Source organism: Desmodus rotundus, chromosome 3, assembly GCF_022682495.2.
Source record: "Desmodus rotundus isolate HL8 chromosome 3, HLdesRot8A.1, whole genome shotgun sequence".
In the NCBI taxonomy this organism is placed as follows: domain Eukaryota; kingdom Metazoa; phylum Chordata; class Mammalia; order Chiroptera; family Phyllostomidae; genus Desmodus; species Desmodus rotundus.
This window is the reverse complement of record NC_071389.1, coordinates 98,934,210-99,037,215: the sequence shown is the minus strand read 5'-3', so window position 1 is coordinate 99,037,215 and position 103,006 is coordinate 98,934,210. Positions and strand designations below refer to the sequence as shown.

The following is a 103,006-nucleotide window of genomic DNA, read 5'->3' as shown; positions in this document are numbered from 1 at the left end:
GACAAATTAGTTTCCAATGTCTGAAAATGTGTTGATAACCCCTTAATTATTGAAGTATAGGAAATTTACATTTGGGTTTTTTTCCTTATACACTTACAAAACATTGTGTAACTTGTTTCTAGCCTCTAATGGACAGGTAGCATCTACACATGGATATTCTGCGTAAAGGGATGATTCACATACTGGGAAGGACAGAAGGGGAACGACTAAAGATTTCATTATCCTAATCAGAATGGTTTGCAATTTGAAACATAATTTTTGTTTTTTAAAAATAATTTTTAGTTTTCAATTACAGTAGACATAGTGAAAATATATTACTTTCAAGTGTACAACACAGTGATTAGACTTGTATTTAACTTATGAGGTGAATACCTGGAAGTCTAGCACCAACCTGGCACCATAGATAGTTATTACAATATTACTGACTCTATTTCCTATGCTATACTCTATCTTTTTATATTCAAACTTATTTTAATATATTTTATTGATTATGCTATTACAGTTGTCCCATTTCCTCCCCTTTACTCCACTCCAACCTGCACACCCCCTCCCTCCCACATTTCCCCCCTATAGTTCATGTCCATTCGTCATACATATAAATTCTTTGGCTTCTACATTTCCTATACTATTTTTATCTTCCCCCTGTCAAAACTCTACCTACCATTTATGCTACTTATTCTCTGTACCTGTCCCTCCTCTCTCCCCCGTTGATAACCCTCCATGTGATCTCCATTTCTGTGGTTCCGTTTCTGTTCTAGTTGTTTGCTTAGTTTGCTTTTGTTTTGGTTTTAGGTGTGGTTGTTAATAACTGTGAGTTTGCTGTCATTTTTACTGTTCCTATTTTTTATCTTCTTTTTCTTAGATAAGTCCCTTTAACATTTCCTATAAAAAGGGCTTAGTGGTGATGAACTCCTGAACTTGACCTTATCTGGGAAGCACTTTATCTGCCCTTCATTCTAAATGATAGCTTTGCTGGATAGAGTAATCTTGGATGTAGGTCCTTGCCTTTCATGACTTCGAATACTTCTTTCCAGCCCCTTCTTGCCTGAAAGGTCTCTTTGGAGAAATCAGCTGGCAGTCTTATGGGAACTCCTTTGTAGGTAACTGTGTCCTTTTCTCTTGCTGCTTCTAAGGTTCTCTCTGTCAATTTAATCTTGGGTAATGCAATTATGATGTGCCTTGGTGTGTTCCTCCTTGGGTCCAGCTTCTTTGGGACTCTGAGTTTCCTGGACTTCCTGAAAGTCTAGTTCTTTTGCTGGATTAGGGAAGTTCTCCTTCATTATTTGTTCAAATAAGTTTTCAATTTTTTGTTCTTCCTCCTCTCCTTCTGGTACCCCTATAATTCGGATGTTGGAACGTTTAAAGATGTCCTGGAAGGTCCTAAGCCTCTCCTCATTCTTTTGCGTTCTTGTTTCTTCATTCTTTTCTGGCTGGATGTTTCTTTTTTCCTTCCGGTCCACACCGTTGATTTGAGTTCCAGTTTCCTTCCCATCACTATTGGTTCTCTGTATGTTTTCCTTTGTTTCTCTTAGCATAGCCTTCATTTTTTCATCTAATTTGAGACCAAATTTAACCAATTCTGTGAGCTTTCCTATTACCAGTGTTTTGAACTGCGCATCTGATAGGTTGGCTATCTCTTCATTGCTTAGTTGTATTTTTTCTGGAGCTTTGTTTTGTTCTTTCATTTGGGCCATTTTTTTTTTGTCTTGGTGTGCCTGTTATGTAAAGGGGCGGAGCCTTAGGTGTCTACCAGGGTGAGGTAACGCTGGTTGCTGCACTGTGACAAATGTGGGGGAGGGGGGTCTGAGTGGGAACAATGGCGCTTGCTCAGCTCTCTGCTGGTTTTCAGTCACTCCCTCCGCTACCCACAATCAAATTGGGCCCCTCTCGTGCTGATTCCTGAGTGGGTGGGATAGTGCACACTCTAGGTCCCTGTGGGTCTCTCTAACGCTCTCTCCTGTGAGGCTGGGAGTTTCTCCTGCTGCCACGTTAACCTCCACAGGTGCTTTCACTCAGTGGTTTGAGGCTTTATTTCCCCATGCTGGAACTCTGGGTTGTGTGGTCTGTCACCGGGTGCACCAGCTGCAGCTCTGCCCACCCCGCTTCACAATCCACCACCTTGTTTGGTCCTCTCTGCCCAGCTGCCTGCCTCCGCCCCTCCTACTGGTCTGGATGCATGTTTCTTCTTTATCTCCTTGCTTGTCTGACTTCCATACAGTTGATCTTTTGTGAGTTCTGGTTGTTTTTTGTTTTTTAAATTGTTGTTGTCCTACTTTTGGTTGTGCGAGGAGGCACAGTGTGTCTACCTAGGCCTCCATCTTGGCCGAGAGTCTCTATTTCCTATGCTATACTTTAAATCCCCGTGAGTATTCTGTAACTACCAATTTGTACGTCTTAATTCCTTCTTCTTTTTGCCCTTTCCTCCAACCCCCCTCCAAATGTCCTCTGTATCTGAGTCTTTCTGTTTTATTTTTTCAGATTCCATATACACTGTACTTTGCAGTGTATATGTGCACTCATGTTTTGGGCCCAAACTTTTTAGGAAAGAAAATCTTGTTTTATTTTGATTCATTCATTCATTCATTTGTTATTAGAAATGAAACAGATCATTGCATTCCAGGGTAGTATTTTGCATACAGATATTGTCATTACTTTCTAGAGTTATACTTTTAACACATAAGCATAAATAAAAGAATTAAAAACATTTATATAGATGTGGAATTAGCACTACCATGTATAATGCACGTCCTTATTTGTCCCTCAAAAATCTGAGCAAAAAGTGCACATTATACATGGCAAAATAGGGTAAATAAAATCATAAGGCATTTGTCTTTCAGTGTCTATCTTATTTAACTTAGCACAATATCCTCTAGGTCCATCCATGGTATTGCAGATGGCAAGATTTCATGAAAGCTTATGAATTGTTTATTTCTAAAATTTTCCAATTAATACTTTCAAACTGTGCTAACCATTTTCACTGTATAAATGGAGACCATAAAAAAGCAAAACTGCAGGTTATGAATATGCATGGAGAACAATATGATATTTTGGATTTTAGTCCAATTACTAAGTTTTTGCTGTTGCTTTTCAAATTTTTCTATTTCAAGTTGGCTTTTGTTCCTTTGACAAAAAAAAAAAAAGAAGTAAAAATTGTGCTAGAAATTACATAAAGATAACAACCATTTTTAAGCATAAAGTTTAGTAGTGTTAACTATATTTATCTTTTGTCTAAATGACTTCTAGAACTTCCTCCTCCTACAAAATAACTATTCCATTTTAACACTCCCCCACCATTTCTGTCTACCTGCAGCTCCTTGCAACACCATTGTATTGTTTCAACAAGTTTGACTACTATTGGTACTTCATACAGCATTCATCCTTTTTGTGATTTCAACAAACAACTGATACTATTCAATTTATATATATTCCACATTTGCTCCACGTCTTCATTGTTATGAATGATACTGTAATGAATCTGGGTTTCAATTCTTTGGAAAATATGCCCAAGTGGGATTGCTGGAACATATGACACTTCCATTTTTAATTTTTTGAGGAATCTCCATACTATTTCCCATGGTGAATGCAACATTTTACATTCCCACCGCCACCATTTTATATTTCCACCAACAGTGCATAAAGGTACAATTTCTTTGCATCCTTGCCAACACTTACTTTCTGTTTTGTTTCTTCCACATTTGTGCATTTGAATAGTTATTGTAGCAGCCAGAGTCACAGAATTCAGATCTCCCTTCAGGAAAATGTGATGTAAGGAGCACAGCTGGTCGATAGCTTCTAGTTACTACATTTTCAGATCCACTAAGAGATCTATGCTGAAGGTATGCCCATGGTCCAAGCCACGAAATAAATAATGCAGGGATACAAAGACAAGTTATTTCTACCAAACTCTAAACTCTTTATTTTATTTTTGGATCCTTGCCTGGGGACTTTGTTTGGCCTGATCAAGATATTTTGAGAGTTGCACAGCAGTCTTGGCTTTTTGTAATCAATTTTCCTTTTTCCCTCTTAACTTTTCACAGGTGCAGACCTAAATTGTAGTCTGAAGGTTCCCTCTACCTATGCTTGCTCCCCTTCCCCTTTATTTTTCATGTATGTTTCCCCCAATAAATCTTGCCGATCTAATTTTGTCTTGGTTGATACTTCTGTCACACACAGGATTTTGGGCAGAAGTAAAATTAAATGTTAAGTCCACTGTGTTAATATCAAGTCACTATTAAGTTTTTGTGTTCTTTGAAGACAATAAGTTTCAATTTTCATTAAACTATGGAAGAATAAATTACTTTTAACCCATTTATCATCTGAGAGAAAGCTTATTTTTTTATGCTTTAGTGGAACAAAATATTCCATGAAATTCTCCAGGAAAGTGAAGATAGTTATTCATTCTTTCAATAAGCTTTAAAAGACCACATAAAAGAATGACATATATTATGCCATTTTCATCACTTCTACCTTCTATAATTAAGAATTCAAGAATAGAAATAAACTACAGTGCTGAGGTAACTTTGTAACCTTCTCCCAACACGACTGTATAGGTCTCAAGCTACCTGATGAATCAATCCCACTTCTAACTTATGCCAAAAGCAGCATATTATACCCATGTACCTGAAAGAAGTATCTTCTATATATGTCTATTTACATGTATATATGTGTTTGTATATATGTAGGGACAGATACATGCCAGGGAAAGGGTAACTGAACCTCATTGATAACAAAATGTTAGAAGTCAGATGATGTGGGAAATGTAGAAATATACACAGTCTTCGTGTTCAAAGTCTTCATGGGGATTTTTTCTGTAATTTCTAGAATGAAAAGAAGAAAAAGAAATAAATTTTCTACCTATTCTGCATATTTTTAAAATGTTAACTGCCCAAGTAGCTATATGAGTTTGGCCTGAACCCAAACAGAGGTCTGATGTTTGTCCCAGCTCCTAGAGAACTTCTAAATCCATAGAACTTTCTCAGTGATAGTCATGTGTGTTGTTATTCATGGTGGGTTCTTGATCACACCTGCTGGGATTATGCTAAACAGATGACTTAGGGTGGAAGTGACTATACCAGAGAGACCAACCATATGATCCAGGGCAAGAGTAAACTCAGCATGTGGGCAACAAATCAAGCGTGCCTATGTAATAAAGCCTCCAGACCAGTCCTGTACACCAAGGCTCAGGTGAGCTTCTCTGGGTGGTAAATAACTGTACATACCAACATGCATTGGTGCCAGGAGGAGGTAACAACTGTCCATGACTCCTTGGGGAGAGGACAGCTGAAACTCTGTTTGGACCCCTCCCATACTTGGCCCTGCACATCTATTTCTTGGCCTGGTTCATGGTTTTATCTTTGTCCTATAATAAATGTACTTCTATGAAACCTGCTAGTAAATTATTAAACCTGAGAGTGGTTTGGGGAAACCCTCGGAACTTGCAGTTGGTGCCAGAAGTGACAGTGGTCTTGTGTGAACCCCTCTCTCTGAGTTTGTAGTTGAACCCTAATTTCTTACAGCTGGGGTTCAAGTCTTGGTTTAAAGTTATGGAGGACTGTGGCCTCAACTTACTAACTCTGGGTATTGCTCAAAATATCCCCATACCCCCTCCTTCCATACCACTCCACAGATATTTCCTCCATCTACAGAAAAGGCCGAGGAGCAAAACTAAGCCAGTATCCCAGATTTGTGGCTTCTAAATATTAACTTCCTGTAACACAATGAAGAACAGCTATTTCCAAATCTGGGGAAGAGCGCATGGTAAGCCTAGGACACACCTTACAATGTCAGAAAATAATTTTTTAAAAACAATGAAGGGCTCATGTCAAAGAATATATGAGCCAATACGGCCAAAGATAAAAAATTTGAATATACAAAGCATAACACAAACACTATTGATTAACAATGAATATATAAAAACACAAAAAGAGAGAGAGTAAAAAAACATTTAAAAAGTTTTCTTTGCCTAGTTTAGGGCACTTTGCAGTTAGATCTGAATTCAAAGGGAAGGATCAACTTTCTCTAAAAATAGCTCTTGTCCTAGCAAAAATTCTCAGTGCAAAAATACTCTGAAGCTGCTTCCTTAATAGATAACTCCAGGATCTAAAGATGATGTTTAGAATCGAGTGGAAGAATCAAAAAGGCATCAGTGAGTTTTTCAAACTGTAAGCATTATATCATCCTTCTAATTTACCCAAATATTAATATTTTATGAAAGACAAATTTCAGAGGAAAAATACAGTGAAAATGCATGAGAAACAAGCATGTGTGTCAAGTTCCCTCTTAGCTTGGCAGTGGGCTTGAAGACAGCAGCCTGTGTTCCCAGTGTGAGACCCTGGCACCTATTTCTAGAAGGAACAGAGATAAAAATATTGTGTCTGTTCTAACCTGTCTGGGGGCTATCTGAAGAACTTACAAAGGTTTCTCTTTGTTTTGCCTAACTTGGAAGTAACTCAGGGCAGAAAGTTGTAGGTATTGCTTTAAAACCTTGAAAGGCAAACAAAAAAAGCCCACAGCTATGTGTAAGAAAAAATTATGATTGAAACATACACAGACTGCTTAGGACTGGGAGGAAAAGTACGAGACAGTTTCTCTGGATAACTGGGGTGTTAAATATTGCCCATGTATCTTGGGTAATTTTAGAAAGTCACATGTATGCCTTAGCCAGGATATGTACAGAGAAGAGACCTGAGAAGAGCCAAAGCTTTCAATTCTGAAAAAGGTAAAAGGCTTTTCTGGACAAATCTGGCTGTTCTTCAGGCTCAGTGAAAACATAAATTGAAGGCTGAGGCAGGGTTGTAAACGGCCTGGCAGTGATGAATGAGTGCCCCAGCACAAGCCGATTCCCCAAAACTGGGAGAGGTGGGTATTTTGTTTTTAAGCTTTTAGCTCCTGGAAGTCAAGAAAATTTCTGTCAAATAGTAGTTGAATACAAGCTACAGGAACAGACATCAGTGACTATACATAATAAGGAATATAGTCTTGGTGTATATATGTGTATATATACACACAAATATATATATGTAAAAGTTTGGCAAAGTCATAAAACAGATTAACAATTACAGCTTTCAAAAATCAGAAACAGCAAACCCTGGTGATGAGGAGAACCTGATTTCCAGAGTACCACAATACAGTATTCAAATGTCTAGTTTTCAACAACAAAAATATCCCAAGGCATACAAAGAAACAGGAAACATTATAGTTCATTCAGAGAAAAAAATAATTGACAATAGCTGTCCTTTAAAGCACAAATATTTGAACACACAAACACTCCAGAGCAACGCTCTTAAGTGGAAAACCATGAACCAATGAAAAGGACAATAGAAACTACAAAGAATTAATGAAATCCAAGAAAGCAATGCATCAATAATTCAAAAACATCAATAGAGAAATTATAGAAAAAACTAAGTAAATATTCTGGAGTGAGAAGTACAACTGAAATAAATTCACTAGAGGGTCTAAACATAATTGAGCAGGCAGAAGAATCAGTGATCTTGAACACAGGACATTTGAAATCACCCAGTCAAGTGGACTAACATACACATTATGGGAGTTTCAGAAGGAGAAAAAAAAAAAGATTTAATGTTTGAAGAAATAATGACCAAATACTGAAAACAATAAAAGAGAAGCAACATAACAGGAATATTCAATAAAATTAACAGCCAATTGCTAATCAGAAACCATGGAAGCCAGGAAGCAGTGGGATAACATATTTAAAGTGCTGAAAAACTATCAACACAGAAATCTGTATCTGGCAAACACTGTTCTTCAAAATTAAAGACTAATTAAAACATTCCCATATAAAGAAAAGCTGAGGGAGTTCATTACTACTAAATGTGCCCCCCAAAATGATAAAGGAAGTTCTTCAAGTTGAAATGCAAGGATGCTACTCATTGACTCACAGTTGTATGGTTATTGCATTGTTGGTTTGCAACTCTGCTTTGTTTTCTTTTTAAAAAATACTTATTCATTTTAGAGAGGGGAAAGGAGGGGGAGAGAGAGGGAGAGAAACATTGGTGTGTGAGAGATACATTGATAGGTCGGTTGCCTCTCACATGCCCCAAATGGGGACCTGGCCTGCAACCCAGGCATGTGCTCTGACTGGAAATCGAACTGGTGACCTTTGGATTTGCAGGCTGGTGCTCAATCCACTGAGCCACACCAGCCGGAGTAGCTTTCTGTTTTCTACATGATTTAAAAGATAAATACATAAAACAGTATTATATTTATATTTATATTTATGTGTAGTGTATTTTCTGACAAGAATATAAGTGGGGGCAGAGCTGAATAGGAGCAAAACTTTTGTAAGCTATTAAAAGTAAAATTGGTATCAATTGAAACTAGGTTATAAATTAGAATGTTAGTTGTAACCCCCATGGTTAACACTACAAAAATACTTAAAAAAAACACACAAAAGGAAGTCAGAGGAAAATCAGAAAAGTATACTAAAAGAATCAACTAAACACAAAAGATGTCACTGAATGAAGAAAATGAGGGGAAAAAAGGTATAAGACTTTCAGAAAAGAATCCTGGCAAAATAGCTGAAGACCTTCCTAGGCAGTAATCATTTTTTAAATTTTACTCCTTTAAACAGAGTCTAATATACTCAGAGGAAGGAAAATACCCAACCCTCGCCCCTTATAGCTGTCCTTTCTCACTTTAAGAAAAAAAGAAAATTAAAAAGCAGAGAAACATCTGTGAAGGTCACAGCCCCGGGTCACATACCCACCAAAGACTGAGACATAATGATAAAATTCTAGAAGACCTTCCACTCGCCCTCCTTCCGTATCTTACCAAGACATTATGTGATCTCTTATATGATCAACTGGATTAACACTGAAAGAACAGTAAAGGTCCTATTTAACCCAATTCTGTTTTCCTAGTATATCATGTTGAACGATCAACAAAAACACCCAAGGCATTCTAAAAGATAACCCCCCCCCCCAAACAACAAAACCCCAAACTAAAAAAAACCACCCCACAAAATAAACTCACTGCCACCACTACCAACAGAAAAGCAGTAGGAAGAGACAAAGCAAGCATCATTTTGCCATCAGTAGAGTGCGAATTTAAAATAAATAGAATTAACATGCTAGGACTTCTAATAAAAAGAATGTACAACATGCAAGATCAGATGGGCAATGTAAGCAAATAGAGACTAAGAAAGAATTAAAAGGAAATTTTAGAAATCAAAACAATGCAACAGAAATGAAGAATACCTTATACCAAAAATTTCTAAACCTAGGCATATCATATTCAATCTGCAGAAAAATCAAAGATAAGAGGGAAAGATAATGTCTGGCAGTTTTCCACCAGTGCTAGAAGACACAACATAAATCCTGATTCAGAAAGTCTAATAAATCTCAGGCTATAAGGCTATATAAATTAAAGGATGGAATGGTGAAGTTTTGAGTTGGGATGACAAGGATAGTTATTAAGCAAACAAAAAACAAAACAAAACCAGATCCCACTGTAAACTTTCAGGGAATGATGTCCAATGTGTAAGGGGTTACAGACCAGAACTTAGGGGGAAGGAATAAGATGTCAACAGAGAAGTTGTCAGCACAGACAGAGCAGCAGTATTGCAGAAGGGAATGATGTAAAGGGAAGTGTGAGATATAGCAAAAACATGCCCTTGAAGACACTAGCCTGTGTGTTGTGCAAGCCATCATCCTGAGTCTGTTTTCTGAATTACTGGGTGGCAAATATGTTGACTGATGACCTAGCTAATTCATTCTGATGCACCTCATTGAGAAAATGCATGTAAGCCTGCTTTATAAGCTGTAAAGGAGGAGGGATAAAGTCAGTTATAGGATTCCCTCACTCTGTTATGTTATTTTACAATAATGTGATCATTTTGACTCTAGGGAAAGAGAACAATTTAGAATCAGCAAATATGCTAATTTTCCTAGAAGCATGCACAGGGCAAAGTAGGTTTACACTTGTTCGTATGGAAAATAATACCATAAGTAATAAATAAGAAAAAAACCTGTTTTGTGTACTCACAACTGTAGGCCTACTTTTGCCCCAACCTGTATTTTTAATAACATACCAATATAATTTTTAGATTATCTCAAAAGCAAAAGGCAATCACCCTCTTAAATATTATTTTTTAAAATATTGTATTATGGCAAATTTCTGGAGAAAGAGGAAAAGAAGAGGTAATAGTACTCTCTCTCACATTTAATCCATAATTGGTTATTGGTATCAAATCTACTTTTAGCAAAAGAAAAAATAAAACAAAAATGCAGTATGTTCTATAATCTCCTCACCATTCATTTGAGTCTCATCCTGAAACAGCTTTAACTTCTTGTTACGAAGGCCAAACACCTTGGCTGCTTCATGCAGAAGACCTTCATAGGTGAGTCCATTCTGTCCAAATGGGTTTTCAAGTAGGAGAGTACCCACTGTTCCCATTAAACATTCTGCAGAAGAAAAAACAAATTGGATTAAATCTCAAGAATTCACACCATCTAACTACTGGATTCCTAATGGAGGCAATGACTGATGCTGGCTTGCAGAATCAGCAGTAAGTACAAGAGCTCGAGCAGGACAGCTGTACAGTTTGCAGAAAGAGTCTTAAACATTTCACAAAGGAAAAGGGAAAGGAGAAAAATAAAAATCAGCCAGTAGAAAACACGCACAGCTTGGGAAAGAGATAATCAGTAAACACTCCAACCAAGAGCCTGAAGGCTCCACTAACAAATTTGCATAATGAGATCACCAAAATAACAGGAAAAAACCCAAATGTTCCCAGTTTCGGAAACATTTTTCAGGAGCCCTGGCCAGGAGGCTCAGTTGATTAGTGTTGTCCCTATACATCACAGCTGTGGGATAGATCCCTTGTCAGCACACATACAAGAGGCAACCAACAATTGCAAAAAAGTCAAACAACAGGATCTAACATGGGTGTGGAGTAGCTGGAAGCTCCATCCTCTTGCTCCCAGACCCAGACCTGTCTTACAGCTAAATTGCAGAGCGATCCCCTCAAAAATCCAGCTGAGAGTGACTGAGAGCGTGGGTGAGTGTGTACTCCAATGAGTGTGTGAGTGGGCAAGAGCCTGCCTGTCTGCAGGGCACACAGGAGCAGGCAGCCTGGGCTCTCCTGGCAGAGCAGCTGCCAGAGCTGTTGCCCAGTCTGGTACTTCCAGCTGTAGAGATTTGGGGTGGGAGACATTTTGAGGAATGTAAAATAGCCTCCTTGGGAAGAAGCTTCCAGAATGCCCACACCTCGGCCAGGATCTACAGACTGCGATACTTACTGGGGAGGGGGCTGTTGCCTCCCTGGCCCCAGCCGCCATGGGAAATGTTCGACTAGAATCTGACTCAGGAGCCTTGAACTCCAGGGGCTGAGAGAGCCAGCCAGGGTGGGCTGGCTCCAGATGCATCACGTGGAAGCAGGCCTGCCTGAGGTTGAGATGCACTAGAGGAAGCAGTGAGAGCACCCTGCCATCGCCATCCAGAAGAGATCCAGAGAGAAATGTTAAAACTGTCAAGGCAGTGGCAGAGCTGTGGTTATCCCTGACTGAGAGAGACTTGGTGCTTTTTGGGGAGGGGGAGCGTGAGGAAAACAAGCCTCCCAGGACTCAGTGCTGCTGTGTGGAGATCACACAGAAACTCTTTGAAAAGAGGAGCTGAGGCGGGACCTTGTGTTTGCGGGTGTGCACAGCATCTCTGCGAACAAGGAAATCAGAGTGATACTGTCACACTGAAATGACTGTGGAACCCAACCAAAAACAGCTGGTGAGTAGGGAGCTGTGCAAAATAGTGAGTATGGCATACGTCTGCTGCAAGAGAGGCAGGCTGGGGACAAGATGGCCAAGAGCCGAGCACCTGAGATTTGCTGCAGCCAAGCAGGTCCACCCAAACCCCACCTGCGGGATTACAGGCTCTGCAGATCAGTTAAGGCCAGGCTCAGGAGCCCCTCGTGGGGTGCATATCCACAGAGGAAAAAAAGGAATAGATCTGAAAGAGCCCTTTCTACCAGACTCTACAAGCTACACTGTTCCTCAGGCCCTGATCAACTGAAACCAGCACAGCAGAGAGATTAGAGATAGGTACAACAAGAGGTGTTCAGGACCCCACTCAGCCTCAGCTCTTAGAGCTGCTGTCTGCACCAAGCAGGAAAGAGTTGCCTCCTTTACACATATTGGCCCCTTACAAGAAATGGACAGCTAACTTACCAGAAACCATACATTATTGGAAAGAATACGGGACAGACCAAGACATGTGGTGAAGGGGCGGAGAAACACTCCCGCCATCTTCCCTGAAGAATGAACAGCACACCCTGGGGGTGACCCGGGGTTCCTGACCTGCCAATAACACCAGAAGTCCCCTCTGGAACCAGATGGAGGAGGTACTGGCAGTCCTCTCAGCTCATTAAATGAACCACTCCTGGGCTCTGTGCTGATGGGAAGCTTGTAGGGTAGGACACTGGTGCCACCCAACCCTGAAGGAGAGAGACACAGACTGTGGATTGCTTATAGTGGTGGACAGGTTGCCTAGGGTCAGACTAGGACACCATCAGACATTACTAGGAGCAGATCCAGAAAGAGAAGACAGTGGCAAACACTGGGCTCTGCTGAGATGAATTGCACTGCAGTCTTATTCATTATTGGCAGTATTCTCTCTCCTGCACAGCTTTTTAATATTCATTATTGGTCCTTCAAGTTTGTTCCTATTATTTCACTATTTGAAAAAAATTTTAGTTATTTCAAATCTGGTAATTTGCACCTCCCTTCTCTTATTCCACTGTCTTCTTCCTTCCACTTCTCAGTTTTGTTTTAAATTTTATTTTCTCTTGCTACAACTTGTTTCGAGTCTGCACTTTTATTATGTCTCCTACCTCCAGCCTCTGAAAACTATTTTCATGTCATTAGGCATCTCACATTCCTTTTCCTGTCCTTAAAATACCCTATTCTCTCTCCGTCATTACTAATCTTTGCTCATTGGATTTTGACATAGTGGTTGTTGCATTTCTTCAATTTTATTCCTAGATCTTAACTACTTTTATATTTCAAATTTTGCCATTCCCTTCACCTATTACATTTTACCTTCTTCCTGCTCTTACCTTTTTTTGTTTGAAATTTTACTTTTTCCCTCTCAGCCTGGTGTTCATTCCTCACTCGTATTTCTTCGCCCTTTAAGCTGTCAAAATCACTTTTTTTTCCTTTAGATATCTCATAAGCTTTTTTTCCTTTCCTTCTTTCCCATCTTCTTCCCATTCCACCTGTATTAATCTTTCCTCATTTGTGGTGAATATTGTTGTGGTGGACCTTTTCTTCCAAAGAAAGGAATCATTTCATTCCTAGTCAGTATTAAACAATTTTTTGTAGAAACCTCATACTATACTCCTCTTTTCTTAATCCATTTTGCCTTCTTTACCCCCTTTTTAATTTACATTAAATTTTATTAATTTTACTTTCTTGCTTTCTTCACCCTGTTTCTATTCCATAGTCATATTATTTCCCTTCCTTCTACTCTTTCAAAATCATTTTTCTTTCAGCTAGTCATCTTGTATTTTTTAAAATAGTTTTAATCTCCTTATACCTTTATTAATATTTGCTCACATGCTGATGATAGTGTGGTTGTGGGTGAGGTTATTTTTGCAGGTGTGGGTTTTGTATCCTAGGTTGTTTTGTTTTGTTCTGGCAGCACCTGTATAATAGCATACAAGACATGGTGGGCAGTGTGCCTCTCAGCCAGCTAGCCAGCCAGAGGGAAAGACCCACTAAAGAAAGACACCACAACAACCGAAACCCGGTTACAATAAGGGAGTGCAAATAAATGGCATAAAGGACATCCAAAGAATTTCCAGCTCAGGAGGTTAAGGAGACTGACTGCACCATTGAGTCCCAAAGTCTCCTACCATAGAACAATACCGAATGAAGACAAGGAGTCAAAGCGGATCAATCTAATGTGCAGAAACAAACAAGAAGAGTCACCTAAAATGGGGAGAAAAAGAAACACCCCAATTGAAAGGAAATGAGGAATCCCCAAAAGGACTGCTATATGAAATTGAAGCAAGTGATCTAACAGACATACAGTTCAAAATAATGGTTATAACGATGCTAAAGTAGTTCAGTGAGAACTATAAGGAACCCTATGGAAGCTACAAGGAACTTAACTGGGAACAATATCAACATAAAAAAGGGCAAAGAAACTATCAATAAGAGCCAGGAGAAAAAGAACACAATATCTGAAATGAAGAATACTAGAAAGAATTAAAAGCAGGCTAGATGAAGCAGAGGACTGAATCAGAGTTGGAGGACAAGGTAGAAAAAAAAAAAAACATTAAGAGCAACAAAACGAAGAAAGACACAAAAAGAACGAAGGTAGCATAAGGGAACTTCAGGGCAACATGAAACATAATATATCATAGGGACACCAGAAGGAAAAGAAAAGGAGCAAGGAATAGAAAACTTGTTTGAAAAAGTAGTGACAGAAAACTTCCTTAACTTGGAGAAGAAAATTATCCACAGACATATGAAAAAATGCTCATCACTAGCCATCAGAGAGATGCAAATTAAAACCACAACGAGATACCACCTCACACCTGTCAGAATGGCCTTCATTAATAAATCAACAAGTAAGTGCTCGCCAGAATGTGGAGAAAAGGAAACCCTACTGCATTGTTGGTGGGAATGCAGACTGGTGCAACCACTGTAGAAAACAGTATGGAATTTCCTCAAAAAAACTAAAAATGGAACTGCCTTTTGACCCAGCAATACCACTGCTAGGAATATATCCTAAAAATCCTTAAACACTAATTTAAAAGAACTTATAAATAGCACCCTATGTTCACAGAGGCCCTATTTATAAAAGCCAAGTGCTAGAAACAGCCTAAGTGCCCGTCAGTAAATGAGTGGATCAAAAAACTGTGATACATTTACAAAATGAAATACTACACAGCAGAGAATAAAGGAGCTCCTACCCTTTCCTGACAGAGTGGATAGAACTGGAGAATATTACGATAAGCAAAATAAGCTATTCGGTAAAAGACAAATACCATATGATGTCACTTATAAGAGGAAGCTAATGAACAAAATGAAGTAATGCACAAAATAGAACCAGAGGCATGGAAACATGGAACACTGACAGCGACCAAGGAAGAGGGAGAAGGACAATTGGATTGGAAAGAAGGGGAAGGGACTAGTCAAGGACCGTGTATGAATGACCTGTGGGTATGATCAACAAGGTAGGAAATGACTCTGGGAGCAGAGAGTGGGCTGGGCAAAGGCAGACTAAAGGGGAAAACTGGTATAACTGGAACAGAATAACAATAAAATATTTAAAATTCAAATAAATAAAAGTGAAACAACAAACTGATGTCTCTCCTCCCCCACCTTCTAAGAAATCAATAAAAAGTTTTCCAAAACAGGCTAAATTAAAATGTTTTGGCATTTAAACAATTTAGCTTCATTTAGCTCTAACTTTTACCTAACTTTTAACATGTCAGATGGATGAAGTTGTTTCTCCATAAATGTACCAAAAGAAATAAACCCGTGGGTGCACCCTAAAGCAGGGTGGGAATCTACACTTGAATATTACTGCATTGAAGCCAAACTGAAAAATCCACATAAGTCAGAGAGGTTGAACATGAAAGTAAATGTTACTGCCAAAACCCCCACAATTCACCTGAGGAGGGTGTACATAGCTGGGGGAGGCACGTACCTTGTGGGTTTGCATTCATGAGCTGTAGGTTGACATACTGACAGGGAAGAGTACCAGGACTGTCAATCAGAGAGGAAGCTGATCCTGCAGTCACACACAGTGTTTTCCCACTAAGATTCAGTAAGTTGGTTTCATTTTGTATTTCTAAAAATAACAAAAGGGTAACAAGGTATCATTCTTTCAGAGCTGAAGTCATTCACTTTTTCTTTTTTAATTCTTAAACTACCACATGTACATATTTTCAGTGATATTTTCTATATGTTTATCAAAGGACACTGCCTTTACTACAAAATCAGGTTGTAATGACATACAATTAATAGAAAATGCTATTGATACGAAATGGCATATTTACAATCTAAAATACAGACCAACTCTTCTGTCCCTCTTTTGTTCTTTCCCTGTATAGCTGACTCATGAACAACATGGGCTGGAACTAGGTCAACTTCCATCAAAATTTTTTTCAATTAATAGTCAGCCTTTTGTGTTTGCAGGTTTTGCATCTGGGGATTGAAAACATTATTTTTGCATTCCCAATTGGATAGAAAATAGTGTTTTCCATTCATGGTTGGTTGAGTCAGTGAAGGTGAAGGGTTGACCGCACAAATTATATCCAGATTTTTGACCATAATGGTGGGATGGGGTGGGGGGGATCACTATCCATAAAACCCATATTTTTCAAGGGTCAACTGTATATTATATTGTAGCTTTCTTAAAATTTCCTCCTGAGAACCCCAGGCTTCACCATGAAAAGACCCATGTGTCTAAGAGTAATAATCATAGTAAGAAAACTAGTTTTCGGACTCATGAATATATGTGGAAAATAGCAAGACACACAAAATATGTGCAATATAATTTTATTTATAGAAAGTTAAATACTGCTAAGTAATGTAAACATAGGTGAGTGACGGGTAATGGCTGTGACTGAGGATGGGGAGTGGAACTGGTGGGTATGAAACCAGACTGGGTAAGACCCTCAAGGACCTGTTCCACCTAGCGGTTGGATGCCCATGACCAGCCTGGAGCCACAAGGGCTCCTCTCTTGACCCACACCTATGGCTTCCTGAGGATTCACCAGTTGACAAGAGAAAGAAAGTGTATCAGGTGTGCTGTGTGGATGGTTCTGCATAATGTGCCCCACTATCGCAAAGAGGTAACTGCAGTCCTGCATACCCACTGACTCTGGGTGGCCCTGAAGAACAATGTTGACAGGAATCTAATTAGTGGGCACAAGTTCATTCAGGGCAGTGGACTGTTGATTTTACTGGGATGGCCAGAGGAATGGATCTATACTCATCCATGGGCAGGGGCTAATGGTTTGACTGACTGGGAATGACCAGGGACTTGGAAAGAACAGAACTTGAAACTGGTGATAAAGAAGTAAGGGCAAAGGTATATAGAAAGATTGCTGCAAATGAGCAGACCGTGAATGAGGATCCTAAAAATCAGGTGAACAGTGTCACCTGTTTTGTGTAAGTCAGTCTGCCTTAACCCAACCACTCCTGTCCTTCCTCAATGGAATGATGAATAAAGGCACCATTTTGGCTAGGTAGATTTCACATGGTCTCAGCAACATGGATTTCACTCTAAATGATGGTTTTGCTAGTTGGAACAGTGTATCCCATCTACCAACAGCAGGACCATTACTAAGCTCCCAATATCACATTATTGCCAGTTGATGAGTAGAGAACCTGATAGCAGATTGGTTACTGGGCCACTTCCATCACGGAAAACGTAGTGCTTTACTGTTACTGGAATAGACATTTGTTTGGGGTATGGGTTAGTCTTAATTGCCTGCAATGCTTCTGTCAGAGTCATCATCCATGGACTTTGGGAACGTCATACTTACTACTATAACACCTAACTCAGTATTGCTTCTGACTAAAGAACTTGAGATATGGCAAGGTATGTGTATTCAGGGAATTCCCTGGCTGTACTATGTTCCCCATCACCAAGAAGCAGCTTGTCTAGAAAAATGGTGGAGTGGCCTTTTTCTTAAAAAATTATTTTATTGTTGTTCAATTACAGTTGTCTGCATTCCCCGCCCCCCACTACCCCTCCACCACCACAGCCAAACCCACCTCCCTCCCTTGCTTCCACCCCCCAAACTTGATTTTGTCCATGTGTCCTTTATAGTTGATGCTGAAAACCCTTTCCCCCATCCACCTCCCCTCTGGTTACTGTCAGATTGTTTTTAATTTCAATGTCTCTGATTATATTTTGCTTGTTTTTTTCTTTTGTTGATTATGTTCCAGTTAAAGGTGAGATCATATGGTATTTGTCCCTCACCGCCTGGCTTATTTCACTTAGCATAATGCTCTCCAGTTTCATCCATGCTGTTGCAAAGGGTATAAGCTCCTTCTTTCTCTCTGCTGTGTAAAATTCCATTGTGTAAATATACCATAGTTTTTGGATCCACTCGTTTGCTGATGGGCACTTAGGTTGCTTCCAGTACTTGGCTATTGTAAATTGTGCTGCTATGAACATTAGGGTGCACAGGCTCTTTTGGATTGGTGTTTTAGGGTTCTTAGGGTATAATCCCAGCAGCGGAATTGCTGGGTCAAAGGGCAGTTCCATTTTTAGTTTTCCGAGGAAATTCCATACTGTTTTCCACAGTGGCTGCACCTGTCTGCATTCCCTCCAACAGTGCACTAGGGTTCCCTTTCACCGCATCCTCTCCAACACTTGTTGATTTGTTTATGATGGCCATTCTGACCCGTGGGAAGTGGTATCTCATTGTGGTTTTAATTTGCATCTCTGTGATGGCTAGTGATGCTGAGCATCTTTTCATATATCTCTGGGCCCTCTGTATGTCTTCCTTGGAGAAGTGTCTGTCCAAGTCCTTTGCCCATTTTTTAATTGGGTTGTTTGTCTTCCTGGAGTGGAGTCATGTGAGTTCTTTATGTATTTTGGAGATCAAACCCTTGTCCGAGGTATCATAGGCAAATGTTTTCCCATATAGTTGGTTCTCTTTTCATTTTAATGCTGTTTTCTTTAGCCCTGCAGAAACTTTTTAATTTGATGAGGTCTCATTGCAGTAGCCTTCTAAAGTCTCAGTTTCAGTACCACATGGGTGCCAACAGATGGCAGGGCTAGGATACTGTCTTCCACGATACCATTCATGTTTTAAACTAGGATATGGAGACTATGGGTCCTGGCTGGTTTCCTGTTTATGTAAATAAAGTTTTAATAAAACACAGCCTTACTCAGCCAGGGTGGATGCCTGAATCACAACGGGTGGACTGTGGAGATTTAACTCTGCTAACTTAGCTAAGCTAAAAGTTTCCCAAAGGTGCACAGGATTTGAAAGACAGTTTAGTTACCGGCACTATGTTTGAAAAGTCAATGTGGGCCCAGGCACCACCCAGCTTTCACAGGCTTCTGTTCTTCCAACTTCTGGGCTGGGCACATGAGCAACTCTCTTGCAAAGCTTCTTCTGCAGGTCCAAACTGTCATTGTTAGAAGTGGCTAGACAGATGAGTTCCAGTCTGTCCCTGACTATGCCTACTTCTCATGCTACGGTGACTTCAGGTAGAAACCCAATCCTTCCACTGACTTACTTATCAGTCCTCCCTGGTGGATCCTGGTCAGAGATTTTTCTCAAATGCTCCAACTAACTTCACTCATCCACACCTTTAACATACGAGGTTTCTCTCATATTAGTTTTGCTTCCTTTCTTTAGCCCCTAACAGATAGGTTGGCATGATTTTTTATGGTGGTTCTATCCATTTACAATCCAGCAGTGAATGTGAGTTCCTATTACACAATACCCTTGACAACATTTATTGCTGAGAAATTTTTCTAGTTTTTGCCAATGTGATGGCAAGTAATAATACCTCACTGTGGTGTTCACTGTTGAGGTTCAGCAGGTATCCCTTTAGTTATTGACCATTTAAATGTTCTCTTTTAGGCTATTTAAAAGTTTCTGAAAATAAGCTTTCAGATCATAAAATGAGTGTATTAGTTTCTTTATAGCTGCTGCAAGAGCCATAAACTAAAGGGCTTAGAAAACCAAATTGTTCTGGAGGGAAGATGTCTACAACCCAGCTATCAGTAGGACCTTGCTTCCTCTGACACCTGTGGGGGAATCCTTTCCTTTCTCTTCCTAGCTTGGGGAGGCCCCTACCAATCTTTTGTGTTTCTTGGCTTGAAGCTGCATAATTCCAATCTATGCCTGTCATCACATGATGCCTCTGTCTCTTCACCATCTTCTTATAAAGACATCAGTCATATTCTAGTAGGACCCACCTTACTTTACCTTAATTACCTCTTCAACGACCTTATTTAGAAAGAAGGTCAGTGGTACTGTGGGTAAAGACTTCAAAATATATTTTGGGGGGAGGGAGTGGGCAGGTTGTGCCTCACATTTTAACCCGTGACAGTGGGAGAGAATGTACTTAGAATTAAAAAATATATATTTAGGCTTATCTTATTGAGAATATAGGTTTAGCAAGACACAGGTACTATGCTTAAGAAAGTTAAAACTCTCCAGGGAAGTCCCTGAAGCCCAGAATCCATGACATGGATAACAGGTGAGAGGGTAAGATGGGAGCTTTCATCTCCTAGTAAGTATGGTGTTTGTTCCACCATATTGCACAGAACAGAGACATAGGCACACTTTAGGCAGGCACTGCTGACAGTCCAGCCTGACTCATATCTTTAACAATCCACCTCATGTGAAAGGTCAAGGATAACTTTCAAATTTGCACATACCTGTTTCACCATGGAAGACAGCCAGCTCCATATTTTTCACACCAAAAATGCTATTAACAATGCTCTTCAGCTTTAAAAGGTCTAACCTATTGTCGCCTTTTGGATTTTCCAGAAGCAATACTCCACCTAAAAAGCCACAAATATAAGTAAAAATGAAGAAAAAGGTAAATTAGAATGAAAGGTAAAGGAAAACATGGTGTTTGAAATTTTTCCTTGTTTCTGGAGATAGGCCTATAATGATATAAAATTCCTCATTGTTGCTTTTCCTGTATCACAAAAGTATTATGTTGTATTGTCATTCTCATTTGTTTATGAATATCTTTTGATCTTACCTTTTATTTCTTTGACCCAGTCTATTGATTTAGTAGCATATTGTTTAGCTTCCACGTATTTGTGGGACTTCTTGCTTTCTTTTTGCAATTGATTTCTAATTTCAAATAATTATAGTTTGACATTATCCTTGGTATAATTTCAATCTTAAATTTGTTGAGACTTCTCTTGCGTCCCAATATATGGTCTGAGAATATTCCATGTACAATGGAGAAAAATGTATAATCTGGTGTTCTGGGATGAAAGGCTTTGTAAATGTCATGTCCCTTTGATCTAATGTGTCATTTGAAGCCTATATTTCTTTATTGATTTTATGATTGTATGATCTACTTCTAGGTGTCAATAAGGTTTGTAGGTCCCCTATTATGGTTGTATTTTAGTCAGTTTCTGTTAGTTTATATATTTTAGTGCTGATTGGGTGTGCATATAATGAGATGTGTATGTCTTCTTGATATAATGTATCCTTTATCATTATACAATGTCCATGTTTGTCTTGTTACCTTTGTTATCTTGAAACATATTTGGTCAGATATAAGTATGGCTACACCCACTTTTCTCTGGATGCCATTTGCTTGAAGAGTCATTTGACATTCCTTCCTTTGGGTCTGTATTTGACTTCACAGCTAAGATGTGTCTCTTGATGGCAGCACATGGTTGGGTTTTGTTTTTGGATCAATTTATTTCTCTGTATACTTTTATTAGTGATTTCTGTCCTTTTACATATAGGATGATTATTTTAGTATCAGGGTTTCCATTAGCCATTTTATCTTTGGTTTTCTGGTACCTCTATGCTGCCACTGTTTCTTATCCCTTGCATTTGATATTTTTAGTTTGATGGTATTCTATAATTTTTTATTTTGTTTCCTTCCTTTTTAAGTTATGGGTCTCAGTTCTGGATGTTTGTGTGTGTGTGGTTACAAACAGGTTTATGCAAAAGATTTATTTGTACAGTAGTCCTTTTTGTTTTGAATGAATCTAATTTCCATCTCCCTTTGCAGATTCAGAACTTTACCATCTCCCTTTTCATGTTTCTGTTGTCACTAATTTACCCTACTTATGCTGTGAGTTCAAGTAGCTATTGCCTGCTTCCTCTATGTTAATGTTTCCTTCCTTTCCTTACTTGTTTTTTTTTTTGAACTCCTTTAATTGTTAAGTGATATTTAAGTGTATAGTATCCTATTCTGGAAAAGGGTTCTAATATTCTGCTTCTGCCTGACTATTGGTGATCTTACTCATAGTTCTATATCCTCTTATTCGTTGTAGGAGGTAGAATAATGCCCTTAAATAAGGTCTTCCAGTGATAAATTCCTGAACTCTGGAACAGTTTTTATCTTTTCTTCATATATAAAGAATACCTTGGCTGAATACATTTTTCTTGGCTGATAATTTCTCTATTTTATTAGTTTGAATATTTGATTCTACTGTCTCCTGGCCTGTAGGGTTTCTACTGAGAAATTTGATGAAAACTAAAGGGACTCCATTCATAAGTTACCACACCTCCTTTTCCTTGGCTGCCTTGCAAATTCTTTTTGCCATTAATTTCTGAGTTTTAATACAATGTGCCTTGGACTGAGATAATTAGGTGTCTTGTTTATTTTGGATTTGAAGACCTAAGTCTTTCCATACATTTTGGAAGTTCTCATCAACTATTTATCAGAATAAGCTGTTACCTTCTCCCTCTCTTCTTCATCTAGTATGCCTATTATTCTTATATTATACTTTCTGGTGGAGTCAGTATTTATATAATGGTACGACAGATGTCACAATACAATCTAACAAAATTGTTCTGAATGAATTTGAAGACAATTATGTGCTATTAGAGCCAGTATGGAGAAGACGAATGAACTTCCTGGCCAACCCAATACAATACACAGATGGCTTACTGACAACTAGCAATACTTCTGAGAATTTTTTGCTCACCACTACCAGTGAATCATTTGGCAAAAGAAGATATAAAGTATCACCTCACAAGGACGAAATTTGCAATTAGAAGGTGGCATACCTGGGATTCCAACTGAAAACAGGGCACCAGTAAAACAAGCCATTGTTATAAAAGGCCCAGAGAACTGGCAGCAGCTTTATGGTTTCTTAAGGATTGCAGGGTTCTGTGGAATTTGGATTCCAAACTTTGGATTTACAGCAAAACCATTGCATAATTCTTTGAAAGAGATGATCCAAATGTTACCTAACAGACTACCACTACCTTAAACTTGGTCTCCCTACTCCCAGACTCACAGAGAGGCTCAAACCTCCAGCATGATTGCTTGGAAATAATAGACAAAGTTCATTGCAGCAGACCGGATCTATTGGACCAGCCACTGACAGAACGTAACTAGCAATTATATACAGATAGGAACAACTTCATAGAGAATGGTCAACAAGCCAGGTGTAAGTAAGTCACCGTACATAAGGTAATGAAGCACAAATCTTTGCTGTATGAACCTCAGCACAAAAAGCTGAACTGACAGCCCTTATCAGAGTCTTAGAATTGTCCCAGGGAAAGAATGTTAACATCTATACTGACTCTAAATATGCCTTCATGGCAGTCCATGCCCATGAGGCAAGATGGAAAGAAATACAGTTCTTAACCTCGGGGAATAAGGACATCAAACATACAAAAGAAATTTTACAATTGCTAGAGGCAGCGAATCTACCAAACCAGATAGCCTTAATACACAGCCCAGGACACCAGAAGAATGGTTCCCAAACAAGCCAAAGAAACGAAACTGCCGATAAGGCAGCAAGACAAGGCACACGAGGGATGCCACTTCTGGGGGCTGGGATTCCCCACCTGGACTTGTCAGAATTTAAACGCCATCACACAGAACAAGATGATGAATGGGCTGTGAATGGACGTTTTCTAATAATGACCCTAATTCAATATGGAAGATGAGCACTCATGGTATGATCTTACTCCCTGAAGCTCTAGTGTATCCCATCCTCAAACGCTTACACGAAGGGTCCCATTATGAAAGAGATGCTTTAATGGACCTCAACAGAGTACGCTTGAAGAGCCCTCATTTGCAAAGGACCATCCAGAGAATTATCCAAGCCTGCCAGATATGCACCAAAAGCAGCCCTAAGACAGAACTTACCCCAATGAAAAAGTACAATATAGAGGGATTTGCCCATTGAAACACTGGCAAATTGACTTTACACAGATGCCAAAAACCAGAGACAACTTTAAATTCTTATTAGTTTTTGTGGACACTTTTTTTGGACGGGTGGAGGCATACCCAAATAGAACCAAAAAGGCAACTGAGGTAGCAAAGCTTCTACATAAAGAAATAATCCCTAGTTTGGACTTCCTCATAGCATTAATAGCGACAACAGACCATCGTTCACTTCAGAAATCTCCCAGAAGACAGGATAGGCACTACAGATGCAATGGAGGCTATGTGCATCTGGGAGACCTCGATCTACAGAAAAGACTAAGAAAATAAAACATAATAAAGAAGACCCAGGCAAATACATGCTGGGCAACACATTTGAAACGGAACCCGGCATTCCTTACTGCCTTGCTCTGAATTAGGGTTGCACCCTGAAGTAGGCTTAAATTAAGCCTTTTTGAAATAGTTTATGGGAGACCCAAGTTTCAGTTTTAGGAATACCCCCTTTAGATTTAGAGTGTGAATTAAAAATTAAACAATATGTACAACATGTAGGGCAAACACTAACAATTTTGCACAAGTTTGCTCATTACAGGTCCATCTACCCATCTGACCATCCCTTACACCCATTACAGCTGGGAAACTGAGTCTTACTAAAGACCAGGAAGACAAGGCCCTGAAGAGCAGTTAGCTGAGCAATGGACTGGTGCCTATGATGTCCTACTCTTCCCTAAACCTTAAGGGAATCAAGCCTTGGATCCACCATACACAAATAAAGTGGGCCCTGCCTGAGGAAAACAGCAGCTGCTGTTGATATGCAGGGGAAAGATGGACCTACACTCATGAAGGAAGTTTAAAATTCTCTTTCAGAGGGAAAGTGGCTCCCAACGTTAAGTGACAATGTTACTTTTTATTTCTTTTCCTTCTTATTTTCCTGCATTTCCCAGTAGTGGTTTCCTCAGCAAATGTATTCAGCTGTGGGAGGTTTCCACCCAAAGCCCTGTTCAGGGTTAGATCATGGGGATTCTTCAGTCTCTCTAGATTCCGACCCTTCACTTGATTGTTTGTAGAACAGGTCTCTTTTTGGAAGCCCATCTGCAAAAACTATCTCTTGAAACATGAAGCACTGCCATCCTCCAAGACACTGCATATGCTGCCTTCCAAAAACAACAATTCTTCTCCCTCACATAAAGGATTCCCTCCATTCCTGACTCCCCCACTTCTTTGTTAGACAGTTAGAATCTCTGGAAGTGGAGATTAGTAATATCATGTCCTCTGCCAGGAAGGAGTAACCACAGAAGAATAAGATCTTTGACAATTTACACTTGTAAAGGGGGGAGAGGGGCATTGAAGGGGGAAATAGTTATCATAAAATAGTCAGTGGGAGCACCAGGGGAGTCCCTGCCCATTGGCCAAGACAGGAGCAAAGGGAGGTTTTTACACTAAGCATGTCAAATGCTACAGATATAAATGGATAGGGCCTAAGCATACATGGAAAGCTAAAAAGATAAATGGATAGGGCCTGAGCATACTGAAAGCTGGAAGATGAACATGGATAGTGCCCAAGGAAGTCAAAACCTAGAAAGATTATTGAATTAGGAACATAGTCCTCCCCTCTCTATCCATATAAAAACTGTAGGCTAAGTAGGAGGATTGAATTGGTCTTTGAGACAGGAGTCCACCATTATTTCAGGTTGTGTGGCACCTGCATAAACCTCTTTCCTTTTTGCACATCACCTGCCTCACCATTTGGCAAAAAATGTGTATTTATATATTTTTATACGCTTTTTATATAGCATATAGCTGGTAATGTGTTTGCATTACTCTGCCAATTTAAAGCATCCACATTTAGTGTTAATTATTGATGTTAACTTTAAGTCTTACAATTTATTTTCTGCTTTCTATTTGTTCTGTTTTCTTTCCCTAAGCTTCCTGTGGGTTATCTGAACATATCATTCCATTTTTGTCTAGTGTTTCTGTATGTATCTTTTGGTATAGGCTTTTTTTCCTTTAGTGGTTGCAGTAGGTGGAACATAATACATATATAACTAGTAAAAATTCTTTTACTTTTCCTTTGTTAGAGAATGCCTTGATTTTCTATTCATCCTGAAAGACATTTTTGCTTGGTATCATTCTGGGTAGATATTACACATATTTTATCATTTCAGAAATGTTATCCTTTATTACCTTCTGGCCTTTATGGTTTCTGAGGAGAAATCCAGATTATTCAGGTTTTCCCCCCGTACAAAAGATGTGTAGGTGTCACACATCTCTGCTTTCAAGATGTTTTAAGTTCTGATAAGTTTGACTGTGTTGTCGTTACGTAGATTCTTTTGGGGTTTTCCTGTATGTGTATCCCTCAGCTTCTTAAATCTGAAGATTTATGTCTTTGGCCAAATTTCAGAAGTTTTTGGTCATGTTTCTTTGAATACTTTTTAAAGTCCAGTCCTGTCTTTCTCCCAGAATTAAGAGACAAGAATATACAACTTCTGTTATTACCCTACAGATCCTTGAGGCTCAGTTCCTTTTTTTCCCACTTATTTTCCCCACTTGGGAGCATTAAATAATTAAACCACATTAAAAATACTTTCATTTTGGTGTTTATAATTTACTCCCCTACCAAAGTCCATGGTGTGATGTGGTGGGTTTACCGTAACTGGGATGAACTAGAGGAAATACAGTGGCATTCTCTTAGATGCCATGTTGGGGAAAAGAGAAGAGCAAGAATGCACACACACCTGTAGACAGTATCTTTCAGTGTCTTTTTTTGGAAAAAAAATAATCAAGTATTTTTAACTCTCTGTCTTTCAGAATGGGTAATTTCTACTGTATCATCCAGTCCACAGAGTCTTTCTCATCTCTTTTATTCTATTATTGAGCCATCTACTGAGAGTTTTGTATTTCAGTTATTGTATTTTTCATTTCTAAAATTCTGTGATTTTTTACATCTTCCATTTCTTTGCTGAGACTTTCTACTTTTAATTTGTTTCTGTTGTGTTCGTAATTATTCTCTGAAGCATTTGTATTATGGCCACTTTATATTCTGTCAAGTAATTTCAAAATTTCTGTTATCTAGATGTTTTTATGTATTGATTGCCCTATTTCATTTTAGTTTAAGAACTTCCTGTTTCTTGGAAAGATGAGTATTTTTCAATTAGGTTTCCTGAGACCCTAGTTCTTAATTTAACCCTCCACTGTAGCGGACTTTGACATCCCATTGATGAGGAAAGGTGGTATTGCTTCATTATGTCCAGTTTCCCTATCACTGACATTCCTTGTCATTTCTGGAGAATGGGGGTGTGATGGATTGAGGGAGTTCCCACTTTTCCTTAGGACTGGAAGAGGTGAATTGCCTGCCTATTGCTCCCCACATGGCCTTTAATGATACCTCTCTAGGGTGATGGGTGTTGTGTGACCTGATTACCACAGGGAAAGGTGAGGGGAAGAGATGCCTTATGACTGACTGGTGGGGAAGAAGTCCAGGCCCTCCATGTGATCTACACTGCCACTACTGGGAAGAGGGTCCAGCTACCAACTAGGTAAAATAAAAATCCCAGCTTACTACTTGGTCTTCTCTGACAACCACCATGGCAGTGGGGGCTTGAAGTTTTTTAGCCTGGGAAAGGCAGACGTCTAGGCTCCCCACTTGGTCTTTGTGTCAGTGGTAGTGAGGTAATAATATTTTTTCTGTTGTGGTTGGCTGGAAAACAGTTATTATCTAAAAGTTTTCTGACTTGGTCAAGGTTGTACTCTACTGATCCTTCATCTACAGAGAGCAGGATTTCGTTGGGGTATTTTTGTTCATGCTCACTGGCATTTCCAGATTGCTGGCTTCTTTAACTCCGAGTCTGGGATATATGATGCAATAAGAAATCCCAGGGAACACAGTTCTGTTTTGCTGCTTGGTTCCAAGGTCCCTAGCTAGCCTGTCTTCTTCCATCCACCTTAAAGAGTACTGGAAATATAAGCCCTGATTTTTTGCATTTCCCCCCACTATTTTTAATAAAAGTGATTGATTTAAGCTTTGTTTGCCTAGGCATGTGCTTTAAACACAGCTACCTCCAATAAACACATTGCCAGCCACTTGACTAGACAACAAGCCAGGAGGAGCTCTTCATACCAAGGCTCCTCTGTTTTAGAGTTCTTGGTTGACTGCAGTATCTAAAATTTGGCTACTTCTTGTTTTTTCTTTGCATGCTTTGAAATCCTGCTCTTAGGTTTTAAGTTCACTAATAATCCAGGTCTGTGCATGTACATGCCTGTAACCAACCCTGACCTGGCTGGGTGCCCCCCCCCGTGTGTTGCGTAATTAATTTCCAGGTTTTGTAAGTAAGAAACCTGTATCTTTTCAGTTCCCTGCTGGTAACTGTTGAAGGGTGTCTTAATCGTAAGAACCAAATGTGCTCGTCTAACACCATTTGTTATTGACAAACTGAGACAAGTACAAAATAATCTTCTCATGTTGCTTTTTATATATAATGTACAGGGCGTTTGGCTGTACTTTGTGGGAGAAACAGGGAAAAGCATGTCTACTCCATCTTCCTAGTAGAGCAAGTCTAATAATTTACTTTTGTGGGTTCATATTGATAACAATGAAAAGGAAAAAGTTATCAGATTTCACCAATTCTGTTATAATAGCTTCAAAGATATTCATAGGTTTAAGTAAAAAAAACCAAAACCAAAACCAAAAAACAAAAAAGAAACCATGGAATTCATTTACTCTTACCTTGCTCACTGCCATTTCCACAAATGTAAAGATTGACATATGCACAAGCAGGGCTAGGCTCCGATGATCCTCTGGTGAGTGTAATTTCCAGGTCAGACCCCTTTAACTAAGCACACAAGAATATGTGATTGAGTAACTGTAGCAATTAACCACAGTGTCAGAAACAACAGGGCAACTGTTTCTTCCAAGATAAAGAACTTTCTACAATTCTGAGATCATATTCAATCCTGTCACTAAAATAGTCAAGGGCTTCAATCTTCCCCCTAATTTTTTTAATCCCTTTTTTTGGTTTTAATTTATCATTGTTCAGTTATACTTGTACTGCCCTTTTCCCCATTGCTCACCCCTACCCCATCTCCCCCGACTCCCACAGTCAATCCCCCACATTGTCCATGCCCATGAGTCCTCTATTTGTGTTCCTCTGCTTGACCCTTCTCTTTCTTTCCCCTGCCCCTCTGGGCATTGTCAGTTTTTATTTTTTTCCAAGCCTCAGGTTCAATTGTGCTCATTTGTTTGTTGATTAGATTCCACCTATAGGTAAAAAACATACAAACTAGAAAATAAAACTATCTTGTAAATTGTCCTCACTAAAAAGACAGTCACTTCCACCCCTTGCTTGTCCGCCTTATTTGTCCCATTCAAAATAGGAACAGATAAGGAGTAAATGATTGAATAAATGAGTGGCTGAAATAGATCTTCTTCCCCTGTTATACATGTCCAACTTCTGGCCAAATCTTAGTATCAGATTTCCAAAGTTACATGTAAAATGTACTAACAGGAAATAAAACTATTTTTAAAGTTAACTGTTTTCAAGTCAATTGTAGTTAACTTGAACAATAATTCCTAGAATTCACATTATGGACTTTCCTAGTTTTAGATATAACTACCCCATACAGCCATGTGATACTAGCAATTTGTACATACTTCCTGGCTACCTTCCCCAAAAGAAATGCTAGAACAGATCTCCCTTCCTTCCTTCTCTCCTATCCTGAACATCATTTCTCTGACCCTACAGACCACTGTCCAAAGCAGTAATTCAGAACTAAATATTAAGCAAATTGCCACTGAGGGAACAGAATATCAGGAGGTTGGTACATAGCCCTGACTGGTGTGGCTCAGTTGGTTGGGCATAGTCCCCCAAACCAAAAGGTTGCTGGTTCAATTCCTGGTCAAGGCACATGAGTGGGTTGCAGGTTCAGCCCCTGGTCGGGGTGTGTATGAGAGGAAACCGATTGATGTTTCTCATTCACATCAATGTTTCTCTCCCTCTTTTTCTCCCTCCCTTTCTCTCTCTCTAAAAAAATAAATAAAATCTTAAAAAAGAATTCCTTAGATTTAAAAAAGAGAGGTTAGTACATAAACGTAATGTAAAATCTAATACTAAATCTCTTAATAGTTCAACAGAACTCAGGACTCACCTGAATTTTTTCTTGAATAAGAATTTGATCTGATGTAGGCACTGGATATGGTTTCAAGGGAGCCTTTATGGTGGCAAATATGAACTCCATATGGCTTTCAATAATGGTACTCAGATACTTTCCTTCAGACTGTGCTGTGTAATAGACTTTTATTTCATCAGTTGTAACCAGATTGCACTAAAAGGACATATAGAAAAATTTAAAAGGCAAGTACTTTGTTAATCAAAATGTAAGGCACTGTTGAACAAGGGCTGACAATCCCATGCTGAAATCATTATGGGAGGGTACAGTCTCCTGCCCAATCCTCCACTGAAACAAAGGAGTGAAATAGTGAGAACCCACTCACAATGCTCAGTATGAGACAAGAGCTTACAAGCAGTCTGTTTACATGCAGGAAGTGACCTCCTGAGACCGTGAACTACAAATTTCAAACACCTGGCCTAAGGATGAGGGCTGGTGGGAGCCCTCCTAGGGGTAGGAGCTCCGTAGCTCTTACCTGGTGGGAGAAGGCAATGGTCTCTGTCCACCCGCCCTGGTTCCCAGCTTCCAAACAAGAAATACCTCTTCTCTCCAGATCAAAACAATCTCTCCCCTGAGCTAGAAGCCCTTCCACGCTTACTGGACCAAACCTCAACTCTTCTTCAGAGATACTCACTGTCATCAGAGCACCAGTCATAAGATGATTTTGTCGAAGTCCCAGGAAAGTGGAAAAAGGAGGACAAGGGGCACAGACTGGCAGAAAGCTCCCAGTCAGAGAAACAAAGTACCCACCATCCAGCTTGGGAGTGAATAAGTAGAGAGGGAAAGTGGCTGAACCTTCTTGTAGAGTACAATCTGAATGGATTATACATTAGCAACTAATTTTCACTAATTGGTTACCATGGTTTATATTGCCTACCTCTCCCACCCTCCCCAACAACCAAAACTTAAGCAAAATTCCAAAACAGCCGCTTGTTCTTAATCTGACAAACCTTTTTGCGAAGTTTCTGGATGCGATTGATGACTTCCCGAGCCACTCCTTCATCCATCAATGACTGGTCAGGGGTGATGTCTAAGAGAACCAAAGCCTATAGGAATAAATAGAGCACACTATGTCCATCATTTAAGGACAAATGGTTCTTCCAAACTCAGCAAAATGCTTTTTAAACTAAATTCTGAGAAGTCTAATACACAGCAGTATTTATTCACAAAACTGAGCCAAGGACATATGTAATCTAGTTTCTTCATAGTTTGGGTTCTTGTTTGTAATCAGTGATTGCTTCATCCTTTTTTGCTTTCCATTTTTCTTCTGTAGGGTGCTGCTCACAGAGGATCCTGAGACCAGCTTTTGTTAAGTCTTTCAACTCTGCTTTTTGTCAATGGACATGAAGTCCTTAGAGCAGCTTTTCACAATGGATCCATAACAAACAAGTGGATTAAAGGCAGCCATCTGTTATTTTCTTAAAACATGACCCCTTTTTATCATTTGGTTTACTAGTGTGATTAAAAAAATAATTTCTAAAATGGACCACAGTGTTTTTTTGAGTTAGTTTAAATTACCATCTTCTTGTCAACTTTGTCTACTTTTTAATCTCATATGTTCTGAAGGTTGTTGATGATGTACTAGTAGTATGTTTCACTTCTATTAGAGGGGAATAAACAAGTATATTAGGTAACATCACCATTTACCTCAGAGAGAACTCAATCAGAGGAGTTAAGCTTCATGAAAGTACAGAAAGCAGAATGGGAAATGGATGATGAGTCAGGGCAGTGCCACCACAGCCCACAATGACTTTTCCTCAAGTGCAGAACACTTCTTCAAGCTCTCCCTTACATTGGCTGGAGCTGGGAAGAACTGCACCATCTCAGTGTTTACCATCCTCCCTTTGTAGCTTCCTCACCTTTGGCTCCTTACAGCAGCCTGCCCACATCACATAGAGACTACATCTAATGTAAGTCCCGAGGATGTTGGCCACTTCACATAAGGTACTCCCACCTCCCACTGAATCTGACATGTTAGGCACAGAGGGACTCCAACAAGCCCACTACTCCCACACTGGAGATCTTAGAACTTACCTGCCCAGAAAAGTCTCATCAGGAGTCAAAAGAGATGCTATGCTCCATCACAATAAAAAATGTTGGCCCCAGAATACAAAACTGCCTGTACACACTCTTCAAAGAGCACTCCTTGAACATCCCCACCTCTACCCCACACTTTGATTTTATTTAATTACTTAATTTTTAGAGCGGGGAAGCGAGGGAGAGAAACATTGATGTGAGAGAGAAACATCAATTGCTTCTTGCCTCTTGCATGCCTCCAAACAGGGACCTGGGCTGCAACCCATGCATATGCCCTGACTGGGAATTGAAACGGCGACTCTTTGCTTTGAGGGACAATACTCAACCAATACACTGAGCCATACCAGTCAGGGCTCTACCCCACACTTTAGAAAGGAATTATTCTCAGTACTTACTTCTACCAGATAATTTATCAGGCAAACAATTAGCTTACTTTCTGGTCTCCATAATGGACTTTTCACTCAAAGGGTGAGATTACAATACATCCTATTCATTTTAGTGTGACCCAACACTTGGGATAATTACTCACCTACAAAACTAATAAAGTGTATATTTATGCATTGGTTAAAGAAATGAATATGTAAAAAGCATATAATAGAGGAGTTTAATTAAGACAATCTAAAATGAATAACTTTTCTACCCTGAGACACGCTGTCAAACATTTCAGGAAAGGAGTACGTCTTATCTTCTGGTAAAGAAATGCTCTATGGAACAGAAAAATACCTGAGCATCCGAGTGTGCTTCCAACTGTGCTGTCCCACTTGTTGCCTGATCAAAGGTGTACATGATACGAATATCTTCTTCATGTAATTCATGGCCTCCCACAACAATGGTCCCTATTAGAGAAGCAACAGCCACTGTTACTCAATCTGTCCTTTTTCCTACTTAAGCTGCACTTTTATAAATATAATGAACCACCTTTTAACAAAAAAACACTCATAGCATTAATCTATAGAGGCTTTAAGATATCATGTCCTCCTGACCCAATGTCTACAGTTGTATATAAACTTCCAGATCCAAAGACATGTGCCAGGACGCCATGAATTCCCATCATAAATACACACTTTATGATGTAATAAAGAATGCAGTCTGTAGTCAAACTGGCCTCAGGCCCATCACTCAATGAGAGTAGGACTGTGGTGTTTTATTATGTGCGAGCAGGGTGCAGGTTAAATGAGGTGAACAGTATGACAATCTGAGGGTCATGCCCTTCCACCACAGGCAGAGAATTTACACAGGAAAGGATGGCAAAATCCCTACGTTCAGGAAGCCCACTATAATTACCAACAATGATGTTCTTGGTCTCTGAGCATTGGGATGCCATTCTCATGTCATGTCCCTATGTTCTGAAAACAATTTTGTTTTCCATCAGGGCAGAACAATCTATTCAGGAAACACAGTTTAAAAAATTGTTGTCTTTTGGTTTCAAAAAAGACAAATTTCAGGAATTTTTGGCTATGTGGTGAAGCAACTTAGATTCGTGACTAAAAGGTTGATCAAAAAATTTTATTAATTTATTAAAGCAAGTGAAATTAGTTATGTACCCAACTTTTAGTTGCTAAAAACTCATGTAAGTTTGCCAGATAAATTTTATATAACAAGTTGAGAAACCTTAGGGACATTTCCCCCAATTTTCAAAATCACTCCTCTGATTTGAGTCTTTAAATCTCTTTTCATGTCACCTCTGTGCTTATGATTTTCAACTTCAGAGGGAGCCCTACCAATTAGACACCTTGTCAAGCAGCAATAACACCAAGTATTCTAATCAAGGCAGCGCTGAGAACTTGTGGACACATGGAAAGTAGAGGGAAAGAGAGAGCTGAGTCCTCGTTCCTCGTCTCCTCATAATGTCCTATACACTTACTTCAGAGCACTTACAAAACTATGATTACTTCCATAAATCTTCCATTTCAGCCAGCACAGTGAGGATGAGGATTGGCTGTCTTATGAAACTCAAATAGAAGGGTTTTAAACAATATTTGCTGAGTGAACAAAACCAGCCTTGTCCAATTAAGAGACCAAAATATGGGTTATATATATTTTAAGAGAAACTGTGATAATTTCTGAACTAGTTCTCCTTCACAAAATGTCCCAAACCTCAACGCTAAATTCGTTCTCTAAAAATAATCTTTTTTTCTGAATATTTTCCAGTGTTCATTCTGATGCCTCGAAAAGTCATATCTATTCTGTCTTAGCAATATTTGTTAACACTCACTTTATATCACTGGCTGGCAATAAAGCCCCAAGGGTTCTGCTCTCTCCCAGGAAGGTCTATCTTCTGAGCCCATATTAGGATTTGTAGAATTCAATAATTAGCCCAAAGAGATTATAATATTCACTGAAATATTACTTGTAATATTAAAAGAATGGAAATAACCTAAAGCACCAACAATAAAAGACTGATTAAAACCATTATCACATATCCATATGAAGGCAAATTATGCAGTTATTGAAATAGCATTTTAATATTAACACACAGAAACACATAATATAAATAAAAAATGCAAACGAAAAAACAAAATGTGAAAATGAATGAAAACCAAAATTTAAAATTATAGTGTGATCTGTTTCATAATGTAATAATGTGGCTAAATATGTAACTAAAAGAAAATGAATCGATTTTAACAGTGCCCCAGCACCTAACATATTAAACAGCAGAGAGAAGGCACTCAACCTACACTAAATGAATGTGTGATGGGTTAGGGATCATTTTTATTGCCTATTTAAGTTTTTTTAACTTATCAGAACTATGTCTAATAAACATTTTTATACACAGGAAAGTTTTTGGTAAGGAAAAAAGTTATAATAAATGTCAAACAAAAGCCTCATTAGGCTCAGACTCCCATCAGGCTGACACCCACCACTCTTCTGGAACTGCTCCAGCTCCTCACTGCTCAGCTGCTTGATGGACGTCATCACCACCTTGAAGGCTCCCTTCAGACGCTTCCCGAGGATCAGGTGATCAGGTTCTGCCCTTAGGCGAACACCATACTTGTTTTTATCTATAGACAGTGTAACTTTTCGAACATTCAATTCCTATGGTTGGTGGACAACATAGAAAGAAAGTAAGGAAAAGGAAAACATGTGTCCACAAAAATATTGCACACAGATGTCCTTGCAACATTATTCACAATAAATAAAAAGTGGTTCAACTGTGAATGGATAAAAGATGTAGTCTGTCTATACAATGGACTATTATTTAGCAATACAAAGAAATGAAGCACTGACTTCTGGTGAAGATAGCGGCTTAGGCAGACATGGCTCGCCTCTTCACACAACCACATGAAAATTACAACTAAAATGTAGAACAACCATCACACAGGAATGTAAGAAATCAAACTGAATGGAAATATGACAACCAAAATAGAGTTGAATTGCAGTCTGAAAATTTTGGAATTAAAGAAACCACCTCCATCCAGACTGATAGGAGGGGTGCAGTTGAGGAACGGGCTGGTCCCTCACCCATGTGGATAAAAATTCGGCCGGTATTTCATGGGAGTGATAAGTCCTGAACCCAGACCAGGCCCCAGCCCAGAATTCCAGTGCCAGGAAGACAAGTACCCATAATTTCTGGCTACAAAAACCAGCGAGGATTGAGTCACTGGAAAAAATTGCTGGAGCCCCAAGCAGTTCTTCTTAAAGAACCTGCAAACAAACTCACCTACTCAGACTCACTCCCTCTGAGCTCAAGCACTGGGGCAGTAGCTTGAAGGGTGCCAGTGGAATACAGGGAGAAACTTAAGTGTCTGGCAGGAAGGAGAGCAGACGCCACTGTCCCTTTTCTAAACCTTCCTCACCACAGAGCCTGCAAGCTGGTGCCATATTTGAGACTTCATCAACCAAGCTAACATTGTTTGACCAGCCTTTTAGATCCCCAGAGGCTATGCCACACCCAACTTACAGGTCTACCCAAGCTACTTTTCCATAATAATGGCTAGTCTTGGCTCCTAAATCTTATCAAACAAGAAACAGTTGGCTTCCTGAGCCTTAGTGACTGACAGATTCACAGCTTGGCTTCTCCTGGGAATCTCTAAGCTCACCACAAGTAGCAGCCATCTCAGATTGCTTTACAGCTCAGGCAAGGTGCCCTGGGGAAAACACAGGTGAGGGCTGACCCTGGTCTGCACCACCTGGGACACCCCGGGCCCAGTGGACATCTACAGACAATGTTGGAGCACCACCATCCTGCCCTGCACAGCTGATTTTCAGTGGAGAGCAGAGGTTGGTGGTAAGTGGTCACACCCAGTCCTTGTAGCTGACTGGCCTGGGTAGATCCCTACCACTGATCTGCCAACAGCAACCAGGGCTCAAGTATAAGAAGAGTGTGTATTCAGTCTACATTAAGGGCACACTTCGGGTACCTGGCTTGGGTGATAGGGGAGGCTCTGCCACTGGATCCTACAGGACACCTACATTAGGCCGTACTGCCAAGGTACAGAGTCAAAGCAGCTCTACCTAATATACAGAAACAAACACAGGGCTGCTGACAAAAAGAGAAGACGAAGAAACATGGCCCAAGTGAAAGAACAGATCAAAACTCTAGACAAAGAGCTAAACAAAATGGAGATAAGCAATCAATTAGATGCGGAGTTCAAAACACTGGTTATAAGGATGCTCAAAGAACTTAGTGAGGACCTCAGAAGCATAAGAAAGACCCAGTGAGAAACAAAGGATACACATTGAAATAAAGAACAATTTACAGGGAAGCAACAGTAGAGTAAATGAAGCCGAGAACCAAATCAATGATGTGAAACATAAGGAAGCAAAAAACACCACACAGAACAAGAAGAAAAAATGATCCAAAAACATAAGGACAGTAGAAACAGCCTCTGGGACAACTTTAAGAACTCCAACATTCACGTCAGAGGGGTGCCAGAAGGAGAAGAGAAAGACCAAGTAATTGGAAATCTATCTGAGAAAATAGTGAAAGAAAACTTTCCTAATTTGGTGAAGGAAATAGATATGCCAATTCCAGGAAGCATGGAGAGTCCCAATTACGATGGATACAAAGAGGCCCACTCCAAGACACATCATAATTAACAGGCCAAAGCTTAAAGATAAAGAGAGACTCTTGAAAGCAGCAAGAGAAAAGGAGTTAAGTTACCAGATGGTCGACAGATGGGAGTGGGGAGGATGAGAATGGGTTTAGAGGTAAGGGAAGTACGAAGTACAAATAGGTGCTTACAGAATACCCATGCGGATGTAAAGTATAGCACAGAAAATGGAGTAGCTGAAAAACTTATACACATGACCCATGGACAAGAATACTGGTGGAGGGATTGCCTGAGGGAATAGGGGGCACTGGGGAGAGGGGGGCTAAGGGGAAAAAGTTAGGACAACTGTAACAGCATAATCAATAAAATGTAATTTCAAAAAAAGAAATGAAACACTAAGTCATGCTGTTTAACATGAATAAAGTGTGGAAGATGTCTGATACAAAAGACCATATAGTATATGATTCTATTCACATGAAATGTCCAGAGTAGGTACACCCAGAGACAGAAAACAGGTTCATGGTTGATAGGGATGCTGAGGGGAAATGGTGCGTGAACATTATAGGATACAGGGTTTCATTATGCACTGAGGAAAATGTTGTAAAATTGTGGTGATTGGTTACACAACTCTATAAATAATACTAAAAACCACTGAATTGCATGGTATAAAAAAACCTTTCCTGCCTAGATCAGTCAAGAGAGTTGAACATAACTCAATTAAAAATGACTACAGAATTAGGAACCTGAACTTCATCTCTTAGGGATAACCTTTGGTCAAGCAATTTCAGAGTAACAAAAGGTTAACTATCCAGAAGAATCACTTAATCATAACATTTCAGGTCTCCATCACACTAGTCAAAAATTACTAATGCAGCCGTGGCTGGTGTAGCTCAGTGGATTGAGCATGGGCCTGCGAACCAAAGGGTCACTGGCTTGATTCGCAGTCAGTGCTCATGCCTGGGTTTCGGGCCAGGTCCCCGGTAGGGGGCATGTGAGAGGCAAGCACACATTAATGTTTCTCTCCCTCTCTTTCTCCTTCCTTTCCCCCCTCTCTAAAAATAAATAAATAGAATCTTTGAAAAAAAAATTACTAATGCAGCAGTAACTAATGGCAGGACAGGATGTATGACTAAAGCAAATTGTAAGGAGGTGTCCAGTTTTGCCATTACACTTAACTGTGTTAGGTGATCCCATAGTGATAAAGATATTCTACTTATACATATTCTATTTTTATCCATATCTATAAGCATTGATTACAAAATTTATAACTCTTTAGTTCAAATATTTGTCTGGAATATGTAAGCAATTAAAACCAATATAAAAGTTAGTATTTTTTACAATAATAAATTTAAATATCACCCATAAAAATAAAAATTAAATTTGAAATATATTTGTTTTTAAAACATCATGGAATAAAGCATTTTGGGAGGACAACTGACACTAGTTTAACTTTTGACCTCAAATCTTTACTTTTAGGAATCTATCCAACGTCCACATATAACACAGACACAAAGTTACACACAAACCTTTTGTTTGTAATGAAAAAGCTAAATTTCCAACAACATGAGAGACTTTAAATAAATTATGATACAGCCAAAAAGTGAACATTATGCAGCTATAAGAAGAATAAAGTAAATTTTTATGTTTTTAACACAAAATATCCTTTATGAAATTGTAAGTGAAAAAAGCAAGTTATATACATAATCCTCTATAGGCACAAAGCCAATGATGTGTGTATACATCTCTAAAATGCTAGAAACACCCCTTGCAGGAGTTACCCTAGGGTACATCCCTAGGAGGTGATGAGATTCCATGGAGCAAATGCAACAGAAGGGACTCACCTTTTACTCTACGCTAGTGCTTAACTGTTTACAACCAATGTGTTCACTTGTTACTTATACAACTTGAAGGAACAGTTTTTTTAATTATCACAAAGTACTATGAAGAAGAGAAGTGGATGAAGGTATAAATGATCCAACTAAGTTAAGGAAATTCATTGATCTTGAAATCACTTTTTAAAGAATTACAATAACTGTAAAAATTCATGATGATTCTGAGAGTAAAATTACATGGATAATTAAATTTATGTATGTAAAGATGTACACAATATAAAGGATAAATTAATATACTCAAAGTGTAGTTCATTGAAGAGTCCTAATTGAAATAATCTTCTTAAGGAAAGAATTCTGCTTAGACCCCTAAAATAAGTCATCTGCCTTACCTCAATGATATACTTCTCCAAAGACCTGATATCATTAAGAGCTTCCAGATCATGATGAATAACCACAATTTCTTTCAAAGGATACTAGGAGGAAAATACAAAGAGTTCACCAAGCAGCCAATCCTCAAAACTGCAGAAAATATGGAACATATTTTCTGAACATCATTTTATCTGAGATTAAACATTTTATCTGAACATCAAGTTCCAAGACTCATAATTAAGCTCAACTAGTACTAAGTCATTCATACCCTTACTGTAGAAGGAAATGAAAATTTATGCCATTGCTGGAAGTTCTCTATACTAAGAAAATATTCAGACATAAACATTTAGGACTGTGTAATGTAAAATAAATAAAATCTCAAACCTTTATTGGAATACTTTTGCGGTCTCTAATCACTCGCCCAAGTTCAATGACAGACTGCATTCTAGAAACCGCACTCTCGATTTTCTTGTCAATCAATTCCTCTCTAATTAGAAGAGGTAGGGAATGTAAAAGACATTAGATTTAAAAGAAAAAAAATCCTAAATAACAGGCATGCTTAAATAAGGAAGGCGGTCAGGTTAAGATATGATGGTGTGGTGAGGCCTCCCAGTGAAGCACCTGGGGAAGGACAACATGAGCTGCCCTTGAGAGAATGGCAGGGAGCAGGCAGTAAGCCTGAGCCTCCTGCTCAATACACCCAGCAGCTCCCCAAGGCGACTCCAACAGACCTGCTCACAGGCTGGATATGCGGAAGCATGCAGCACTACAGGTGGTTCCACACTGAGCATCCCCACTCCTACCCCCACATCTGTAACCTGAGGAGAAGCTCAGGTGACAGCCAGGGCACAAAGTGACTAGGGCCCTCACACCAGTGCATCTCTCTGTGGCAACTTTGCTCCCCATGGCCCAGTGAGGCTTACATGTATTTGATTCTTACCGAACATGTGGCAGCATGAGGTAGTGGATGCTGCGTGTATCCTTGTCCTGGACAGAAACGGGGTCGATCAGCATCTTAAGATTCTGGTACATCAATTCAGTAAGAAAAGGTGTGTAGGGGGCCTATATAAGGACAGAGGACATCATGTCATTCACGTGCAGCCATCATTAACTGACCTCAGAGGGGGAAAATGTGAACTAAACATTTTAAAGAAATACAAAGAGATATGGACATAAGTGGACATGAGGTGACTAACCATGCCCTACAAGAGAAATGACCTCATTTTCAACTTGGCAAGAGGAACTTCCTGTGGAGCAAAAGAAGGGTACAGTGAGGACCCAAAGCATCCTGAAAGATTTCTGTAATAAAAATAAGAGCCACTGGCTTATCTCAAGAAAAAACAAGAATCACAAGAAAACAAACTAACACTAATCTTAAAGAACTAGAAAAAGAAGAAAAAGGCAGCCCAAAGTCAGCAGAAGGAAACAGTAAAAATTAGATTAGAATTGAATGAAAGAACAAAAAAATTATAAAAATTAATGTAACAAAGACCTGGTACTGTGAAAAGATTAATTAAATTGACAAACTCATGGCTACACTCACTAAGGAAAAAGGAGAAAAGACTCCAGTAAACAAAATGAGAAATGAAAGGGAAGAAGTTACCACCGACAAGAACAAAATACAAAGGATAATTAAAAAATACTCTTGAAAGGGAAGAAGTTACCACCGACAAGAACAAAATACAAAGGATAATTAAAAAATACTCTAAAAGACTAAGGCCACCAAATTCAATGACCCGGAAAAAATAGGTAAGTTTTAGAAATACATAACCTTCCTAGACTGAATCACAGAGAACTAGAAAATCTAAAAGGACTGAATGGGAGTGAGAAAATTGAAACATCCATAAAAAACCTTCTAAGCCCTGACCAGTGTGGCTCAGTTCCACGTTGTCCCACAAAGCACAAGAGCATTGGTTCGACTCCCAGTAAGGGCACATGCTTAGGTGGTGGGTTCGGTCCCAGGTTGGGGTGAATATGAGAGGCAACTGATCAATGTTTCTCTCCCCTCTCTCCCTTCCACTCCCTCCTTCTAAAAATATAATATGTAAATTAAAAAGAAAAGATAAACAAACAAAAAAACTCCTAAAAAGCAAAAGTATAGGACCAGACGGCTTCACTAGTCAATTCTACCAAATATTCAAAGAAGATCTGACACTCACCCTTCACAAACCCTTCCAAAAAATTGAAGAGACAATACTTCCATACATGTAAGGCCACAGCCCTACTACCAAAACCCCACACAGATAAAACAAAAAAAGAAAACTACATGCTAATATCTCTGATGACTACAGACGCAAAAATCCTAAATGAATACTAGCAAATCGAACACAACAATACTTAAAAAAAACAATACATCATGATCAACTTGGGGTTTATTCCAAGGGCACAGTGATGGTTCAACATATGCATATTGATCAATGGGATGCACCACATTAAAAAAAATAAAGGATAAAAATCATGTGGTCTTATTAATAGATGAGAAAGCACATTTGATAAAAAACAACATCCACTTATAATTAAAACACTCAATAAAATGGATATAGAAGGAAAGTTACCTCACCACAATAAAGGCCATATATGACAAACCCTCAGTTAACACACTCAATGGTGAAGAACTGAAAGCTTTTCCTCAAAGATTAGGAACAAGACAAGGATGTCCACTCTCATCATTCTTACTCAACATAGTACTACAAGTCACAGCCAGGGCAAATCAGGCAAGAGAAAGAAAGAAAAAACATCCAAATTGGGAATGAAGAAGCTTTCAAAAGTGTCACTTTTTCAGAGGACATGATTCTTTCTATAGACAAACCTAAAGGCTCCACCAAAACTTATTAGACACAATAAACAAATATGACCCTGGCTGGTGTGGCTCAGTGGATTGAGTGCTGGCCTGTGAACCAAAGCGTGGTCAGTTTAGTTCCCAGTCAGGACACATGCCTGGGTTGCGGGTCAGGTTCCCAGTTGGGGGTGTGCAAGAGGCAACCACACATTGATGTTTCTCTCCCTCTTTCTCTCTCTCCTCCTCTAAAAATAAATAAATAAAACAATAAAAAATAAAACCTGACATTAAAAAAACCCCCAAAATCTGAAGAGACACTTCTCCTAAGACCACAAATGGCCAACAGATATACGAAAAGATACTTGACTTCACTAGTTATTACGGAAATGCAAATCAAAACTACAATGAGGTATATCACCTTACAGGTGTTAGAATAGCTATTATCATCAAGACAAGGGATAACAAGTTCTGGAGAGGTTGTGAGGAAAAAGGAACCCTCACTCACTGCTGGTAGGAATGTAAACTAGTACAGCTATGATGGGAAACAGTATGGACATTCCTTTATTTATTTATTTATTTATTTTTAATTGTTATTCAATTACAGTTGTATGTCTTTTCTCCCCAACCCTCCACCCCACCCCGGCCGAACCCACCTCCCTCCCCCATCTCCACCCTCCCCCCGGTTTTGTCCATGTGTCCTTTATAGTAGTTCCTGTAATCCCCTCTTCCCACTGTCCCCCCCCCCCTCCGCTATTGTTAGATTGTTCTTAACTTCAATGTCTCTGGTTATATTTTGTTTGCTTTTTTCTTCTATTGATTATGTTCCAGTTAAAGGTGAGATCATATGGTATTTGTCCCTCACCGCCTGGCTTATTTCACTTAGCATAATGCTCTCCAGTTTCATCCATGCTGTTGCAAAGGATATAAGCTCCTTCTTTCTCTCTGCTGTGTAGAATTCCATTGTGTAAATATACCATAGTTTTTGGATCCACTCATTTGCTGATGGGCACTTAGGTTGCTTCCAGTACTTGGCTATTGTAAATTGTGCTGCTATGAACATTGGGGTGCACAGGTTCTTTTGGATTGGTGTTTCAGGGCTCTTAGGGTATAATCCCAGCAGCAGAATTGCTGGGTCAAAGGGCAGTTCCATTTTTAGTTTTCTGAGGAAATTCCATACTGTTTTCCACAGTGGCTGCACCCGTCTGCATTCCCACCAACAGTGCACTAGGGTTCCCTTTTCTCCGCATCCTCTCCAACATTTGTTTGTGGATTTGTTTATGTTGGCCACTCTGACTGGTGTGAGATGGTACCTCATTGTGGTTTTAATTTGCATCTCTCTGATGGCTAGTGATGCTGAGCATCTTTTCATATGTCTCTGGGCCCTCTGTATGTCTTCCTTGGAGAAGTGTCTGCTCAAGTGGACATTCCTTTAAAAATTAACAATAGGGTTACCATAGGACCCATCAACTCCTCTTCTTGGTATCTACCCCAAAAATATAAAAACATTTATTCCCAAAGATATGTGCCCATGTTTTCATTACAGCATTATTCACCGTGGCCAAACCATGGAAACAACCGAAGTGTCCTTTGACAGGACACTTCAATCTAGTGCAAGAACCATGACCTGAAATGTACTGTCAGCAGTGAGAAGGAAAAAAAAAAAATACCTTTTGAAACTAATGTTCCTTGCTTGACACATGTAAGCTAATAAGATTTCTAAAAATGAACTGGAGATTTAAGTTGTTGTAAAACTTGATTTCTATTTCTGGTATAACAAATACAGAATAGATACAGACAGGAGACTCTAAAGCAACAGGGCACTGTAAAGTGTCCACAAGGCCAGAGTTTTAGAATGGGGCCACGCATCTTACCATAAGTCTGCACAGAGAAAACAAAACACTAAACAAGGTCTCCAGGGCCATAACACAATCCTCTGTTCCATTTTCACCCTAGAGAATAAAAAAGAAACACACTGAAATGTTAAAAACAAGTAAGTTTATTAAAAACAGGCAATCGAAAGGGAGTCCATGGTGTACTGACATGACAGACAGAGCCAGGAGAAATGACCACAACCACGTATGATATGAGGACAGTGCAGACAGCCAAGACGGGGCCCCCTACTCCCTACCATTGATGTGGCTGGCTAAGCTGATGGAGAACAGCTCTGTAACTGCGAGGTAAAGACGAATAATAGAACCTGCAAGCTGATAGTGGGATCCCCACACAATAGACAGAAATAGTTGCCCACAGAAAATATAAAGCACTTTTAGGTAACATTGCTTACTTATTAAAAATGTATATACCATGTATTTAAAAAAGTTATATTAATGTATTATAGAACAAAACAGAAGATTACTTAAAAAAAAACTTAACCATAAATAAGTTACCCAGAAAAAACTACTGTAAACATTTTAACGCATATCCTTTAGATGTGGTGTATATACACGCACATGTGTATATATATTTTAACAAAAATGAATTATTCTTGTGTTATGGGCTTTTACCATTAACATATATAAAGGCAAAACTGATGGGTGCCTCTGACTGACCTTTAGTATGAGTGACCCTCACTTCCTGTATTGTACCATCACTGTTTATGCATGGCTTAAGTCTTGAGACAGGACCCATTCTTCACTCATTATAAATCCCCAAGAGACTCAAAGAAGAGTCAATAAATAACTGACCCTTTAAAGGCGGAAGCTACTCTGGAGATCATAGTCATATATAACACTTGAAAATATTTACATAACTCTAGACTTCTGGCCAAGATGGAGGAATAGGTAGATATACACTGCCTCTTAGCACAACAAAAAAGACATCATCAAATTTAAAAACAATAACTAACCAAAACTGCCAGAAAACCAAACTATGGAAGTCTGACAACCAAAGGGTTAAAGAAGAGACATTCATCCAGACTCATAGGAGGAACAGAGGACTGGCAGCAAGGCAGTGGATGGAGGACCAGGGCAGGTGAGGCAGAGGCTGGCAGATGGGGTGGAAAAACTGGGGAGCGAGACAGGCCATACAACCCAGGGTTCCAGTGCAGGGAAACAGAGCCTCAAAACCTCTGACTGAAAAAACCTGTGGGGGTTGAGGCAGGAGGAAGAACTCCCAGACTCACGTGAGAGTTAGTTGGAGAAACCCAAAGGGTCCTCCTACAAGGTACACAAACCCACCCACCTGGGAATCAGTACCAGAAGGGCCCACTGGCTTGTGGGTAGCAGAGGAAGTGACTGAAAGCCAGCAGAGAGCAGAGCCTAGCAAGCAGCATTGTTTCCTCTCTGACCCCTCCCCCACAAAGAGCAACAAGCAGCAGCAGCGTGGGCTCCTCTGCCCAGGCAAACAGCAAACAACTAAGACTCCGCCCTTTACTACTTAACAGGTGCAATGACACAAAAATATGGCCTTAGTGGAAGAACAGATCAAAGATCCAAAAATACAACTAAGCAATGAAGAGATATCGCCAACCTATCAGATGCACAGTTCAAAACACTGGTAATTGGGATGCTCACAGAAATGGTTGAGTATGGTTGCAAAATAGAGGAAAATGTGAACGCTATGAAAAGTGAAATAAAGGAAATTGTACAGGGAGCCAACAGTGACAGGAAGGAAACCGGGACTCAAATCAACGATCTGGAGCAGAAGGAAGAAATAAACATTCAACCCCGAAAGAATGAAGAAACAAGAATTCAAAACAATGAGGAGAGGCTTAGGAACCTCCGGGACAATTTTAAATGTTCCAACATACGAATCACAGGGGTGCCAGAAGGAGAAGAGGAAGAGCAAAAAGTGGAAAACTTATTTGAAAATATAATGAAGGAGAACTTCCCAATCTAGCAAAGGAACTAGACTTCCAGGAAGTCCAGGAAGCTCAGAGAGTCCCCAAAAAGTTCGACGCAAGGAAGCACACACCAAGGCCCATCATAATTACATTACCCAAGATTAAAGAGAAGGAGAAAATCTTAAAAGCAGCAAGAGAAAAGGAGACAGTTAAGGAGTCCCCATAAGATTACCAGCAGATTTCCCAAGGAAGACACAAACAAATGGAAACATACACCATGTTCATCATGGATCAGAAGAATTAACATCATCAAAATGTCCATACTGCCCAGAGCAATTTATAGATTCAATGCAATACCTATTAAAGTACCCAGGACACATTTCACAGATGTAGAACAAACACTTCAAAAATTTATATGGAACCATAAACGACATCAGATAGCTGCTGTGATTTTGAGAAAGAAGAGCAAAGTAGCAGGGATCACAATACATGATACCAAACTGTATTACAAGGCCACTTGGGACGCATGTTTCCCAGGAGTTGTAATCAAAACAGCCTGGTACCAGCATAAAAACAGACAGATAGACCAATGGAACAGAACAAAGAGCCCAGAAATAAACCCAAGTCTCTACGGTCAATTAATTTTCGACAAAGGGGGCAGCAGTATAAAATGGAGTAAAAATAGCATCTTCAACAAATGGTGTTGGGAGAGCTGGACAGCTACATGCAAAAAAATGAAACTCGAGAACCAACATACACCATACACAAAAATAAATTCAAGGTGGATAAAAAACTTATAAAATATAAGTCATGACACCATTAAAGTCCTAGAGGAAAACTTTGGCAGGAAAATCTCAGATACTTCACGCAGGAGTATTTTCACTGATATGTCCCTAGTGCAAGGGACATAAAAGAGAAAATAAACAAATGGGATCTCATCAAAATAAAAAGCTTCTGCATGGCTAAAGAAAACAGTATTAAAAAAAAAAGAGAACCAACCGTATGGGAAAAAGTACTTGCCAATGATACCTCAGACAAGGGTCTTATCTCCAAAATATATAAAGAACTTACATGACTCCACTCCAGGAAAACAAACAACCCAATTAAAAAATGGGCAAAGGACTTGACCAGACACTTCTCCAAGGAGGACATAGAGAGGGTCCAGAGACATATGAAAGGATGCTCAGCATCACTAGCCATCAGAGAGATGCAAATTAAAACCACAATGAGATACCACCTCACACCAGTCAGAATGGCCATTATAAACAAATCAACAAACAAGAAGTATTGGAGAGGTTGTGGAGAAAAAGGAACCCTAGTGCACTGTTGGTGGGAATGCAGACTGGTGCACATTGAGAATGCAACCACTATGGAAAACAGTATGGAATTTCCTCAGAAAAGTAAAAATGGATCTGCCCTTTGACCTGGCAATTCCACTGCTAGGAATACATCCTAAGAACCCTGAAACACCCATCCAAAAGAACCTATGCACCCCAATGTTCACAGCAGCACAATTTACAATAGCCAAGTGCTGGAAGTAACCTAGGTGCCCATCAGTAAATGAGTGGATCAAAAAACAATGGTACATTTACACAATGGAATTCAACAAAGCAGAGAGAAAGAAGGAGCTCCTACCCTTTGCAACAGCATGGATGGAACTGGAAAGCATTATGCTAAGTGAAAAAAGCCAGGCGGTGAAAGACCAATACCATATGATCTCACCTTTAACAGGAACCTAATCAACAAAACAAACAAGCAAAATATAACTAAAGACACTGAAATTGAGAACAGGCTGTTAGTGACCAGAGGGGAGAGAATTTCAGGGGAAAAGGGTTTGTAGGAACAATTATAAAGGACACATGGAAAATAACAGGGTGGGGGGGGGTGAAAATGGGAGGAAGGTGGGAGGGCTTGGGGTTAGGCTGGGGTGGGGGAAAAGGCAGAGAAGTGTACTTGAACAACAACAACAACAACAACAACAACAACAAAAGACTATCAGCAGATTTCTTAAGAGAAACCTTGTAGGCAAGAAGGGGCTGGGAAGAAGTATTCGAAGTCATGAAAGGCAAGGATCTACATCACTCTACTCAGCAAAGCTATCATTTAGAATGGAAGGACAGATAAAGTACTTCCCAGATAAGGTCAAGTTGAAGGAGTTCAGCATCACCAAGCCCTTATTATATGAAATGTTAAAGGGACTTATCTAAGAAAAAGATGTGTGAAACTATGAACAGTAAAATGACAACAAACTCACAACTATCAATAACTGTACCTAAAAACACAAACAAAAACTAAGCAAACAACTACAACAGGAACACAATCAGAGAAATGGAGATCACATGGAGGGTTATCAGTGGGGAGGGTCAAGGGGGCAGAATGGGGGAAAAGGTAGGGGTTATAAGCATAAATGGTAGGCACAAAATACACAGTGGAAGGTTATGAATAGTATGGGAAATGGAGAAACCAAAGAAGTTGTATGTACGAGCCATGGATTTGAACTAAGGGGGGTATCCTGGTGGGTGGGGGGATGCTAGGTGGAGGGGAATAACCGGGAGGAAAAAAAAGGGGGGACAACTATAATAGCACAATCAATAAATTTTAAAAAAGTAAAAGAACATTTACATAACTTTATTTTGCGTTATAAGAGATCTGCTCACATTAGTCCTACATAGCCCTGAGGCTCCTTCCAATATGACATGTCCATAATTATGTTGTGAAAACATGCACCATGGCTTTTAAAACTTACAAGTCTCCATTCATGAAACGGTGATAAATATAGGTAATATGCAATGCAAAAAGAAAAAGATTGCTTCAAAAACTGAGAGCACTTGGCTGTATGCATTTTCAGACTTCCTAGACGTTTTGATCTTCCAAAGAACAGTCTGGACTTACCTTTAATCTTCGGCGGTTCATTCTGACATACCAATTGGTGAGAGTATCGACAAACTTGACCAGGCGAGGCACCACGGTATAGAGCCTGTAGGCTAAAAGACAGACCAATCAATCAGGCAGCAAGAATATAGTAAGCATTTGGGGTAGCTGAGGAAAGGATGGACATAAGAACAAGTCTCCCTGTCATCCAAGGGCTGCCAAGCTTGTTAAGGGCAGAAAGAACCAAAGTGAAGCAATTACAATGGCTCATTCACAGAGGACATACATTATGATCATCAAGTGTCTAGGGGTGCACACACACCATCCTGTGAGCTCCTGTCAGTGAGGAATATGTAAACCCCATATGTGTGGATGAGAGGCCAATACTGCCCATGACATGACTCCAGGAAGCATGTTTCCCAGGAGTTATGCAGTGCTGCAGCAGTACAAAAGCCCAACTTCCTTTACTGTGCTGCTCTGTACCTCAAGTAAGACTGAAACAAAAAGGTCTAATGAGATGTTAAGAGGCATAATATAGGCCAATGTTTTCAACCAGAGCAACTTTGTCCACAGGGGACACTGGCAATGTCTGGAGAGACATTCTGGTTGTCACAACCAAGGAGGTGTGTGCTCCTGGCATATGGCAAGGGAAACCAGTCATGCTTGCTGCTGTCTTGTACAACACAAAGCCCAGCCACACCACAGAGAACCACCCAGCCCAAACAATCCTTCATGCTGTCATTGAGAAACTTAGCAAGAGCTATAAATAAAACAGAACAGGCTTTCTAGGGAGAAATACAGGGATAACTCATTTTATTATACTTTGCTTTATTGTGCTTGAAAGATATTTGGTATTTTTTGTTCTTTTGATTCTTTTACAAATTGAAGATTTCTGGCAACCTTGCAACTCTACTGGCACCATTTTCCCAACATCATTTGCTCATTTTGTTTTTGTTTTATTTTGGTAACTCTTGCAATATTTCAAAATTTTTCATTATTACACTTGTAATGGTGATCTATGATCTTTGATGTTACTATGATAATTGCTTTGGGGCTATCATGAATCATTCTAACAAGATTATAAACTTAATTGATAAATGAGTGTTCCAACTGCTCTATTAACTGACGCCCTCCCCCCCCATTTCTCTCCCATACCCTATTCCCTAAGACACAGTGACATTGAAATTAGGCCAATTAATAAACCCACAATGGCCTGTAAGTGTTCAAATGAAAGAGTTGCATAACTACTGGTGAAGACGCAGTGAAGACTGCTGACATGACGACAAAGGATTTAGAGTATTAAATAAACTTATCTGATAAAACAGCAGGATTTGAGATTGACTCCAATTTTGAAAGAAGTTCTACTGAGGGTATAAAATGCCATCACGCAGTATCACTGTGCATGACAGGAAGAGTCAACTGATGGAGCAAACTTCATTATTGTCTAATTTGAAGGAGCTGCCACAGCCACCAGAACCTTTAGCAACTATCACTGTGATCAATCAGCAGACATCAAGATTGAGGAAAGAACCCCCACCAGCAAAGAGAGTAGTGAAAGCTCAGATGATGGGTAAACATAAGTATGCACACTGTTTTAGACACAATGTTTTTGCAGCCTTAGTGTGAACATAATACGTATATACACTGTGAAACCAAAAAATTCATGTGGTTCACTTTATTGTGATAGTTTCTTTATTGGATACCTGTTTTACTGTAGTAGCCTGGAACTGAACCCACAATATCTCTAAAAGCTTGACAGTCATATGATCCTAATCATGAATGTATAAGGGGTTGGAAATAGTCCTTCAGGATGACTGATAAACATATGGAAATTCCTGGACTAACTGTCCTATTGTTCCAAGTGTAGAGGCACCTATTCCAGCGGAGGAGAGGCAGACCTGTGTCAGCAACAAAGACTGGCTCTGCCCCTCAACCTGATGAGTATGGCACCTGCACAGAAGCACCTGGCAACCACAGGATGCTGAGGGAGGCAGGTCAAACTTGCCAGGGTATGAAAAAGGAATCCCCACCTCAGGTATCCTAGTCAATAATTTCTGGAACATTTCTCCCTGACTAATGATTGTTCTATTTCAAACCTCAAGAAAACCATCATAACCTAACTCCCCAACCTCTATATAAAACCAAATTCATGTTGTTAGGAAACAGAAATATAGAGAAATGTCTACTTCATTATTGCTTTTCTGTATTTCCTAATTTTTCTAGACTATTCAAGGACTACTTATTTAATAAAGCAGACCTGAAAATAAATAAAAAGCCAACTATTAACAAGTACTACTTTTTGAGTATCTGTTATCTGCCACTTACTTGTACATGATCTCTATTTGAGATACATACATATGTATATGACCTCTATTTGAGCCTTATAATAACTCTGACAAGTTATTTTTCACAGAAAGAAATCGAGGTTCATAGATCAGGCAATGCTCCGCCAGGGAAAAGGTAGCAGAACCATCCAACACTGAAGCCTATGATTCAATGGGCCCATGTGGTGCTGGTGGAGAGATAACGTCCCTGGACATCCCTTGAGACAATACCCTGGGCCTTGGGAATTTCTACACCTTTCTACAACTAACAAGACTTAACAAAATTTTATTTGAGTGTTAAGAGAAACAAGTATTTATCCATACTACTTTGTCTCTTAAAATTTCTACAAAATCTACTCTAAGTTTATATGTAAAAAGTAGTATCTAAAGGGCAATCATAGAGAAGAGTCTTTAGTCCTGGGAGGACAGTTAAAGAAAGACGTACCTGCCATTTCAGTCTCAAAGAATGCAATGAGTGACTGCATGAAGGACAGGACCCACCGGTCTGTGATGTTGGCACTTTCTTTAACCATGTTCTCATTGTACAGGAATTCCACTTTTTCCTCCTAGGAATTGACAATTGTTGTAACATTCTGCATGCTTGGGGGAAATTCATGTAAAGAAACGCACATTTTAAAGCACTTAAACCAAAATTAATAGCCACATCCTGCCCTTGCCCCCAAAGTCCAGACCTATTGGCAATCTACACTTCTAATTCTCAGTAATATTTTCAGGATAAGCTCTACATTGGGGACATTAAGTCCTCAATTAGTGAATTACATTTTTGAGTGAAGTAAGGAGAATTTTGGGAAAAAAATTATTCCTCTGCACCAAGGAATGGTTATGAATTGAGAAGTATTCTAAAATCTTGTAAGTATGGGGTTTACTTACTTTAAATTTGAGGAAGGAAAGACAGAAAAACTGGCAATCTCTAGATAACTGACTATAAATTGAAAATGAGCCCTAGGAATTAGTGTCTCAGCTTTTATTATTCATTATACCTAGAATGCTCTATTTCACCCATTCTTTTTCCTTTGAAAAATCTTCCTCAATTCTGAAGGCCCACCGCAGTTATCCCTAGTCACACAGCATCATCACCAGTGGCAGTGGAAAGGCCATGCTGATCCTTGCCCTGACTTAAGCACCTGAGGGTGGAACTGATGTCTTGCTGCCATGCCCAGATGAGGCTCCAGACTAGCAGGTGGCCTGCAAAGTGGACTGTTGACCCAAAGACGTGGTAGTAATCAAAAGCCAGGAACACCAGGGGTCTTAGGAAGGTGACTGCCTTTCTCAAACCACAGGGAAAAATCCCTCCCAGAAGGTTCATTAGCAGACCTAGATAAGCCACAGGCAGCAGGAAGCAAGTGATCAATCAGACTGCTAGAATGTGATGTTCAAAGCTCAGCTTTCCAACCAGTTTCTCAGGAAGGAATAACATCACATATTTAGTCAACGGTAATTTACTAAGCAATTCTATCTGTAAGATGCTTGAGGTAAAAAGATGAACGGTATCTGGGCCCTGACCCCATATGGAGTATTAAAAGTGCAGACAGGCACATGCGTAATGGAGCCTGCTGGCCCAAGGGCAGTCAGTGGGGCAGGGGAAGTGGCTTCTCAGAGAATGGCTCGTGGGCGAAACATAACTGCTAGGATGAAACTTTCCAATACATCCATACATCATAATCATTACTTTAAATCCTAACAACCCAATGAGAACTTCTCGTATGTATGGAGTCTCAGCCCAAACGCCCCCATCAAAGGGCCTTCCCTGACCATCCATTTGCAGCAGCCTTTACTGGACATTCAATCTCAGACAGTAGCTGACTCTTCACTGGCTCCACCATGTCACCCCTACCGGTTCCATGAGGGGAGGGGCAGTGGCTAAATGTATACCCAAAGCAACTCTTACAGGTGAGGCTCCTGTGTCTGTATAGGTGAGTCGGCCCAGATGGCTTAGCTCCAACCCATGCTCCTGGCCCAGCAAGGACCCCAGATACCTTCATCTATGGATTCCCAAGTGTCTCTTGAGCTTCCACCCATAGGGCCTGAGCAAACCAAGCTCAACATAGCTGGGAAGGCACCTCACCCCACATCCAGCTCAAACCACAGCACTTTGGTCCACACCTTCTGCAGCCTTAGGATGTTTTGGATGAAGAAGCGATAGGCATTGTACCAAGGGAGTAGCACATCCTTTAGGACATCACGCACACCTTCCTCTTTAAAGCGGAGGTTTTCTGCTCTTACCACGGGGGAGTTAATCAGATACAATCTGGAAAAGAAAATTTACACAAAAAAGGAATGCAGATGGTACCGATTATCATGTGACATTTTGACAGGGCAACACCCAAATGATCATTTCTTCTAAAAAGGGGGTAATTATGAGTAGTCTTCTCATGGTCTATATAAAAATGACAAAGCTCTTACTTTTACATATACGAGAACCAGCAAATTATAAAAGGAGATGTAGCCCCCACAACAAAATGTGGCACTGGACCAACCTAGAGGCACGCACTGTGCTGGTCTCAGCTCAGGCCATCGGTGGTGGGTGTGGCAGAACCAAGAGGAAGCAGCCCAGGACACATGCAGGCACCAGACTCACAAGGAGACAGGACAGAGAGGCTTTTGACCTGAACACTCAATGTTCACGACTGACTATTTCAAGCAGCAGCTCACATTCTCTAAAAGCTTTTCAGTATTAATTTTTACTTGCTCTAGCATAAACATACCTCCTATGACTCTTTCGAAGAGTAAGTAGAAAATAGAAATAAATGATGTAACACCAACAACAAGATGGGAAAACTTAGACAGAGGTCCTCGTCCCCTAAAAGATTTCTAGATTTGGAAATGTCATTATTATTTAATAAAACACCTTGGGTAGGGGCAAGGGGTTTAAGTTAACACCATACAAATTTTACTCCTCCTAAAACAGAGATACATTTTAAAAAGCTAATTATAAACCAAATGTAAGGAATATGATTAACAGAATGAGAGGTGAGAGGTGCTTACATAAGAAATGACATATACACATAAGGCAGAGCACCAGTTTATACCTGAGGGCATCAGCACCATATTTATGGATGATTGAAAGTGGATCTGGATAATTCTTTTTTCGTTTGCTCATTTTTTGGCCATCACTTGAAAAACAAAAGTGAGATGTCAAATAAGTCAACCTCACAGTATCTTTACATATGGTTATAGATATTTTCAATTGGAATATATAAATGCAAATGGCATACAAGTTAATGTTAAGGTACAACAACAAAGTTGTTTTGTTAATATCCGTAGGCTTCTTTTTTAAATACTGTGTTGAGTCAATGAAGAACTTTCAGGATAGATAAAGGTAGCAAGACATCATAATTTAACAGTAAAAAATACAGACTAGGCAGTTATCCCAGAGAAATGAAAGTCTACAGTTATGCAAAACCTATAACAAAGTTCATAGCATTATTCATTGTCAGCAAAAACCTGAAATAACCCCAAGGTCTTTCAGCACGTGAATAGTCAAACTTTGGGTCATGCACAGCAAAGAGAAGGAAACACAGATACATAAACACCTGAGGAACACCCAGGGAATAACACTGACCCAAAAAAACCCCACTCCCAGAAAGTTATATATGGTATGATTCCATTTACATAACATACTTGAAATAGCACACTTGAGCTCACCACTTATTTATTGTTTGACCTTACTTTTTCTGTATCTCAAATGTCAAAACAGGGTAATGAAAGAACACACCTTACGTAGTTCTGGGGATTAAGTGAGTAAAGATGTATAAATTTTCACAACAGGCCTACTGTCATCCTCCCCCCTCATGGCACATAAAGCTGGGTATGTATGTAAACATTTTTAATTTCTTATTTTTGTTTAGGTTTTACTTTTAATAACTTGAGGAAGTGTAAGCAAAGGATTCCAATATAAAACCAGAAACCTCTAGAACTCATAATTTCCTCATATATTAAAAAGAAAACAAAAATCTACATAAAGGACCAGTATACAGATTGAATAAGAGCTATAACCAAAAGAACGTAAAAAAAAAGTCGAAAACGACAAATGTTATTTCATCACTAGAATTATCCCAAGCAAGTCCTTCCCTTTTACCTACTCCATTATGCTTAGCTTTCAATCCAACTCTTAAGACAGAGGAAGTGTGGAGACAGAATGCAAAAGATACAAAAGTACACAAAAACAGGAGCTGGATGAAAAGGAAGAGTAGAAAGAAGTATAGAAGCAGAAAAGAAAAAGTGGTAAGAACAGAGCCGGCATTCCTAAATTCCTCTATTCATGAAGAGTGGTTAGGGGAACAGGAACTGGAACTCGTCAGGACACAAAGGAGTACACCTGCCTGGCAAGAATGAGCCCATTCACAATCACATTCCTGAAGGGCGGCTGTCCAAAGAGAGCTGTGGCCAGCACCAGAAGGGTGTAAAACCTGGAAAAAAAATCCCACAAAGAAAGTTAAAAACAAACAACAAAACGAAACCGCAAAAAGAAGTCTAGCACAGGGAAAAAACTGTGTTTACTTATTGAACTGAATTTCTACGTGTGATGTGTTACACTTATTGATAATCACTTAAGGCAAAGATTTTAATTCCAGTGACACTAAAATCAGGATCGTTGAAAAATTACATGTAAGACCCACTGCAGATCAATCACATTTGAGCTTCCAATTAGAAAAAAACCTGACTTAAAGCAAATAAAGGCCTGGATCGAGGTACTGACCCCAGTTGAGGATAGTACAACATATTGCCCTTCTTGGGAAGCCAGTTGAACAGCCATAAGGCAGAGCACACCAGGGCAGCAATGGGTGGCCTCTCAGGACCTCCCCACAAAACACAAGGCTGAAAATCAGATGTATGTCGCCATTAGCACAAGGTCATATGGGATTGTCTGATGACCCCCCCCCCACCACCCCACAAGGCCAAAAAGGCAAAAAGCACTCTTGTTCCAAAGTCAAGATAGACTATAGGAGCAGAGAAAATTTTTTATTCTGTCAGCTACCACATATGTCATTTATTTGAGCTAGCATCACATCCCTATAAGCTATACCAGTTAAATGAGGCTCTTATGTCACTTCTAACCTGACTTTGCACTCCAAGACCATCATAAGACACGAATTGGTGATGTCACAGACCAGATTCCATGTCTAACATGAACACCTGACCTCTAAGGTATGTTAGGAGGACTCTGGTACATAGGAGAGGCAGCCCACAACTGAGTAAAGGGGAGGGAAGCAGTGTATAAGGGAACACATATAAGGACTATTATCAGTTGTCAGCTGTCACCACTCCTTAGAGAAACTCCTTAGGAATAGGAGATTGTGCCTGGTAGCTTTTCCTATAGGTAAATGGACTGTAAACTGAAAACAACACATACCAAAGCATTAAGGGTAGAATTTAATCAGTTTGTGATGGCTACTACAATTTGCAAAAGCAAAAACACCACCAACATTCCTTAAATAGCCCTTAGAAATATTACTAATGAAAGTATAATTAGAACCTGGGCCAATCAAGAGCATACACAAAGAGAAGGTAACTAACCTTTTTTATAATTAAGAGGATGAGGGTTACTGCTTTAAATAAGGCACCAGATAAAACCAAAACCAACGCCAAAACCCTCTCCCCATGTTTTTTTTAAAATCTAGATTTTTCTCAAATGTTAGTTTTGGAAGGCTAATCTAGCATCTGAGCATATTTCCAAGTATTCCTCTTCACATTTGTAGTACCCCATCCGTTATCTTGTAGGTAAATAACCACTTGACATTTGAATAAATGACTTGAGGTGATCAAGCTATGACCACATATTAAGTGTTTTGTATCATTTAAATTTCCAGTGAAACAAATCTCTATATTCCAGGATGTCAGTGAAATAATTAAATCTCTGAAACTATACCCTACCATAGACAGAAATTCCTACTTAAAAGACAGTAATGGCTTGCTTGGTGCTAAGGAGCAGAGCCTCTCTCACTTGACATAATCTTCCCAGCACATAGCAGATAAATCCTAGGTGCTCAGTAAAATAATTGCTAAACTAAATCAAATCAACAAAACACTTGAAAGAACCAGGAACATACCATCCTCTGGTTTGGTCAATGCCTTCGGCAATGAAGTCTGCAGGAAATGCATCTTCAAACTCCTTCTTGTTTTCAAATGGATAATGAACTTGAGCATAGGGCATGCTGCCACTCTCAAACCAACAGTCAAACACTTCAGAGATGCGGCGCAGCAATCCCTTCCCACAGCGTGAAGGAATGGTCAGATGGTCAATGCTAACGAACAAAAATATAACCATTTCTATTAATTTTAAGCACGACAGAACTTGCAGTTGAAATGCCAGCAGGAAACACAATTCCTGACAAGCTCTTCATATGTATCTATGAACAGAAACATCAGCAGTCATCACAGGCTTACAGAAAGCACCAGAGGTGCTCAAACTAGAAGTCTTCTGACAGCTAACTCAAGATCAGAAGTCACCCTTCCTCATTATGACACAAGTCATCAAGACCAATGTAATTCAGCAAACGAGTGTTTGATTTCTATATGTAGCTCTATGATCCACTACAGAGACCCGTGTCTTAACAGGCCAGGATCCAGCCCAAAGCTCTCTGAATGATAGAACTGACATGAATCAAGCATTCAGAAACTGACCTCTCTCTGTGGAGATCTGAGATCTTTGTTCTTGACAGTTCTTCAAGTTCTGCCATTGACCCAATGCATACTATCTGTCAAAACAAAGTTAAAAAGCAGGAGTGCCAGAGAGGCAAAGATCACACAGAGTTAATTTCTGCTGACATTGAAGTTTAGTTGTAGAAACCTTTGATCTACAGGATAGTTATCATCATCATGGCTTACTCTCATGAAAGACTACAGGTGACTGTCTGAAGAGGTGAGCATACTTCACTTCTTTGCTACGTACCCCACATCAGAGGGAGGCCCTACAATGTATCTCCCCTGGGAGGTGCTGTTCAGACTTCAGGGAAGATGTTGGGTGTTTTCCTCCACCCCTGCACATGTCTTGGTCTACCCCAGACTATTTTCTGTAGTGAATAGTTTCTGAAGAATTAGCTGTCCATTTCATGTGAAGGGCTAATCTGTTTAGAAGGGTCAGCTCTTTCCTGCTTGGAGCTGACAGCCACTCTGTATAAAAGCTGAAGCTACCCCTGGCTGGTGTAGCTCAGTGGATTGAGCACGGGGCTGCGAACCAAAATGTCGCTGGTTTGATCCCCAGTCAGGACACAACCTGGGATGCAGGCCACGTCCCCAGGGGGAGCCACGTGAGAGGCAACCACACATTGATGTTTGTCTCCCTCTCTTTCTCCCTCCATTCCCTCTAAAAATAAATAAATAAGATCTTTAAAAAAACCAAATAAATAAAAGCTGAGCCTCCCTTGGTGGCCTCCTCCTTGTCAGGGTCTTTGTCCTTTCTGAGGTTGCCTAGTTTCCCTCTATAGAAAATATTTTAAACATTCACAGCCATCATCTCAACAAGTGTTTCTTGGGGGTTTCTAATGTCCACATCTCTGTCGAAAATAACCAGCGGAAGTGAAATGGCTAGACTCATACTCTAAGACATCTTAAGTTTCTTTCTGGCACTTGAATTCAGTTCATTAAGCTGAAATCTTCCCAAGTCAAAGCTAGAACTAAATTACTGTGCTGAATCCAAATAGTCATATTACAAGATGTCAGAATTATGTCCAGGTAAGGAGGCTGAGAGATGGGCCCAGCTGGGGCACTCACAACAGGAAGCACTCATTATCTGTTGGGGCAGCACCAACAGATAGCAGCACCAACATGGACCACTATCAGTTCTCACTCAGTGGTTGTCTGTTACCTAGTGAACTTTGTTCCCCTTTCTCTGCATCTGTTCTCTGCATCTTTCTGACCGGTCCTGAAAAGTCTTCTAATTCAGCTACTTTACTGTTGCCTTTCAGGTCCCTTCATACTGGAAATTTACAGATGTCCCTGGGACACTGAAGTTCATGACTGCTCTAATTCTAATGCTCTCAGTTTTCAGCAACAGACAGGAAAAGAAGGTCCCATCACGGGAATACATTTAAAGTCCTATATATATATTTATGTACACATATACTCAAACCATCATTTAATTTCAGATTAAAAGTCTGCAATGCTTTAGTGTTTTTTTTAGTCTTCCTTTTTCATTGTTTTAAGTGAAGGGTGTAGAGCAGGGGTGTCAAACTCATTTTCACCAGGGGCCACATCAGCCTTGCGGTTGCCTTCAAAGGGCCGAAATAACTTTAGGACTGTATAAATGTAACTACTCCTTAACTGTTAACTACTCCTTACAGAGTTGAAATTACATTCAGCCCTTCGATAGCAACCGTGAGGCAGATGCGGCCTCCGGTGAAAATTACTTTGATACCCCTGGTAGAGTCTGTTCTATTCATTAATAATTCACAAGAATAAAAAAATATCTGAGCAACACGAACAATTTAATGTGTGTTCCCAGAGAAAAACACAAATTGCATTTAAGGAAAACTAAAGTAAAAATAAACTTAAAATGCTAACATTCTTATTTACTCATGATTAAGGGAAAGAAAAATAAGAAAAAAAAAAAAAAAGAAGGGGAAAGAAGGGGAAAAAAGAGAAAGAGACCATATTCTTTTGCCCTCATATTCAGATGAAACAAACAAAAATGGTCTCGACAAAAATCAACATACAAAAACACCGCCAGCCTCACCTCCTCGAAGTCCTCGCTGACCCACAGTGGGATAGGGGTGCCCCAGTATCTGTTTCTGGAAACTGCCCAGTCGCGTGCATCTCTCAGCCAATTTCCAAATCGCTTTTCTCGCACAAACTCTGGGACCCTGCAATAAACAGGTCTGAAACCCAAACCACCTAACAACATTACTAAGTAAATTTGTAAATGGCATCTGCAAAAACACTCTGGAAAGGCTGAGCTCACTCCTCCTGGGAGATTATTTTCTGCATGGACAGCAGTAGATGACTCGCAGTGGCTGTATCTGCCATGAATTAATTTCAGTGAAGATGTTTTTTAATATCTCCCGACATCACCCATGCTTCCCTACCCTACACTCCAACTAGGATTGCCACACTAGCTAGTCTGGTCCCATTAATATCGACTTTCTGGGTATTTTATGCAATAGTTCTTTTATTGTAACTCACTACACTACAGGCAACCAATCACCTAGAAAATAATACTCTGAACAGGCAGGCTATTGGTAGCCACCTGGTAGCTGCCTCTCCAGGCTCACCTGCAGTCCCCATGGTACTCATGTTAGGCTCAAGCAATGAGGCAAGTCCCTCAAATTCGGCTTCCTCACCTCATTGCTTTCTCTAGTATCATCTGCCCACTTTGATAACCTTCACCCAGCAGTCCTTGTATTAGACACCACTCCCCCAAGTTTCTACTGCCTCTGATTGGTAAATGACTACTTATCCTTTTGAGGTTCAGCTTTGCAATAAACCTTCCCGAACTTACGGTTGAGTCAGGGCACCCTAGGCTCCTGAACATTCTGTCCTCGGTCCTATGTCCTAAATGCCAGATTTTAGGCCTGCACCACGCCACAAGGCTTTCGTACTAACATTCTATAGTAAGCCCATCACACATTAGGAAAGCTAAAGAACTCCTTAGGTATAAAAAGAAAAAAACCTGCTTTTTCTTGAGAAATCAGGGTCACTTTGCTAGAAAAAAAGAGAAAGCTATAGCCTTTTATTTTTAATGCCTGAGATTCTGACCATTCTTCCAAAATTAAATGCAGCTTTTAAGTTCTTGTGGGAAGTAAAAAATACTAATTACCCTCCAAAATCTCAGTGAAAAACATTATTCTGTGATACATAGAGTCAACCTATTTTATTTTTCTAACAGGTTGAACTAATACCTCTCCATGGTCAGACATTAGGGAAGAGCAAGGCTTCTGTCCCTGCAGTGCTTATCAACGAAGCCAGTCTGCACAGACAAGGAACTAAACAAGCATCAAAAGCAGTAGCTGACCCTTGAATAATTTATGTGTGTGAACAGCAGAGTCCAATTATATGCAATTGTTTTTTTCAACTGATTGACTTGTGCATCTCAAACCCGTGTTGTTAAAGGGTCAACTCCAATGTTGGGAATCCATGGATATGGAGAGTTGACTGTAGTTATATATGGATTTTTTAATGTAGAGATTAATGCCCCTTACCCCTGCATTGTTCAAGGTTCAAGTGATATTATAAATGTATTTTGTAGGTACATTCAAAACTAAACATTTACCCTGAAAGTTCAGCCAGTTATTTTTCAGTCATTCTATTCTGTAATTTGCATAAACAGCAGTTTCTCATTTCTATTGGGTTAAAAAAAGACTCCTCCATAGGCCTTATAATAAAAAGAATGTTACTTCATTACATCCTAGATGGTTATTAAAGTTATTATAAATGGGGGAAGTATAAACCAATACTTAGTAACTATATGACAAAGGACATTATGAAGACGCATGTCTTATTGCTCACCAGTAACACAAATCATTGTTCTTCAGCAGCTGGTCTACCATGTGTTCAACCCGCACAAACCAGCTAGGTACCGCTTTGTAAATGAGAGGAGTGTCCGACCTGGGGAAGCAGACATGGAGGTGTGGCTGGTGAGACTAAGGTATGCAGGTACCCGGGGTAGCAACAACCATTAGTTTCTCACTGATGTCACCGCCATCAACTTGGCCTTCCACCAACATTCATGTTTACTGCAAAACTAATGTCTGTCTTTAGTATTGGTCATGGCCCTACACAATACCAAGAAAGGTAAAAGTTATCAAAAAAACAATATAAGAAAAAAATGTCCTCATATAGTTCTGCTGGTGTGTGACAGTTGTCTAAAAAATGGTATCAACTTCAGCAAAGACAAAACGTGATGCTACTAAACATTCTAATTCACCCACATATTTAGAATCTTCTTTAAATGGTATATTGCATATTTCGCACTAAATTCCATTAGAAAATATTAGGTATGTCTTATCTTAAAGAAATGTGAACCCAACGCAAACATATTTAGTGAGATAACAGAAAATATACATATATGTGTTATGTACATACATACATATGCCTTTGCCCCTGGTTCTTGGCAGAGGTCCTGAAACCCTTGTAATTTCTTAGGTGATAAGAGCACTGGGAACATCTTTAGTTCTAATATTTGGTCTTGGATACTAGTTCCTGACATAGAGCTTCTAAAGCCCATGTAATTTTTTGGTTGACAGGAGTGTCTTTTGTTCTAATGAGGTGACTCTGTATGCGTTCCTTGGATGTGGGCTGGGCACCAGAAAGACCAAACCCAATAGCTTGGAATTTTCAGCCCTGTCCCCATCCTCCTGATTCAATGCCAAAAGTATAGAGTGTAGGGGGTTCCCAGATTGAAGATCACATCCACATACTGGAAGGGAGAGCACCCCAACTCCACAGGACAAATACTCCTGCTCATAGGACCCTTCCAGACCTCTCCCTATGTATATGTCTTCATCTGGCTGTTCATGTATATCTTTTAATACATATAAGTGTTTCCAGGAGTTTTGTGAGCCTCTCTAGCAAATTAATTGAACCCAAGGAGGGGACAGTAGGAACATCTGATCTCAAGCCAGTCTGCTGATCAGGGGGAAACTTGGGTTTGTGACTGGCACCTGAAGTGAGTGAGTGTGTGTTTGTGTCCCATTCTTCTGGGTTTGACCCCTAAATCTCTGAGTAAATAGTGTTGGAATTAAATTAAATAATAGGACATCCCAGATGGTGTCAAAGAAAATTGCTTGGTTTGGAGGAAAAAACCTTCAATATTTTGGAACACAAGTGTCAGAAGTGAAGTTTGTAAAGGGCATAATAAAGAAGACTCACAGGATAATGCAACAGTAGGGAAGATCTGGATTTTTTTTTTTCTGTAGAGCACAAGACTATTTTTTTTCCTTTACAGTCTATGCCTATATTTCTCAGACAACACCTGAGGAAGAAGTAAATGTATGCATTCACAAAATTCTTATTGAAACAAAAAGGCAGTTTCCAAACACTAACTCCAAAGAATGCAACTGAGATGGAAACCACAGATTGATGGAATGGGCACATACATTAAGTGCACGCACAAATCTAAAACTCTAACTACAAAACTCTTTTCTCCTTACCTCCAGCAGAAAGGATAGCTGTGAGTGAAGGTGCTGGCAATAAGTAGTCGGCCTTGTTCCTTCAGGGTCCTGATGATGTTTTTGTCAGCATCCTGTTAAAAAAAAATTAAAATCTAGCCATTAAAATATCCTACAGTACTTAGTAACACAATATAATTAAGTATATTACTAAAATCTGGTATTTGGTTATTTTTATTAAGAGTATAAAGCACAAATAACAAAGGTACTTTAAAAAGACTTGATCCATATTTGAGATACCTTGTAACTTCATGTACTTTTTAAGTATATTCCACACCATTGAGGTACTGAAGTTTTGAATCAGCAATAATTACCCCAAAGTCCCAAAGATGCTTCATGAGTCACTAGTCGGGGCCCAATTTTTTAAATTCCTATGCTTAAAACTATAGCATGCCTCCTCTGATGATACTAGCCCCTGAGAATGTAGCTGATAACGTGATCTATCTTTTCTGATTTTATGTGCTGAAAGAAAGGAAAACAAAACAGAAGCAATTTCCTGGAAAAAAACACCCCAGATGAGGAAGCTATTTGATAAAAAATGATTAATGAAAAAATATGATGAAACCAACACTTTTCTATGTCATTCAGTCACAAACCTTCACATACTGTCCCACGAAATCTGTAACTTCTGCTGTGAAACAGCCTGAAGCATCCACAGGACAAACAGGGACAGAATCTTTCCGAATAATGTTGAAGTCCATACAGACCCGATAGTCATCCTGGGGAAAAGTGGAAAAGGTGCAGGAAGGGAAGAATAAAACAGTTCATGTGTGCATGGGGCAAGAGAGGAGGGTATGAGGAGGCAGGTTTTACAGGGTAAGTTCTCAATATTCTGAGGTATAAAATGCAATAAATAGTAATCATCCTCTCCACTGAAGTTACTTCAAAGACCACACAGAGAATAACAGAGCCGAAAAAGTTGGACAGGGGATTATATCATCTAACCCAGTTTAAGCAGCCATTATACCATAGACTCCTACATATATTGGAGTATCCACTAAGAGAGAAGAAAGCTATTATATGAGCGTATTAAAACAACATCAAATTTGACTTGTAACATCAATAAGTATGCACATACAGGAATGATGAAAGCAGAAGCACATACAGGAGGTAGGTATACCTATTCAGTACTGCATGATGCTTGACATGCATATAGATTTACATCCTTCCTTTCAAGGATCGCCTGAGAGATTGCAACACTGAGCATATCTTTCCTAGATTATACCACAATGCTCAGAATACATTTTGAGTAGTGTTAATAATTAGACCAAATGCTTATGTGAAGCTTATCAAACAGTGTTCGGAATATTTTACTACTTAGATAATTTATTCTTTACCAATGCAAGGAAGGCTGACTGGTGCACTAGGTTTTTACCATGTGTTCCCCTGGCAAAATCCAATAACTATCCCAATTTAACAGATAAGGGGGCTGTGGCGCAAAGAAATCCTTCACTGCAAAGTGGCAATGCTCACATTCAAAACCAAACAGCCTGGCTCTAGAGTCCAAAGTCTTAACTGCTGTGCTATGCTGCCCAAATCGAAAATCAAAGGAATAATATCACAGGCTAGATAGTGAAACCACACACTGGTGTGACTCTAAGACAAGATAGAAAGGCAATGTTCCCACCTGGGCCCGTGTTTAACTCTCACTTTACCGAGGGGCTGTCTGTTATGGAGCAATGTGTGAGTACCTGGCCATGAAGAAAGACCCAAAAATGTACCTGTGTAACAGAAAGGACAAGCCCTAAAGCCCAGCAATTTGAAATTATTTAGTGGACAACACACGGCCCCACAACTTAAACTAGCTAAGCGCAGCATTCCTGAATGGAGCCGTGACAGGTCTCCATCACAAATAAGTATGACTTTGCAGAGGTCAGAGTGGATCATCTAACAAAATGCAACATGAGAGGTCTTTCAGAAAAATTTCTACCAATTGGGGTTCAAGGCTGTAGTTCAAACATCTGGTCTTCTATTACCCTAACCTGCCTGGCATTCAGGACAGATATATGAGGTACTAAAGTAATAAATAACAAACGATCACACTTTTAAACTGAAAACCTGGACTTCCAATCAAGACAAAGGCGTAGGTAGATATACACTGACTACTTGCAAAACCAAAAGACAGACAAGTTAAAAAAAAAAAAAAGTTACCCATAACTGCCAGAAAATAAAACTGTACGGAGGTCTGACAACCAAGGAGTTAAAGAAGAAACGTTCATCTAGATTCATAGGAGGAACAGAGGACTGGCAGCAAGGCAGTGGATGGAGGACCAGGGCAGGTGAGGCAGAGGCTGGCAGATGGGGTGGAAAAACTGGGGAGCGAGACAGGCCATACAACCCAGGGTTCCAGTGCAGGGAAACAGAGCCTCAAAACCTCTGACTGAAAAAACCTGTGGGGGTTGAGGCAGGAGGAAGAACTCCCAGACTCACGTGAGAGTTAGTTGGAGAAACCCAAAGGGTCCTCCTACAAGGTACACAAACCCACCCACCTGGGAATCAGTACCAGAAGGGCCCACTGGCTTGTGGGTAGCAGAGGAAGTGACTGAAAGCCAGCAGAGAGCAGAGCCTAGCAAGCAGCATTGTTTCCTCTCTGACCCCTCCCCCACAAAGAGCAACAAGCAGCAGCAGCGTGGGCTCCTCTGCCCAGGCAAACAGCAAACAACTAAGACTCCGCCCTTTACTACTTAACAGGTGCAATGACACAAAAATATGGCCTTAGTGGAAGAACAGATCAAAGATCCAAAAATACAACTAAGCAATGAAGAGATATCGCCAACCTATCAGATGCACAGTTCAAAACACTGGTAATTGGGATGCTCACAGAAATGGTTGAGTATGGTTGCAAAATAGAGGAAAATGTGAACGCTATGAAAAGTGAAATAAAGGAAATTGTACAGGGAGCCAACAGTGACAGGAAGGAAACCGGGACTCAAATCAACGATCTGGAGCAGAAGGAAGAAATAAACATTCAACCCCGAAAGAATGAAGAAACAAGAATTCAAAACAATGAGGAGAGGCTTAGGAACCTCCGGGACAATTTTAAATGTTCCAACATACGAATCACAGGGGTGCCAGAAGGAGAAGAGGAAGAGCAAAAAGTGGAAAACTTATTTGAAAATATAATGAAGGAGAACTTCCCAATCTAGCAAAGGAACTAGACTTCCAGGAAGTCCAGGAAGCTCAGAGAGTCCCCAAAAAGTTCGACGCAAGGAAGCACACACCAAGGCCCATCATAATTACATTACCCAAGATTAAAGAGAAGGAGAAAATCTTAAAAGCAGCAAGAGAAAAGGAGACAGTTAAGGAGTCCCCATAAGACTATCAGCAGATTTCTCAAGAGAAATCTTGCAGGCAAGAAGGGGATGCAAAGAAGTATTCCAAGTCAGGAAAGGTAAAGACCTACATCCACGATGACTCTATCCAGCAAAGCTACCACTTAGAATGGGAGATCAGTGAAAGTGCTTCCCAGATAAGTTCAACTTAAAGGAGTTCATCATCATCAAGCCCTTATTATATGAAATGTTAAAGAGACTCATGTAGGAAAAAGATGATGTAAAATATAAACAGTAGAATGACAACAAACTCACAACTATCAGTAACCAAGCTTCAAAAAAACAAAACCAAAAACGAACTAAACAAACAACTAGAACAGGAACAGATTAACAGAAATGGAGATCACACGAACGGTTATCAATGGGGAGGGGGAGATGGCATAAAAGGCACCAGAAATAAGAATCATAAATGGTAGGTAGAAAATAGACAGGGGGGAGGTTAAGAATAGTATAGGAAATGTAGAAGCCAGAGAACTTCTATGTATGACCCATGGACATGAACTAAGGTGGGAGAATGATGGTGGGAGGTGGGGTACAGGTTGGAGGAGAAAAAGGGGTGGAAGAATGGGGTAAGTGTAATAGCAGAATCAGTAAAATATATTAAAAAGTAAACAAATAAATGGAAAACCTAAACTACAATTCAAAATCATTATTTTTTTATTTAGTATTCACGGTGCAAAGATACAGTTGACCCTTATACTATCATAATTTAACTGAAACTTCACTAGTTCCTAAAACGCAAATATTATTAATCAAGATTGCTTTTACCCAATTTATTTTTTCCATTTTTAAATCATTTATTTATTTTTCAACTATAGTTGACATGTAGTATTATAGTATTTTCAGGTGTACATCCCAGTGATTAGACAGTACATAACTTATTAAGTGATCACCCAATCCTGTACCCATCTGACACTATATATATTTACTAGAATATTATTGACTATACTCCCTATGATGTACTTTACATCCCCAAGACTATTCTTTTACCACCAATTTATACTTAATCCCTTCACCTTTTTTATCTGAACCCCCAACACCCCTACCATCTGGCAAGTGTCAAAATATTCTGTGGCCCTGGCCAAGTAGCTTAGGTGGTAGTAGCGTTGACTGTACACCAGAAATGTGTGGGTTCAATCCCCAGTTGAAGTACGTACCAAAGGCAACTGATCGATGTTTCTCTCTCACATCAATGTTCTCTCGCTCTTAGAAAATCAATAAATGTATCATCACATGAAAAAAAAAAGTTATCTGTATTTATGTTTGTTTCTATTCTGCCTGGTTTTTTAATTTCTTTAGACTCAGCTGTTGATAGATATGTATTACCATTTAATTGTTCCTATTTTTCTCAGTTCAACAGAAACAACAAAAGGTAAACGGTGCTGCCCTACTACTGTACACATCATCTGGCCTATTCTATAAGTTCAGCCCATTAATGCCAGAAGAAAAAAGGCTGGCCTCCGAAAACCCTGCAGGAAAGACCTGTCCTGTCCCAAACCACATCTCAGCTAAATCTTACATCTTTTTATTTTTTTAAGTATATTTTATTGATTATGCTATTAAGTTTTCCCAATTTTCCCCTCTTTATGTCCCCTTTGCCTTGCACCCATCAACGCTCCAGCATTACCACCCTTAGTTCATGTCTATGGGTTGTACATGTAAGATCTTTGAATTGTTTCCTATACCATTCGTAATACACCTGTCTATTTTGTACCTACCAATTATGCTTATTCCCTGTAATCCCCCCAATTCTTCCCCTCTAATTCCCCACCGAAAACCCTCCATGTGATGTCCATTTCTGATTCTGTTCCTGTTTTAGCTGTTTGCTTAGTTTTTGTTTTCATTGTTTTTCTTTTATTTGGTTCAGCTGTTGCTAGTTATGAGTTTGTCATTTGACTGTTCATGGTTTTTGATCTCCAACTTCTTAGATAAGTCCCTTTAACATTTCATATAAGGGCTTGGTGATGATGAACTCCTTTATCTTATCTGGGAAGCACTGCACCTGCCCATCCATTCTAAATGTTAATTTTGCTGGATATAGTCATCTTGGATGTAGGTCCTTGCCTTTCATGACTTCAAATACTTCTTTCCAGTCTCTTCTTGCCTGTAAGGTTTCTTTTAAGAAATCAGTTGATAGTCTTATGGGAACTCCTTTGTAGGTAACTCTCTCCTTTTCTCTTGCTGCTTTTAAGATTCTCTCCTTATATTTGATCTTGGGTCATATAACTAGGATGAGCCTTGCTGTGTGGTTCCTTGAGTGCAACTTCTTTGGGACTCTCTGAGCTTCCTGGACTTCCTGAAAGTGTATTTCCTTTGCCAGATTGGGCAAGTTCTCCTTCATTATGTTTTCCAATTACGTTTTCAATTTCTTGCCCTTCTTCTTCTCCTTCTCACACCCCTATCATTCGGATGTTGGAACGTTTAAAGATGTCCTAGAGGTTCCTAAGCCTCTCCTCGCTTTTCTGAATTGTTGTTTCTTCATTCTGTTCTGGTTGGATGTTTATTTCTTCCTTTTGTTCCAGGTTGTTGATTTGAGTCCTGGTTTCCTTCCTGTTACTGTTGGTTCCCTGAATATTTTATTTCACTTGGGTAGCCTTCATTTGTTCCTTCATTTTGTGACTAAGCTCCATCAGTTCCGTGAGGCTCTTGACTACCTGTGACTTGAACTTTGCATTTGATAGCCTGGCTATCTTATTGTCACTTAGCTCTTTTTAAGGAGTTTTGATGTGTTGTTTCATTTGGACCATATTTCTTTGTTTCAGGGCACCTGTTATGTTGCAAGGGGGGCAGGGCTTTAGGTATACTCCAGGGAAGGGCAACCCTCTTTGCTGCATTGTGGCACTGTTGGTGGGGGAAGGTTCAGAGAGGGAACCATGTGGCTCGCTTGCTTGGCTCTAGCCCCATTTTCCAATGAACTCTCGTGGGAGACTGGAAATTTCTTCTGCAGTGGCAACCCCCAAGGTAGTTTACAGTTAGCTTTGAGTCTGTTTCCCATTCGGCCATCCTTACCTCGCCTGCACGGTCCGCTGCCTTGCTTTGGGTCTTCTCTACCCACCTGTGATCTTCTTACCAGTCTGGGTGAATGTTGCTTTAACTTCGTGGTTGTCGAAGCTCAATGCAGTTTGATTTTCTGGCACTTCTGGTTGCTTATGGTTTTTATATTGGTTGTTATCCTCCTTTGAGCTTTGTGAGGAAGTGAAGTGTTTCTAACTATGTCCCCATCTTGGCCAGAACTCAGATCTTGTATTTTATGCATGACAATTGTAAAAGAGGGCTTTTGTTCTCATGGCTGTACACTGCTGTATGACCCAGTGCTCACTTCTGCTTGTAGAAATATTCTTTGCTTTTCTGAACATAAGGCTTGATGGTATCACTCTCATGGTTCCAGTCAGCTGGGCACACTTCCCCATGTTTGTTAGCGAACTGGAAAGCCTGAACTAGTCTCAAATTCTCATCAGTGTGGTCAATCGTAAAGTCATTTATGCTGATCTGGGAAAGGATACTTTTATCAGCGTTTGAGACCCCATCATGCTGAACAATGGTGCACTTGAGGTTTGAAACCAAGGAAATGTGCATGTGTCCTGGTCCTCATTTCTGGGGTGAGTTGATCCGTGCCAGGTGATAGAAGGGAAAATCCACACAAGCACCAATCTCTTGGCAGTTGAGTTTCTTAAATTCTTCTGCCCAATCTCTGAAAGCAATGATATCCATGGGGCACACAAAGGTAAAGTCAAGAAGGTAAAAAAGAACACAACGTATCTTCCTCTGTAGTAACATAAGCCTGATAGCTTTGAACGATGGCCAATTTTACCATTTCCTGAAGTTACCTTCCTATCAGCAGCCGCGAGACAGAAATACAAAGACCAAATGGTAGGAAGATGCATGAAGCCTGTTCATTCATATTTGATTTTTCCTTCTTTTTCTTAAAGACAACCCTTCAACAAGTCACATAACATAGGTTTGGTGGTGAGGAGATCTTTTAGCTTTTTCTCCTGTGAGAAGCTTTTTACCTGTCCCGTGATTCTAAATGATAGCTTTGCTGGGAAGCCTAATTTTGGTTTGTAGGTCATTGCTTTTCACCACTTTGAATATTTCATGCTAATCCATTCTGGCCTGCAAGGTTCCTGTTGAGTAATCAGCTGACAGTCTTATATGAGGTAGCTCACTTGTGGGTACATACGTAACTGCTTATGTGATTCTATCTTTAGTCTTTCACATTCTAGTTATATGAATTGGTGTGGTGTGGGATTCTTTGAGTTCATCTTGTTTGGGACATTTTGTGCTTCCTGGCCTTGTATGTGTATTTCCATCACCAGATTGGTGAAGTTTTCTGTCATTATTTTTTACAATGGGTTTTTATTTTCTCTTTTTCTTTTAGAACTCCCATGATGCAAATGTCGGTATGCCTGAAGTTGTCCCAGAGGCTCCTTACACTATGCTAATTATTTTGGATTCTTTTCTCTGTTCTAATTGGGTGTTTTTTGCTCCTTATATTCGAAGTTGCTGATAGATTCTCAGCTTCATCTGTTCTACTGATTCCCTGTAAACTTTTCATTTTGGTTAGTGTATTCTTCTTTTCAGTCTAGTTTTTTTCTATGCTCTTGAGGTTCTCGCTAAGTTCAGTATCATTACAGCCAGTATTTTAAATTCTAGCAGATTGCTTGTCTCCATTTTGTTCAGTTCTTTTTCTGGAGTTCTGTTCTTCCATTTGAATGTCTCATTTTAGCAGCCTTCCAGTGTTTGTTTCTTTGTATTTGGTAGAGTTGCTATGTCTCTCAAGCTTTGTAGAGTGGCCTAGTATAGTAGGTATTGTCTAGGGTCAAGTGGCATAGCCTCCCCAGTCACCCAGGCTGGGACTTGAGGTGTACCCCGTTAGCCTTGATTGCTTTGGCACATCAACGAGAGGGATTTACACTCAGGCCAATCAGATGCAATGACTGGCTGCAACCACTGACCACTATGGAGGACTAGCTGTGCAGGTCCCCACCCCAGAGAGCCAGACTTACTTCAACAGGGCTCTGGTGCCCGCTGAGTCCACCCCTTGAGTGTGTCACTTGTTGAGGTGGTTTGGTGGTGATGCTCCAACGTAGTCTGAAGCTATCCACTATGTGTGCTGGCCTCCTGGGAGGTGCAGCTCAAGGTCAGCCACTGCCTCTTTTTGTGCAGGTCCATCTGGCATAAGCTACAAAGCAATCTACAGCTGGCTCCTACTTGTGCTGGGCTTGAATGTGCTCAGGCAAGGCCAAGCTGTGAGGGAAGGCTGGCTGCCACTTGTGCCAGGCCATGGCCACTTAGTGAGAGGAATGGGGCATGCTGAGGCCCAGAAGTTGCTTGTTTTAGAGATTTTTAGGAAAATCTGAAGCATAAGTTAGGATACATCATTTGCATGGAAAAGGCACTGGAAACAGCTTAGGTGGGTCTGAAAGTTGGATGGGGCAGGGCGTCAGGGAATCACCAGAGCAGGGCTGTGTGACCCAGGCTTATGGAGTCTCACAGATGGTACCTGCTGTGAGAGGAGGGCTCATCTGTCAGTACTTCTCTCTGGGAGAAAGCTGCTCCTCCAGCTCTCATCTTGATGCCAGACAATTCAGTTTCTCTCTATACGTCTCTGGTGTTTTTCAAGCTACTGCCCCAGCACAGGAGCTCAAAGAGAATGAGTTTGAGTAATTTCATGCATGGACCCTTTAAGAGGAATGGCCTGGGACTTCAGAAGCCCTTTGTCTCCTTCAGCCTTAACCTTCACTGGTTTTCACAGCCAGAAGTTATGGGGACTTGTCTTCCTGGTACTGGAACCCTGGTCTGGGGGTGGAGTCTGGTGTGGAGCTAGGACCCTTCACTCATCAGGGGGAACCTCTGCAGGTGAGATATCCCTCCTGATTTTTATCTGTGACAGGTGATTGTGGGACCTGCCCATTCTACGTCTCTGCCCCTCTTAACAGTCTCAATGATGTGGTTTTTTTCAATGCCATAGTTTTAGGACTTTCATTCAACCAGATTTCAGGTGGTTCTGAATGATGGTTGTTCTGTAGTTTAGCTGTAATTTTGATGTGTTTGTGGGAGGAGGTGAGTACAGGTTCCACCCAATTTGAATAGTGAACAGGTAGGTGTTAATAAGAAATTGGTAGTTTTATTGGTTTTAACATTAGCATGGTACTTATATTAAAAATAAAATTTCTCATCAATCATAGACACGTGCCAAAGTATTTGCAGACAAGGATATGATGTTCAGGATTTGCTCCAAGAAAGGCCAGTTTAAATAAAAGCATGGGGAAAAGGAAGGGATTAAGATAGATAAAACAGAATCCCCAAAATGTTGATAATTGATGGAGTTGGATGATATAAACATATGGATTTATTATAATTTTTTAAACTTTTTTTAATGAAGATTTCCATAATAAAAATATCTATAGAGTTTAAGTATGAAAACAAAGTGACCAAGGAAAAGACTAGCTTATCACCCCCATCACTGATAAAATGATCAAGCAGAGAGGTATGTGTAGGTCCCCAGTGACTGCTGCACTGGCAGTAGTAACTGTGTACACTCCTGTAGCATCATGAACTCTGTTAAACACTCTTTATAGAAGATTCCATTTAGTCCTTCTAGGTCTCAAGATAGGCAGGTACTATACCTGTCACAGAAAGAGAAAAGGAAATCGAGACTGGCCAACTAAGTTACTCAGGGAGTGCCTGTTATTGCAGGGCTTCGACTTAAAGATTTGGTTAGCTTTAAAACAGGTACCCTTGACCTGTACACTCTACTATTTTATTCATATAAATTATATTAAAAGGATATTTTCAGAAAAATGGCTTTGGGCAAAATATAAATTACCCACACCCTTTTCCCTTCTAATCACACAGTATTTAGTCAAGATAAAGCAGAACCTTTCTGAAGTCTGACTAACCATGGTGACTGCACGACAGTGTGCCCTTGTTAAAACTCACAGAACTGCATACCATAAAGAGCAAAATGTTGTGTATATAAATTATGAATGAATGAAAGATCAACTTACGTTTTAGAAAGACTAAATGTCCTTAGCCCACCATTTTTTACAGATCAGTTGAGGGTGAAAAGAAACTGCAGATGTATTTTATAAGACAAAATGAGGCTGACCCCATGGCTTAAGAAGGGTGGTGATCAACACACACGCATACACATATGCAGAGACATGAGGACAATGACTCAGTGGCCACTGAAATTGACTTCTTATAATTACATTTGCAAGATCTGTATTACTCACTGCGCCAAAGTAAGGAGCTTGATGTACAACCCCAGTGCCTTCTTCCTCCCTCACGTAGCTGTCAACAAGCACAGTAAAAGCACCATTCTCTTTACACTGGAAAACAAAACATTAGCAGGACTAAAGGATGAAACTGTACCATACCATAATATTAATTTGATAGCAGCAGTTAGAGCTTGAAAAACTTTTAACATGTGAAATTCTTTTTGGCACTAGAAATGGCAATAATTCATATGAGAAGGTAACGTGTTAATTCTATACAGTAGTTCGTGAATAATGATTCAATACTTACAAATGAAATAGTTATCTGAAGACTTGCAGAGAAAATTTTCTAACTTCTTTAGTACAACACTGGGCCTTTTGATTAGTTTTCCTGGACTGATGCCCCCTCTAATCTACCCTTGCACCCAGCATGTCCTTTAACATAGTCTCACAGAATACACTCCTTAAACTATTCCCTCCTGATATATAGCTCACCCTTGAAAAATGGAGTGGTTAGAGACACCGACCCCCATGGAGTGCAAATCTGGGTTTAACTTCTGACTCTGCAATTGACCCTTCCCATTCTTGAATTCAACCAACCACAAATTGAACACCATTTTTTCAATTTGCAATTGGGAATGGAAAAAAGTGTTTTTTATCCATGGTCGGTTAAATAAAATCCATGTATAAATGAACCGGCACCTTGTTCAAGTGTCAACTGTATTTTTCAATCACTGCATACACTCCACTTTTCTTTCCACTTCAAGTCCAGCTCAAGTTATTCAGCTGTAAAAGGCAAAACTTGAAAGATGCGGAATGGGGGAGCCCAGAGCTACCATTTCTACCTGTAGATATTCTTCCCTAAGGTAACCCTGGTGGGTAATGTTTCCAATTTTATTTCCTTTGCAGTACCAATAAAGCTTAGTTAGTACATATAAGGTTATAGACCTACTTTTTCTACCATCATCTCTTAACATTTCATTTCACATACCCTTTGTTTTAGCCCAACTAAAACTCTTTGCTTTCTTATCTCTGTGCCTTTGTAAAAAAGTACTTTCAGAAATGATTTTTACAATCAAGCCTATAATCCTGAAAAAAAAAAAAAAAGGCATTAGGACTTCCAAGTTTTAAAGATATTCTGGTTGCATGTGAATTTCACAAGCAAACTCAGAATAAAGATAAAATGGCTTGTGCAAATCACAGAAACAGCAATGATGCTGGACCTGAAACAAGGTCATCTGGGTTCAAATACAGCAGCATTTTCAACTCTTTAATTGTTTGGCACATGCTTAAAACTAAACATGAAAAATAACCATAAATTTTTAATTGCTGTAACCCAAATCACCTGTAAATATCTTTGGTGTGGTATCACAGGTACCGAGGTGTGTCTTCAATGATATAAACACGGAGAGAGAATAGTATGTTGTTATAATCAGATGTAAGGAACACAAAGGTACCTTACTGTTTATAATTCCACACTGCATTCCCATCTCTGGATCCAGCTCTGGATCCTGTCCCACTGAGGCTGAGATTGGTCAGTGGTCACCACAGTGCTGTACCCACATACTCTCATAGCTCTCATTTAATATTTCAGAACATGTGTATATTTTAGGTACACATCAAACAATTCTGTCCTAAGTCAACGAATTTGTAGTACTTGTTTAAAATTTACAGAAGGTTCCAGAAATTTCAGGAAGCTTAATTCCTGAATGGATAGGTCTTATTCATCTTAAGTCAATGTACTAAGTGCATGTCCCAACGACTTAACCCGAAGTTCCTATCTAGGGTGTCCATGTACATTTTCTGAGAGGGCTCAGCTTTCCTCACCTTCTCAGAAGAGTCTACAATTCAGAAAGTTTAAGAACACTCACTTAGTGGAAGAGTTTTAAGACAAGAACAAATACAATATAAAACAAATTACATTAAGATTCATAAGAGAAGAATGTAGTAATGACATGTTTCAAAAGGAGAAACCGAAGAGGCATTTCAGAAAACACTTTTTCAGATAGCATCTAAGTTCAGCTTTGAAGAGTGACTTGAACTTGAGCTGGTATGACATTACAGAAAGGTGAAGGATTTTTTAAACAGAAGAAAAAGTTAATGAAAACAAAGGCAGGGAGGAAGAAAAAGAAAGGGTTGTTTGACTGAAGCAAAACATATGTTAGGTGATGTGACTAGGAAGCCAGTCTGTCTCATGCCAAGTAGAGAACATACAGCGAGAAATGTGCTGGCAAATGAAAGAACTACAGGCTCACAGGGAGGGATCAAACCAGGCAACATATAGGGATGTCCATCAGCAGCAACACGTAATGAGGGAATGGGCCACTCATTAGGAGACTAGAAACATAGGGAAACACTCAAAGAGCGTTAAAGTGAAAAGACAGATACAAACAACATCGTGGACAGAGCCCAAATGGCAGAGGTCACCTGCAGTAAATTAAGCAAACTCTGCTACTGCACTGAAACACAACAGAGAGGTAAGGAAATGTTTTATCCTGGGCTCAGATGTAAGGTTTTGCTGGCTAAGCACAGGCACAGCTGGATACCGTATTTTTCAGATTGTAAGACACACCGTACCGTAACACGCACCTAGGTTTTAGAGGAGGAAAATAAGAAAAAAAAAAAACCCTGCCCCACCGCTGCCTCCCCCCACCCAGAGAGCCAGGTAAGCTACATTCGGAGTATAAGACACACCCCTATTTTCCTCCCAATATTTTTTTGGGGGGGAGGGGGAAGGAAAGTGAGTCTTATAGTCCGAAAAAACCACCCACAGTATATTTCTTACATAATATGTGAAGCCAGGTCTGATGGTGTTGCTCATCAGTTTACTCTAAGACTTATAAATAAGGACCAATTCCTGATGACCTTGTTCTTTTGTTGGTGGTTGGGTTTGCAACTATAGCTGCAAATTCTGTTGTCAGAAAATGAAAACTACATAGAACAGCTTTATGACTCCTAAGAAAAGTTACTAAATTAATGAGCTCTGTTGTAGTACCCAGATTTAAACACCCATTTAGTTAATTTCTATTAAATGAATTGTTTGTTTTTTTTAAAGATTTTATTTATTTTTAGACAGAGGGGAAGGGAGGGAGAAAGAGGAGAGAAACATCAATGTGTGGTTGCCTCTCCCGCACTCCCCACGAGGGACCTGACCTGCAACCCAGGCATGTGCCGTGACTGGGAATCAAACTGGCGACCCTTTGTTTCCCAGGCTGGCACTCAATCCACTGAGCCACACCAGCTAGGGCTGAACTGTTTACTTTTTTTTTACACAGTTTTGAGTACTAGCCTAAATTTGTGGGAGGGAAAAAAAACATCCCAAAACAATCCCTCATATTTCTGGGTAATATGTACGCTATAAACAAATATATACACATATATCTTATCAAAAGTAAGTAATCTCTTATGTAGTTTGAGAAAAGTATTTTTAAAGTCCCTGAGGATTTTAATGATTAGAACAAGGAAATACAAATAGAACTTAATTCTGTTAACACTAGACTTCTTGATTCAGGCACACTCATGCAAACAATATAATAATCAGACCACTTCAGTTACCATTATATTGCTCCAGTTATCAATATAATACAAGGGCTGTGGAGAACCACTGTGGTAGTGCTCCCTAAGCTCACCTTTACAAAATAATCAAACAGGGGCTTGTATTTCTTGCCTTTGAGATAGGCACCAGGAAACCTAGAAAAAAAGAGGAACGCAAACTTACAATTATATTTAGACTATCAAAGAAATTAGGTTGTAGCCACATGAAGTCACCGCTCCCTTCTGATTTATGTATTCCTTAGTCATAAATGTTGGCACATTACCAAACATGCATGTAATGGAATTAGTAACTTAAAGCTAAACTTGAATTATACAGCTTTTGGGTAATAAAGTTATCTTATTTTTTAAAACTAAAGACACACATGCATAAATCAATGATTTGTATATTTACCTTTCCAGGATCTCATAGTCACTCTCCAATCTAAAGAGGGCTGATAATCTGGCTTCCATTAAAATGAGTGATTTTCCTCTGACAACGTCTGTGAGAGCAGAAGAAAAAGTGGACTTCAGTAATAGTCACAGTGTGTCTTACTCTAAAGACATGAATCAGCATAGCTCTCCCTCCAGTGGCTCCTGTATCACCTGTAACCAGTGTGCTCAGCACTCACAGAGAAGCATTACAAAGAACACTACACACTTCTTTCTGGGTACTAAAAAGACAAAACATCAAAAGTTGTTAGGCAGCTCATGAATTGTTGTAAATTGTACCTCTACCCATTTTTAGTAAACTCATCTTTATTTTCTCCTACCAAAGGTAATATATATATGTGACTGATTCAAAGTCATTAACAAACCAAGAAGTTCACAATTAGTAGTCCCCAGTAATCTCATCTACCCTTAGGTACTACTTACCATATATTTGAGTGTGTATCTCCGGGTATTTTTCTATGTATATAGTAACATACATATTATGTGAATGGGTGAGTTTTAAAAAATAATTGTGGGCCCTGGCTGGTGTGGCTCAGTGGACTGAGTGTTGGCCTGCAAAACCAAAGGGTTGACAGTTCGATTACCAGTCAGTGCCTGCGTTGAGGGCCAGGTTCCTAGTAGGAGGTGCATGCAAGGCAACCAGACATTGATGTTTCTCTCCTTCTCTTCTTCCCTACCTTCCCCTCTCTCTAAGAATAATAACAGTAACAATAACAATAATTGTAGAACATAACTCAATATAATTTTAAAATTTATTTTCACATAATACACTATGAACACCTGTTTACACCGGGATAATGACTACTCTAGTACGTTTCTCTGTATTCTTACTGGAAATGGAGGACATTACCCTAAAAATTGAAAAGCTGGAACAATTATGAAAACATTTAAAGTTTAATAGATACTGAAAAATTGCCTTACAAAAATTTAAAACGCCCACCTATAAAGTATGACATACCCAAGAATTTAGTCGAGCCTATGACATACATACAATTCACCATAAGAAAAACGAGAATATGAATCTCTGTGAAGGCCTCTGCAATTCACTGAAAAACTGCTATAAATGATGTTGACACTCACCAGCCCTGACCTCACAGGAACTTCATTACAAGTGGAGACTACATTTTCTGAATTAAAACTCAGAACACATAGTCCACGAAGTACATGAGGCATATATAGGCAGAGTGACATGATTGAAATCTCAGTCAAATGGCTCCTTAAGACTGTCAGGCTCACTTCAGAATGGCTGTCTCATAGGTGAAACAGGGAACTTACAATGGAGAAGCAGCTACAGAGCCTGGCAGTGTGTACAACAGCTCTTTGCCAGCAGGTATCGTAAGAAACCAACTCTTGGTCTTATCCTCTTCCAAGGCACAGGTAAATAATAATTACCTGTTTTCTGACCCCCAATCCTCTCCATTCCTTCATCAACATTTCCGTCTAGCCAACAAAAGCTATTGTGGGTCACACTGACTGTCATGTAAGGTGGATTTCTTTTTTCTATCAGTTTTTCTTTTCTACTCTTGCTTCCCCCCTTCCCTCATAAAGTATCAAAACCTTGAAGGTTCCAATCTTCTATTTTCATGTAAGTATCTTTGAAATGGCCTCATTGAGACTGTGGCTAACTCTCTACCAGGGAATATTTGAAAGACACAAAGTCAAGTTTTGATACAAATTCTGTGATACTCAGGCAGGAGACAGCATAGCAATGGAGGAACTCTGAGACTGCACTGCTGTTGCTGCAGCGTCTAGCGTCCTGGTTGCCAAGAAATGCCTTTTAGTACCTAGGTAGAGACCACGCCTATGCACCAAACTTCAGTGGTTGTTAATGAAAGGATAAAGTCAGTGCCATTTGCTATGGTGGCACCATTTGCCAAGCAGGCCTATGACCTTGTTAAACATGATTGCCATTTTTCTCTTCTGAGCTTGTCCCCAGGACTGGAAATTACTGGAAAGCAAGAACAGACCTAACTGCTCTCTATAGCCATGGGCAGAAGATAACATTGGAACACACTGCAGCCTTATGTTACAATGCCCCAATGAAACGAGGTGCAAAGTGGAAATATTCCCCATATCCAAGGTTGGAGGATGGGGGTGGGGGATGATATGGAGGTTAAGATACTTTTCATAGCAATGACAAGTTGATAGCCAGTTGATAGCCAACAGCTCAGGGGCCACACAACAGCAACTTCCTGGTCTTTTCTAATCCAATAAAAGCTTAAAGTCCCTACCTCTCAATTCTGGAGCATCTCTCCATACCACGCCCCTCTCCTTTCTTGGAGAGTGAATAAATACTTTACCTTCTGCACTTTATTCTTTATGAATTCTTTCACATCCCATGTCACTGACTACCTAACAATTAACCCATCTCACCTCACTTACTGTATTTTGCAGAATATAATGCACTGTCGTGTATTAATGCACACCCACATTTTTGGCCCAATTTCAGGAAAATAAACTTTTGTTTTAATTTTTGAGTTTATTTATTTACTTATTTTTAAGATATTTGATTTTTGTATTATAAAGGAATTTTAGCATTTATTTTTGAGCATATTGTGGTACAAGAAATTTTCTGTTACAAATGATTACAAAACACAAGAACAGATACAAGGCATTCCAGGTACTACCCACGTATAATGCGCAACTTTATTTTTCACTCAAAAATTTGGGCAAAAAGTGTGCATTATACACAGCAAAATACTGTGATTATTATGCTATTATAATGAATTAACGCAGCTGCTTGATCCCAGAGACGGCAATCAAGGAGATCGTGGGAAAGGCACCAGAGCACAAGCTTAAAAGGTTATATAACTAATTAAGCATGTGCTGCAAGAAGCCCACAAAAATTAAACAAAGGAATTCACCTCTTCCTCTCATGCTGCCTAAAGCCCACGAAATGAGACAAAGGGATTCAGAAAAACCCCTGTCCGGTATCTCTTGGGAAGAAGTGGGTCAGTTCCTCGTTGGCAAAGGAGGTAACCTGCTCTCCTATCTCAGGAGTGTACTTTATAAATCACGCTAACTGCACTTCACTTTGTTGGTTAAGAGATACACTTTCTTTAATAAACCTTGCATGTTACACATTACCTTGTGTGTGTACTCAGTCCAACTTATTAGTTGGGACTATCAAGAGCCCGCAGCTGCTTCCATCAGCAGCAATATTAGAATTTATAATAAACACGTATTTCGTCCTAGTCTCCCTGTTCTGGTAGAGCTGTTAAAACACTTAGAGTGTCTTAAGTGATGAGAGACTTAGAACCTACCCTAGTTCCATGGGGAAAGAAGCTGTGTTCGGGACCCTTTAGACCTCACCCTATAAACTTCTTCATATGGCTGTTTATGTGTAGCCTTTTTATTATTCTTTTATAACACACTGGTAATCTAATAAGTACAATGTTTCTCTGCATTCTGAGAGCCACTTCAGTAAATTATTCGAACCTGAGAAGAGATCGAGGGTCAGTCAGAAGCATAGGTTAACAACCTGGACTTGCAATTGGAGTCTAAAGTCGGGGTGTGGTGGTGGGGTTAGTGTTGTAGGACTGAGCCCTGAATGTGTGGGATCTGATGCTAACTCTAGATAGCTAGTATTTGAACTGACTAAATTGCTTGGTGCTGTTTAAAAAACACACACATCAGAGATTCCTAATGATGATGAAATGCCACCTCTCTGAAGCTCAGGAACTTTACTTATAACAGGGGCATGATGTACAAAGGTGTATTAAAATCTGAAAATTATAAGAAATTTTTACTTTTTATATCTTTGTACTATGCTACTTTGTGTGTTATATCTTCAATCTGTTGAAGAGAAAACAAGAGCCAAAATAGCCTTAGTCATTCTAAAAGCCTATGATACCAAATCAAGGTTTATTATTTGACTTAATTGCTGTTTCAACCTCTCCCAGAAAGTCTACAATTATTTGGTCAACATCAATGAGTTAATCTGTGGAATAGGTTCTCACCACCCTGCCACCCCCCAAAAGGGGCAATCTGCGTAATAAAAAAACATTTGCTGTGAGCTTCCCCTAAGAACAAAAACAAACAGCCCTGGCTGGTGTGTCTCAGGGGATTGAGAGCTGTCCTGAAAACCAGAGGGTCGCCTGTTCAATTGCTGGGTTGTGAGCCAGGTCCCCAGGTCCGGGCACACAAGAGGCAAGCACACACTGATGTTTCTCTCCCTCTCTTTCTCTATAAATAAATAAAATGTCTAAAAAATGCCCCCCTGAAACTCAGATGTCCTGGTCTAAAAATAATCCTTTCTTTTCTTTTCCTAATAGCTCCCCTTGCCTCACCCTCTTCCTAAAAAAAAAAAAAAAAAAAAAAAAAAAAAGTCTTACATTTTGCATAACCCTTAGCAGTACTCTTTTAGTTGCTAAATGGTGTACTGTCCACTTAATAAAGCCAATTAGACCTTCAAATTCATTTGGCTGAATATTGTTCTCTAACAGATTAGCAAAAGACAAACCTCTTTTAGAGATTATTGTTCTGACTAAGCCTAACACTTTTTAAAAACTTCTATTTTTACTCCAAAAAGAAATGAAACTTTCATTATTTTCCAAAATGTTAAAATTATTTTATTCATATTGATCATAAGTAACCAGGCTCACACTTACCTTTAATCTTTACATACTGCAAGTCTGGGTTAACACAGAGGGCAAGGTTACTAGGGAGAGTCCAGGGAGTACTTGTCCAAGCAACCAAAGATACATTTTCATCTTCTTCCAAAGGGAAGGTTACAAATACTGAAGGGTCTTGAACATCCTGAAATAAAATGAGACAAAATCTATAATAACAGACATGGAAGGAAAGGAAACTAATCTTAAGGAGTAAAATAAATTGATATTCAGAATAAACTGAGCTTTTAAAAAACCACTTGCCATATTTATAAAAATAAAATAGAAAGCAAGAAAATCAAATATATATTTTAATATACTTTAAAAGTTTTAACAATTACACACTGCAAAACGGCATTTGGTCAATGGACTGTAGATATGATGATGGTCCCATAAAGATTACAATGAAGCTGAAAAATTCCTATAGAATAGGCTAGTAATGCCATAGTTTTCCTTAGGTTGTAAGGCAATGCAGTACATGGTCTTAGTAGCACTGTGTTACAATTGCCTACAATATTCAGTATATTAACATACTGTAAACTACTGAAGTCTAGGACCTGCAGGGCAACAGACTATGTCATCCCAAAGTATGTGTATTCTGGATAAGAATTACTTTAGGTCAATTAAAGAAAGAGCAGAAAGGGCAGAAGCTCTGAAAATCAAGTAGAAGTTTGCCTTTGTGAAAGACATTTACATTTGTAAAGGAAGTCTCCATCTGTAAGAGTTTCTCCTCTTCATGTGCCAGGAAGTGGAAGACCTTATCTTTAGATACCCTTATCAATAAAGAAGACAACCCGCATAAATATGCATAGCAACCATACTTTTGTTTTCTGTGATTTTCCTGGTAACTTACCATAACTGACTGCCACCACCCCGAAACATCTCTTACGTAACTTGAGCAAAAGATGTTATTTTAAGGTGGCTTCTGTGCGTTTGCAAGTTACTCAGTTTTCCTGGGTCTCTCCCACACAGAGAGGAGCTAAAGATGCTATTAAATTTCTTTGTTTTTCTCCTGTTAATCTCTCTTTTATTACAGGGACCTCTTAGCCAAGAGTCCAGAAGGATTAAAGGGAATTTATTTTTCCTCCCCTACAGAACAATAAGCTATATATCATATAGCCTAGCTGAGCAGCAGGCTTTTCCATCTAGGTTTGTGTTTAGTGCACTCTGATGTTCTCACAAGGATAAATTCACCTAACAGATCCTTAAATGGAGCATGACTGTAGTCACAAATAACACATTTTAAGTGTATCAAGAAGGATATATGTATACTGGAGGTTTCACTATTGTAATAATTTTACAATAATTTTACGAACTATTTTATAATACAACCACAAAGTAATATGCCAATAAAATAGCCTTTTCACCTCTTTCCCCTCCTGTTTCCCTCTTCCTTTGACATAAAAGGCTGAATCCTGCACTTTCTTAATATGGTTCTTAAGATGCTCGTCTGCCATCTTTTTGGCTTGCTAGCTTTCTGAATAAAGTTGCTTTCCTTGCCCCAACACCCTGTCAGTCAACTCATTGCCTGTTGTGTGGCAAGGGGGAGAAATGAACTTGGTTGCAAATAATAATTCAGCTCATAAAGAAAAAAACCACCTTAGTGGTAAGCAATACACATTCAGAGAATTGTAACCGAGCAGCTTGGGGTCTGGCCACTTGCAGTCACAAATAGATGAGGAAGGAAAGAGGTTTTTATCAATAGGTGCCAAATTTGAGGGGACTGAGAGCATCCCTGCTCCAAGTCACCTCTTCCACAAAACACAAAAATTCCCTTGTTCCCATAAAGACAGAAACCCAAATTGATGCCCAAAGTCACCCATCATGTTTATCTATCCTTTTGCAACCCAAGGAGGCTATACTAACAAGTCTCTGTCTCTCCAGTTTTAATGCTCTTTGTCTCTGGGGTGCACACTTCAGGGTTCTGGAGCTGCCATTGTCTCATGGAGCTTCCTCTCTCTCCCCTGGGGCCTGGGGTACACTGCCAGATCACTCCAACCGGTCATGCAAGAGAATCTCCCTGTGGGACCCCTATGTCCAAGAGTTACTCTTGCCCCAGGGCTGGTGAGTGTTCCTGGCCCATGCCTCCATGTGTTGGCCTCAGCACAAGAGCAGGGGCATAGTCTCAGACCCCAGAGGCGCAGAGCAGCTGCATCTCAAGGGTTTGCGATGCAAGACGCATCTTGGCGTAGGACTCCACCTGCAGGCAAAAAGCCCTGAGTGGGCCCTTCATCTGCCCATCCCGCAAGCAGCCCCTACACCTCACCCCAATCAGGAGCAGGAGGCAAGGAAAAGAGATCTCCCAGTGATCTATTTTAAAAAGTCTCGGCCCACAAACCCATGCACGATGGAGCATCTGGCTTTTCAACCTATGTGCTCTAACATCTGCCATATTTGTCAGCCACCCAGTGTCTTTGCTTCTCTTCTGGCCTCCATTTTGCAGAAAGGGGCAGAAGTTTCCCAGTGGTGAACAAGGGCACAAGTGTCTTGGCCCAAGATGGGGCATTTGGCCCACCCAGACAGCTTAGGTTCTGTGCAGCCTATGCCATGAGCTGCTCACTTGTTCGGGCATCGCATGCTGGTTAGTGCCTTCTTGCATGTGTTTACAGTTGTTCTGGGGCATGGATGCCTATCAAATCCCACCTCCAGTCTCAATCCTGGGTTGCCATCATTGCTTCCTGTAAACCCCTCCCTTCTAGGGGCAGAGAGGAGGTACTGGCTCTCAGGATTTCTTCCCTGCTCCCCAGCAGCCTGGCCAGATCCCTCTATTACAGAATGGCTTAAGTAAAAAAAAGAAAATGCTAAGTGTTGAGAGAATGCAGAGTAATCACAACTGTTTAGTGGGAGTATAAATCAGTATAACCACTTTGGGGCACTCTATGCTAGTATATATTACAGTGAAAGGCATCAACCCACAGCTTACAAGCCAAATCTGACTGCATCCTGTTTCCATATATCTCAAGAGCAAAGAATGGTTTTGAGAGAATTGAGTACTTGAGATAGGCCATTTGGCTCACAAAGTCCAAAATCTTTACTACGTGGACCTTTAAAGACCGCCAACCTGTGTACTGGAGCTAAGTGGAAGTATGTTTTGACTCAACAATTCCCCTCCTGCTGGTTATGTATCTAACAGAGATATGTACAGCATACGCTCCCCTAAAGACAAGTTCTGAAATGTTCACAGTAGCACTACTGATAAGAACCACAAACTGAAAATTGCCCAAATTCCCATCAATATTAGGATAAATAAATAAAATACTAGATAACAATTAAAATGGTGATCTACAAACACAACATGGATGACTTTCAAACAATCTTGAGCAAGAGAAGCCAGACACACACAAACAAAAACACATTGTATGAAACCATTTATATATAGCTTAGAATCAGCAAAACAAATCAATGTAGTTGGAAGTAGGGATGAGAAATGCATGGCTAAGTTAAAGGACCAGGAGAAGGGAGAAGTACTGATAGGTTGATAAGGTTTTTTTTAAATCTTAAAAAGATGTTATTTATTTATTTATTTTGAGAGAGAGAGGAAGGGAGAGAGACAAAAGAGGGGAGAAACATCAATGTGTGGTTGCTCCTTGCGTGCCCACTACTGAGGACCTAGCCTGCAACCCAGGCATATGCCGTGACCAGGAATTGAACCAGCGACCCTTTTGGTTCTCAGTCCAGTGCTCAATCCACTGAGCCACACGAGCCTGGGCTGTTGATAAGGTTCTTTCTTTTATCTGGGTATTGGCCTCACAGATGTATTCATTCAGTATAATTATATGGAGTAGAGCAAGAAAACGGAGGAGTAGAAAACAGGTTTTGTCACTAAAATAAGGTAATAGGCACTAAGATGTAAAACATTAATTTTAGTAAGTACAGAAATGAATGTAAAAATATAAAACTTAAAACTTCTAAATGGAAACTTAAATAAAACATAAATAATGATGGCCTTTAGGTACTGGGATAAATTTTCAAATGGTTTCAAAATATTCGACAATGAGAATGAACTTCTTAAGTAATCCAATTAACCAGACTTCTAAAAACTAAAAATTTAGACAAATTACAAATAGTTTATATACCACAAGCCGGTTTACCTTTGGGAACGGTTGGAATGATTTTCTCCTGAAACTCTGTACTTTTGCACAGCTTGCTCTTTCCCAATAAGAGCATGTTTATGGAAGAGGGTAACCTTTGAAAATTGTAGCTCACAAGCTATTAAGAAGGTCTCACATGTAAAAATTTAGGTGCCAAAGGAAACCCAGCAGAAGTATACAAGGATTTATTATTTAAAATATTCACAGCTATGTCCATCAAAACCACTCAAATGTCTACCAAATGAATAAATTGTAACCTATTTGTTATATGAAACACTACAAAGCCGTTAAAATAAACTTATATGTACATGTATCAAGATGAAGAAGCTTTTAAAAATATTGTTTAGTATAAAAGACAAGGTGCAGAGTAAGTACAGTGGTGGGATTTGAAAACATGCAGAACGATGCTAATACTATTTACGGATATTTATGCAGATAGTAAAAGTATAAAAATATGCATGGGAAAGAAACGTCAATTCCAGCACCGTAGTTACCTACCAGGATGTAAGGAAGGAAACGGAAAAGTGTTGTAAAAAAAAATCATGGTATATTCCCTTACACAGAAATTAGAACAAAAGATCTATCACTATGTGTGTGGATCACCATCAGAAACATAATGCTGAGAGAGAAAAGCTAGATATAAAAAAAAACATAGTGGTTCTTTCCATTTCCACAAAGTGAAAAGAGGCAAAACTAATCAACTGTTATCTGTAGTATTTTATATATTTTTACAAAAGAGATGCCATTTATTGGAAATCATCAAATGGTACATTTAAGATTTGTACATTTAACTGTTTATGAATTTTAACCATCCTGCCTTGACAATACCCCCCAAACCATAAATGAATACTGACCTCTATTAATGACATACATGAAGAAAAAAACAAATACAAAAATGAAGTACCAATTAATATAAAATATAAAGGACAGAGAAAGTGTTAAATCGGACCATGAAGACACAATCAAAACACTTATATTGTGGAAACTTTACAGGACAAAACCTGTCTCCTAAACAGTAATTTGCAAGGAAAAAGAATAGAAAGAGAAAAGGAGACCTGCACATTAATACAGATCAGACAGTTATTACCATGTATAAACCTTTCTTAGATCTAACTTAAAAATAAAAATAAAAATAACTGAGGGACAAAGGTATGATATTTATGAGACAAAGAGAAACACTAATGATATCAAGGAATTAAAGAATTTTAAAGTATTTCAAAATAATGATGACGGGTGATGAGTTTAGGTGCAAAAAAGGTATATGGTATCATTAAAAAAAGATAGTACTTAGTATATAATTCTCTACATTTGTATGTGCTAAAAATATTTTATTTAAAATGTACAACACAATTAATTATTAGCACTAGCACAGAAGGGTATTTAGGAGACAACAGGATCATCACACCCACATCAGAATTTGCAAAGATCAAATTGAATGTATGAAAAGCATTCTATAAGATGAGAAGTGCTTTTGAAATGCAAGTTTTAATAGTATTTCCAAATCTGAGCTATAAAATAAGAATTCCCCCCAAAATCAATGTCCTTTAAAAACAAAGAGGGTTGGATAAATTTTCAGAAATGAAAACATCTCTTGAATATATATACATATGAGAACACACAGTTCACAGATAGTTTCAGAAGATTTATTGCCTTGACTGTAGGTCTAGATAAGGTAAAGTAGTATATTTTATAAATATCAGACATGTCTAAACTCTTCTGTCAAACCAATGACAGGATATTCATTAGAAAAAATATTATAATACTGTATACCAACCCCCAATCAGATTTTTTCCAAATACCATTAACAAATAAATGAACTATGAGATCTTTAGGTGAGGGATAAAAGTCACCCAAACCAACAACTTTTGTGAAACAGTGACAGGAGGGAAATAGGGCAGAGCTCAACTTATAAACCAGAGGCACAAAAATATGGTCAAAGCAAGCAAAACCTATCACATTAAATGAGACATTATTCACAAATCTCACAGGGAAAAGGTAATCCCTTGTTTTCAATCTTAACAGAGCTTTGGCTCAGTGACTGGCAACACTACCAGCACTCAGCAAGAAATAATCAAACTGACAAGACTCGCTAGGCTAACATTACATATTGAGACTAGTTACCTTGATCACTACAACCATTTAACTTTCCAGGTACATAATGCCCAATGATATCCTACTTACCTTGTAATTCTGGTGAGATTCAAAGTTGGAAAGAGGAGTGTTGCATGCAGTAGAAAAGGGCATCACTTTCATACCTCTATAAACAAGGCCTTTATCATAGAGTTGTTTGAAGACCCACCTAGCAAGTAAAGAGACAAAGTTTTAGAATAATTATATAACCTAAACTCTGTTTCCCCAAATGCAAACATTTATGCCAGGTTATATTTATAGTTTGTGTCAAGGAAAGATGTGAAAACACAATGTCTTGAAGATTCTCTGGTAAATTACAACAGATCAGAATGAGGCATTATGTTGACATCAAAGTACTAATTATCTGTTGACATGGAAACATGTTCACAACTTAATGTAATGTGGACTGAGAAAAGTAACCAATACCATACCGTATAATAAGGTACCAACTATATAAAACTGTACAAATCAGTATATATATTTATATTTTTTCAGGAATGCTGAAAAACAGATTCCTACTATGTCCGACATTTCAGTTTTTGTTTTTAATAGTTTTCTGGTGTACTTCTTACAGTTTACATTTTATTATAATGGAAAGTATTACACCACTGGGATTGGAATCTATCTCTCCCACAACTAGTCAAAAACTTTTATTGAATACTTAATCATGTTGCTTTAAGCAAAATGTATTCAATACAACACTACAAATGTCAGTTAACAGTCATCCCAGACTCTCCTATGACTGCTCAACTCTTCCAAATGGATGCTAGGATGCACTGGGGAGAACCCTTAAATTTTCCCACTTTAAAATCTGTCTTTATAGTCCAATTCCTATGTGCTTGTCGTAATAAATGAATTAAAACCCCTCCCCTTTGCTATGATAAATTTTTATGAAAACTACATATTTTTATGGCACTCTTTGGCTTTCAATAAAGCTTAAAAAGTGATGTTTTGTAATAAATTTCCCAAGGTTAAACTCAATCTTAAAGTATATACTTTGAGGCAGAACACTCATAGAGGTCTGCAGAGTTTTTGTAAGACCCAGTTTTTAAGCCTAAGGGCAATAAAACTAGCTGCATGATCTCAGGTAAGTCGCAACCACTTGCCTTTATCTTACACAGGGTCCTAACCCAATCCACAGGGCTCTTTGCATGAGGTGGGAAAATTCACATGGAAGTACTTTTTGTTTTTAGGCCAAAAAATAAAAAAGGTTCATTCAAGAAAATGTAAAAATATTTTATTTATCAAAGTAAAATGAACAGTCAAAATTGCACATTCATAAAAATTCTGCCTATTATCCTCAGAATAATCAGTTTCTGCACAAAGATTTACACATCAATTCTTCCTCAGTGTGCTACTGAGTTCAGAGGTTTTGCTTGAATATTCCCCAAATCAAACACAGAATGTTTATCAATTTCTCCAATGACCGCAACATTGACACGTCTTATGATGTATAACCCTAGTACCATTTGTTCTACTTCCTGTGAAGAGCTGAACACTCGCTCATAGCTTTCATCCACAATCAAATTAATGGTCTGGTCAAAACCATTCAGTGTTCCCACTATCATTCTCCTATAAGAAGTAATAACAGCAACAGTCTGATTGATATCGGTCTCCAGAGTGGAAGTTGTGGCGCTCAGCCCAGCCATTCCAGGCAATACTGCAGCAGAGGTGACAGAAGGACCATGTGGAGCTACTTTATAAACTCAAAACACCAACTCAATCTAAATTATCACCATTGTTACTAATGCTGTCATTATTAAAGGTATCATCTATGTTTTCTTTTATTTACCCTAGGCCTATGTGCCTTATTTATGTACCAAGATGTTTTTCAGGAACATTAACATATTAATACCAACAGGCTTCAAAAACTGTTTTCCCTCGACTCAAGTATGTTTTGTGTGAATTAAGAAGTAGAATGTAGAGCTGCAGTTTCCAACATGTAGACAGATACTAGCCATAGGTGCACATTTAAATTTAAATGCATTAAAACTAGAAACCCAGCTTTTTGATCACAGTAGCCACATTTAAGTGATCAACAGCCCCAATCTAGAACATAAATATACCTTTCAGATGTTTAACACAAACCCTGGTTTTTATATGCTCTAATCATGAGAACCCCAGCTGTAGAGTGAATGGGAAGCCACCTTCTCAAAATCCCTGGCACGTCAGAAAATTTGATCAGCTTCTATCCTTGGGTACATGGGTTTGAAGATGCATCCACAGGGTCACATCAGAGTCAAATGGTCTGAGAACTACCCAAGGTGTCTTGCTCCACAAAGGCACAGAATATGTGCCAAGCATGTGAAACAGATCCTGACTAACAGAAATGAGAGCAGGTAGATGGGAAGACAATATGAGCCGCAAGCACCTACAATGCAGTGCAGTAAAATGCTCCCTACAAAACAGCTTTGCAACTCACCTGTAATTATGTATGTATAACTAACCTGAGTAATGTATAGAGGGTATTTTATAACCCTAATAACGATGTCCCTTTACCCAGTAATAATATGTAATGATTTTCTGACTATACTAGCAGGCTTAAGTTAAATCACCTATCAAGACTGGCATGACAACAACAGTTGTCTTTTAACAGTAGATAAGTAAAACCCATTTTGAAATGGTTACAGAACAATAACTGCACTATACTTTTCTCTTGGTATAAAATTCAAGCACACAACCTCTTAGAATTCCCTAAAAAACAAGTTCCTGAAACCAGTTTCCCTAACTTTTATACCAATCAATTTGACAAAAATACTTTAAGAGATTATTTATTTTCAGTAACAGTTGACATTCAATGTTATTTTATACTGTACATTTCTGTGACTGTTTTGTAATTACCAATTTGTACTTAATCTCTTTGCCCTTTTCAACCAGCCTCCTAACCTCCTCCAATCTAGCAACCACCAGTTTTTTTCCATTTATCTATGAGTTTGTGTTTGTTCATTTAGCATAATACCCTCCATGTCCCTGCACATTGTCACAAATGATAAGATCTCATTTTTAAATTTTATGGCTTAGTAATATGCCATTATATATAAGCATCCTATTCTTTATCCATTCATCAATTAATGGATAGTGAGGTTGCTTCACCATCTTAGTTATTAATAACGTCGCAATGAACAGAGATGTGCGTGTACTTTCTTGAAATAGTGTTTTATTTCCTTCTCATAAATATCCAGAAGGGGAATTGCTGGGTCATAAGATAGTTCTATCTTTAATGCTTTTGAGGAACTTCAATGCTCTTTTCCCTAGTGGCTGCGCCAATTTCCAATCCCACGGATAATGCATGAGGATTCCTTTTCTCCACATTTTTGCCTACAATTGTGTGATTTATTGATATTGTATGATTTATAGATACCAGGCCATTTATATCCTTAATTCTATGTAGTGTGAACAATTCTTTGTTGTGATGCAAAAACACTAATGTATTTGATTATGGCTTGCTGCTCAATCTTCTGGGGACATTATATATGACAAAATACATGGATACTTATTACTAACCTAGAATCCAAAAGTAACTGAAATAAAAATTAAATCTCTGTATGATACCAGAATGATGGTTACATGTCATTACGTACTTACCCAAAACCATAGAATGTTCAACAACAGTGAACCCTAAAGTAAACTAGGGACTTTGGGTGATTACAATGTGTCAATGAAGGTTCAATTGTAACAAATGTACCATTCTGGTGGGGGATGTTGAAAACGGGGGAAGCTATGCAAGTGGGAAATGCCTGTACCTTGTTCTCAATTTTGCTGTGAAACTAAAAATGCTCTAAAAAAAAAAAAAAAAAAAGCTTTAAGTCTTAAAAAAACAAAAGATCACTATGCTAATATAGGGGTAGGCAAAAGTAGGTTTACAGTTGCATGTGAAACAAGAGTTTATTCTTGTATTATTTATTTATTATTGCATTTTCCAATTGAACTATAAATCTACTTTTGCTCACCCCTGTGTAGTAGAATTATATTTGCAATTTCAAATAAACCTACCAGACAGATTCCATGAATTCTGGATACAGAGTTTTATAGTCATTGTCAAAGTCAATCCATCGGCCGAGTCTGGTAACAGTAGACTAAAAAAATATAAATATTAGTTATTAGAGAATGATTATTTTGTTATTGTACACCAATGTGTTTTACTTCCTTTTTAAAGCATTATTTTTTAAAGATTTTATTTATTCATTTCTAGAGAGAGAGGGAGGGAGAAAGAGAGGCAGAGAAAGATCGATGTGTGAGAGACATCAATTAGTTGCCTCTTCCACTCCCCCACCCTGGGCACCTGGCCTGCAATCCCAGCATGTGCCCTGACTGGGAATCGAACCTACAACCTGTCGGTTGCAGGCTGGCGCTCAACCCACTGAGCCACACCACCCAGGGCGAATGTGTTTTACTTTATCACCACATACAATAATTCTGAGAAAAGAGAACAATCAATGATTCAAATTCATCTTTATTGTAATCAGCATGCTATATAAAGTTAAGATCCAGCTTTTTCCCAGCATTCATCCTATATGTAAATAATGTTATTTACAAGTATTAATATGCTTTTAAAGTGTACCAAAACTACCATCTGGCCAACACCACAGGTATATGTGTTGCTGGCAAGAATCATTAATAGGTACTAGAACTACTGAGTTAAAGTATAAGAAACTGAATACTTGCAAGGAATCTCCCCACCAAATAATGATTAATTACAAAGGATAAACTCTGACTTTACAATGAAGAAACCTGACAGAGATCACCTTGCTGACTAAAGTTAACATCACCAATGAGACATCTGTATCATGGGCCTCTTGATTATGATAGACTGAGAAGGGTATGATGTTACTTCTTAAGTATTCTTTCCAAAAAATGCAAAACCTACACTGAATCATGGAGAAATGTTAGATATTGAGGGACTTCTACAAAATAACTGGTTATGTACTATTTAAAAGTGACAAGGTCATAAATGACAAAGATTGAGGGAATGTTCCATATTTAAGGAGACTAAGAAGGTATGACAATTAAATGCAATGTATGCTTCTAAACTGGCACGGATCAGAAATAAAAGTTAGTAGAACTGGTTAAATTTCAATAATGTCTAACATATTTTATCACTGTTATTTTCTTTTTAATAATTTGCTTTTGATAATTATATTATGGTTATCATGGTATTAGCTGGTGAGTGAAGGACATAGATGAACTCTTCATACTACTTTTGCAATAGTTTTTACATTTATTAATTTTAGAGAGAGGAAGGGAGAGGGAGAAAGAGAAACATCAGTTTTTCATTTATTTATGCATTCATCAGTTGCTTCTTGTATGTGCCCTCATGGAGATGGAACTTGCAACTCTGATGTATCAAGACAATGCTCTAAGCAACTGAGCCACATAGCCAGGGCCTAATTTTGCAATTTTTAATAAGTCTGAATTAACTCATAATGAAAAATTTAAAATCAAGAAAACAAAGACCCAAATGCATATTATAATCACCAGGATTTTTCCCTACTGGCAACCAGGAAAGAAAAAAGTTAGATTATAGGGTAAAATTTAGAAGCTTTGATTTTTCAAGTTGATTAAAAAAATTTTTATTCATCAATGAAGAGAAGTTATTTGATGTTCTGAGCAGAGAAGAGCAAGATGAACACAGTTTTGTGGGAGAGGTAACTTGGCAGAGTGGGCGAAAAGAACATGAACAAGAGACCAATTAGGAGACTGTTACAGAAATAAAGAGGTGAAAGGCTACAGAAAGGTTGTAGGAATGAAAATAAATGACTAAATAAGACACTAAGAAGAAAGACTTGATAGGATTTGACATTTCATCTGATCACAAGGATTAATATTTGAAGCCTGATACCTTAGCAGGATACGGAATTCTGAAGAACTGCAATTTTGAGAAGTCAAAGTGGTAAGAAGATGGATAAAGTGAAAAAAATAGAAGCCAGACATTGGATAAGGTGAAAGAAATAAAAGCCAGACACTTTTTAAGTTGTACGGACAAAGTATTGGGTTGACCAAAAAGTAAGTTTGTTTTTTTCTGTAAGATGGCTGTAGTAGAGCTTAGTTGTCTTTTACCTTTAATCAAAACAATTTGTTAGACTGTACTGTGATAGCTGTCATATCAGTGTGAATTAAAAAATAAAAACTTATCAAAATTGGTCAATTTTTGTGTAGCCATTTTAATAATAATAATAAAAATAAAGCTTTCTTACTTCAAAAAGGTTTTTAAAAAGCAACTGAAATGCAAAAATAGATTTGTGCAGGGTATAGAGAAGGCACTGTGACCTACTGAATGTGTCAAAAGTGGTTTGTGAAGTTTCCTGCTGGGGATTTCTCAATGGACAATGCTCCACAGTCCAGTAGATCAGTTGAAGTGGACAGCCATCCAACTGAGACACTGAGAACAATCAACGTTATACCATGTGGGAGATAGCTGACATAAATATCCAAATCAATAGTTATTGGTGAAAGTGAAAAATGTGTCTTTTACTTTACTGAAAAAAAAAAAAACCCACACAAATTTTTTGGCCAACACAATAATTAATTGAGAGCCAAGGAATAAGGAGTTGAGAACCTTTGTTCCTAAGCCTTTAAAAACAAGAGAGGGCAGGAGCTGACAGCACTTCACCGTTACCTAAAGGTACCAGCTATGGGAGCTCTACTACTAACAGGAGTGGGCAAGATGGGGGTGAAATTCATGTAACAATGGATCCAAATTAGAATTAATTTTAATGTCTGATTTTTTAAAATTGCAACATTCAAGTTAAATCTATTTGCTAGGACAGTCTGATTCCTGTCATATACTGTGGGCAGATAAAAGATTAAATATAGAAGACTAATTAATTAAGCACATAGAAATAAAAGAGGCTTCAGTTTAAGCTACAGTCCAAGCATTAGGGTTGGAGGTGGGAGCTAAACACTCCTTTAAAAAGGATGGTTGACCTTTCTCATGTTAAAACCTCACATAGACACCCATACTTTTGGGAGCATCAAAAAAAGCACAAAGGGTCATAAACCATTTCAACTCCCATTTAAATTAGAAGTTTTGTTCATTCCACTGAAAATAACCAAACATACCTTCCACTCAGTAGAATATCTCATCACAATGGTTCGGCACTGATTATTATATTCCATAATCCCCATTTTGGCTACATCCTCTGGTCCTCTGATTCCCAGTAGCTTATCAATTTCATATTCCTGAAAATTTACAATAAGATTGTTAACAACCCGGCCCTATAAAACAAATGCAATTCAGCAATTCTAGACAATAAAACATAATTAAAAAAATTAGTTTTCAGAAAATCTAGAGAAAATGAACTATAAATAGTATTACAGAAATGAAGTTGAATAGTCTGATTACAGTAAAAATTCATCATACTTATATACATAACAGAATTTAATGCTTATTAAAAAAAGAAATCAGCCCTGGCTGGTGTGGCTCAATGGATCGAGTGCTGGCCTGTGACCTAAAAGGCCACCAGTTCGATTCCCAGTCATGTAACATACCTGGGTTGCAGGCCTAGTGCACAGTTGGGGGCGTGCAAGAGGCAACTGATTGATGTTTATCTCACACACTGATGTTTCCTTCCCTCTCCTTCTCCCTTCCTTCCCCTCTCTCTACAAATAAATAAAATAAAATCTTAAAAAAAAAAAAATCAAAACATAAGGTTGGCAACTCCAACATACCACAGGTAAGCCATGACAATCCCATCCAAATCTTCTGTCAACATGAAATCCACTCTGGTGAGCATATCTTGTAACTATATCTTTAATTGTCCCTGCAAGTATATGTCCATAGTGAGGCAGTCCAGTTGCAAAAGGAGGCCCATCATAGAAAGTAAATCTAACAGATATAATAAAAATATGTTGTTACTTTAAAGCAGACAGCAAAAATGTACGACAACATTTTTCAATAGATGGCTCTTGGCACAGTGGAGTCTTCAAGAAGAAGAAAAGCAGTGAGACCAGGAAATTCAGGTAACCAATTAGATATATCCTGGAAGCCTTGCCTTCAAAAAAGCTAGTTATGAGAGAGCTGGAGAGGCCTCCATTGGGCCACCCATTCTTCACTGGTTAGTCCACAACATAAGTTACTCATCCTGATGCTGAACAATTAAGTTACTCATCAATAAAATAAAGCAACAAGTGCCTATCTCATGAAGTTTTTGAGTACATGAAACACATGACTGAAAAAAAGGACTGTTCTTTAGGTGAATGGAAGACCTGTGCAGGCAGAAAGTACCCTACTAGAAGGCTACAACTGGTTTAAATACTTAAACGAGGTGGTGATAATGAGAAAAGTGGAAAGGGAGAGGGTGATTATGTATACTCTAGTTAATAATGGTTCAAATTTAAATGGCTTTCAACACTGGAATTTTATTAGAACATTCAAGTCAATCTCTTTAGATCTTTTAAAGAAACTGAATCTAACCTATTAAGAACTCATCCATTCACTGTATATGTACAACTGAGAGCACCCACTATAAAGACCTAGGAGACTCTGGGAGTATAAAGGTGAACACAAAGTTCTTGCCTTAATGGGACACAGTCAAGTAATGATTATTCTTAGGGACTCTATCTTTACCAAAGAAATTCACATACTTTGGCCTATGTTTTGACTGCTTTAGGCATTCTTGAAAACAATTAAATTCAGACCAGAACTTCAAGATTTTCTCTTCTTCGGCAGGGAAATCAATGTTTTCTGGAACTTGAACCATTTTGGTGCTGCAAAAGAAACCAAATTTATTATTTTCAAAATAGAGATCTAGGAGTAAAGATTATCATACATCAAAATGAATGTATATATTACTACCCCTGACACTACAAGACACATTAAAAATAATTATAGCTTTTTTCAGGTAAAGTTCAGGCACTATGAAGTTCACCTTTTTAAAGTGTACAATTTGGAGTATTTTAGTATATTCACAAATTGTATAACCATCACCATTCTTTAATTCTGGAACATCTTCATCACTGCCTCCCCTGTCTCCTCTAAAACCCCATACACATTAGCAGTTACTCTCCATTCCCTCCTTCCGGAGCCCCTCAACAACCATTAATCTGCTTTCGGCTTCTATACATTTTTCTCCTCTGTACATTTCGCATAGTAAAATTATATATATATAGCCTATTTTATCTGGCTCCTTTTGTTTAGAATTAGGCATTCAAGGTCCATCCATGTAATAATATGTATTGATATTTCATTATCTTTTTAATACCAAGTAATATTTTACTGTAAAAACATGCCACATTTTGTTTATCCATTCATCAGTGAATGGACATTAGGGCTGTTTCCACTTTTTGGCTATTGAACAATGCCATGAATTACATGTACAAGTTTTTTGTGTGAACATATGTTTTCAGTTCACTTGGGTATATACCTACGAGTAGAATTGCTGGATCATACCATAACTGTGTTTAACTTTTTAAGAAACTGCCAAACTTTTTTCCATAGCTGCTGCATCTTAAAATATTCTTCCAGCAGTGAATGAAGATTGAAGTTTCTCTAAGTCCTCACTCTTTATTACCCATTAGTGGATTACAGGAAATCTTAGTGGATAGGAAATGGTAACTGTGGTTTTGATTTCCATTTCCTTAATGATTAGCAATACTGAGCATTTTTAATATTTTCTTACAGACATGTGTATTCATCCTTTGCCCAATGTATAATTTGCTTATTTGCTTGTTCTTTTGAGTTGTAAGAGTGCTTTGTACATTCCAGATATAAGCTTCTCAGTTATGTAATTTGCAAAAATTTCTCCCATTCTGTAGGCTTTCTTTTCATTTTCTTCATGTTGTTATCTGAAGCACATATACTTTTAAGTTGGTGAAGTAGAGTTTATCTACTTTTTGTTTTGTTACTTGAGCTTTTGACATATCTAAAAAACCACAACCTAAAACAAGGCCATGATGTGAAAACACCTCGCCATTTTACTGAGGAACAAAGCGAACAGCCAACAGTACCCCAGCGTTTATGAATATAGACCAAAAAGTATAGAGGATACTGAAAAAACAGACGGTAAGGGGACTGCTTCAGGACAAAAAGGTCCCTGGGACCAGCTCAGGCACCAGGGTGACTACAGCCTGCTGCAGGACTCCTGGGAGAAAGCCGGGTTAACAGCTCCCTCCCCTGCCAAACAAGGTTTGAGCAGCATGGAGAGAGTTCTGGTTGCCTGAAGTTGCAGGGAGGGGAATAAGGATGAAGTGGTAAACACATGGAGACCCTGGGCACCAGTTGGGGAGAGTTGAGAGTTGGGCCCTGTGCGGCCCTGACCCGGTCAGTCCCCGGTCTAGCTGGAGAGGTGGGCTATGTGAGAGGACAGGTCCTTCCTTGTATGGAGCAGCAGGATTCAGCAGGAGGATTTTCTCAAAAAGAAAGACCCTAGGGGGCACTTTGGGGAACTCTCCTGCAGGAGCAGCTCCAGTCTCCTCTCCACCCAGCAAGGCCGCCTGGCACTCCCTCAAAGGTGTGCAACGGGGGAGAGTGCGAATCACGGAAGGCTCCTTATGAACCCGAGGAGGGTGAGTGCCTGAACCTGTGGGTCCGGAGGCTGGCCGCTGGAGAGCTGGGCCAGAGGCAGCCTGAGTGCTGGTGGGGAGCTGTGCTAGGCACCTGGAGCTGGCTGTAGCCAAAAGACCAGCAAAACTGGCAGTTTGAAGCCAACAGGATTGTTTTTTCTTTTTTAAAGTAATTCTTTATTATTATTATTTTTTCTTTCTTTTAACACCTTCTTCCTCTCTTTCCTGCTTCCTTGTTCTACTCCTTCTTTCTCTCCCTTTATATGTCTTCTTCCAGCAGGGGGTGTGTGAGAGGCAACCACACATTGATGTTTCTCTCCCTCTCTTTCTCCCTCCCTTCCCCTCTCAAAAATAAATAGAACCTTTAAAAAAATTATTTTTTATTTTCAACTACAGCTGACATACAGGTTATATTAGTTTCTAGTGTACACCTCAGTGATTATAGACATTATATAAACTACTAAGTGATCATCCCAATATACCTTGTACCCACCTGACACCACACATAGTTTCTGATATGTTTCAAATTACATTACAGAGGCCGGAGAGTGAAAAAAACAGAACTGTTAGTGTGCTACTGGCTGCTGACCAGCTAATAAAATATTGTTCACATTCCTGTTTTGCCTGTTGGAACTTTGGATTTAATTTCCAGGTGGCTATTTCCACTTGTTCAGCCAAACCCCATTCAACACCAGATCTTCTGCTTATTTGTACATGGGCTTTCCTGCCTGCTGTATCCAGCCAATTTATGGGAGTGGACATTTGTATATGCGAACTCTGTGCTTATCCCAGAGCGTGTCGCACTTCACCTTCTACTACCCCTTGCCCAAAACTAATGTAAATTCTTTCAGTCTTCCTCTTTCTTCTTCTTTCCCACTAACTTAAAAGTATAAGAACGTGCCAAACTCTGGAACAATGGACGTGCTGTCTTTTCTACCTAACCATGCTAGTGGCCCCTTGGCTAGTAGTTTTGGCCCAATAAAATCTTACTTACAAAAAAAAAAAAAACAAACCCAAGACTTTCAGCTGTAAAGTTAAAGTTTTTTAAACACTTCACACTACATACCGTTTTGAATCCTACATACCGGTATAGATTAACCCTCACAATGGAAAAGCTCTGAAAGTAACATATCTGAATTAAAAAGAAATCCGATGGGTCCTCACTGCCAACAGCATTCTGTAGACTTTTCAATGGAACACCCAAGGCCACCATATTCTTACCCTAAACTACTATCTTACTCCTTTTATTTATTCCTATAAAACTCTAGGTCTAGCTACATCACTCTCTTGGTCACTGCTGATAAGCAAAACCATTCTCCTCTATCAAGCCCTTTCTCCACATACTCTAACACTACTTAGCTTAAATGGACTCTCCTTTATCAGGTTTTCAGATTCTTCGTTTTCAGAATACCTCCCTCCCCTGAATCTCCTACATAGTGTAGTATATGTGCATTGCACGTTCCACACACTCTCCAATTCAACTGTAAACTTGTTGCTGGCAGTAGTATCTTACTATCTAACCTACACTGCTCAAAAAAACGTTTGTTTGAATGCATCCCTTTGTCAGCATCCTTTGGTTTTCCTCAGTGATGCTCCTACCTGCCTTCCCAATCTATCCCACACCATGTGCTCTTCCTGGCCCATGATAATTGCTTTGAAATGTGACAGTTAAGGTGCCACCACTTAGTATATAACCTATAGGAACAGTTACTCAACCTTTAAACTTCAGTTGTGTCATCTGTAAAATAAAGGCCATAAACGTTCACAATGCTAACTTAATCGGTGAAATAACAGCTATTACAGATCACAACAATCACATGTCATTCACTTAAGCTATGATTTCTTTGCCCCCAAATTCTTCTATTGCCCCTGCCCAGCCACTACATCATCTTTCAAAAAACATTTAAAGAGTACAATCTACACTTAGCTGCCTTCTCTCCTGTATATATAATTCACTCTTTAGTCACTTATGATAAAGGTATTATAATCTTTAATTTTACTAGTATTTATAAGTTCATCATATTATGGAAAACCTCTAAATCTTTTACTTCTCTTTTAGTATCATCCTTCCTGAGCTCTATGTAAAACCTGAATGCTAAAAGTAATATTGTGCCACCTTATAAAAAACTTAATATTCTCTTCTGGATTCATTTCAAACACTTCACTCAAGAAGGAAACTACATATTCGTAAGTCTGGAAGCTAAGTTCCATCTCCCACTAGTTCCTCACAAACACCATAAGCTGCAGGGATGATCGCCCCCTTCCTGTATCAACACACATTGAAATCCAGCTATAAACAAAAGTCCTGAGAAACCTTTCTTGAAAATTACATTTATTCAGTTGATTTGCAAACTAGGAAACAGATGAACAATGTGTTCCAAAATGGAGGGCAGAAGGCAGGGTTTGTAAAGACAAAAGTTGCAAAAGTCTGGTGATCAAACAGATGGATTGCTAGGGAAAACAAGACCCTACGGGCATATTAAAATTGGTTTTCTGATTGGTGGGCCAACTGGACTTTCAGTGGTGGGCTGACTCTGGAGTGAGGCCAAGTGGGGTTGTGCGGTGAGAATGGCGGCCAGTAGGAAAAAAAGGCCGTCTTTGACCACGCAATTATAGTACAGGGAGTATTATTTAACCACTACGAAAGAAGTACAATTTATGAAACAGCAGCACCATCAGCACACAGAAGCTGCTCGCTCTGCAGGCGGTTTCGGAGCCCAAAAGGGCGAAGTTATGCGCTGTAAAGCAGTTTCAGAGCTCAAGGTGTAAAAAAAAAAAATCCAAATATTGGGCCAAAGTTATGACATTAAATTTTGTTTAAGTCCTCACTGCTATACTTCATCATGGTTCTCTGGGTCCTCTGTCCCCCGCAATTCCTACTTATCTTCAAGGCCCCAAACCTATCGCAGCTCCTCGGAAGCCGTCTGCTCCCACCTCGAAATCCCAAAGGTCTTCCTTCCTCGGGCGTGCACACGGCGTTAGTCAGACTGCGAGCGCCGAGAACAAGGCCGTGCTTACTTCGCCTCCAGTCCCTGGTAGCCGGCAATGAACGCCCTTTCACGGGAACGTAGTACTAGACCTGTTCTTATGAATACATCGACTTCGAAGTTATTTCTAATTTCACCCACCGCCTGCACCTCTCCAGCAAGCTCGATCACACCAAATTCCACAACCACCAAGTGTTACCACGATGCCAGGTCGTAAAGGAACTTCAAAGGGTTGAAAAATCCCGCAAGACAGCTAGGATTCGTACCCAGTTCCGAGTTCTTTAGCCCACTTACAGCCCCTCCCAATCTTCTCCGTGGAAATACATAAGCACGCAACTACCCCACAGCCCCGCAGGGACATTAACCGCCCCCCCGCCCATCGTGTTCCTGAGGTGCAGTACCTGACGTCCCCTAGCCGTCTCTCCAAGGAAAGAGGGCGTGCACGCTGCTGCCGCCGGGCGACCCAAGGTGATGCAACGCCGAGGCCGCACCTGATTACTCGCCAGCTAATCAGCGTGCGTCGTCAGACACCCGGTAACAAAGAGAACGGCTATTGGCTGAGTGACTATCTTACCACTCCCACCTTGTCGCTTCTTCCGCGGTCCTGGCTGGGAAGGCAACCGGGCAATTCCGAGTAGCTTGAATAACGGTGGAAGGATCCTGAAGTGGCTTCTGGGGTGGGGGCTGATTGGGGTGGGCAGTGAGTGGCGGCTGAAATTGTGCATTCTGATGGGTGTTGTCACACAGATGCATTCGTTTGTCAGTGTTCACCTTTCTATGTTAGACCAATCAAATCCAGCCACAGTGGCCTGGGTAATTGTAGCGTGGGACTGCGAGCAAGCGATCCCAATTTCCTAGGTAGCCATTACAGGAAGCAGCCTTGGCTCTAGGATTCCGTTTTACAGTGTAGTTGCAGACCACCACCAAATCACACAGGAGTTTGCAAAAACTGCAGATGCCTGAACCACATAGCAGGCCTGTTCAGACTATCTCTGACAATGGGTCACAAGAAAGCTGTGCACTTTTAACAGGCACCTAGATAATTAGCTGCACACT

At 39.3% G+C, this 103,006-nt stretch overlaps 2 protein-coding genes across 2 annotated transcripts; both read right to left on the bottom strand.

Moving 5' to 3' along the window:
* Nucleotides 1-3,889: 3,889 nt before the first annotated feature.
* Nucleotides 3,890-102,429, bottom strand: IARS1 (isoleucyl-tRNA synthetase 1). The gene is made up of 34 exons (XM_024551051.3): nt 102,352-102,429; nt 97,047-97,169; nt 96,132-96,288; nt 95,523-95,642; nt 92,457-92,539; nt 88,515-88,632; nt 82,243-82,390; nt 77,595-77,682; nt 77,278-77,338; nt 73,667-73,762; nt 63,693-63,815; nt 63,079-63,170; nt 61,436-61,534; nt 59,667-59,793; nt 57,617-57,690; nt 57,043-57,237; nt 55,315-55,401; nt 54,022-54,105; nt 53,096-53,240; nt 51,417-51,537; nt 48,669-48,760; nt 43,867-43,944; nt 40,157-40,278; nt 39,601-39,703; nt 39,237-39,320; nt 34,883-35,057; nt 32,745-32,857; nt 30,935-31,030; nt 29,964-30,140; nt 28,546-28,651; nt 20,380-20,505; nt 15,670-15,813; nt 10,269-10,421; nt 3,890-4,817 (listed from the first exon to the last, which is right to left on the bottom strand). The coding sequence occupies exons 2-34, from the start codon at nt 97,160-97,162 to the stop codon at nt 4,735-4,737; spliced, it is 3,786 nt and encodes a 1,261-aa protein (XP_024406819.1). The 5' UTR covers nt 97,163-97,169; nt 102,352-102,429; the 3' UTR covers nt 3,890-4,734.
* LOC112296212 (U6 snRNA-associated Sm-like protein LSm8) lies at nt 89,780-90,114 on the bottom strand. The gene has a single exon (XM_045188058.1). It carries the CDS (start codon nt 90,110-90,112, stop codon nt 89,810-89,812), a length of 303 nt encoding a protein of 100 aa, XP_045043993.1. The 5' UTR covers nt 90,113-90,114; the 3' UTR covers nt 89,780-89,809.
* Nucleotides 102,430-103,006: the final 577 nt, after the last annotated feature.

What these genes read in the sequence shown, in the direction of transcription:
- LOC112296212 (XM_045188058.1), bottom strand. Translation starts at nt 90,112, where the DNA reads ATGGCTGGGCTGAGCGCCACAACTTCCACTCTGGAGACCGATATCAAT.
- IARS1 (XM_024551051.3), bottom strand. Translation starts at nt 97,162, where the DNA reads ATGGTTCAAGTTCCAGAAAACATTGATTTCCCTGCCGAAGAAGAGAAA. An exon ending in ATTGTCATGGCTTACCTGTG is followed by an intron (nt 95,643 to 96,131) that starts GTATGTTGGAGT and finishes GTAAATTTTCAG; the next exon opens with GAATATGAAATTGATAAGCT. An exon ending in GAATTCATGGAATCTGTCTG is followed by an intron (nt 88,633 to 92,456) that starts GTAGGTTTATTT and finishes TTTACTTGCTAG; the next exon opens with GTGGGTCTTCAAACAACTCT.